This window comes from Siphateles boraxobius, unplaced genomic scaffold (genome assembly GCF_051911475.1).
Source record: "Siphateles boraxobius isolate OS27281-9 unplaced genomic scaffold, OSU_SipBor_1 29, whole genome shotgun sequence".
Taxonomy (NCBI): Eukaryota; Metazoa; Chordata; class Actinopteri; order Cypriniformes; family Leuciscidae; genus Siphateles; species Siphateles boraxobius.
The window spans coordinates 9,728,523-9,872,701 of NW_027508908.1; the positions used below are offsets into that span (position 1 = coordinate 9,728,523).

A 144,179-nucleotide genomic window follows, 5' to 3' on the forward strand; every position below is an offset into this window, starting at 1 on the left:
CTTGTGTCTTACATTTCTTCCCATTTCTTAGAATACCATGAACATCATCCAGCTATTATATTTGTTCTGTGTTTGTCATAAAGGCAGTTTCATCAACTTGATATATTGTATATTATTAACAGTTTTTTGTTGGTGTTTATTGAAATGATTTCTTCAGCAAACTATAAATCTTGCATACCCTATGAAATTATAACGTGACATTTTACCTGGGTAAGCTATGCTTTATCTTTCTGCCCACCATTATGTGTTGAACTCGTATACTGTAGGTAGGCTTACGGACACGTTTGCCGCATGCGCACAACAACTGCTTGGCAATGCTTCATCTGACATGCAGAGGACTATGGAAGCTTGTTTACACCACAGAAAAAAACTTTTTAAAAGATAATTGTGACTTTTTTCTCAGAATTGTGAGTTATAAAGTCAGAATTGCGTGATATAAACTCGCAATCGCGTGAAATAAACTAGCAATTCAGACTTTTCTCTCACAATTGTGTTCATATCGCACAATGCTGCCTTTTATTCTCGCAATTGTGAGTTTATATTTTGCAATTTATACTCATAACTCGCACTTGTGACTTTATATCACGCAGTTCTGAGATAAAAAGTTAGAATTGCCAGATGTAAACTTGCAATTGCGAGAAAAAAAGTCAGATTTGTGAGTTAAAAAGTTGCAATTACCTTTTTTATTTTTTTATTCTGTGGTGGAAACAATCTTCCATAGAGGACAGCACAGAATTGTTTCATTATATCCTTTCCATACTTGATGTATATGGTCGCGAGTAACGTTTTTTATCACCTCGCATATCCGTTTTTTTTTGGTTTCCACTGGCGTCTTCTACAATTTTATTAGTATTTTATATCTTCTTAGAGTATTTGTTTAAAGCAACAGTTCAATTGTCGGTGTTTTCCCGGCTCTTGCACAAACGATGCAATTGCACAAAAAAAAACAGTTCTGTCAGGACCACTATCGTCAAATACGATTGACAGTTAGCCTACAGTTAGGATTGGCGGTATAGTTCTGTTCTGCGTTTCATTCAGCGTCAACATTCAAGATTTTAAAGTACAGCATAATTCGAGAATTTATTCTGATTCAAAGGGCACTCAGAAGGCCAAATACTGACAGGAAGAGAGGAGGAGCTGGGGATGGAGGAAGGTAATTAACTCCTAAGAAACACAATAGCTGCTGGTAATACTGAAGGAGCTTATATATGTACTGTATACAGTGTTGTAAGCGTTGTATTCCTATAGGTAGACGTGAATCAGCTGAGAGTCAGCTGATACGAGCTTGACTAACGTGACCTGCCAGAACTAACACTACGCTTAATCTTTGCGATGCGTAATGTGCGCACGATAGTAGTGTAGCAGCAAACTTGTGTGAGTAAAGTGTTGAATTTTATGTTTAATCTTTATGTTTGTATAATTAAAGGCAATTATGACGCATATCAGTCGTCACAGGAAACCAACATTGAGACACTGAAAAATATTAAACATGATGCATTGTAGTATATCAATTAATCAAAAGACAGATTTTTTTTTTTTCAAAAGGAAGTAATTCACAGTGGGGGGGTTTCTTGTGTGTGCGTTATGCATTGTTTCTCGTGATAAAGTGTGAAGGTAGTGACCTAATTCTATATTAAGAGTATAAAAAGTTTGTATGCCCATTTTCATTTCTGGATAAAAAAATAAAAATATATATTTGTATATATAATGTAATAAGTACATTTATAATACAGGCTACCGTATTTTAAATTTGACATCATTATAGAAAAACAAAATTTCTTTTTTCAAAACCTTGCAATCACCTGATTTTACAGAAATCAAATGGAGGACTGAAGCATACTTTTTAATCTATTTCTAACTGAACTAATTCTTAAAATTGCTTTTGAGTAAACAAAAATTAAGGCATTATAATCTTTTTTGACATAAACCAATTTTTTTTTAAAAAGTAAAAAAATTATTTTTAACACATGAAGCACATTTTAGGTTGCCCGACTAAACATTTTTCACAGCCATTTCTTTTTGTGTAATTTGTAAGTGAAATTGGGTCACCTTTAATGGATCATTAGCTCCTGGTTCCAAGAAACTCAGGCAACTCTACTTGTGCTTGTCACGATTACCAGTGAGAGTGCCCATCATTACCACCAGAGGGCACTCCACCCCAGACTATTGTCATTCCCTAATGAAACTACATTTCCCATAAATCTCTGCCTGGACTCATCATCCTTGATTGCATCCATCTGTGTCTCAATACCTTGTTTAACTCACCCTATAATAGCCTGGTTTTCACTTTCATTCCCTGCTAAGTCTTGTATGTTGTTGCACTGCATCTCTGAGCATTCTCCTTGGTTCTTGGTTCTTAGGATTTGGGGATTTTTGTTCTTGGAGTTTCTTTCTTTGATTCCCTTTTTGCCTCTGACCCCTGTTTGTTTGTTTGGAATGCCTTCCTGTGCTTCACCCTTTGCCTGTGTTTGATTACAATTCTGGATTACTCAAATAAACTGCATTTGGATCCTCAACCTTTGTGTCTCAGAACAGTATATAACAGTGCTTTTATCTGTGAATAAGAATATGATATAAATTGGTCAGGGATCAACTGAGGGATCAATTAAATTCTGCCAGCTCCTTTAACTTATTTTAGAGGGTTTTGAACTATGCTGTGCTGCACAGAACATTTCCATTTTATCTTGGCTATAGCTCTTCTCTTTTTTACCTTTACAGTAGAGTTTGCCCTCATATAGAGATGGAAATGTTGTGATAAGGTTTATCCCCTCAATATTAACCTGACCATTTCCAGGGCCTCTGAAATTCATCATCACAGATTAACCAATGCATATAATTCTTGCGGTTCGTAACAGTTCAGTGTGTTAAATCTTGGTGGCTACACTGTTTGGTGAGCAATGGTAAACTCACGTAATTTTAGTGTGGGAACATTCGATGGCAAATAGAGCAAGTCAGGAGAGAGTATCTCTGAGTGAAAAAAGATACACCACAAGTGTTATCAGAGGGGGTTAGGGATTAGTCTCATTTGAGTTACACCGGATTTAGTAAAAATCCCGTGCACACATGACTGATGCTGAACTATTCTTAAAGTACTCCATCTAGTGCCTCAAGATGAGTGTAAATCAGTGGTTCAGAACTACACCTCCTCAGCTACGACGAATCACGAACATATTGATTCCAGAGGGGATTTCTGTTTATATTGCTCAGCCGACCCTATTTCAACTTGAGTAACAGCAGAGGCAATTATTTCCTTTCAAAATAGCTTTTTGACATGGATGTCAATTGATGAGGCCTGGAAACTCACATTTGTCATTTTAAAAGCATTTGAACACATTTATTTCTATGAATCACAGTTTGGCAATTACAATACTTGTACAAGAGTTAACATAAAATATAAAATATAACTGGCAGTACAGAGTTTTTAAACACATTAAACAAACAAACAAAAAAAAGTTAAGAATCACAGTAAACATTACACTAATTAATAACTATCATGTGCAAGATCAGACAACATCAAAGCTATTGTGCATGTCCAACATAATAGACAGTTTTGTCCCAGTTTTTTTTTTGTTATCCTCCCCTAAAAATATGAATGCTTGTAAACAGTATAGTAATTTCATCTAGGAAAATGGCAATGGATGCTTGTTTATACAAGAAAGCAGTAGCTGAAACATTGTTCAAATGCTAATTTGCTAGAAGCTATCAATAAAGCATACTAATATATGTGCATATCATTTTTTGAATGATAATTATACAATCATTTTTTTTATTTGAATGTAAAATCTAGTTATAATATAATACCCTTTAGTTAATACACGTAAGAACCTGCACAAATATTTTCCACAAGTACACAGTGTTATATTTACACTACACTAGTAAAGCAAAATATCCTTGTGTTAAATTATTATTAGGAACGGCTCACGTAAAGCCGCAATGTCTCGTCAGACCTCAAACAGATCATTAATGTACAGCACAATTAGGTATACTTGTAAAAAAAGAAAATAAAAGAAAGAAAGAAAACAAATTATGTGTCTGTATACTATGGAATCAACGAAAGACATGCCAAACTATGACATACAGTTGTTGCTGAATGCGTTCCATTAAGGACATTTAGAGCATTTTTTAACATACAAAACACTTGTGAATTTTAGAAACACACTGTTAAGGCAATAAGGACATGCTTTGACACGTTTGACACATTCTCCATGGTTCAATCAGACTACTGGGAGTTAATAATGGCGTGATCAGTCATTTGTTGTTATTGTTTAGAGATACTAGGAATGTACGACACTATCAAAATATGTCCATGATGATTTACATTCATGGTTAATACTTTCAAATGGTCTCAGCACATTCACTAGGCAGGTGAATTGTCCTATTTACAAGAACATCTGTTAAAGGCTTGTCTAAAACAGCGATGCGGCTATGCAATATCCTAAACATCAACAAAATTAACACTGAAACAAAGGCAAGAAATAAAAGATTCGAAACAGTCACTTAAAGGACATGTGCAAGTGTTTGAAACAGCTGATACGAGACAAGAAACCAGGCCACAAAAATGCCAGACGTGCTTTGTTCAAAGAACATCAAAAGACAAAGTTGATGTTCTTTGATATTGTCTCTTCATCTATGTGTTATTCGTTAACCTATATGATTTGAACATAAGTTATAGAGTCCATGTTCATAAAGGCATAAAACCTTAATTACTTTTTAAATGGATGATTTTTTAACGTTTATTTATACAGTGAAATGCACACTAAAAGTTTGGGGTTCACTTAGGCTGCATTTATTTGACTAAAAATTAAGTAAAAACAGTAACATTGTAAAATATGATTAAAATTTAAAATACATTTTTTTTAATTTTATATTTTTGTTTAAATGTAATTTATTCCTGTGTTGGCAAAGCTGATTTTCCAGCATCATTACTCCAGTCTTCAGTGTCACATGATCCTACAGAAATATTTCAAATATGATTTGCTGCTTTTATTAGTTTATATTAGGCATACTTTCATTATGGCAATGCGCACATTAAAATCTAACATACATAAATTTACCATGACAATGACGCAAAGTGTCACAAAAATGCATAATAAGAACACAAACATTTAAAAACACATCAATTAAAAAAAATCACTATATTATGATGAATATATGCAGCATTCATGCATGCATTAATGCATATGTCTAAGAGCACACGCATGCACACTGTGAGAAGAGGTCATGTTTATCTGAAGGGCCACAGCTGGCTTTCCTCACCTGGAAAAAAATCCATTTAACTTGCAATTCGTGGTGCAGTGAGGGTGAGCATACCAAGGCCTCCAGACATGTTTTCCAACGAACAACTAAAAAGTTCAAGTTTGTGACCAGCACTCCTCGGGCTTGACCGATCAATGGCAGAGGCTAGACCAGCTATAGATCTTGTCTTGTGTTTATTAGTGGTGGATTGCTGAGCGATTGCTTCTAAATGGGTAAAATGAAGGAAATGGAGGAAAATTCCCTTCATTGAGGAAAATATATCCTCTGCTGGAGAACCTTTCACTGGGAGTATGATCTCTGCAAATCTATACTAAGAGAGCATACCCAAAATGACAATATAAAACATTAATCCACCCTCATGTTGTTACAAACTTTCTTTCTTCTCTGGAACATAAAAGAAGATATTTTGAGAAATGTCTCTTTTATGTCCATGCAAGTCAATGGAAACTGTGTTGCGCATAAGAAAGTAATTCAGATTTGGAGTGACACAAGGGTGAGTAAATGGTGACAATTTTCATTTTTGGGTGAATTATAACATGTTTAACCATATGATTCCTAGATTCCCGTAACACAGCATAAAGTAAAAAGACAAAGCAAGAGCATAGACTAGGAGCATATCATGAAAAACGCTGAAAAACAACCCAAGGACAAGATAAGACAACCATTTAAACGGGGCACTTGAACCACTCCGAGGTCAGACAAGCAAAGACTCCCAGGTATGAAAATGCTTTCCTCCATTTTAAGCAAAACCTTTTATCTTTAACCTTGTATTTATTTATATATTTACTTTATTTTACAAGACTACAATGAGGTGCAACAACACAATAAAACTGACAACAAACATTATTTATTTTAACTATTAAAATTATTAAAACTTTTTTAAATAATTTGAAATTTTACTTGATTCATGCAAAACCATTACTCCAGTTTTTTGTTACATAAATTTTTAAGAAACCATTTAAATGTGCTTATTTAGTTATGAAGAAACATTTCTTATTATTCTTATTTCTTATTACTTCTTATTTCTTATTATTGCACATGTCTGTGCTGCTCAATGAAGAGTGGAAAATGTAATACAATGTATTTTTTTACTGTTGCTGAATTATACTTGGTTGAATATAATAATATAATTTATAATATGTTTTGCTTTAGAAATGGCCAAACACAAACATATTTTTTCTAGAAACTCCTCAGTCTGTTCTTTTGAGAAATGAAGGCTGTTCCATGTCTACTGTCTTTAATGAAGAAAGAAAACTGAATCTAACCAGGACAGAAAGTGGATAGCCCCAATGCACAGCAACAAGAGGACAAACACATCACAGTCTCTAGTTTGAGAAACCGACCCCTGACTGGTGCTCAGCTGGAACCTTCATTGAAGAGTACACAGGAAACACCAGCTTGGCTTGCAGAGTTTCAAAGAAAATGCCTAAAAATGAGAAAAATAAGAAGCATGGGGTAGAATAGACAAAATAACTCAAAGATTGGGAAGTAAATGATAAGAAAAGAGTATTATGGATGAATGAATCTAAGTTTGAGGTGTTGGTCTGTTGTGGGAACTGATAATATGGTTGATCAAATTATAATATTACAAGTAATGATGCAATACCAATGAAATCTAACAGGCCAGATAAATCACACCAGTTTCAATCTTTGTGGCTTACCTAACTTAGGTTAACTAAAACCTGGCTTTGTTGACACTATAATGTTTACACATTAAAATCTTGGCCATGAGAAAAATGTTGTTCCCTCAACATTTCGAGGCCATGACTTCACATCGTGTGGCCGCAACATAAGGATGCCATTACCTTGGCAATATGATCTTGGCCACGATATATCATTACGTTTCCACGAGTGGAAAGGCCTACACTAGCAATATTCGTAGTATCTAGATTATTGGCCAATTAACTAACCAGATCAGTAGGTTTACAGCCATGTCAATGGATAATATACAATTAGCTTCTTTTTTTAGATAGTGTCAGTGAATTTGGAATAAAATGAAAGTTCATTTCACTTAAAGGTGCTCTAAGCGATGTCACGTGTTTTTTAGGCCAAAACATTTTTTGTCACATACAGCAAACATCTCCTCACTATCCGCTAGCTGCCTGTCCCCTGAACACACTGTAAAAAAACACGGTCTCTGCAGACACCCCAGGCTCCACAAACGGCAACAAAAACAAACTGGGCTAACCCGCACCACGAAACATAACAAACTGCTCCAGCCAATAACCGACAAGAAGGATTTGGGGGTGGGGTTTGGGGGGTTAGTGCGCAGATGAGGAGGAGAGAGGGTCTAGCTAGCCTCCGGTTTGTTTGACAATACTTTAAACGACCCGACATCGCTTAGAGCACATTTAAGCATTTCAATTACGTTCCAGCCAGCATACTATTTGCTATCATAAAAAAAAGTATATTATGTACACTTCCTTTGAAAAGTTTTGAGTCAGTAAGATGTTTTAAACAAATTAATAGTTTCTTGAAGATCAATTCACACTGCACCGATAGATGCTGACCAACGCAGACAATCACCAAATTACAGTGCGTCATTTCCCAGACATTCCACGACCCGACAAGCGCAGATTCAGTATGTTCAATCGGCAAAAACAAACTCCGACAGATGTAAACTGACACCGTCAGGGGTAACATATTTATCAGACGAAACCTGACGAAGTGTCTGTTGCCATCTGTAGTATGTGTGAATTAGCCTTTAGAATGATTTCTGAAGGATCATGTGACACTAAGACTGGAGTAATGGCTGTTTTGCCATCACATGAAAAAATAATGTTTTTGAATATATTAAAATACATCATTACATCAGTTATTTTAAATTGTTATAATATTTCACAATATTACTGTTTAGTGTATTTTTGATCAACTAAATACAGCATTGGTTGACCAAATCTACTGCAGCACTGTATGCTGCATATATATTTTAAAAATAGGATGTGCAACAGCAGTACATGTTATGCACACATTTCAAAGAGCAGCGTGCTACATTGCTCTGTGCATGTTTAATTCAGCAAGTAGCTTCCAGTTATCAAAGAAACATAAAAATTTGATCAACAGATCAATGAAGCAACGTAACAACAAAAAACACAGCTGGATCTTTGAAATGAAAGGTCATGAAAAGTCATGCACATTGCATTTTGGAATAGAGTATCCCACACAGTGCACTCTGAGTAGTTCATTCAGTTATTCCATGCAAACTGAAAATATGCATACAAACTGCACTAGTAAGTAGCATGATATTCCAATAACTGCCTCTATCTTCAATTGATGCACAATTGGTTTTACCTGTTACCTGTTACCAAAATCAATCATTTAACTGATAACCTGAGATTTATCAGTTAAATTAATGATTTTGGTAACAGGTAAAATTAGTACATGTACTCACTATAGTAATAACAGTAAATTAAGCATAATTACAAGCAACTAACCCTAAACCAAACCCCTAACTTTATAGTAAGTACATGTAGTTAATTTAAAATATTATTCAGTACTTAGAAGTACAATGTAACTATGTCACCTTAAAATAAAGGTGTAATAAAAGTGTAACCAATGTTTTAAATTAAATGAGAGAGAATATGAAGCTCACAAATTTTACTTCACAATTCAGCCAAGTTGCCATTGTGCTGGAAACTCACCTACTCACACTGCTCAGGATAAACCATTTAAGGCATGACATATTTTAACAAAAATTGAGCGTTCAGCCTCAAGGTAAAATCAAATCGGACCTTTGGCATTCATGTAGCATGCTAACCTTGCTAACCACATGATGAAAGAAAACAGTACCTGATTGGCATCAAAGGGCAACCTCTATCTACAATTTCTGGTACAGACAAAGTGCTCCTCAGATGTTGGACAATATTGGTCTTTGTGATGATGAGTGCTGGGGGCGACTCTCAAGTTTTCAAGGCAAAGCACACCAGGCATGTTCCATGAAACACAGTTCTCGAAAAATGACTATATGAGGACGCTGTTGTGTGTGTGTGTCACACATTAGCATATTTAATTCAAGATATGACTTCTCATCACACCCTTGCAATGAGGTTCGTTAAAATGGCTGTGCTTGATACTTCAGTGTGAATCTTACATCAAAAGTCCACCTCAACAGAATTCCTCCTTCGGGTCGCTTTGCATATACGTTACTTCTTTGCTCTTGGCCGGGTTGGAGCAGCCGTTGTGCTGGTGGTTGAGAAGGCTCTTCCGGCCTGGGTGGGCGGTTGGCTCTGAGGAATCACACACAGCGACAACAGTGGTCTCCATTCGTGAGAGCGTGTACATGCTGCTCTGGCGCGCTACTTTATGCCGCATGGCCCGCAGCTCAAGCTCGTCGTAGTCAGAAACCCTCACAAACGGGCACCAGCGGAAAACCTGTTTAAAGCCGGCCCGAAACCTGCGCCAAGACGAGAATAAACACAAAACATGAATTAAAAACTGAACAAATCTATGGGCAAAAAGGGCATATTAATTGCACATTGCAGGATTTTATCTCTCACTTTCAATTGCAACTTAATTTCATATGTTGCAACTACAAATTTTTATCTCACAATGTGACTTTATTTCTTATGTTAAACTTTGGTCCCTATTTTGAACGATCTAAGCGCATAGTCTAAAGCGCACAGAAAAAAATGGTCGTCACGCCAGTCGCATGGTCTAAAAGGGTTGTCCCTATTCTCTCAATGAGTAATTTGTGTGTTTTACATTGTAATCCTTTTATTTTTAATATTCGGCTAGTTTGTGTGCTGCTGCACATCCCTGTGTGTGTAATAAGCAGAGTGTATGCGTGTGTTGGACCCACCTATAGGCGCACATTACTAACACGCTCTTTAAATAACCAAAAAAATACTGCAGTCTATTTCAGTTGCCTCAAAATAGCAACGTGCCAACAATGCGCCTGAACACACCTTGTTTTATAGCAAACACTGAACTTAGCAAACACTTGCGTCACGCCTGCGCCGCAATGTGCCGGGTGTATGATGGGGCCCATTATCTCACAATTACTTTTTTATTTTTTTACTCTGAGGTGGAAACAGGGTTTAAATACCTTTGCAAATGACCAAACGCCATTAAATCAATTTGTTTAGTACGAGTAACTGCAAAGGATAAAGAGAAAACCAGTATCACAGGTTAGGTGTCAGAGGCTACTGCCAGCATAACAAGCTTAGCCATGTATTTTTAATAATCAAATACTGTCAGGTACATTAAACAGCAGTTATTTCACCCACAATATTCAGCTCATTGATTGATAAGGATCCTGCCATGTCTAGTTTTCCGGTTATTGAATAGCATATGGTTGCAAATTGTTATGCTCTGGTACTGGTGTCATTGCAAACTAAGCCAAATTGGACCTGAAGAAATTAGATGTGGATTATTTATTATCCAGTCTTGCATTTTAGCTATGTTTTCCATCTGAGGTGCATTTACATAAAGTCAATGCTATGGCTGTCCCAGCCTGATCAAGTTAATGGTGGATAGCAGTGGTTGCCAGGCTACAACTGGTAGAGTGCTCAAAAAAAAAAAAAAAGGCTGCAGAGCGTATAAAGGTCATTAGCTATATTTTATGGGGAGCTTAAATGTACAGACATGCTCTCACAGTATGGTACAGTGAGCTTTTAAATAAACCTGAGAAAGACATTTCCTGCCAATGATTTTGTATGGCCATGAAATGAAAGGAATGATGTGTGTTTCACAGTACATGTTCAACCGGGCAAACATAATGTTTTTCATCTTAAATAATTCTTAAATATTAATTTCAAATTACGCATCACAAATATTTCTTGTGATTTTTTCTTAGTCGTTTTCTGGTTGGTTTTAATGGGTTTAAATGGTCATGATAGGAGTTGAAAACATGTATGTAAACATATCTTACGTATAATGTTTTTTTGCTTTACTTTTTTTTTTAACAATGCTAATTTTAATAGAAGCATTGGCCTGAGTGACTTCCATTATTAGTGCATTGCTGTAAAGAGGACTTTTGCTAGTTTTTGTAAACTAAAGGATAAGTCTAAATGTTCTTCTGTGGTGATCGATGACACATCAAGGATGATGTCAATACAGACTAACTTGTATTGAACCTGGAACATTCCTTTAATTAAAACCTTTGGAAAAAAGTGGCTCTAAAGTTGTTTCTAATGATCTCTGTGCCGTTGTCATGACATTCAGTGCATATCTTATTTCCTGCCATCTATGCACAGGAAGAACAAATATTTATGCTTAAATTAATTTACGTTGCGTTGAAATAGTGCACCTAAAAATCGACATTCTTTTATCATTTACTTATCCACGTCATACCAAAATATGACTTTAAATTTCAGCATTATATGTTTGAATCAACTTGGAGAAGTGGAAATAATGACATACTTGCCATTTTTGGAGAACTATCCCTTTAAAATGTCAGTATAAATACACCAATTCATTTTATATCTATATAAAGAAATACTATGTTAATTTATTATATTAACAAATAATTCATGTACCACGTGGAATAAATCTTGGGTCAAGATTTGGACCTTAGAGTTTTTCAGAGCTTTTGTTGAAAAAGGAAATTCAGTGAAGCTTTTTTCATGTCCCCGTCTTTCACTTTGACTGATTATTAATGACACTTTCATTCCAATCATTGATTTAGGAGTACTATTTATTCACAAAAAAGCAACATCTCATGGGTGTCCATTACTGCATGATGAGACCTATTCATACTACTATAAGTGGGAACAACATACAAAAATACATTTGTGTCATAAATCTTTTGTTATTGTGACACTCGAGTCTTACCTGCTGTTCAGGCAGCAGTAAATAATGGGATTGTACATTGTGGGGCTCATGGCAAGCCACATGACAGACAGATAGATCTGTTGAATGAACTTCGATCTAAGCAGTTCCTTGTTCCATCCTGTAGCCAGGAAATATACATGGTATGGCAGCCAGCAGATGGCAAAGGTCACCACTACGATGATCATCATTTTCACCACCTGGAAACAGAAAATGAAGGCAGTAAAGTAAAATATTGCATAATATTGTACCATAATTGGTGGGAATTTATTATATCGGAGTACATCGGACAAAAGAGTCGGCATATATTATATCGGTGATGTGACTTGCATAAGTCATAGTAAAGATGAGTATTTATTTGTGCTAAAAGAAATATATATATACACACACAACTGTTAAATGTGATAAAGGTTCATCAAGGCGGAGAGTAAAAAAATGAGCAGCTTCTAGCCACTTCGACATTGTGACTGACCTTATTTCACGCATACAAAAACGAAGAGAACAGTGGAGAAGCAATCATATCACAAACAGTTATACGGCTGTGTTTTTATTCATTATGTTAATTCATTAAGACACTGCTTGTCATTCAAATCCCACAGCAAACAGCACACCCATAAGCACCAAACAGTGTCAGGATACCACAATCTTGGTCATCCAACCAACAAGCTTTGACACTTTGGGCAAGCGATGCATCTGCAGCAAGAAAGAAAACCCCAGGCAACACATTTCCAACAGAACAAGGACACCACATGAGGTCTTCTCTGACTTCCCCTGGGTTCAGCATACATGGCGTACGTGCTCCTGAAAATTTTATGTTGACTAAGTTGTAATTGCCAAAATTCATGAAAAATCACTGACTTCTCATGCAATTCTCGGCAGCTTTTACTGTTCTTGAGTCAATTGTCTTGTGTGTAGATCTGTGCAGTTCTCCATCCTGTCAGTTTTATTCGGTCCTCAAAATATCCACTCTCTCTTCAAGCAAGTGTCCTTCTGCCCCTGCAGGGACTTCTGCCATAACAAATCCATTTCCCATCCTTCACGAGGTGAATTGTTTCTGTAGCCACATCACGAAGTCTAATTGGAGGAGCCTCCTGCTTCACTCCACTAATTAATTTAATTACATTGTTCATGCTGTCCCACAGAGACAGCAAATGCAGCTTTGTTAGATACTCTTCAATCTGAAGATCTCTCCAACTCAGAGATCAATAAAAGAACCAATAAATGAACAAATTAATATGTAAATATATAGTCATTACAACATTTTTCCATTTATATATTAAAGGGGAACTATGCAGTTTTTTTTTTATTGGAATGGTTATATGGTGTCAGAGGCCGCCAGGCCGCCGGCCTGAGGGTCAGGAAGTATCGCATAATATCAGCTCTCGCGTTGTAACGAATTGCTTTACGACACTTGCACACATACACGCCCCCATCCAGAAAAAGGTAGGGGTGGAGTTTTTCACACTATCGTCATGGCTAAGCCGGCATATAAGAAGCAGAAAGCTAGGAAAGCATTGTCGAAGGAACAGAGAAAGAGGAAACGGCAGACTGACCGAGCGAGGAGTCAGACACGAGTAAACATCGAACCTGCGTTTTTAGAATGGCGAAAAAACGAAGAAAGCGCGGTCGGAAGAGTCTAGAAAAAGCTAACGAGAATCTGACAGCGCGAGGAACTGGACAAGAGTCTCACTCGCTCAGGCTTTCACTGTTAAAGTTGATTCCTGCGATTATCATGAGAACAAAATTTAGCTGTCAATATCTCACATAATTATCAGGACATAAATAAGCCTACACGTTGTTAATAGTGTAAATGAGCGCAATTTGCTAACTATTATGATAAATTGCAATAATCATGTCTAACGACATCATAACGGACATTGTTACGAAATAATGCGACGTACATGTAACTTTACTGATGTCATCTGGCATTTTGTAATGTTTACATTACACTCAAAAAACACAAATGAAATTATACATTAGGCCTATAGGCTATTTACTTGTAATTTAGCTGCAATCATGTAAAAACGTTATAAGCAATCAAACGCAGTAGGCTACTTTATTATTATAAAGTGCAGAGGCCGTGAGTGCAGAGACGCTCTGCGGGAGTGGTATTTACGACACTAACGTTAAATACAAGTTACTCTAGATCGACTCTAGGGGTCGCTGTTTGACAAAAACAGAATTCCTGCATAGTGTGCCTTTAATAGTGTCATATCTTAAGGAACCAGGTTTATTTCTTGATCTTTTCAGATAAGATTATTGTACTATGAAAACTCTCAAGGTCAAGAAAGCTGGAAGAAATAAAATAATCAACTACTAGTTAACATGTCCATCACTCTTCATGCACACTTAGCCTCAGGTACACCACAATAAGTCTCAGTTTACATTCACACGGTTTATTTTGTGATGCTGTCACAATGTAATGAATATTATAATTTTAGCTTGACCAATCATTAGGGTTAGATTGTTGCAAATGTTTTATGTCTTTTCTGCAGGTTCACATGTGAACTAATTTTAAACCAAAAAACTTAGTAGAGTAATTCTCAATATTTTGTTTGGTCTGAACTTCAATTATCACACTGCAACAGAAACAGGATAAGCACACAGATTTACACCCTGCTGAACTGTGTTATCAGCATTTGTAAGTTAAAGGTGTTTAAATGTGCACATAGCATTGGGGTATTTAATTTGTCTAAATTAACCTTTTTGGCTTTATATAAACTCCACAATGTGAGGAATCATGTTTAAATACGAGTAGGGCTGGATGACATATCGAAAATGCACAATATCTTCATGATGTTGCTGCTGGCAATATAAAATTTACTTTAATGCGCCTTTAAAGAAAGCTGTCATTATCTTGCAAATCATGAGTATGAATGCAATCGGACATGTTTTAATAGCAGCTCTTGATTCAGTTACTAGAATAGGTAAAATCTATTTATGTGAACGAGTCAATCTTTTTAAATTAAAATATTAAAACCTTAGGATTTAAAAACATACCTTGATATTTGCTTTATATATAAAAAAAAACTTTGATTCAAAAAGTTTATTTCACAATAAGTATATTAATATCAAGATGTATTTGCATATATATATATATATATATATATATATATATATATATATATATATATATATATCAGACACCGCTAACGAGCATAGAAAATATGATGCCATAAATGATTAACTGTGAAACATATCATCAAAGGAAAGAACAGAAGACTACACATGGTGTGTTTCATATAATTGGAATTATAATTTTGCGTGGATATAATTTTGGAATTCAGATTCTTCAAAGAACTCATATTATGATTTTTCTATGGGCATTTCATCAGTATTCCATCCCTTAATGCCTGCCTTTGTTTTTCCTAAAGATGCATTAAGAATATTCCGTACACCACATTTCAAAGACAGAGAGATATAGTGCCTGATCAACGGTTCAGCAGGAGGTGGACGTGAGAAGATGTCCTGGGGTAAAAGGAAAGCTTATATGATTGCAATTCACGCTCACCTTCAAGCCAATGTTTCTCTCCCAATATGTCTCCAGACGAAAGCTTCTGCAAACTGAGAGCTCAAGGAAGTGCACTGCGTTTGGCACCACAATAGTATGTCTCTTTTGTTTTCTCTTATCTGCCCTGTCTCTTCAATACAAAGATTGAGAAAAGACAAGAGCACTCTCACTGAAATAAAAGTCCTTTTGGTGATTGGCGCTTGAATAGAGACTACACAACTGTGGCAAATAGAGATTGGAGATCTGTTTGAGGTTGTGGAATGGAGAATAGTCAATAGGGTGACATAAAGTGCTGATCAATACACTGATATAGATCATTAGAGAGACAAGTCCAGACAGACAACAAAGAAGTAATGCTCGAACCAAGAACAAGAAAAGAACAAGAATAAATTTCAGTGACTAAAACATTTTTAAATTCATCAGGTCAGGTTTTCTTCACTATTCAATAGAATGGCATCACAATCATTGACTAGTATCTGACTATAGGTTCTACAACTTTTCAAGTGGCAGGACACTTCAACAAACACACACACAGAAAAACTGAAAAAACACCCCGAATCTATGAAACTACCCCAAAGTACAACTCATTGGAAAAACGTCTACAGTACGTACATTTTAGAAAATGTATCGTTATACACAAGTCAATGTAGTTTCCAGTTTAAATGAACACTAGAGGCAATAAAACACCTTTTCTCTAGACTTTAATTGTTTTTCACTGAAATTATGATTAGGGCAGTTTGGCGATTAAAACTTATTTTTACATGGTTCCTTGCACAATACTACATTATGACCTCAAACGCTTTTTCCAAGCTAATAAATATTGACGTTTGCTTCACATTAGCAGCTCCATTTGTATGTATTAAAATTTCTCGGTAACAATACAATACATACCATTTAAGTAGTGTATAAAATCACGAATAAGAATCAAAGGATCAAGTTAACCCAAAACCAGACCATTTAATACAGGATTGGGGGTAAAGTCAATTAGCGGCAGCTGTTAATTGACCCACCAGCTAATTGAGTTTGAAAATACATGTAATCCTTCTATATATGAATTATTCAAAAACCTTTGTGGGGTGGCACAATCTGGAGAGATGGATCTGGATCAGCGTATCGTGATGGATGAGAAACCAAGGTCTTTGCTCTCTGTCAGCATGAGGAAGTACAAATGCAAATTACTAGGCAAGACTTTGTTTAGAAGGTCAAACCGATGCAATGCCACAGGGTTACCGCCTCTTTCTGTCCTTAACCATATTATTTTTAAATATCTTTCACTGCATTTTGCTTAGTTATTTCATGATTTTGTTCAAATAAAAATATAAAATTATTTTTAAAAAAAAATAATTTAATTCATTTATTAACCATTTCAGTCGTATACGTCTCTTGGTAATTCTGTGGGCTTGCTATACACGAGAGACTGATTATTATTTTTTTGGCCGATGACTTTCCCCAACCCTCCCCATGGCTCAGGACTCACGCACAAGCATTTAGGGTCTCCAATTCACCTATACTGCATGTTTTTGGAATGTGGGGGAATCCGGAGCACGTGGAGGAAACTCAGACACAGTGAGAATATATATATATATATATATATATATATATATATATATATATATATATATATATATAATCCAGGACTCGAATCGAGACCTCCTTGCTGTGAGGCGAAAGTGCTGCCCGCTGAATCACTGTGCTGCACTAAATAATAATAATTAGTTACAATTAATTATAAATAATGACTTAATTCAGTAAATATTTTCTTAAAACAAACCTTAATATCCAACAAAATTTTTAGGTGACTTAATCTGGTTTTAAGGATTGTTAAATATCTAGTTCAGTCATGAAACTTTACATGGTGCAGGCTGATAGGTGCTTTACATGCAATCGGCAAGCTAGTCCTAATGCTCTGCAAACCTCCACCTCCCCCAGCTCCACCTGCCTAGATCTACTACAGGATTTAAGCATGTTTATTCATGCAGCAGCAGCATATCTTTTGTGCTCACAGCAGTGTGTCTGTGTATCTGTTGGCAGTAGCATTTTTGTACTTGCGCTACAGCAGAAGTATGCATAGCAGATCTATCGGGCCGGATTTACAAAAAGAAACAAAAATATACTGTCAGGACTTACAAAAGACATGCAGTGAATAGCTCTGACAAGGCATGGACAGTAATTTTTTTGGCTTACCTTATTGCATATTCATTTGTAGGAATTTGCTTTTCAGATACAAAACCGTAACACTTTAAATTCTCCCTATTAACTAGTTGCTTAGTAGCACGCATATTACTTGGATATTGACTGTTTATTAGTACTTATAAAGCACATATTAATGTCTTATTATGCAGACCATTTTCTACATTACTAATCCTACCCAATTCCTAAACGTAACAACTACCTTACTAATAATTAATAAGTCATAATTTGGTTGTGTTGGTAATTTACTAAGGTTTGCGCTAGTCAATTTACTGGTATTTGTGCCATTATTCAACACCCAAAAAAGCATGTCTTTACCCATTTTGCACCTGTTTTGTTAATAGATCACCTGCACCTGATTATCAGTTGCTTTGATTGTTTGCGACCCTACACTAATTTGCATTGCCCTTGGCAGATTGTGTAGGTCATAATGGAAATGATCCGTCTGCGTCTGTGTTCTTTAATTTGCGCATCAACAGTAGATCACGCACAGAACTTTTCCAGTCCCATTTGTACTTTTATGGAATTGCACTCTCACGCTAACTTGTCCTGTTTAGTAAATCTTGCTCTTAGTCTGCCTATACTGATAGTTTTCATGATTTAAATATTTTAAATAAATACCAAAGAGTAAGCCACACATTATATTCCACATCAGTGGCCAACATGAAAATTAAAACCAATAATAATCATCATTACTAGCTGAGTAACTGAGCTGACAAATTTGACAACAGAGTTTATTTACCTCACACTGTCAGTAAGGCAAATAAACTCACTCTTTAGCAGACACACTCACTCTCATCCTAATCAATATTGATTCAGCAAATGGTTGCTAGACAGAGGAATCGTGGTATTTTCAAACAGAACCATGTGAACTGAAACCACGTCACCTTTTACAATGTCATTATCAGTAACATCACTTCTTCCACTATAAAGAATCAGGGTTTAAAAAGCGATACATCCATTATTTATTGATCAAATTTAAATCACTGCTGTCAAAATATATCAATTCCCATGACATCAAGATATGTGTCAGAAAATTAGATAAACGTATCTAGCTCAGACAAAGTGCATTATAAACAAATGATTTAACTTCATAAATTAGCACCATAGCACCATAGATCGTGTTGCTCTGCAACTTGTATTTAAAGGAATAATTCATCCAACAATAAAAATAGTCATCATTTATTCACACTTATGTCCTTCCAACCTTGCATTGACTGAGTGAACTTTTGTTTTGCATACAATGAATTTACATTGCCATTGCGACATTGATTTACATTGCCATGCTCCAAAAGGACAAAAAAATATATACATTTATGGTGCATTTCAGTCCTTTTTGGAGCTTGACACCATCTAATCACCAGCAGTTCAAATACTCTGCCCAAAGTTTGGCTTTGTTGGCTTATTGTTCACTTGGAGTATACACACTAAATACAGTCAAAATAAAATAAATACCAGCTGCAACCTAAAAGCATCTAGGAGAGTATATCCAGCATATCCAGAAACAAGAAAAAAGGAACACAAACCACTTTCAGCACCTTCACACATAGACTTGCAAAATAGATCCGGGTAGAATGAGATGACAGATGACAGAAAGGCTGTGACACTGGCCATAATGGTGGATTGATTCATTCCAGCAAACAGAGCTGGAGTCATTTTGAATACTTATTTAGAGAAAATGAAACCTTCCATAAAACAGCTCCAGTGGAGAAAATGGATCACAGACTTTCAGGGGCGGATTGTACAGAATATTCATGCGTCTGGCTCGACTGTCTCTATTAGCACTATTTTCCAGTGATGTGCTGTTTGCTGCACCCGGCCTGGACTGTGAAATATCTTATATTTTAATTAATGTAACAACAGTGATAAACCATTATTTAAATCAACTTAGTTACTAATGTGTATATCTCTGATGAATGTTAAAAAAAAATGTCCATGTGTGATAGCACAGTTGAGTTTTATTGACAGCAACAGCATAAAGGCTTAGGAAATTAACTAATCAGAATGGATTTCAAATGATTCAACATCAAATTAATTTCAATAAGTAGTTTTTGGAAAAAGGCTGAAAGGCAGAAGAAATTGGATTTACCTCCCCATATATAAATAAGCAGGTATTAAAGGTATCCTTTCCAACCAATTATTCTTTAGTATCAGGTAAAGAAAGAACGAAAGAAGGAAAGAAAGAAAGAAAGAAAGAAAGAAAGAAAGAAAGAAAGAAAGAAAGAAAGAAAGAAAGAAAGAAAGAAAGAAAGAAAGAAAGAAAGAAAGAAAGAAAGAAAGAAAGAAGACTAGAGGTGGGCATAGATTTTTTTTTTTTATCTAGATTAATCTCACTGTAATCTTGGAATTAGAGATTAATCTAGATTAAAAGGCATTCAGAAGGCATTCAGAATATGTGTGCTACCCAAATAATGACTAAAAGTAAGTCTTTGAGAATAGTTCGCCTCGCGTAGGGATGTGAATTTCTGCCAAAAATACCATTCGACAAGAGGAGCAAAAGTCGAATATCGTAAAAAAAAAAAAAAAATGCATACTCACAATGACAGAAAGGGAGGCCAATTGCATCTTTAGCGATTGGTCATCACACAAACTGTTCATTTATTTAACAAGTAACATGTTTTTGTCGTTTTTTTTTACATAGTAGGCTAATTGGAAGAAGAAAAAACCAATAAGCACGACGTAGCTCCAGTCCGTTTTTGCATTGCCAAACCAGATGCTCTTTAGATCAAAAAATAATGTCATATGTCATAATGATTTTATGTGAACCTGCCTTTGTTGTACTTTTTAGTAGTGCTATCGTGGGGTAATAATCTGTTTGGTTGTAAAATGTATTACCTGAATGAAATGAAATCGAATGTATCGTCCTGTGGAATCATTCATCCACAGACAGCATACGAAGATGTTCTAATAAAGATCTTCATCGCTGGCAAAAATATGATGCATTTGCAGATTTGCTTTCACTAGACTAAACTGTAGATCCACGGCCACTTCATCCAACGCTCTTGATGTTCTTAAAGGGGGGGTGAAATGCTATTTCATGCATAGTGAGTTTTTTACACTGTTAAAGAATTGGATTCCCATGCTAAAAATGGACAAGGTTTCAAAAATTAAGTTGTACGTTTGATGGAGTATTTCTGTGCCACAAATACTCCTTCCAGTTTGTCACAAGTTTCTGAAAGTTTTTTTCAAGTATGGGCATGTGTGACGTCAGATGTGCCGGAAATTCCTTATACGGGTCCTAAGGGCACTTCTCCCGCAAGGGCGCGCGAGCGCACCTGTAGCCTAGAGCGAAGGCAGTATGCCCATCAAAGCGCTGTGCTCGTCTAATGCTTAATGCGTCGTGGAAATCTCTTGAACTCTCGTCTCAGGCCCACAAGGAAGAAAAGGAATAGTCGATTAAAGTCGTTATTTATGTGTTTTTTTTCGGAAAAAAGTAGTCTCGTCGCTTGATAAACTTATAGTTGAGCCACTGTAGGCACATGGAATATTTAAACATGTTCTTTAATGACTTTCTGGGCCGTCAAGTTTCATTCCCTTAGGCAGCCTATGGAGCAGTGATCCACCTCTCCGATTTAATAAAAAATATCTTCATTTGTGTTCCGAAGATGAACGAAGGTCTTACGGGGTTGGTACAGCATGGGGGTGAGTAATTAATGACTTAATTTTCATTTTTGGGTGAACTAACCCTTTAAGGATGGAGCAGTCTCGATAAAGGTTCACGGTCGTGCGTTGGAACTGCAGGCGGTGAGTAAAACTGCTTCAAATGTTTTTGTGTTGTTTTTGTGTTGTGCTGTTTGTTTATTGTAAAACCAAATCATGTCCTCTTAAACCACAAGTAAACACACACGAATGTTGTAAACTCGTGCATGACATGGCTAAAAACACTGCGCTCAAGTTCAAATCATTTCTACTTTTAAAAAACTCTCGAGACCTTGTATTTTCCCCCCCAATTCACTGCTCATTTCACGGGATCTGATTCGGGATCTAAAATGTATGTCTGAATCTGATTGTTAGCCATGGTTTGTTTTGGGATGTCAGTCACAGCTTCCAGATGCTCTCAACGCAAAAGCTTCGCACGCTCGTGATTATTTAGCTCCGCCCACACCCGCTCGGTTTTTTTCCAGAAAAAAAACGGTACAGCCTATCTTTCTTTTATAAATATAATACAACTAAAGACTTTTTGGAGATATGAGCATGCAATACTACTCTATAGGTACTCAAGATTAACATGAGATTGACTGAAACTGAGTGTTTCACCCCCCCCCCCCCCCTTTAAATCTTCCTGTTACGAATCCGAGTCGAGTGTGATTGAATATGGGATTAGATTTCGGTCACAATTCTGCCCGCGCAAGATCACATTTTGAGCGCGCAAAGGGGCATTTCGCACGCGCATGAACTGAGTTTTGCGGAGAAATGTTCATCTCGCAGATAAGAAAATATTTTGAGCGAACAAAAATCAATTTTGCATTTAAAATAAGTATTTGGATCATGATGTGCGCAGACGTTCTCTTTTGCATGTGCAAAGATTCACTTTCTTGCTCCTTTCATACCAGCCGTATGCTCTCTAAGTGCAGACAGCTCGCTTGCTCAACACAACCCAGCTGCTAAATTCTGATTGGCTAGCTTGTCAACCAATCACAAGACTCCCTGCATCACCGACTGTGGAAGAGGGAAAATACATGGTGGAAGATATGTATGTTTAATTTGTTTAATGGCTTGATTTAAGTTCAAATGTCTACCACTCGACGACCACAGTTTATTTTTTAGCTTATTTTTAAGCTATTTCTTTAGTTTATTTTTAATCAAAATCAAATTGTACTATTACTGTACATAATGGCATGTCCCAGTGTTTGCTACCCCTCAAGTGGTAGTTATAACCTCTTTCTGAACTGCAAGTTATGTAATTAACATTAGTGAAATATGAATATGACCGAGCTCGGGTCTCAAATTTTACACATTTTCAGAAATGAAGATGGACAGACTTTCCCCTTTTAATGAAATAAGTGTGTAAAAACGGTACATCACTCACATTAGAATAAAAAAGCCATCAAATAAACATAGAAATGCAATGTAATAACGTTAAAATAATAATCAATCTACTTGATATCCTTGGAATTATTTAAGCAAAAACATTCACAGCAGAGATGTTCTGTAAAACAACTATCATACTAAAAAAAAATATACTGTATTTTCTTATATACTATTTTAGGATAGATAGTTTGCACATTGGGATGCAGGCTTGTTCCCCTCTCTGCAAAAAAAAAAAATCTAATTATGAGAGTAATTATATAGAACATTTACATTTATTCATTTAGCTGACGATTTTATCCAAAGCGGCTTACAATTGCTATATGTCAGAGGTCGCACGCCTATGGAGCAACTAGGGATTAAGTGTCTTGCTCAGGGACACATTGGTGTATCACAGTGGATTCGAACCCGGGTCTCTCACACCAAAGGCATGTGTCTTATCCACTGCGCCATAACCACCCCCTGTCTTGTGGAAGTCTTGTGAGTCTAGAAGTCTTGTGAGTCACACACCCAAGATTTTCACTTACAGTTATATTTGCATATGTTTGCATTGTTACCCACATGTCTTCCTTTTTTTTTTTTGCAGTGAGAGGAACACTGCATCCCAATGTGAACACTGTTTTTACAGAACTTCTCTGCTGTGAATGTTTTGTTTACTTGAACTTAAATTGAAGTTTTCAATCCATTAAACAAATTAAACATAAACATCTTCCACCATGTATTTTCCTCTTCCACAGTCGGTGATGCAGGGCGTCTTGTGATTGGTTTTCAAGCCAGCCAATCAGAATTTAGCAGCCTCATCTCTGATTGGCTGGAATTATGGCATATTGTAATGCTGGGTTGTGTTGAGCATGCGAGCCGTCTGTGCTTAGAGAGCGCGTACGGCCTACACGAAAGGAACTAGAAAGTGAAACTTTGCACATGCAAAAGAGAAAATCTGCGCACATCCAAATACTTATTTTAAATGCAAAATTAATTTTCGTTCGCTCGAAATATTTTCTTATCTGCGAGACGAACATTTCTCCTCATAACTCAGGTCAGAGCGTGCGAAATGCCCTTTTGCGCGCTCAAAATGTGATCTTGCTTGCTCAGAATTGTGACCGAATTCTAACGCCATAATTGAGCGCGCTTCAGACGATTCAGTGCGTGAGGAAACTGAACAGATAATTCAGACTGATTCGCAAACCGATTTAGACAGATCTGCCAACTTGTTTGATGAACTCTTTGAACAGAATCGACTCAAAAGAGTGATAAATTTGTAAATTGAGCTCATGCCCATAAAAAGATACAGCGCGCTTGGAATAAACTCATTTAACAACATGTAATTGCATTAAAATAAAGTAACGAGAGGAATGTCGCCCAACGTAACATGTAAAAGTATACACCTTGTGTCCCTGACAGGAAAATACCCTGCTGCGTGATCTGTGACAGTAGGTGCGGCGTCAATTTTGTCAAATATAGGCTATAGGCTACACATGGAATTGCGTGAAAATATAACGATATTCGAAAAAGCTATTTTATGATCCCAACCGAACTTTGAGAATAGATTAACGGCAATATTTTTTTTATCGCCCGATAGGAGTCTGCGTTAACGCCGATAACGGCCCACCACTAATAAAAACATTAAAAAAATTTTTTTATTTAATTATTTAATTAATCAAATGTTAATTACTGAGTTAGCTTAGATGTGCTAGGTTTCTTTATGTGCAAATGGTTGAAATGGCTTTTGTACTTGCCGATATCCAGTGAAAGCGCCACAAATATGGAAGGAAATGGATTGTGATAGTACTTAGGCTCAGGCACTTGGCTCTCTGCTTTGAATGAGATAAGCAAGACTTCACAAGTGTGGTTTGGTGATTGCAGTTAATACACTATGGCAGCAGTCATCCAGCAGAGCTGGATTGATGCTTTGCACTCTCAAATTTTGATTATAATTATCAGCAGCATGCTCAAGAAATGTTAAATAGGTTTTGAAATGAATGCTTTTTTTGTCACATGCACTTTTACAAATTCACTTGATTCACAGTGTCAGATGGTAAACAAAAATGAGCACAACTAAATACAGTACAAGTTACTCTTGCTCTTTCTTGAAATGTTGTTCCATGTCCAATTTCCTACAGAGCTTATAAGAAAATTTCCACTATGCAAAATTTTCTTACACCTTCCTGTGCATGCCAATTAACTAAATAAATAAATAAATGCCTATATATATATATATATATATATATATATATATATATATAAAACTATATATTAGTTTATATAATATTATATATAGTTTTGTGTATTTATCCTGTCATGTTATAATATGCATGGACCTGTATGTCTTTAAAAAGTTTTAAAAAAACCTCCATGACTTTGTTTCAAAACAAACATTAATGTTGTTGCAGGGCTGTGTAGTTCAGATCCGAAGAATGATGCATGATGCAGAATAAATGATAGAATCCTTTTAATAAACACCAAGAATTACCAAAACACACTACACATAAACATAGATGACACCAAACAATAAACTGAGGGAACTGAGGGATAAATACACAGAGGATGGTAATCAACAGAACAGGGAACAGGTACAAACAATAGTATGACAAAAAATGAAAACCTAGGCAAAGACAGAAACAATGAAACTAAACAGAACAAGATAATGAAACTAAACAAGACATGATCATGAAAGATATCTGGTCATTTTTTAATTTTTTTTTAAATGCTCTAATACATGTATGAGTAAAATACATTTCTGATGGTACCATATTAAAGGGTTAGTTCACCCAAAAATGAAAATTAAGTCATTAATTACTCACCCCCATGCTGTACCAACCCCGTAAGACCTTCGTTCATCTTCGGAACACAAATTAAGATATTTTTGATTAAATCTGAGAGGTGGATCACTGCTACATAGGCTGCCAGAGGGAATGAAACTTGACGGCCCAGAAAGTCATTAAAGAAAATGTTTAAATATTCCATGTGCCTACAGTGGCTCAACTATAAGTTTATCAAGCGACGAGAATACTTTTTTCCCGAAAAAAAAAACATAATAACGACTTTATTCGACTATTCCTTTTCTTCCTTGTGGGCCTGAGACGAGAGTTCAAGAGATTTCCACGACGCATGCGCGAGAACTGAGAAGAGAACGTTCTTCTTCTAACACTTCTTGTTCAGTTCTCGCGCATGCGTCGTGGAAATCTCTTGAACTCTCGTCTCAGGCCCACAAGGAATGAAAAGGAATAGTCGAATAAAGTCGTTATTATGTTTTTTTTTTCGGGAAAAAAGTAGTCTCGTCGCTTGATAAACTTATAGTTGAGCCACTGTAGGCACATGGAATATTTAAACATGTTCTTTAATGACTTTCTGGGCCGTCAAGTTTCATTCCCTCTGGCAGCCTATGTAGCAGTGATCCACCTCTCAGATTTAATCAAAAATATCTTAATTTGTGTTCCGAAGATGAACGAAGGTCTTACGGGGTTGGTACAGCATGGGGGTGAGTAATTAATGACTTAATTTTCATTTTTGGGTGAACTAACCCTTTAATAGCTGAATGTTTCATTCTATTTTTTCCCAAGGATCAGGGATTTTTTTTAAAAACTACATGCAATAACTTTCAGATCATAACCCATCCCTGGAAAACACAAACACACACAAACATCTTTCAAAGAACTAGAGAAAAGCGTGCCTTGAGAACCGAATGAGGGAAGCTATTGTGACATGAGCAAAGTCTGGGGGTAAACTAATCAACCGAGCCTTCTAATCCATAATCATCAGAGCATAACTCACAGGATCACTTTCCACAGGTTTAGATTAGTGTTAATAACGGATTCTTCCAATTCAAAGTAAGCACTGCCTGCGTAATCCTGAAGGCAGACATTCTGCTTCAGTGAGGCATTCGAACCATGAAGCCTAAATCCTACAAGCGAAGTCAGGTGCAGCTGCCTAAAGCTTTCAGCTAATATAACAATGTTTGAAGTTGTAATGACAAAGTTTAGGTTTCGTAACAATGAGTCCTGCTTTGGATTAAGAAAGGGTAAGGAATATTGGAATTAATTTTAGATTATATGACATAAAATAAAAATAAAATAAATGTGCACTAAATGTGCATGACCGATAAATTACTGTTTAAGTCCAACTTTGCAGCTAAGCCAACGTATAATAAATTCCCAATAATGCAATTGTTTTTGAGCTGTTTTTCTAGTTCAATTTTAAATCAATCAAGCAACTTCCACTTTTAGTAGATTGTGTAGTTCTTACCAAAACCCATGTTGTCAGCGAAGGTTATGGACAGACAGATGAATAAGATTAGGATAAGTCCAAATGCAGAGTATAATAAACATCCAACGGGTGGGTACAGACAAACGCTAACTTAAATGAGACAGGACAAACACTGAGTGATGGTGAGGAACTAATATACACGTGGTGATTGAACTAGAAGACGAACAGCTGTGATGATTACTGTCCATAGAAACTGATGATTGGCAGGAAAATCAAACAAAGGAACATGTGATGAATGAAAACAAACTAAAAGTCCATGAAAATAAAACTAACAAACACAACTGACATATGGTGACAGAACGCCCCCTCCAGGAAGGTGAGACCTCGCGACGTAGAGAGGAGTAGCCTTCGGAGGGAGACGAAGGGATGGAGAAGGGATGTGGCTACAGGAGATGGCGAAGAGACTCTTTAATCCAAAGAGACGATGGACATGAGTGACACCGCTAGCACTGGCGACCTAGGCGAGTCGTGGCAATGAGGTTTTGAGGTGGAGCCAGAGTGCCCGAGAACTGAGGTGGAGCCGCTGTGACAGAGGATAGAGGAGGATCCGGAACGAAGGAGGAAACCGCTGTTGCTATAGGGGTGGAAATGCTGAGCGGAGCGGAAGGCTCGCAAGTCTGTGGTAGAAGTAGAGTGACGACTGACCAAGGGGGAGCCAGTGGGACGAGGGAACCCGGTGGAGCCGCAAGGTCGAGGGTCTCTGGTGGAGCCGAAGGTGGGAGGGGCCAAAGCGGAGCCGACAGGTCGATGGGCTCAGTTTAGAGAAAGGATCAGAGGCCGGAGGTGGAGCTATTGGATCCTCTTGCTTGGGCGAAGCTGGTGGTTGCAAGACCTGCGGCTTCGCTTCACAGCAAGCCATTCCCGGCAGACCAGAGGAGGGCTGGGAGGTCTATGGGATGGTGGTAGTTAGCCCTGATCCAGAACAGCGATTTGAGCATCTCATCGTTGAAGGGGCAGGTGACAGCAAGACGAAAGAATTCCTCTGTGAAAACAAAAAATCAACGGCCTTTTGCCCCTCGCTGCAAACTTAGCTGCGTAATTCATCTGGTCCAGTTTTCCGTCAGTGAGGGTTGTAGACAGACAGATAAAGAAGATCAGGATAAGGGTAGATACAGACAAATTAATTTGAGTGTACGTGCAACTGATGATGCGAAAAGTAAGTTAATGCTAAGCTAATATCGAAATTTTAGGATTGATTACTGTGAAGGAAAATCATATAGGGCACGACTGTCAGTTGTTTTTTTAACTTAATCTGCTGTACAAGGGCGGGCTGTTTAAGCCCACTGTAACGCTTGAATGCCGACATGCCCATATTCGTATCACCGTCTCAACAGGGTAGGTTTTATGTAAAAAACAAAACAAAACAAAACAAAAAAGAATGCAAATTAATCCCCATCCAACTTCCCCACTGCCGTAACAGTTTCAAATGATTTAAAACTAGTATAGCAAAGCTTACATTCTTAAAATGCTATGCATTTTGCCCTGTTATTTGCTTTATATATTGTTTGTCAATACACAACCTTTTTTTCATATTTTTTAAATACTAGGTTTTTTCTCTTGTTTGCACACAAGAAGTATCAGTAACCTACATTGATATTTTTAGATATTTCATGTTTTGATCGAGTTTGACAAGTTTTGGTCATAAAATAAAACGTTTTCTTACTTGCAGATCAATACATATTATGTATCTTCGCCCATTAGTGCTGGCTACTTGACCATTCATAATTTATGATGTCAAACCCAGCAACCCCACCAATTAAACATATTCATATTATGTAATTATTAAATATTGGTAAGTACTTTTTACGGGAACACTTTATTTTTCAGTGCCCTTGTTATACATGTCACATGTAAGCAGGGCCGGAGTGGGGCCACTTTTCAGCCCGGGATTTTCATGCCTAAGACTGGCCCACTTTTTCCATGGTGGTGGAAATTGAATTAATAAAAGCAACAGTTCAACTCTTACTATTGTGTAGTTTTTATTAATACCATGGTTCAAGAAATAATGTAAAGGTTAAATAATTCACTTAAGCTGAAAAGTTAACAAAAAATATTCCACTATTCCACAAGGATAGGTTGATAAATTAACAAAAGCATAGGCTAATGCTCTTTCTTACATTAAATAACTTTAATTCATATTGTTTACTCTGGTATCCTCTCTACCTGTCCCTGTAGTCATGGCCTCCTCATTTTCAGCGGGGGACTGGCTTATCTGCTGCTCAGAAGCTACAAAAAAATTAAGATAAACAATTAATTAAAATAATTAAGAGGTCATTTTTATCAAGCTTGAGTTTTGTTATCAATATTTGCATTATATTTGCATAAGTCTATGAGTCGCCATATATTGGGTGATCCAAAAAGGCTAATATTTTAATTAAATTTAATATTTTGCTTGTGAATAGGTTGACAATGCTACAACGGTATTAGCCGAATAATTACGTTGCAGCGTTGCTAATGCTAATCATTACTAGGCCTATCTCTATTACCTGTTGCCACTTGTGTTTGTCCTCTTGAAAATAAATCTGTAAGCTTGGCACATTTAGCCGCATCCTCCAATGCCTTTCTTTTTTTTAACCTGGCTTTTTCAGCCCCTCCTGGCCTCTTGCTCCCATCCATCCTCCCTGACGCGTACCATTACGATAGGGCCGGCCAAGCTATCAGTAGCATGCCTGGGAAAACGTTTTGGAAAAGACGGGCTATGGACCCAACCAACTCTATTTGGGAGGGGAGGGGAAAACTCTGTCACATGGTACAACCCTTGCAGAAGCTGTGCGCTGCGGTGTCAGAATGCAGAATGTGTGTAGCCTAACAGACTAAACGTGACAAAAACAGAAAATCTTCGACCGGCCCAAAAGCGAAGCGGCCCACCGGGAATTCTTCCGATTCTCCCGATTACCCACCGGGCCTGCATGTAAGTAATATAAATTATACATAACTACATGCAACTACCCCTGAACCAGTCCAAACTCTAACCCAACCCTACTCAGTACTTAAATGTATAGTTACACTGTAACAAGGACACCCAATAAAGTATTACCCTTTTACAGTTTTTGTCCGTTGCTTGAACACATTTTGCAAAACTTTGCTCATTGTGCCAAAACTCTACACACAAGTAAACATGACACCACACTGGGAAATATACCATACACATCTGTGTCAAATTGAAACTCTACTATCAAAACCTAAACTCTGCTATCAAAACCTAACATTCCTTTGTCAAAATGTAACTCTGATGACAAAATGACACATACTTGCATCATATGCATACACTTTCAGATCAGGGGGATCACACTAGTCTACTTTATATAAAACGTCTCAGGTTACGACTGTAACCTATGTTCCCTGAGAACAGGGAACGAGACAATACGTCAACGACGTTATGGGGAACGCCTCAGGCGTGACAGGTGTCTGAAATCACTATCAAATCACGTCAATCATATTGACCGGCGACAGCCCGTGAATCATTAGCGTGAATGATTAACGTGCGACCTGGAAGTATAAAAGGGCGCCTTGCAAACATGACAAATCACCTTATCGTCTGAAGGGACTGTACGGTAGGCAAGCCCCGAGGCATGGCAGGGAGACGTATTGTCTCGTTCCCTGTTCTCAGGGAACATAGGTTACAGTCGCAACCTGAGACGTTCCCTTTCGAAGGGAACTCAACAATACGTCAACGACGTTATGGGGAACGATATACCAACGCCGCCATGCTAAGGGGAGTGCATGCCAAGTGGCAGTGACAACTGTCAGAACCAGCAACTTCAAATGAAACGCCAGAACCCCTCACCCTCAGGTCACACTGGGCTGTCAGTGACAGCATTCCCTACGGTCATAGCCCAAGCTACAGCCTCACAGAAAAACCTTCATAAACATGGTTAAATGAAAGGTCTACCTGGGCCAGCTCCGGGCCTGGAACCTCAGCTTCCAATTAGAAGGGGTCCCTTCTAGGGAATGTGGCTAGGGAACCCAAGGGAACCCCAGCCAGTCACTATTCAGGGGAACGTACTCACCCCGAAATGCCACCAGGACGGCCTGACCTGGCGCCAGTACATAGACACTTAGTCTGGCCAAATCCTGTCTGTCTGAAGACAGAGCCTCTGGACAAATGCCTTAAGTAAGGCATCCAACCCGAGGGACTGCGAAGCTGGCAGAGAACCACTCGGCCCGGATCTCAGAGACGGGATATCCCGGAGAGTATGACCCAGCATAGTGCTTTTCAACCCTTGCTAGCGAGGGGAGTTCTCTACTCGATCCATGGATCAACCCAGTGTCTGTGTTTCAAAACACTGAGGAGGCCTGTGAAGGCCTAAGGGCTGATCTAACTGGGAGGCCTCACGAGAGGCCTACGACCGTCTGACCAGACTCAGGAAGCCGCATGCTCATAGAGACCCTCGGTGAGGGGAGCACAAGGTCTGCCTGGTAGGCAAACCAGGCTGTAGGCAGAAAAGGTTCCGGGAGGGAACCAATAGCAGAGAATGAACAATTTAGCGAGCCAGGGCGCAAGCTCGCCTTCAGCAGCTGCCAATTAAGGCTAGCTGAAACTGATAGCAAGTGACCACTAGCTTCATAAACCCAGCACCACTAGGGAACGTTATAGGGAGGCCCGGAGAGGCCTACTACCTGATAGCCAACGTAAGTGGGAATTCACCTTCAGGGAGACCCGTGAGGCCTACTACCTGATAACCACAGTTTGTGGGGTGCCCACCTTCAGGGAGGCCCAGAGAGGCCTACTACCTGATAACCACAGTATGTGAGATGCTCACCTTCAGAGAGGCCAAGAGAGGCCTACTACCTGATAACCACAGTACGTGGGAACTCACCTTCAGGGAGGCCCGGTGAGGCCTGCTACCTTACAACCACAGTATGTGGGGAGCTCACCTTCAGGGAGGCCTGGTGAGGCCTACTACCTGGTAACCACTATCTGTGGGAACTCACCTTCAGGGAGGCCTGGTGAGGCCTACTACCTGACTGTTCTCATTCAAGGAGGCCTGGAGGAGCCTACTACCTGATAATCACAGCATGTGGGAACTCACCTTCAGGGAGGCCTGGTTAGGCCTACTACCTGACAGCCACAATATTTGGGAGCTCACATTCAGGGAGGCCCAGAGAGGCCTACTACCTGATAACCACAGTATGTGAGATGCTCACCTTCAGAGAGGCCAAGAGAGGCCTACTACCTGATAACCACAGAACGTGGGAACTCACCTTCAGGGAGGCCCGGTGAGGCCTGCTACCTTACAACCACAGTATGTGGGGAGCTCACCTTCAGGGAGGCCTGGTGAGGCCTACTACCTGGTAACCACTATCTGTGGGAACTCACCTTCAGGGAGGCCTGGTGAGGCCTACTACCTGACCGTTCTCATTCAAGGAGGCCTGGAGGAGCCTACTACCTGATAATCACAGCATGTGGGAACTCACCTTCAAGGAGGCCTGGTGAGGCCTACTACCTGACAGCCACAATATTTGGGAGCTCACATTCAGGGAGGCCCAGAGAGGCCTACTACCTGATAGCCAACGTAAGTGGGAATTCGCCTTCAGGGCGGCCGGGTGAGGCCTACTAACCGATAACCATCTTAAGTGGGAATTCACCTTCAGGGAGGCCTGAGTGGCCTACTACCTGATAACCACTGGTAGCTTTGAGCCCTGAGTCAGGGTGATAGTATAAGGTGGCCTGCTAAGGCCAGTCAGCTGGGGACTCGCCTATCAGGGAGGCCTGGTTGGGCCTACTAGCTAATAGCAAGTCATATTCTGCCATAAAGTACACTGTTGGAAACCATACTACACAGCATAATTTACTAATGGGCTTCCAGTAGCGCTATAAGGTATGTCCCACAATGTTGGGACTCACCTCCGAGGAGGCCTGTTTAAGGCCTACTACCCATCAGTGAGTCAACTGCCCGAACCACCAAGGCCAACCACGTAAAGTGAGCTGGCCTACAGTGCCCTCTGGGTGGCTGTCCAATCAAGGAGGCCTGCTGAGGCCTACTACCTAATGGCGCAGCCTTCGTTGGCAGAAAAACTGTTTACACAGCGCCTACAGCATCCTGGTGCCTAATCACATTGCCCATGGCAGTGTACTCCGCAAGAAAGCTAGCACCCTTAAAACAAGGGGAGTACAACATACGCCACTCTGCCTCAACGGAGGCCCCAATTAGTCAGGGGCCTACCATCTATGCATGGGCGTCAGCTCAGGGCAATGCTCTGGCTTCAGGGGAGCGTACTTCGACCAAAGAAGAAGTGAAGCTTACTTAATACTCGACCCGAGCCATAGTGGTGCGAGGTAGGATAAAACAGAACTGGGAGTGAAGTGCTCAGACCTACCCTGTATCACAGGGGAATACTCACAACTCACCCTGAGGTTACCAGGGTGCGGGCCTGCCAGCGGCTCTAGGGGTGACAGAAATGTATCTGTGCCCAACCTAGGGGAGTGGGGCTTGAATGAAAGCCAACCACCTACAACCTAGCGCTCGAGCAGTAGCTCAGCGAGGTGAGTGAAGCCTAAACTGGCGGCCTAAATCCGTAGGCCAGTTCTGCATGGCAGGGTCGGGCAGGAAACCAAGTCTTTTTCGTGAAGCGAAAGACGGCCTAACCCTGCTCAATAAAGACATATATACCACGGAGGCCTGTTTGAGGCCTACCATGTCCTTACAAACCATCCTCTGCACCACGCTGCATTATTCTAGTCACCCCAGAATGCAGAGAAGGGGGCGGGCCTTGGCCTAACGACTCCCACGGGAGGAGGCTGTTTATACAGGGATGCTAGAAACCAACATTCACAAAGTGAAGGGTCAGAGGAAGAAATGCTAAATTTTTTAGCAGAGCGCCTCTATTATCCCTGGCACAGCCTAGGCCAGCTACAGAGGTGGCCCTGGTGAGGGCCAGCCTGCAAGCATAGATCAATCTGAGGGCTCGGAGGAGCCACAGCCTTACTAAAGAATATAGTCTGTATTATTCCATACAAAGGGCTGCAGAATCGCTCAGCCTAATGAAACCCAAACAGAGCTCAAGGGGCGAAATACTCAGGAAGAAGTCAACGGACCCGTGGGCCGGACATAAGATCTATCTGAAGCTCTAGCGTCAGTCAACACTCTAAGTAAAAAATTCTAAGAGAGAGACCAATTACTCTACCCTGAGGTGGCTAACAGCCCGAAGGCTAACATAGTTATCGTTCTGGCCACCTAACGGGGAACTTCAGGGCCCTAATGATCCAGGAAACTTCTCTACCTTATTACCTTGACATGACCCCATAGCTCTATACAGGGAACGAGGTCTGTAGAGAGATACATCTCGGAATTTTAATTCACAAAAAAAATTACTCTTAAAAGACCAGTCAGCTCACCTGCGGCGTGCGGAGTGAAGACTCGCCAGATAGTTCTTTATGACCCTGGGGTCCACCACTTTACATGCCTGAAAGAGGCGTTTCTACTAGCCAAGCCTAGGCGGGCCATTGGAACATCGTTCTTATCATAGGCCCAGCCCCAGGCCTGATGTAATGAACGTCTGGGGAGTCAGAAGAGAGGAGAGGGCTGGATTTCTTTTTAATGAAGCCCTCCGGGGAGATTATCCATCAGCGACACTGTGTGCGCTTGTGCTGGATAACCTCCCTCAGATCCCTCTTCTTGCGGGAGTCACGCCTCTTCTGCGCCCTGTTCCTCCACGGAGGGGGCGCACGAGAGGCGACACTGGCTCTCTGGCCCTGTCTACGGTCCTCGGACCGTGAAGGGCCAGGCCCTCCCGCCTGCCTGGGTGTGGAACCGGATCTCAGCGGTATGCAGGATCCTGCAGCAGGTCGGCCTGGTATGCCTGCAGCACCGCCATAGTGTGCAGGGAAGCACCAGCCTGAACCGCTGTCGTGTATGCTCTGCCATTCAAACGTGCTGTTGACTTCAGCGGTTTGGATGGCAGGGTTGGAGCTCTCAGTGTCGAAGCCTGCCCAGACACGAGATAGTTCGCAAACGACTCGTCAGATGGGCGGCATCGACACATACCCATGCTCTGCGATCCCCTCAACATCAGCGAAATTAACCCGCTGATGTCGGTGAATACGGGCAGAGTATGGGCTCTTCCATGCCCTCTCGATCTCCGTGTGAAGATCAGGAAGGAATGGAAGGCTCACCTGAGCTGGTGGTGTATGGCAGGGGAGAAACCGATCGCCAATTGCCTACCGCGAGCGGTCTCTCCTCTAGCGCGTCGCCATCGCAGCTACAGCCTGTTGGCGGCGCGCTCCACAACATCCACCAGGTCTGCATACACGGGGCAGGGTGGCTGAGAGGGTTCAGGATCTACCTGATTATAAACCTCCTCAGCCATCTCCTGCTCGTCCTGAAGAGCAGCAACTGCAGGAACCCATTGGCGCCTGCAGTTCGCCCTCGTCAGCCGTCGAATCGTTTGAGAGGTTTACAGGACTCTCAAGATGATCGATGAGCTCTATCTGGAAGCCCATGATGCAAGTCGCCGCTCTGCCTCGGCACTAGCGGGACCACGCGGACCAGACGTTGAACCCCCTTCACTCGAGAAGAGGGCCAGACGAGAGCGGAGCGTTTTAAGAGAAAAACGCTCACAGTTCACACAGAGGATTCCCTCGAGAACCTCTCGTGCGCGCTCTTCTCCCAGGCAGGAAAAAACACACTCGTGTGCTGTACATTTCATTTTCTTACCGTTTCATTGAGTAGTTTTCAAACAGACAGTCCCTGAAGACGATGAGATGATTTGTCATGTTTGCAAGGTGCCCTTTTATACTTCCAGGTCGCACGTTAATCATTCACGCTAATGATTCACGGGCTGTCGCCGGTCAATATGATTGACGTGATTTGATAGTGATTTCAGACACCTGTCACGCCTGAGGCGTTCCCCATAACGTCGTTGACGTATTGTTGAGTTCCCTTCCAAAGGGAACACTGCAGTCTTTGATTTTTACTGTTTATTCAGAAGGCATATTTTCAGTAAGCACATTTTCAAACAACCAAAAAAGCAAATAGGCCTACTCAATATTGTAAATTGCAGCACTGTACATTGCAGTAACATGAATTCAGATAAAACAAAAAAAATTATGATAATAGAAAAAACACTATACTGTAAACACAGAAAATTATGGCAATTGTTCATACGTGGGCTCATGGATCCCGCCGTCTGTTGGGGTCTGGCCACAGGACCTCATCGACAACGCAAGCAATGTCTTCTCCCGCTAGACACCGGGGAAAATATCCCCTTGCATGTCGAAACCATCCATGGATTGCTGTCACCTGAATGTCGTCGCAAGCCTGTTCCATTGCCTGCAGAAGAGGCATGCGGGCATGTGGTTGGCGGTCATATACACGCCATCTCCAAGCCGAAAAGAATTCCTTTATAGGGTTTAAAAATGGTGAGTAAGGGGGCAAGTATACCACTTCAAATTGATTGTGGTTGGTGAACCAGGCCTGGACCAGAGCAATCAAATGGAAACTGACATTATCCCATACCACCACAAACCTGGGCTGATCTGGTCTGTTCTGTACAACTATATTATAGAGAGCATGTAGAAATGTGAGTATATGTTGGCTATTGTATGGACCTAGTTTTGCATGATAATGCAGAAGCCCTTGAAGGCTTATGGCGGCACACAATGTGATATTTCCCCCGCGCTGCCCCGGGACATGCACAATTGCCCTTTGGCCAATTACATTACGACCCCGTCGTCTTGTTTTGCTCAGGTCGAATAAAGCTTCATCAATGAAAATGAATTCATGAGGCTGTGCTGCTCCATCCGTGACCAAGATTCTCAAAAAAAAAAAACATATTACTGCACTACAGTGCTAAACATGCAGAACCCTCACCCCATCACACAGGTACCTGTGTAGCTCTCCGAATGGATCCATGTCGTACTGATATGGTACATATTCAGCTGCTACTGGATTTCACCAATACTGTATTGTAAATGTAAAGGACAGTTACACTTACCCGTACATATTCAGCTCAAAGTCCTGTGACCCTGACACTGTTCCTCTCAAATGGGACCCTGTAGAGAAGCTTCATGGTGATGTTGTGTTTTCCCAAGATGTGTCTGATGGTGGTGATGCTCACATGGTTTATGTTGTTGAACCCTTGCCTGTCTGACAGATGACTCTCTGCCCAGCTTCCCTCATAGTCAGGCCATGGTTGATGACATGGTCCACCAAAGTTGCTCTTATATCATCAGAAATAGTGGTCCGTGCATGGCCTCTTCGACCTTGACCTTGACCTTGTCCTCCTCTTCCTCCCCCCCTCCTCCCCCCTCCTCCTCCCCCTCCTCCCCCCTCCGTGTTTTGTATTTTGGAAAGATGTATTTTCCAAATGGCACCCTGAGATTTAATTTTTGAAAGAAGTGTCTTATGTATGAAATAGAGTGTAGTATGCAGGACCAACTGTGTTGCATAAAGGAGTAAGTGTGTTGCAGAATTGCAACTAGAGTGCAAAGCAGCGCTTTTGTTTAAGGTATGGGTACATGTATTTGAGGTATGGTAACAAAAGCTTTAAGTTGTGTTACTTTAGTCTAAGCATGGGTCTATAGTGTTCAAGCAACGGGCAAAAACTGTAATACTTAAGCACATTAAAAATCAAGTACTTTTGTACTTTTACTCGAGTAAAATTGAAAAGGAGTATTTAATAGTTCTAATGGAGTAATATTTTATGAGAGTATCTGTTCTTTTACTCAAGCCCTTAATTTGTGTATTTCGTCCACCTCTGTGTGTGTTCTATACACATCAATTCTACTTAATAGTGAGCAATATGAGCTATATTATCTTAAGTGCATGATTTGAAACATTACCAGTAAGGCTTGCCACAATTAGATTTCAAAGAACGGGTCACACTACTTCAAACTGAAAATATTCCACATAAAGCAGATGTTAATATCTGCTTTATAAGATCTTTTAATATCTTCACTCCATTTTGTGCGTCATTCATTCATGTTTACAAATATAAAGACTCTATTAAGTTGCTTTCTTCTGGTTTGTCAATGGCTACACAAGTGTTTGTCAAAAACCAGCTTCTCTAAGAGTTTCATCTGAACTGAAAATGAAAATAAAAATGTCCCTAGGCTTAATTGAGGGTCTTCTAAAGGCTGAAAAAGATGTGCATGCTTCTGGGTTCCCATAATCACCTTTACACATTATATAAATTTGGGGCATATGGAACCCGCAAGATCTATGGCTCCAAATACACATATTCAGCATGCCAGCCACTAATGGAGAGAAGAGACATGATGAGGGGGCAGCCGTAGGGAGCAAGCAAGATGCAGCGTTGATCGAAAAAAAAAAAAGCCATAACAATCCCAGCAGCCATTAATGAAACGTATAACCAGCAGACTGAGCTCTGAATGCTATTGATTGGACTGTAGAATATATAAAATGCCTATTGAACCAGCGAACGACTGTATTGAAAAGACTGAGTGATCCTCGTCAAAGACCTTACTATGGGTTGCAAGACCAGATTCTGCCCAAATGCTTGTTCTATGTTGAGCTGCAATATTTTGCACACTTTCATTTGATTTTAATGCATCTTAAATTGCTTATCAATTGGGTAAGTCACATCATTGTCACTTTAATGGACCATATTGCTTTAATGAACTAAGTTTTTTTTTACTGGCTACACTTAGTGGTGCCCACCGGATTCTCGTTCATGGTACACAGAAGAGCACATCGAAATATATTCACAAAAGAATCACAACACCGAGACACAATGGATCACACACTCTAAAGTTGATTGTTGATTCTCATGCAAATCTCTCTGATTGTCATTACGACAGCTAAGTTACCAACCAAAGCTGATCAGAGCTGCTTCCCACATCAGTCGACGGGAAGCCTACTGTAGCCAACTAGAAGTAAAACTTCAGAAACAAATTTTTTTTTTTTCACTGAATTCAGTACACGCTGTCAAAGAACAGGAAATTGGACACAGAGCTAGGCTTTTGAGTTTAAAGCCCCCAATATTTTTTTCTAGTCCAAAACCATTTTTTATTCCTAACGACAAGCTTTTGATTACTTTTTTTTAATCAGTTTAACATTATCTAAGTCAAAGAGTGCTATAGATCAACCATGGCAATTTGTTAAGTGCTTTTCTGTGCAAAACCCCCAAGCTTTCATTTGAAGTCTAAAATGTTAACATGAAAAACAACTAAATCATTTTACATAAATAGACAAAGGCAAAAGACAAATATTCTTTGTTAAAAACATTTTTTTTTAGCTCAGACCCAGTTTATTTTTAATGTCACTTCTGAGAACACACTGTTATTTCTACCTGTATGACTTTTTCTTCTGAGGAACATAAAAGAAGATATTTCTGAGAAATTATTTTTGTCCATTCAATTTAACTCAATGGTAACCAAAAGGGTTTGGCTATACATTATTTTTATTTATTTTTTGCATTCCGCCGAAGAAAGAAATACATACAGTACAGGCCGGATTGACAGGCCAGATTTGTGGGCTGCCAGTTGCTGCTATAATGTTCATAGCAGAAAAAAATGCTGACATTTAATTCACCTGACAGACATGAAGCCAATTTCTCTTTTACCATAGCCAGCAGTATTTGTGTGTATATAAAAAATTAATAAATAAATTTAAAAAATCAGAGCAGAATATTTTGTTCTATCCTTCTCTTTCATCGACTACCTCCTACATGTTCTCTAAATGATCTGCTGAACTATCCAACCCTTTTCCATTTTCTTTGGATAACTTCATTCTCTAATATTTTATTGATCCCACATGTAATGACCCATTAAATGTGAGTGTGCTGTGTGTTTACTCTGATGTGTGTGTGTGCGTGTGTTCCAGCCATTCCATCAGTCTACATCTAGGAACATGGAATTGGTATTTGAATTTCACTGCCCAAACTTTGGCGTCCACCAGATCTTGCAGGATCGCTCTTTATAACATCTCTCCATTTTCTTTTACCTTTCTGCATTTGTACTTCTTCTCTAGAATCAAACTGAGTGACCCCAAAAAACATGAACTACTTACCTTTCTTTTTGCTCGCAGTTGGCTCTGGTAGCTGTCTGAGGAAACACCTGGAATCTCTCCTCCCCAAAGCGTCAACCCGACAATAGTGTAGGTAATGCCCATGACCACCAGGGGCAGAACATACACCAGCATTGCCAAGACGATATGATAGCTGTAATGAGAGAGAGAGAGAGAGAGAAAGAGAGAGAGAGAGAGAGGGGGGGGGGGTGTAAGTGTAAGGCTAATTTCCTTTGCTGTGACAAACAAGGGGCTCACAAAGCAAGCATCACTTATACACTTGTGATGCTTACATTTTGTTTTATGAATGTCGCTTGTCTGACTATATTTCACTCCAAGATAATTTGGGAAAAGTTCAATGTGGCCCAAAATATCTGACGCAGACAATATTTACAATTTCAGTCTTGAATCCAACCTTACAGTTCTGCAATAACTTCAAGAAATAATATAGTCTCAAACTTGGCAGATTCCTTATACAGATTCTGGACTGCAATCAAAACACTTGTGAATATTGAACTTCTGTTGACACTGTTTTCATACACCAGCTATGTAAAAAATTAATAGAAAATATGATTTTATAATGATTAGATTTAATATTGTTATTGTGATTGTTAATAATAACACTACTACTAATCATGTCTTTTTATTGACCACTACGATAACACTTTACAATAAGGTTCATTAGTAAACATTAGTTAATGTATTAACTAATATGAACTAACAATAAGCAATACATTTGTTACAGTATTTATTCGTCTTTGCTCATGTAAGCTATTAAAAATACAGCTGTTCATTGTTTGTTCATGTTAGTTCAAAGTGCATTATACCTAATGTTAACAAATACAGCTTTTGATTTTAATAATGTATTGGTAAAATAAATTAACATTAACTAAGATTAATAAATGCTGTTGAAGTATTGTTATTCTTAGTTCATGTTACCTAAAGTAGTTAAATAATACTAACTAATGAAACCTTAAAAAATACCACAACTACTTTATTATTATTGACAACTACTTCTACTACTAATTTTTTTTTTTTTAATGTGCATGCATATTTAAATAGCTCTCACATGAAAGGGTCCTCTGAAAGTCTCGGCCAGGCAATGTAGCAGATGGTCCGTATGCGAAATTTTTTGATGGTTGAAAAGAAACACACTGGAAAGGCCAAAACCACAGCCAGCAGCCAAATACACACAATGATCACCTTAGTGGCTGTGGCTGAGAGTCGTGGTTTCAAGGGATGGATGATGGCCATGTACCTGTACAACACAAACAGATGACCGATCAGTCTTGTCACACATGTAGTCTGAAACAGCTTCAAATAGCATTAATATGATCAAACATCAAAGACAAACCACAGTTGAGCAGTTTTCAATTTGTAGGTTGTGTAATGATCTAATAGCTGATTGATAATTGCTCCAATCAAAGAGGTAAATCTTTCTCTCGGATGCAATACGAATTCAACCTGTCAGGTTGAAAACAGTCCATAACAAAAAAAGTAACAAGAATAATTTAACTCTCACTTCATGCCTTATTTTAATCATTTGGAAACACTAATTAATCACAAGCAATTGATTACTTCTGAACTCCATAATGTGGGGCTAGACTAGGGTTAATAAAGGTCTTCTGAAGCAAAACATATTAATATTTAAAACTTTATAAAGTAACTAGCTTCCGGCCATACGGATTCGACTTAAGTGTAAAGCAGAACTTATGCGAGTAATGATATTTACGCTACGCCTTGACGTACACGACTTCCGTCGTGATTAGTTGCGTAAGTTGCACATTAGGCGCAAATAGACTGCATATGGCCGTTTGGCCGGAAGCTAGAATTTAACCTTTGTAACGTGTTAAATATGAATATTTTTCTTACACAAATGTTTCGCTTCAGAAAGCGTTTATTAACCTCCCTTAGCCGTGTTGAGTTTTTATATAATGGATGGATGCACTTTTTTGAGCTTCATACTGATGGTTGCAATGGTTGCAATCCACTGCCATTATAAAGCTCGGAAGCATCAGAGTATTTATTAATATAACTCAGATTGTATTCTTCTGAAAGAAGAAAGTCATATACACCTAGGATGGCTTGAGGGTGAGTAAATCATGGGCTAATTTTCATTTTAAAGTTAACTACTCCTTTAATAATAGGTCATTTACTTTAAGGACTCCCTCATCATTAGCAGTGAATGGCTTTGTTAGATAGCCAATAACTCTTGGACAGTGAAGGTTATTTTTGGGATATGGACAGCATAAAAGTCAAAGCACTCATGTGGGCATCTTGGATAAACAACAGGAAAGATGACGTAATGGTACACTGTCTGTGTTTTAGTTAGTAATGAATATTAATATAAGCATGTGTCTAGAAAACATTCACATTTGTAGATTAATTAATATACTGCAGTTAAATACAGCTAATTATGTCATGCTGTGATGTGTTAAACTGCCACAATCAAACAAGCTGTTTGCAATTTGACGCTCCATTACTTTTTGAAAAGCATTAAAGGCACAAATCCTATAATTTTTCTTTAATTTGCGTGTGTATAAATATATATATAAACATATATATATATATATATATATATATATATATATATATATATATATATATATATATATATATATATATATATATATATACATACAGGTCCTTCTCAAAAAATTTGCATATTGTGATAAAGTTCATTATTTTCCATAATGTAATGGTTATGTCACAGTGTTGGGTTTGTGTTCCCCAGGTGTCCACTAGAGGTCCTCGTTATCACGGTGTCCTTCACTATTGACTTCATTTCCCAGCATTCTGTCTGTCACTGTCACTCATCAGTTCATTGCACTCAGCTGTTCCCCGTCATCATTGTTCCCAGCTGTTCATTGTTAGTCTTGTTAGATCTGTGTATATATTCCCTGTCTGTGTTAGTATGTGTACGGATTCGTTGTTTAATGTCCCCACACTTCCGTTCCTGTTGTTGCTTCTTTCTCGTGTTTTGTCGTTTATTCTTGGACTGTCTTTGTTGGAATTTGATCCTTGCCTGGACTGGATGTGAGTACGGATTACCCCTTTTAATAAATACCTGCAATTGGATCTACGCTGTCTGTGTGTGTGTGTTCGTGACAGATTAAAATTAAACTTTCATATATTTTAGATTCATTGCACACCAACTGATATATTTCAGGTCTTTTCTTGTTTTAATACTGATGATTTTGGCATACAGCTCATGAAAACCCAAAATTCCTGTCTCAAAAAATTTGTATATTTCATCCGACCAATGAAAGAAGTGTTTTTAATACAAAAAAAGTCAATCTTCAAATAATTATGTTCAGTTAGACTCAATACTTGGTCGGGAATCCTTTTGCAGAAATGACTGCTTCAATGCGGCGTGGCATGGAGGCAATCAGCCTGTGGCACTGCTGAGGTATTATGGAGGCCCAGGATGCTTCGATAGCGGCCTTAAGCTCATCCAGAGTGTTGGGTCTTGTGTCTCTCAACTTTCTCTTCACAATATCCCACAGATTCTCTATGGGATTCAGGTCAGGAGAGTTGGCAGGCCAATTGAGCACAGTAATACCATGGTCAGTAAACCATTTACCAGTGGTTTAGGCACTGTGAGCAGGTGCCAGGTCGTGCTGAAAAATGAAATCATCTCCATAAAGCTTTTCAGCAGATGGAAGCATGAAGTGCTCCAAAATCTCCTGATAGCTAGCTGCATTGACCCTGCCCTTGATAAAACACAGTGGACCAACACCAGCAGCTGACATGGCACCCCAGACAATCACTGACTGTGGGTACTTGACACTGGACTTCAGGCATTTCCTTCTCCCCAGTCTTCCTCCAGACTCTGGCACCTTGATTTCCGAATGACAGGCAAAATTTGCTTTCATCCGAAAAAAGTACTTTGGACCACTGAGCAACAGTCCAGTGCTGCTTCTCTGTAGCCCAGGTCAGGCGCTTCTGCCGCTGTTTCTGGTTCAAAAGTGGCTTGACCTGGGGGATGCGGCACCTGTAGCCCATTTCCTGCACACGCCTGAGCACGGTGGCTCTGGATGTTTCTACTCCAGACTCAGTCCACTGCTTCCGCAGGTCCCCCAAGGTCTGGAATCGGTCCTTCTCCACAATCTTCCTCAGGGTCGGTCACCTCTTCTCGTTGTGCAGCGTTTTTTGCCACACTTTTTCCTTCCCACAGACTTCCCACTGAGGTGCCTTGATACAGCACTCTGGGAACAGCCTATTTGTTCAGAAATTTCTTTCTGTGTCTTACCCTCTTGCTTGAGGGTGTCAATGATGGCCTTCTGGACAGCAGTCAGGTCGGCAGTCTTACCCATGATTGCGGTTTTGAGTAATGAAACAGGCTGGGAGTTTTTAAAAGCCTCAGGAATCTTTTGCAGGTGTTTAGAGTTAATTAGTTGATTCAGATGATTAGGTTAATAGCTTGTTTAGAGACCCTTTTCATGATATGCTAATTTTTTGAGAATTTTTTTGAGGTTTTCATGAGCTGTATGCCAAAATCATCAGTATTAAAACAATAAAAGACCTGAAATATTTCAGTTGGTGTGCAATGAATCTAAAATATATGGAAGTTTAATTTTTATCATTACATTATGGAAATTAATGAACTTTATCACAATATGCTAATATATATATATATATACACACACACTTGCATGCACGCACGCACACACACACACACACACACAGTGTTTTTGGTAGATTACGTTAAAATTGTAGTCCGTTACTGATTCCAAATTACATGACAAAAATAGTAGTCAGTAAGGTATTCCACATTACACATTTTAGGTAATAGTCTATAATCTGACTACATTTTGATTACTTTTGACCTGACTCATTTATCACATTGTTGCAATGTTGAGAAATGTTATGAAAAGCCTCCTTAAAAGTGAAATGATGTCTGTAAATCCAATGGTCAAATGCTTTGTGGCCTCTCAATTTTCCATGTAATTATAACCACCTGTTAGCTAGTGGGTGGTATGCGAGTGCAATTTCACTAAACTAGAAGACTATGAGCTATATATAAGCTGTATATGTTTTTTTAGAAAGGACATTTTAAAACATGAAATAGAAGAATTAGGATGAATCAATAAATGATGAACAATTTACTGCCATTGAGTGAATATGTAATAAAAAGTAGTCTGATTATAAGTAATTTAAAACATAATACAATCTAATTACAAGCTTCCTTAATATTTGGAATCTGATTACATAATCCAGATTACATGTAATCAGTTATACCCAGCACTGCACACACACACACACACACACACACACACACACACGTTTGTTTTGGCTATATTTGTGAGGACCTCCATAGACTTAATGGTTTTTATACTGTACAAAAAAAAAACATTTTATTATGTTTATTAATCAATTTTCCTTGTGAGGACCAGCAAAAAGTATGGAACTTTGTCCTCACAAAGTATGGAATCTCAAGTTGTACAATCCTTGTGAAGACATTTGGTCCTCACAAGAATAGCTAAACATGCCAACACACACACACACACACACGCACATACATAAATACATATTATATACATACACACTAGATTTGATGTTCGCAAGTTTAGATATTTTGGGGTTTTTGTACTTGTTATAATACTTTTTTGTATTATTGTCAGCTAAATAATATCACATTCAAGTGTAATGTCATTGATGACAAAATGTTTGAACTGAGATCGAACCTAATGCCTCCACTATTCGTCAAAAAATGTTGCACATAATAGTTTCATTAAAGTTTCATAAACCAACAAATGCACCAGAATGAGGTTTTTGTCAGCAATGCCATCTCTCTGAGAGTAAAATAAAACATTTATTGTACTAAAAATACTGTCCGGGCAAGTGGTGTCAGCACAAATCTGCAACTGCAAGCACACTGACCCACTGCAAATTCCTGCAGACGTCACAATTGCTCTGTACATTAATGACTGCCTACCAGCAGAAACAACACTAACAGCAAATGTGGGTGGTGAAATATGTAGCCTGCAGCCATGAGCACTATGTGACATTTTGAGCACAGGAAATAACTGTGAAAAACACTTTTTTTCTTTTTCTTTTTGGAATTTGGTTTTCCGTTGTGTAATATAATTCCCCTCTTGCAGTAACTAAGTTTTTGGTTGCTAATGTGTACTGGTAGCAAAAAACAACAACACCATTTTCCATATAATAAAGGGGTTATTTCACGCATTTTGTTCCCAGAGGTTCACTTAATAATAAAGGGTTTTGGGTCAAAATCAGTCATTATATAGATTTTTAGGACCGTATCCCATTTTTCATCCTTCAGTATCAAATGCCTTTGATAAGGCTGCCTTAGATTGTGACAGGATCCGGAAATAAACCACACTATTATGTTTAGCACATACTTACTTGAATAGGGACCTTGAAAAATAAAGTATGAATCAAGTCTCTTTTGCAGTTTTAGTTTCAATAAAGGGTCTACTGTTTTCATAGTATTTTTGGATTTGGATTTTAATTAGTCATTTTTAGATCTTTAATCTCAAAATATCAAACGAAAGATTGATTTGAGGACGATTTTAATTTTTTACTTGAAAACTTGAATACTGAATTACTGTACCTCTGCTTTTACAGTGATAAAAAATTGTTTATAAAAGCCTTGTATATTTTTGCAGATACATCCTCAAAACAAGTCCTCTATTAAGAATAAATTAGTATGATATCAGACTTGTAATGCAAAATGATTAAGCCATTTTGATCAAATTATCAAATGCCACCTCATCTTTTAAGCATATTTGAACTTTGCATCCAGAAAACAGTTCTGTATGTTGACTGAATAATAGCTTGCTATGTTGATTTTAGAGTGATCTTCATTCATATTAATGAGCATTATATCTGATTACCCTGACATTTAACTAGAAGTCATAGTTGGGGTCAAGTTGTAAGAGAAACACAAGCATCAGGCCATGAGCTTCAGGCATAAGTCATAATCAAAAGTTATGCTGCTTCCATTATTTTCTCTAGTGCAATGTGACAACTCACTTTCTGACATAAGTTTCACTGAAAGGACACATAAAAAGTATTGAATAATATTTGGCATTAGAGTGATGTCTGTAAAATATACAGCTCTTGCACTCATTGTACAGCATTGCATAACTCTGACATTTGTCTTTCACTTACTCCAGAATTCATACAGCTGATGATGGCATCAAAAATAATTTACCTAAGTAAAAATACAGTACACTGATATGTGCACACTGTGCTGAACTAATCGTCCACATCTGAAAGGTTACTGATGAAGTTCAAAAGTCCCATTTAATATGCATTATTTTCGCATTATTTAGTTAGTGAGATTTTAGTCTGAGACTTCTAATCAGAGGAAAAAATAAAGAAATATCAGCAGGGGGCTGAGAGGAAAAGAATGATTAGATGGCACAGCATGACGTAAAGGGATGAGAAGGCAGCAATGTTCCCAAAATAAATAAATAAACATTTCCACATTTACCTACGCAGATTATGCATCCTAAAGATCTGGGCGGATTCGGCGGGAAAAAAAAACTTTTAACTTCTTAAAAGTTCCAAAGCATTGCTTGTGGCAAAACTATTCAACTCAGACAACACTGAGACTCTCTGAAATATTCAGTATTCAGAACCGTGTGGCTTCTAAATTGCAGTTCTCCTATCAGTTGAACTCATTCACATTAGTTTGGATTGTTCTTTTTAATTGATTTCTAATAACTGCATCTGATTAGAAGCAAAGACAGATCAAGATCAATGAGCGCCACAGAAGCACAACCTCTCTGGTAGTGCTAAATGCAAGCTATTTGTCTCTCTCCGTTGATTCTGTTCATGGAGAGAATAATTAATTTACAGCTGAATTGGCGCGGATCCATTTCACTATCTAATAAGTTTGGGTCAAATTAATTGTATGTTGCACAGTAAAATAAATCCAATGAGGCGACCCACACCATGTAAAATAAAAGTTGTATTAGGCTACATTTATTAGGCTACAAGTTAAGAAAAAAAAAATTATTTAGAAGTAAGGCCATTTTAATTTTCAAAAAAATATGCATCTTCATTGTGACAAATTCTTGCCAAACCTTACATCAAAACTTTGTTGTCAGTCAAAAACAGCTTTTATTGTAACAAAGCTCTGAAAACTTTGTTTTTCGGATTTTGTCACGTTATGACGTAATAGTGTGACAAAAAAAACACCTCAGCCGAATCAGATCAAAGCCTCAAGTGGTACTCATTGCAGAGTCAGACGACGTCCAACTCCACCTCTCTGCGCGTTGAATGGCCGTTTAGGGATAGAGTTGTGGGTAGGTTAGGGTGTGGTTGGATATTCTAGCTCCACCCATTAAGCCCAAATTACATTCGCACCTCCTCACTGGATGTCTAGCCACTCATTTACTCTGCAGTGAGCAGCCTCTATAGAGCCTACTGTACATCATGACATCTTTGGCCCTGCCCACTGGCGCATTAGTGAGAGAGATGCAGCATCACTGGACTAAAAATAACATTACCTTCCATCCTAATGCTAGGAAAGTGGTTATCTATTTTCAAATATGGGAATGTCTCAGTAGAGCATTATTTGTTTATTCTGTACATTTCACTTTGGATGCTTTGGTTAATCAGTCGCAATTTCGACACTGGCTTTGCAGACTTTTACTGTAGGATATGTACCTAACAGTAATGCCATGACATGTAAGTAACCGTGTTAGTTTTAATGCCTGATCTGTGATCAGTGATTTCTGATATGATTAATTTACAGTCAGATGTTCGGTCTCAAAATAATGTATTGCTGTTTATGCATCCGTAAATCAAGCCAGTGACTAAGAGGTCAACTTCATATTGTTCTCTTAGTAGCATGAAAATAAGCTATCTAAATTCCAATTGAATTATATACAGAGAGCGATCAAAGAACACTCCCTTTATAATCGCTGGAGCTGTCAATCAAACAGCACGAGATTATTAGTTACTGAGTTCTGGACTCTCGCAAAAAACGCCCATTGTAATCCACTGAATCTCTTATTTACATCATGTTTGTATTGTAAGCTATATGAAAGCACTCCTGTGTGTGTAGAAATCGAGCTGCAATGATGACATCACTGCATTCATGCACTCAACAGACATGTCAGTCATGAGCTTCAATGCTCATCGCTGCAACCTTTCATGCAACGGAAGTAAATCTAAATATAATGCTATTGTAGCAAGCAGGACTATTACTAGTGTTTGCTAATGAGCGCCACCTGCGCGCTGCACAGGCCTGGTCCTCTCTCATCCTTCACTGTCGTCACTCCTCCTTTAAAGGGGGAACTTGGCAACTCTAGCCATTTCTTCGCAAATTTTTACTTTTGTTGTTGCTCCCCCTACAGCTGTGAGACGTATATTTCACAACACTGTCATAAAAAAAACTCACTTGTGGCACCCTCCTCCAGCTTTCTACCAATGCTCATGTGCATTTGTTATTATCGGAGCCGGCCCACTTTATCGTGTGAGCTATGTCTACCGAGGTGGTTAATACATCAGTATCATATGGCGTGTGTGTTAATGTCGAATTGCCGTGAATCAGTTTGTGTTTCTCACTCGTTCTCGCTTCTCACGAGACTTCCTATTTCCAACTTACCGGGACATTAGACCCCATGTTGCAAGGTTGGTTTTCCGCCTAGGAACGCTGGGGGGAGCGGGGAAAGTCACCATTCTCACCAGAACAGGTTATTTAACCATCCAAATGATCTCTAAACTCGAGACCAGTGCGGCACGCAGGTGCACGGCATTACGTCATTAGCAATCACGCCAACCTGCTTGCCACAGCTATAATCAACACTTTTCATGATTAGTTAATCCCAAAAGCTGTAATAGTAAAATCGTAGTAAAAGATTTCGAGAGTTTCATGTGGAACACTATGCAAAGATGTTAGCCAATCACAGCAGTGGGCGTTTACACTGAAGTCTCACAGCAGACACGCCCCTTCAAACAGAGCATTCAAATCAGAGGGCTAAAATCAGGATAGAAAACAGCCTTTTATTTCTAAATTATGACCATCTTTAAAAATCATACTAACATTAATAGGTGCACCTCGTGAAACATTCTAAAATAATAAGAAAAATGCCATTCTTGACCTCTTTAAAGTTCCCTTTATCATCAAAACTGAATCAGTTCAATTTTGAGCTTTTCAACTCAGGCTAAGAATTATGCCATAAATTATTGCTTATGAATGTGGTTTCAATTGCACTGTGTGATTTGATTTCCATGAACAGAATGAATGTGCAACTGCACCTGCAAAGACGCCCCCTGAAGGTGCTGTAGATAAGTTAGCAGAGCTCAGCTCCACAATCATTGTGCAGCCATTTACTTCAAGACAACCATTCTGTGTAAGAAGGACTGCCTGAGGCACTTTCCCCAGTCAAGAAAATCGACACATAAATAACTGTTTAAACCAATCTTAACTGAATCTGTCAAGTCTATATAAATACATATCATTCAAAAGACAGGTTTAAAATGCATATAACTCTTCCAGAGACTGTAAAAAGAAGAAAAAAAATTCATTAAGACGCTAAAATACTTGAAAAAAAATACTTTTTTTATTATTTATTTTAAAAGCAGTTAGGCAAATTAGTTTTATTCTAGGAAACAGTGTGACATGAAGTCCCCATGAAATCAAAATAGGCAATTGTTATTTTTGTATGGAATATTGCAGGGTTTTTTTATAAATAATTTTTCTGTACACATAAACAAAAAAATAATAATAATTCATGTGCCCTCCCAATCTTTAATCAAAATAGCTTCCCCTCTATCTTGCAGCTACATCTCTTTTCTGATGATGTGTTTACTGGCGTGAGGGCGGGACTCACATGACGTCAGTCACAGCAATAGCAAACCACTGCAATGAACCAAAAATCCAATAATTCCCTGATTGACATTTTTGATGTGGCAATATACATTATATTTGTAATTAAACTAAATGTTTTCATTTTTAATATTTATATATTTAGCTTGATGGTTAAACTACATTTTAGAGACATTAAATCATTTTTTGCAGAAAATTATTTAATTCTTTTAAACATGAAACCATTATGATAAGAAATGTTTCATTAAAAAAAAGGTTAGACCCATTGCGATGTATAATTGGGTTTTGTGTGTCTGGTCGTACACTCCCAACACTGAATGAATGAAAGCATGCATTAAAACAACATTTATTGAGTTCTCACATGATTTAATGTTAACTTCACATGTTACTCTACCTGTCGACTGCTATTGCGCTCATGGAGTAAATGCTTGCAAACACGGAGGTGACGGGGAAAAAGTTGTGAAATTTGCAGTAGGCTTCTCCAAAATACCAATCATTGTGCGCAGCATAAACAAAATTAATCAAAGTGTTGAAGGCGGCCATCGATGCGTCTGAAAACGCCAGGTTGAGCAGAAAGTAATTGGTTACGGTTCGCATCCGCTTGTGAGCCAGAATGATCCACATGACGATCAGATTCCCGAACACCGCGATCGCTAGGATGGAGCTGTATGCCACAGACCAGAGCGCGACGCGCCACGGCGGCTGCACGAACTGGTTTGTAAAGTTCCCAGTTAGGTTAGATCCGTTTTGTGGAGGTTCCATGGCGAATATGAGCAGAAATCTTCTGATATACAATATCTGAAGTGGACTGGAGACCGCGCGCGATGCACACTGTTCCAAATACGCGCGAGAGTCCTTTGCTCAAGCGGAAAACGGCAACATGTCACTTAGAAATGGTCGATTTGGTGCGAATCGATGCCAAATGGACCGACTGACAAATTCTCCAGTCTTCTCTATCGATACGTCAATCGCTTATAAGTACTTAAAGGCGCGTGGTTGTCTCCTGACTCCTGTTGAACGCAGCCACGAGCGCAACACACTCCGTCAGATGCAGCGCCATGCACATATGTGACAAGTGGACTAACTAGTGTTACTGGGAAGAGAGCGTGATCGATTGATTCACGGCGTAAAGTTAAAGTACAGACAAGGACAAATTGGACTGAATCCTGAATTGAATCAATAAGTAAAACACATTTGCGAAACAGCTAGGTCAGTGCCCAGCAGTTCAGAAAAAAAAACACCAGCATCTATAGGCAGAGGTCGTGCCAAAAAAAAACCAACAAAAAAAAACGCTGTTATATTATTAATTTAGTTACATATATTTCATCATATATGGCTCACAATCCTTATTTTATGTGCATTATTCAGGCATTATTTAAAATTTAAATCTCAATATGTAGTTACTCAACAAAAAAGATAGACTGTGATTTTACTTAGGTTTGGTGCAATTCAAGCAAATGAAGGATAAATTAATAGGCGTAATTTGCGGGTGGGACATGATTCAGAGAATCTCAGGACGGATAATATATTTGTATTATGATGAGACGTTACGTTAAACACGAATCTATGTCGATAAATTAAACTCAATGTAGGCTACTATTGAAATTGATTTCTAGACATTGTAATGTTTTTGTTTTTTGTTTTTTGTTTTTTTGCAATTGTTATTTTAGACTACATATCTGAACACACACACGCACACGCACACGTTTGTTTTGGCTATATTTGTGAGGACCTCCATAGACTTAATGGTTTTTATACTGTACAAAAAAACCACATTTTATTATGTTTATTAATAAATTTTCCTAGTGAGGACCAGCAAAAAGTATGGAACTTTGTCCTCACAAAGTATGGAATCTCAAGTTGTACAATCCTTGTGAAGACATTTGGTCCTCACAAGAATAGCTAAGCCCACACACACACACACACACACACACACACACACACACACACACACACACACACACACACACACACACACACACACACACACACACACAAACTGTCCAACCTACTTTTTGATGCCACTTGATGAACTGCATGCAACAGTGTTTATTAACCACATGCCATTGCCATATTGGTCCCTCATGGTGCTATGGTAACAGACAATCACGGAACACCGGCCTATTGTTGAGTCTTTTACAGATTGGTGTTAAGTATTTGTCTCTGTCTTGTATGTGGTCTAAAAATACCATATGATACCGCCATAAAATATGTATTTACAATACATTTTCATACTTCTCTCAGTAAAAGCACCAACACCAAAATCATATTATTATATCAAACTAGACAGTTTAGACTAACTAGATGGTGTCAGTCACCATCTTCATGGCATCAATATTATGAATTTGTTAAAAAAAAAAAAAAAAACACTTAAACCCTGAGCTAAATGAAATTCAGTATGCAGTTTCATGTGCACATATTGTAACCTTGGGAGAAATGTAAAACATGGCTGGTCCAATGAAGTCTCTTTAGAGAGGAACTGCCGGTGAATGTGATGCACAATTTATGGTTATCATAAGAATATTTGAGGAGTGTAATAAATGCATGTTCTCTCTGCAAACGATCAAACAGGATGTAAATGACAAGCCTCAATTGCTATTAAGATCTCAAACAACCTAAAATACTGTATAAATAACTAGTTAAAAGCAAAAGGATTTTTTTTTAAATGTAGACATAACTTTAGTATTATTATATCACATTATTGAGTAGCATTACTGAAACTGCAGGGGAGTTGGGGCTTTGATACTTAGCAGATGTTCAGGCTAATGAAACTAATTTGGTGGAGACACACATTCATATCCATAAGATTCTCACTAACCATAACCTGCATTCATTTAATCAGTGAAGTAGCTTATTATGCTGTTTTACTGTCAAATTAACAAGTTCAGTATGAATTGACACATATTAGATTCTTAATGACACTGATATTAAAGTGAAGAATTATACCATAGCCAATTTAAGGGGGAAAAAAAGCTCAAACACTGAAAATATTTACTATTTATATTTATAAGAAATAGCTAGTAAATTTAGCAAATAATTACAAAGAAACGATAAGTAAAACATTGGATTAAATGTGAAATTTGAAAGTAAAAAGACTGAAATAGTAATTTATTGTAAAACAGTTACTCCAATCATTTTTTATAGTGTAGAAAGTTGTAAAATATTAACTTAAAACATCCAAAATACCTTTAAAAAAAGGATAAATAACACATAAAAGCGCCATTAACGTAGTCTGTACGACTTATGCGCTGTGTTTTAAGTCTGTGCTAACGCTTTAACATCCAATATCAAATTAAATTTAAAAAAGCTTGACAAAATAGCAGCATGCAGGTTTGGAAAAACATGAGGGTGAGTAAATAATGTAGTAAATCCAACCAGCTGGCTTCAATATAAATGGCATGGTTTTAATGTCCCTTAACTAAAGATTCATTTAGATGCTGTGAATCAAATGTCAAAGGCTGACATTAAACAGCATTACTACTGTGTTTTCAAACATCTAGGCCAAGGAACCTTTTTTGCATTGCTAATAATGTTTCTCCTAATTATAATTTGAATATGGATTCACCATTTGAAGAATGCAGTGCATGAGATATCAAAAAGCAAAAAGTTATCATGTGATTCATGCTGAAATTCCCTCCACTCACTCAGAAAGCATGATAGATGACGAGAAGTACAAATTAATTTGACCGTTTTTTCATACATGCGTTCTAAATCTTTAATCTAGACAACCAAACAACAAAATTCAGCAAATAATCCTTATAAGAGTTTCTCATTTATGTCTCAGATGATTTTCCACAGCATAAACACATGCACATTCTGCCAAATGTTGAGCTTTGTGGTTCATCAGATCTCATCCTGCTGGAGGTGATACTGGAAACAAGCTGTGCTGTTAGATACAGTACATGGAGTGCAAGGTCAGAGTTTACTCTCAGAGCCTTAATAAAAGATAAGGATATAGCCCACCAGACTATTCCAGCAGAAGCTTCAAAAATGACACCTCAAATGTCATTCTTTCAGTGTCAGTGCATATGAGAGGATGAGAATGATCCAATAAATAAGCAAGCATTTCTGTGTTATACACCTTTAATAAAGCCCTTGAGTTTGTCAAAACACAAAGGAACCCACGTGAAAGTAATTTACAAAAAAAGATAGATAGCTGCTAGGAATATGCATTAATCACTAACATATGGAAAGTGTTGATGATAGCAGTCCATCAAAAGATGGAAAGTGAATCGCCAAGTTCTTCACATGCAAATTACCAATCAATGTGATCAATCAATGTGAAACGTATTGTACAGAGAAAATCCTTCCACTCTCATGGAAAGAAAAAAAGCAGTGGGATGGATCAGTTTTGCTTCCAGAATGGTAATTAAACATATGGAGCAATTGGATTTCTTTTCCTGGACGTACCCACACAATGAGGTAAATTATTTAATCACCCAAGGGGCCTGGACTGGTGGAACAGAAAACAGTCACAAATGGCTACAGACAACATGAATTTTAGAAAATCAGTGGCAAGGTGCAGAAGTTGCCTCGATCTAATGTCACAAAACAGCTCTATACCTTTTAGGATAAATGGCAAATAAAAATGTCTAGTTAGCAGAAGTATATTTTAGGGAATATTAAGTTTTTGGTAGTCCCACCTCATGACATTTTACAATCTGAACCTTGCCTTGTCATATTAACGTCAACTTATCTGATATTTTTATAGACTTACTGAGCATGACACAGCCGTTGTATGTGATGAATAAATTCTAAGAAATAATAATAAAAGATCAATTTCAAGAAATTCATTCTTTAATGAGGCTTTTTTTCTTCATTATGATAAGACAGTAGCAACACTCTGATATATTTTTACTATATGCTTCAAATCAATTTCTTTTAAATATTAAAATGATTTATTTTTCAAATTTAATTTTTGTAATCTTTTTTAAATGAATTTTTAAAAAAGCATTATCAATAGGTTTATTTTTGAATAAACTGCATGCATGCATGCAAAAAAAAAAAATCAGCTTGACTCCCTTAGCACAAAAGTGATTCAATTTGTAACAGCACAAATGTTGAATTTGGAGCATGAGCGTGTCAGTCAAATCTTGAAAAATTAATGCATAAGGTTGCCAGTCATGGCATGCAGTGACCTCAACAGCACATAATGTCTTCACTCTTCTAATGACGGCAGAGATGTAGGTAAAACAAGCTGCTGTGGTGAGTCACTGCTAAGATTTCCTCCAAAAAGTCTCGCCTCCTTTCAATTATCACATCAACATGTCACATTCGTAAATGCCAGTAGGAAATAAACAGCAAGCCTCATGGGCTTCACCTGCCACCATCTCTGACATAGCCTCAGGTCACTCAGAGACATTACTAATACACACAAACAATCCCACGAGCTTCCTCTGCCAGGGTGTGGAGAGAAAACAACTGATGAAAACTCTACATCAATATCAGTAATTCCAACCAAAATGGAAAATAACTGCCAGCAGCTTTCAACCCGAAAAAATCTGTATTTCTTTTTTCCTTAAAAATGGGGTAAGTGAATGTAATAGTTGCACATCTAAACTCTTTCCATTATTACGAAAATAGGTTTTGTCTAAACCTGTGTGCTTTCGGAAATCTATTGAAAAGTGATTACTAGACTTGGATGGAGCATTACTGTAAGAATTGATTCTAAGCAATTTCAATCCTGACCGCTAGCATCACAAACGTGGTGTACATAAGTGTCTGCATTAAAAAACAAACAAAAAAACAAAACAAATGTGTTACTTTTTCTTGGAAGCAAGCATCAATAGCAAGGATAGGGAATCTGAGGCACCATTAGTTGAGAATGGACAGCATAACTGTAAAACAGATATTTACTAACTGCCAATGTTCATTTAACATTTTAAATCTCATGCCTTTTGGACATTATCGGCTCATCTACAATGTAACCCTACAGTGAACCTTCGACTTCCGCTAATGAGGTGTTCAATAAGTTCCTTGGAGTCTTAAACAGTGCATGCCGCAGCCCGGGGGTCCAAAACAAGTGTAATTTTAATGAATGTCTAACATTGGTCTACTAATGCAAAGGTGTCTTAACTCATAACCTTGAATATGTTTTATTTGAAAAACAACAACACATGGAGTAGCACGTGAACAAATCAAGGTTTTCTGAGCCTCAAGACAGAGCTGGAATACCATTACAATACCAGCCTATGACATGGAAATAAAATAAAAAAATTGAAACACAAATTCTGCTTAAATGTATGATTTGGTAAAGCATTGTTTGGAATCAATTAATTAACTCTAGTTTTTCCTTAGAACTAGTGAGCTGATGTCAATAAACACCTGCTACACCGCGCCATTCAAATCTGTCAAACCCCAGTATGATGCACCTGCTCTTCCCACACAGAGATTGACAAGTCATCATTCTTTTTCTTTTTTGTACAGCTAGGATAACCACATATTTAATTTACCTTTTAGCATTTAGAATTTTGATATTGTATTGTTACAATTATTACATTTACAAATTATAAATATCAGAAACGAGAGTTAAATAGTTAGGTCACACTCAACTCTAATACCCAGACTGAAAGCATATATTCCTCAAAGTGCCCCTATTATGGATTTTTGAAAATGACCTTTCATGTAGTGTGCAACATAGTGAATGAAGACATCCTGCAAAGTATTAAATCTGAAAGTGAACCGTATGTAAAATTATTGTCTTTCAAAAGTAAGAGTAGACTCTGAGTCAATTAGATGAATCGTTTTTCAAACGAATCATAAGCCATTTCGTTGTGACGTCAAGATGAAACATTAGCACATTGAACCACTGACCACTCGATTTTCTCCTGAGACAGCCAATTCGAACTAGCGTTGGGATATGTAAAGGCATTGCAAGTATTGCACAGTTATCTAACTAAAACACTGAGGTTTAGTGTAAGCTGTAGACCCAGTTAACAAGGTGCTTTAAACTAAGAAACTGATGGTTCTGTTCAGATGGTTAAATATCTCTATTACATAGCTTCATTCCCTGTTTCTGTTCCCCGTTTCATCCACTTTCACTTTCCATTTTGCCCATTGATGATTGTGTGTATGTGTTTGTTTAGGTTAGTTGTGTTTGTAACTTAGTTACAGCACTGAAAAAAATGATTCTGACCCCTTGTAAATGTTACATGTTTTTATCTGGTTAATTTCACTGATTTTAATGTGTTATTTAATCCTACTTATTTTTTATTGGTAATTTCCAAATTCACTGCCCTTGTTTAAAACAAGTTAATTTTATTAAATTAAAAGTAATTAGAAAAAAATATGTTTAATTTAAAATTATGGCAAAAGATTACAAGCAATATTATTATTTAAATTGAACACATTAGAATTGAGTAATAATTAATCAAAATAATTCCTTAAAAGTTAACCATTTTCAAATGAGTAAACAGAGAGACTGATTGGTCGTCTGAATAAAATGACCCCGCCCCCTTGACACTGTGATCCAGAGCTATGTTCAATACAAAATCCCTATGCATTTTAAACCAAAATAACAGACAGACGTCAAAGAAGAAGTAATAAGTCTTTATTTTTATTGCCATCATTGAAGATACCTGATGTTAACAAGCAGAATCACTGAAGGATTTGTGTCACCATTATGGAGATTAGTGTTTGTTTTAGTTGGCGCTTGACCCTTAACTATTCAACTTTAGATTTTTGATTGACTGCTGTACCTGACTGAGTCATAACAGCCAGATGAACAAATAGAAAAGATAATCTGATGCCGTTGGTTGTTAATTAACAACCATTAATTCACAATCATTTAACTTGAATCACTGAATTTTATTTTAACTGCACTATGCTTTATAATTGTCACCATTATGGAGATTCATAGGCTGATTCTTGAAAAAATTTAGTAAATTCAACTCATAATAATTTAGCTAAATGTATGAATATAATTAATTTGAAATTACTTATAAAATATAAGTAAAACCAATTTACAAAATATAAGTACACTTAACTTTAAAAATATATCTGGATTTAGATAATTTTTTTCGTGCAACCCCTTGACATAATAAAATTAAGTAAAATCAACATAACATTTTTTTCAGTGAGGAATTAAGTTATGGAAAATATCCTTTCTAAGAAGTGATAGACAAGCAATACTAAGTTATACTGAGATTAATTGATAATATTGATTCAGCTGAATCAAATTAATTCTATTAACTGATCCAAATATTTATGATGAATTATAACAAGTTATGATTAATTATTCATAATTCCTTTTTGAGCTAATTTGCTACTACTAATTGACCTGGAGGACTAAATAAATTATAAATAAAACATTGACTAAGATAAAAGTAATTGTACAAGCTATAAGTAAATATAGGCAGCACAACATTATAATGCACAGTATGAAAATTGTTAAAGATTACATTTTACAGTGCTATTAAATTATTAGTGATTTTAAAGATTTAACTTAAGGGAACATAAGATGAAAGCAGGGGCAGGACAGGACATTTTCCCACTGCGATGACGGGCATTTTGGGCCGATAATAAAGTCAACGGTAATCTAATTGTAAAAATAGGCAGGAAAAAAATAATAATGCACAATTAAATTCAAATATTGGCCAAAATATATTTATGCCTAAATTGATGATTCCCAATTATTACTGATATGCTGTGCATGTTTACTTTATGAATGTTGATAAAACACAAAATAATAAACTGACAGAGTTTAATATCCTTGTTTTATTTTGTATCTTTATCTCTTAAAACGTATCTCTCTGGCTTTTGATTAGATCACTATTGATAGATTTTGTATATTTACTATTTGGATTGTATTGGGTGTAATGTGTTTATATCTGTATCTGCCTTGTTTCTTTTTATGCTTTCTTCTTTATTTGCACATTGTTTTACTGTACAGCACTTTGGCGCAACTCTGTTGCTTTTAAAGGTGCTATAGAAATAAAATTTGACTTGACTTGTGAGTAGGCTTCAGTTGCTTCTGCTCAGGATGCATCAGGCCAATAGTGGCATTTGAGAACCCCGGAATGGTGTCTAACATATATCTTTTCATTTTCGCAGTGGTTAAGGATGCAGAAAGGACACATTCACATATAAGCAATCAGACGATTTTTCTGTCCAAGACTAAATTAGACGGCTGAAGCAAAAATCAGTATATATGGGGGCACAGGTGGACTCAACTCAAAAGAGGTTGTTTCATTTTCCCCCAACAAATCTGTCTGAACGGATTCCATGCTGTTATCCATGATTTATGCAGCGAGATCACACAGGTTCATGTGATTTAAACCAGCTTTACTTGTAAAAAGAAGCCAAAGAATCATTTAAGAGTAAAAACAGAAAAGGTCTGCTCACGTCTTCACAAATCCTGTTTCTTGGTTGGGTCACAAGATTTAATACTTTCTTAAGTGACGTTCTAGAAGGAGAAGTGCGTTTATCTTATTTAAGCTGTCAGTGAAGTCTTGCATAATAAGAAATGTTGCGCATTAGATTTGATTTAAAACCAACTGGCACATTATAGCCTGCAAAAATAAAAGTTGGTTATAAACCAAGTCTTGACTGTCACTATGATTTAAAAAAAAGCTTTTTAGTTACATTCTTAATGAAAGGCATTCATAACCGTTGTATAAAGTACAAAAGAAAGTGATGACTAAGATACATGTTCCCAGCCATAGAGAAAGTACCAGCCCCGAGGAGCTCACATACTGTAAGTGCTACACTAGTGCTTCTCTCTCACAGTCTTCCTCATCCTTCATTTCCATGACGACCCCAAGGCACAAAGGCCTCAGCAGAACACATTGCCAGAACTTCGTACACATCTTCTCAGAAACACTCAACTAAATTCAAGTGACATTGGCATCGCCAAGATTTCATGGTTGTCACTCAATGCCTTGAGAGGGAAGTTTCCTCTGTGGAGTGATACACATTTTTTTGTAGAAGTCACCAAAGGAGCAGAATCAGGATCAAGTCATTTAATTTCTGTGATTCAGTGCAGATGATTGAGTGACTTTTCTGTTTATTCATTTCAGAAACATTGAGCTTCTCCGCTATTAGCAATCACTAAATGCTCCACATCACCTACGCGACTTGAGAGGTCCAGAAACCCAGTAAGGGGTCAACGGTTCATTTGCATCGCATACTAAAAATGTCTCTCATACTCTTTTTAACGTCAAATGTGAGGACAGTTTCCCTTTCTGTTCAGAATTAAACTTTAAGTTGCTCATTGGTCTGGCAAGGTCTTGGCATTTTGACCGATGGTGGTTACGTCATTGTCTGTGGGAAGAGACACAAGAAATGACAGTGATGCAAATGTCACTGAGTCCTGATAAGAAAGTAAGGGGGCTGATGCTTAATTTAGCGTACTATGATAATAGCAATGCTAGAGTTTGACAACCAGAGCTGCTCTGCCATTGAATAGGCTAATTACAATTACATCATTGGTTTTCTTATCATGCTTATGGAACTGCACATGCTTGAGCATTGAGGGAGATTCACAATTGCAAGCAATTAGGAAAATTAAGATGAGATCACGCAGCACAGCGTGTTGTTTATTAAGAGAAATCAGTGCGAAAGAGCTTAGGTGACTCATGAAAGCATCAGACTTTTAAATTTGCAAGAAATCAAACATTTAAAACAATGGAACAAAATGACTTTAAATTGCCATGTCTTAACCTGATGGTAAGTGGTCATTTCCCTCTTACATTGCATTTGAAAAGACAATTTTGTCGTCTGTAGGTTGTGATTTAAATCACTGGCTTCAGTTTCTCAGATATCCAGTTTCAGTATCTATACAGATTCAGGGTAAGAGCCTATTTCACAAGTAATCACTTGTGATCAAGTGGAGGAAAATTTCTGTCCATAATTCTGACCGCAGTCTCCATATACAAATAATGGAGGTATAAAGGACTGTAATACAGACTTTCAAGTGCTACAAGAGCCTATAGGCGAAGCAGGCAATCACTTAACACTTCAGTCAGAATCTAAACACACATGGACCTCAGCATTTAGCATACGAACTCACAGGAGATAAAAGCATTAAAGAGAAAAGCTGCAAACAGTTAGTCAAAAAAATTAGTAACACAGTAATCTGCATAATTTTTTCAGCCACCTATCACCATGCAAAATATCAGTTTCCTTGCTTAAAAGTGCTCGCACTCTACAGAAACAAAAATATTATTTGTAGCTATTTAAAGCATGCTTTGTCTTTGCAGTGTTTAATATTTTAAGCACTTTTGCATTGCAGAAAAAGTAGGGGGGGGGGGGGGGGTGTAGTATTTTTTATATGACTTTTATTTTCAAAGTGATGTGTTTGTATGTATATACCTGGTTTAATTTATATGGTTTTATTTATACGCTATTTTTTTTTCTACATCAAGGTACTATTTCTGCAAAATCAGTATTTTAGCTCAAAGAAATAATCACTTGTATGCATAGTTCTGCCCCAGTTGTTCTAAATAAACATTTACATACACACTGTAAAAAAAAAAATTTTTTAAATAGAAGTTTTAAATTAAAAAAAGTATTGGCTTTACAAGAAAATATTATTTTAGTCTAAAAAGTAAAGTAAATATTTATCCATAAATACATGTCCATATGTTTTCAGTGCATAATTATATATCCATTTAGTATATACAGTGTGATTCCACTCATCACACTGCAGTGGTTCTATGCATATTTTTAAGGTACAACAATTTTTATGCAGGCGTGTCCATTTTAATGACTTCACCCGGTTCCCCAGAAACCCCCAGGCTGGCCCTGAGTGCCACTGTCATAGGATGTCACTTTTCCAATAGGTCAGCTTTCTTCCCTGCCAGAGCGGCTCCGGTCAACTGCAAATGCTATTATCGTGAAGTAAATTGTTTAGGAGAAACAATTGCACACCGGCTAAATGGTCAGTTCCACACACTAATGGAAAGGGACAGTTAAATGCTTAAGCATTCAATGCAACAACAGGAAGTACAAGAAAGAACCAGCCTGTAAGACCAAAATGCAGGTTCCTACATGCTGTGGTGTATCTTTCTGCCACCAGACTCCAAACCACCCTGGTGTGAGCTGCCTAAATGACTTCCATGAACTGCACAGATCAGAGTGTCTGATGACAATACTCAACGAGACACAATGTTTCTTACTGATAGACCCTTGTCGTGCCACCATTTATTTTATATATAAAAAAATTGGATTGGCTCTTTCAATCGGCTTCTTAGAAAAAGCCAACTGTGCTCTCACTGATGCGGTGGGCTGAGAGTCCCTGCGTTGACAGGCCAAATGGGACCATAAAATTGCTTGACTGACCACTGGTTCATGTTTGGTGTGAGGTAAACGGACACTCTATAGTTTAAATGTGACTTAATGTACAACTCAATTCATCAGATTCTTCTGTCTCAATGATACTGGCTTGCTTTCTTTCTCTCTCTCCTTCCCATGAATCACACATTCATTCATTCATTCATGCGTGTTCCAACCTTCAAATAGCAAAAAGTTGTACCTATGTGTTCATATTCCCAACACTTGTGTACACAAGTTAATTCAGCAAGTAACTTCTCCTTGAAGGAAAGTCATGTGGTCCTTTTTGATTTGCCTCTAAAAGTGACAGACTAATTCTAATTAATTAAACGCGTAGCTCCAGCTGCTCAAGAGACGAAACGGTTGAGGACCCTTTTCATGGCTGACATCACAGGCAATAGCTTTCTTTTTTATCTTGCTTTCCCATGGGAGACATACTTCCACTGTTCTTTCATTTCCTTTTTTCAGCTTATTTCCTTTTCTCATCACCTCTCTGAGCAAATACAATAAGTGTCCACATGTGACAGAAATTGTCGGCGAAGAGAACAGGTGGGACTGTTCAAAATGAAAGAATAGATAATATTGAGGCATACACACTGTGACCACTCCACATATAAGATGGTACCCCTATCCAGAGGATCCCTAATCATTCCTCACTGAATCAAAGGCTTCTTGGAAATGAAACACTGTTAAAAAAGATGTCTCAAAATGACAAACAAAAAAAAAGACCTAAAATTTTACAAAACCGAAAACTGACTGATGCATACCTGTAGATTTGTAAGTGCATTATCAATAATACAGCCAAAGGAAAATTGAAGGATGCCAGAAGGAACACATCATGATTAAAAGCAGGTCTGTACAAACTGCCATGAAAAAAGGTGTAGGCGAAGCTACAGCCATTACAGGCAGCAATTGTTTTTTGTTTTTTTCAAATGTCAAAAGTATGCCTCTTTAAATCTTTGCATCTAAAAACCACTTATCTGCGTACATGGCATATAGCCTAACTGAAAATTCAGAATTGAAAAAGCATTAAAATTGCCTGGGGATGGTTCGAGACTCCAAGTAAGGTTAAAAATAATGTACTGTATGTATTTTTGGATGCATGTGTTACCTTTTATCTATCTCAGAATAAAGTGAATAATGAAACACTTCACATGCTGCTTATCAACACTCAAATGTTTCTTCATGGTTTCTTCTTGTGATCTGGAAACCGATCAAAGTATGCCACGATGAAGGATGCATCACTTAAATGCACCACGTGGATGTGACGAACGAGGAGAAAGGATGCATTCAGAGGAGCTAGGTGAAAGTATAAACACATCAGGGTTGTCAGGTCTGTATAACAAAACTAGCCCAATGTTATAAGGCTATCATAACTCTAAACATCTAAAATGCAAATATTTTGAAGTCACTGTTATGCATTACCATCAACTTGAAAATCAGACTGGACACATATACACAAAATTACGTCAAAATACCACTCTCTGCAAATATTCTTGTGAACACAGTCGGTTATGTCTTAAGTGAACATAAACAGTTGAGAAACAAATCGGATGTGTATCATCATGAATGTCACGATGTTAGACTCTATGACATCCCTCGCTGACCACCAGAGGGCGCCCTCACCCGAGTATTGATTTTCTCACACATCATTCCGGGACTGATACTCACCCACCTGTCATCACTGATTACACACACACCTGCATCTTGTTCCCTGTCCTCATATAAGCCTAACTCACATCACAGACATTGTGAAGTCTTGTTTCCTTTGTGAACATTCTGAGCGTTATCCCTGTATTTTGCCTGCGTTTTGACCTCCTCTGATCTGATTCTCCCATTGTCTGCCGCCTGCCTCTCGACCCACTGCTTCGTTCCTGGATTTGATTCTGCTCGCCACCAGCCCTGACCCCCCGCCTGGATTTGACAAAGTGTGAGTCTGTTCTATGTTGTTGATCTTGCCAGTGCTTAACACTTTGCCTGTCAACTACTTCTCTTAATAAAGTGTTGCAAATGGACCTGACTGCTTCTGATGATTCCTTACAATGGATCTGTGCATTAGGTCTTAAAGTGCCAGCAGCCGATAAATACATGCTGATCAATGTTAAAGGGGATAGTTCACCCAAAAATGACAATTCTGTCAGTATTGACTCACCCTCATGTTGTTCCAACCCCGTATGACCATTGTTTATCTTCGGAACATGAATTAAGATATTTTTGATGAAATATGAGAGCTCGATCACTCCTCCAAGGCTTCTTCAGGGATTGAACTTGCAGGCCCCGAAAAGTTATTAAAGACATCGTTAAAATAGTCCAAGTGACTACAGTGGTTCAATCTTAAGTTTATCAAGCGACGGGAACACTTTTTGTGCGCAAAAATAACTAAAATAACGACTTTATTTCAACTATTGATTTCCTTCTCTCTTGGCCTCGAGTCAGTTCACTAGTGTAATAGCGTAAGCTTCTGTTGTTGTACATCACACGCATCACCCACATGACCAGCGTCGGCCAATAGTGAGCCTACGTGTGACGTAGCTCTACGCTATTACACTAAGTTAACTGACTAGAGGCCCATAGAGAAGGAAATGAATAGTTGAAATAAAGTAGTTATTTTTGCTTGTTTTCGCGCACAAAAAGTATTCTCGTCACTTGATAACTTAAGATTGAGCCACTGTAGTCACTTGGACTATTTTAACAATGCCTTTAATAACTTTTCGAGGCCGGCAAGTTCAATCCCTGAAGAAGCCTATGGAGGAGTGATCCAGCTCTCAGATTTCATCAAAAATATCTTAATTCGTGTTCTGAAGATAAACGATGGTCATACGGGGTTGGAACAACATGAGGGTGAGTAAATACTGACAGAATTTTCATTTTTGGGTGAACTATCCCTTTAATCAAACAACAAAACACAGATTAATCTGTATTTAATTTATACAGTGAACACTATAGTATTATTTTACTTTCTGTATCTGAATACTAGTTAGACCTTATTTTATTTAGTGCATTTGTTCTTATTTTTTTCTTGCTGGTCTGTAAAATAATCCGATCCGTCACTCAAAAACCGTAATATGATCCGAGCTCTGACTTTTGTGATCCGTTGAACCACTAGCCTATATGAATAACTGTTTTCATAAAGGAGTTTACAGGAACTTAAAGTCTCCTCCCAAGTAGTTCTCCCTCTCAAAACACATTAAACTTTACTTAAAACTGCAGAGTTGTCATCCCTGACACCTGACGCATGCACATTTTTGTCCCCTTCACTTGTCTCAAAACCTTCTATAAACAGGTTATTGATTGGTTGATTGTTGAACATTTTTAGTGAATATTATAATTGTCACGTTCAAAACAAAACTTTCAATTTTTTTTATTTTATTAACCCCATTCAAACACAGTTCAACAAAAGAAAAATATCTTTAGGTTTAGTGGTTCCATAAAAAAATATGACAAAATAAAATTATGACAAAATATTGAGTTATGACATAAAATACGACATAACTCATTTTCAGGTTTTGAAGAGGTAAGGGTCATTAATCTTTGGTGCTCTGCTGCACCCTTGTGCCCATCAAGCAGACTAAAACTTCAAGTGTGTTTGATAAGACCTCAAATGTAAGACCTTTTCTTACATATTATTTGATCCATAACATCTTTTAAAATTGGTAGTTCCAGTCTTGGATACTGACTGGTCACACCCTAAACAGTTTTCTAAAAAAAAACAATATTAAACAATATTGAACAATGCTACTGATTTGAGAGCTCCCAGTATGCATTGCCACATGAATAAATAATGGTGTGTTCTGTTAGCATTTCTGTTAGCATGGTTTATTTAAGCTTCTGTTATTTTATTGTCACTGTTATGTTATCTATTGTGTGGTGATGTTCAGAGCACATCTATTTGAAGGTATTGCCTGGATGTTTTTTTTTGAGTTGTACTTATGAAAAGGTTTACTGCATGAAAAAAAAAATCAAACATATTTTTGAAAGGAATACAAATTAAAACTTGCATTGCTAATTGGCAACTTGCAAACTTGCATTGCTAATTGGCTAATTGGCAAATAAGAAATCTGTTGTTGCCTTTAAAATAATTTATTGGCTGATTGAAGACAGATTGAACAAACTCAAATTGGCTAAACAAATTATTGTTACTATATGAACAAGATTGAAGTTGTTGTTTTTAATTTGAACGTTTAGATTTATCTTCATCTGCGAATTTCATCCAGAGCTATTCTCACAAGTTCTTATCCTCTTATCCTATGGCTCCTCGTCTTTCATTTTCTCTTCGGTCACTTCTTCCATCTTTTCCTCCTCTTTTTCTTCCATCTTTTCCTTGTCTTCTTCTACCTTCTCTTTCTCTGGCTCTTCTTCTTTCTTTTCCTCCTGGGTTTCTTCCTTCTTTTCCATTTCCTCCTCTTCATCTTCATCCTCCACCTCTTCCCCAGCAAAGCGCTCTATCTGAACAATTCGCCGTTTGATAGTCTTCTGTGTCTCCTCCTGTTCCGCCAGCAGCTTGTTTATCTTGGTCTGCATGATCTGCAGTGTGTTGTACATTCGGTTTACGCGCTCATCCAAGTCCCTCTCATCTGGCTTTAGTTTGGCAGGGTCCAGCTCAAGCAGACCATCCTTCAGCAGAATCTGTCTCCCTTTCTCTTCCAGCATTGCTTTAGCTTCGGGATATTCCGTCAGCGCTTCCATCAGATCATCTTTAGACAGGCAGAAGAGGTCTGAGTACCCTATGCTTTTAATATTTGCTGTTCTGCGGTTCCCTGCCTTGCTGCCCTTGATGTTTAGAATGCTGATTTCTCCAAAGTAACTTCCATCGCCAAGGACGACAAATTGAGTGATGCCGTCATCGGCCACCACGGCAAGTTTGCCTTCTTTTATGATGTACATCTCCCGCCCGATATCGCCCTTGCGGCAGATGTAGTCACCAGGACTGAAGACTAGAGGGCGAAGCTTCAACACCAACTCTACCAGCAACCCCGCCTCACAGTCGGCGAAGATCCGCACCTTCATGAGGGTCTCTAAGTGCACGTTCATGCCTAACTCTGCCCGTAATTTGTCTGGCAAGTACCTCAGCACCTCTCTTTCATTTTGTGCTTTCTTGTTAGTCCACAGATAGTCAAACCACTTGATGACACGCTCCTCGAGGTCCTTGCTGACATGCCGCGCATGCATGTACTGCTTAATGTTGTCGATCCTGGCTTGGAACTGAGCCTGGGCTGCGTTCATATTTGAGATCATTGTAGCAATGTTACCCACAATGGTGGCGAAGATCAAGACGCCCACCAGGAAGTCAACTACGTGGAATAGAAATTCAGAGTCTAGCTCCGGAGATGGCGTCTCTCCGATAGTGGTGAGGGTAAGTGTAGACCAGTACAGGCTGAAGGAATATTTTCGCATGAATTCTCCGAACTCTGGTTCGGTGAGAGCAGGGTACACCCATGCATCTGATCCGAACCCGATGGACTTGGAGAAGGAGAAGTAGAGGCATGCATTCCAGTGGATGATGATGATGATGTACATGACCAAAGTGCAGATTCGGAAGATGTTGGGGTAGTTGGTCATGGTTTCTGAGATGGTAAAGAACTCAAACATGCGGTTCAGGCGGAGCAACTTGTTTATGCGGATCTCTGGGTAGTCCAACCCTAAAACGAAGTAGAAGATGTCCGTGGGTAGCATAGAGATGACGTCGATGCGGAACTGGAGACTGTTGGTGTACCGCTGGCGAAGGAGCTTTTCATCTTTGATAAGCAAGCCCTGTTCCAGGTACCCTGGTTAAAGAAAGGTGACATGAAATCATGACACAAATTGACATCTAATTCTACTAATGATGTTAGATTCACCTGTTCGTGATCTGAAGGCCATGTCAGCCAAATAAATCAAATCGGAGCTGTAGTCCAAGAGGAACCATATCAGTAGATGATCATGCTGCAGCTCCTCAAAGCAGGCTCTATGCAAAGAGACACAATATAAATACTCCCAAAAGCATTACACCCATTTATCAAGCTTACAAAATGCACCAATTTTATGTATTTTATTGGATTTTGATGCTGAATATATGACCTTTATCATATCTAGAGTATATGAGTGTAAGAGACTAATGGAGATAAGGAAGCACACTTCAGAGGTTAAAAAAGGGAAGGTCTTCAATTTGTATTCTTCTCTCATCTCCTGATCTTAATAAAACATGAACGTCTAATTATTACCTTGCAATTATAACTGTCCAGTTGTACATGACAGGAATTGTGATTATAAGCAGCCATTGATAATACAGGAGTCCCGCTGGGTTAATCACAAACACCTCCTTGGGCCTTAAAAAAAATGAAGTTGACGTGAGCAATAATCAATGGTGATACTTTAACCTTTTGTAAATCACACATTAGAAATGACTGATAAAAAATCCATATACCAACCCTTCCTTTTTTTCTTTTTCTTTTTCTTTCTCCTTTTCCTTTTCTTTCGCCTTTTCTTTTTCCTTTTCTTTTTCTTTCTCATTTTCTTTTTCTTTTTCTTCTTTTTCTTTCTTCTCTCTTTTTTCTTTCTTCTCTTTCTTTTCTTTTTTGCTATAGAACAACAGAAAGGTTTATATGGTAACAAATGATATTTATAACCAGAATATGTCAAATATAAGATTAGTGTGCTACCCACTCTTTTTTCTCCTTCTTTTCTTTTTTCTCCTTTTTCTTTTTCTTCTTGGCTTCCCTATATGGAGAGCAAAGTACACTATTACCACTAATACATATTCATATAAAATTATATTATATTATACAGTATTATATTATGTTGATCTAATGATCTTTGATTACTCCTCATTGTTGTTGCTGTTGTTGATGTTAAATAAACGTCCTGCACTTGGAGCTGGAATTGTGTCTTCATCGTCCTTCACTGTGTCCACCTCCATTATCGGAGACACTCGGGGAGGGACTGCAAACCCCCCTGATATAGGTACAATAGTCATGATCCTTTCCCCCTAGAACAATAGGCTGAAGCATTGATTTACACTTTACATGTCTTTCTATTTGTTAAAAGTAATGAAAAATATCTAACATGGACAAAATGATACTCTAAGAGGAAGAAAATTGCCACAAAGTCATAACAAACTCACCTGTTTTTCTTTAACCTAAATCCTGTCCTATTCTCTCTTTATCAGAAGAATCACAGAGCCTGTCAGAATCACAGACATTCTGTCTGGTGAAATTAAAGATAGGCTACAGTCAAATTACAGCTCGTGTTTTTTCAAAGGAGGAACACGTGTGTGGTTCATTTGTTCTGTTGTGCTATGTAATGATATCTCAGACTTGCATGACCCTGAGAAGGATTTGGAGATTAATGAGAGACTAGAGTGATAAAAACAAAGCCTCCTCCCTGTCTTCTACAAAGGTACATCATTTATACTCCCTCCAACAAAAGTTGAAAGTATGAGTGAGACCCATCATATACTGTATACCATTACACTGAGAATTTTGGCAACCTGTCGTTTTTTAATTGTTCAAAACAAATTTTTAGGTTCATGTTTAAATTGATTTATCAGAGTGCACCTAGTAGGCATATGTGAATGACCACTTTTGTTGGTGGTGTTTATTTAACTAACTGTAATTTCATTTTACTTTTTGTCTACACACATTATACTGATGTAATTTTGTGCTTGCTACACTGTGAGCCTGTAGAGTAGAGTGAGAGATTTACCTCATAGCAACATCTGCCCAGTCAGCAGTCTTACACAGATCTGCTTTATCCTATTAATACAAACCTTCCAGTCTTAGTTTCACACACAGCCACTCACAGAGAAATAGATGGCCTGTTTAATTGGATATGTAGTTGTTGTTTGATATTATTTGATATTGTATGTACTGTATATTATAATGATACATATATAGTCACACACACACACATGCACACACACGCACACACATGCACACACACACACACACACACACACACACACACACACACACACACACACACACATATATATATATATATATATATATATATAGTATATACAATCAAACCAAAATTTATTCAGACACCTTCAACATCTCTCAGCATAGTTTAGAAAATGTTAATAAAATATCACAAGAACTCAAGAGTTATCAAATCAGTTGATATTTCACTGGTTTTGGCCATCGTTCTGTTAGATGTCTCACAAAATGAATAGCTGTCAGTTGTCAAATGTTAAATTTAAGTACACAATTAGATAATACCAATTTAGGTCAACCAATTACCAAGCAATGCTTAATTTTGCTCAGCCTGTGTAAAAAGGTTGCATTAGCAATTAAAGAAAAATGTCACAGTGTACTTAATTTTGCTATCCTAGTTATTTACTAACATAAAAATTAACTACAGTGTCCTGCACCCACTAGTTAAAAAATATCAAAAATTATACCTGGTGTCTGAATAATTTTTGGTTTGACTATATCATCTGTTATATATAGATATCAGGATAATTACATAGTTACATTTCAGTTGATTAAAGAGGCTTTTAATTGCAGTAAGACAAAATACATTTTATTTTAAGAAACTGAAAGAGAAGACATATAACAAGTAACAGCAGTGTCGGCTCAATTCTTACAATGAGGTTATTATAAATCTGCCAGGAAACATTTTCACACAACAGGAATGTGCCACATTTTTTTCCGGCAATGTCCACAGAGATGTGGTCTTAAAGTCAGCGATGTGACTGATTGGTTAGAAGCGGGGTGCTTGCGATCACCTCTGTCACTGCACTGGCTGGGCAGCATCGGGAGCCTCAGCCACCAACACCTCCCCTGCACCAGCAGTAACATCAGGCCCCACCAAAGTGGTGTCAATTTCCACTGCAACTACCGGTGCCTCTGGGATGAGGGCCGGATCAACGGCAGCAGGAGCAGCAGCGTTGACTTCGGGAGCAGGTTCGACGGGAACATCCACAGCGACATCAATGGGTAGGATCTCGTTTGCGACAGCGGCATCGACAGGTGAAGCGGTTCCAGCAGGTTCAGGTTCGGCTCCGGCTTCGGCTGCCTCAGCACCCTCCGCTGCCTCTGCTTCTTCTGCTCCTTCGGCCTCATCTGAGTTCAGTGGAGCAGCCGGCTGGGCAGGCCGGTAGCCGTAGGGAGGGTAAAACCCACGATACTGTGGCTAGAGTACATAGAAAAGTGGGACACAGCTCTTAAAGTATACCATATTAATGTGTGAAATGTGTGATACAGTTTTGATACGAGGAAACCTACTGCTCCTTCCTCATCTGACCCATCTCCTGGGGGTGCGAAAAGAGCGGGGTTGAAAAAAAAGCCCTGAAAGAAATGTTCAAAGTTCAACATCAACACAAAATATAGCTCAGTCACACGGCTTGTTTAATGTAGGCTACCTACATGTAGGTCTTTAAAAGTAAAATTCCTGAAGGTTTTTTTTTTTTTTTTTTTTGCAGCAATGCCATTGTAGAACCATTTTAGGTTCCTCAAAGAACCTTTCAGTGAACAGTTCTTAAAATAACAGGTTTTATGTGAAGACCTTGGGATGCAATGGGAAGGTTCCATGGAACCACAGATGTCAATAAAGAACCTTTATTTTTAAGAGTGAACATTACCAATTCCATCCTTTTTGTGAACAGTTCTTAAAAGAACCATTTTTTTCTTAGTGTCATTCAATGTTTTTATAATCTGATGAATATAATAATAATAATTTAATTTAATTTAATAATCTTTTCAATATAAAGAACCTTTTGTGCAATGGAAAGGTTCAATAGACGTTGAAGGTTCTTCTTCAATGTCAATAAAGAAGTCTATAACCACTCGTTGCAAAAAGCCAAGCTAAAAGGTAAAGTGTCATTTGGTCATTTATCATTAAATAAAACTAGTCAGCAATGTATGGTATATGTTGCACTCTAAAATGCTACTTTACATCATAAACAGAAGCTGTGTCTCTTTCCATGTTCTAGTGCTCTTTAATGTAAATTAGTATTGTAAACACAAATGTGTGCATTAGCAAGGCCTTGATACACAACTGATGTGCAGTTATCTAACATGATTTTTCTTTACATTTATCCTCAACATCATCTTTGACTGCCATGCTATGCCATCATGCCATGACTGACATTGACACATAAATGATATAATAACAATAGCACATTGCTAACCTGCTGTGGTGCTTGAGGTGAAGCCTGAGGCTGGGTCTGTATAAAAGAGAAATATTGTCAAAAATGTTTTCAAAAGGCTATTGTTTATTCTCAAAAACATAAAATGTGATATGATAGAATGAAAGGGGTTTACATCAACAGGCGCTGGTGCTGCGGGTGCCACAGGTGCTGCCTGTGAGGAACAGAAAATACCATCATATCCATAAAACAGTTTCACACAGTAGTCTTTAAATGAAGTGATTAAATGCTTAACATACAGGCAGCTGAGCATCAGTAGGAACGGCACCAAAACCCTGCAAATACATTGATCACATTCTGTTAATATTATGAAATGCCTCTATGTCTTTAGTATTATCAGCATTGAACTGACCTGTTGCCGCATCTGTCCTAACATTCTGTAGAGTTCCATCAACTGCAGAGCTGTGTTAGTATGACTATTAATTGCCTGCTGCAATAGAGAAAACACAGTATGCATTATGAAATACATTAGGCTGTACATTAACACCCATTGTGATCACACACAAAAGTCTTACCTCATTGCTGCCGCTGTCAGGGGCCTGAAATATGCAAAGCAAGAGAAAGATGTCAAAAATGTTTGAAATTTTGACTTAGTTATGCTTCCTTGAACTGAGATGTAGAAACAACAACTTACAGGTGCAGCTAGCGAGGAGCCCAGCAAACACATCAACAACGCCACAGCTTTCATGATCATGATTATTTCACAGCTTATGATGCAGAAAGAAAAATAGACACATTCAATACTGCTGGTGACACATGCATGAGTTAAAACTCCTCAGAAATGGTACGGGCTTACCTCTTTTGAAATCACAAGGACGACTGCTTGGTTCCTTGAAGTTTAAAGTGGAATGAATAAGTACTGAACAAGGCTACTATATATACTCAGCAGCTCCTGAAACAGACCAATCACCTCTCAGCAAAAATGAAATCTATTTTTTGCCCTTATTCTTAAAGCAAGGTTGGAATTACAACTGCTAATGACCCATTATGTATAATTATATACTGTGAAATTCTGCTTGGTGCACAGTTCTTCAAAAAGACAGACAAAAAATCAAATTGTCTACCAGACAGGAGGAGGGTCTGTCTGTGGTGTTTGATGGTGAAGTTTGTACAGTATGTATATGACTTTCAATGGGCCCCTTTCACATGACAGTGGGACTTGTAGGAGCTTGCCAACTTTATTGATCTAATTACAACAGATCTTCACAATAAAGCTCAAATCACACATTCTTCTAAACTCTTAATTACAGACTTAAATCTTTTCTTGCTGATTCACTTTGGAGATATAGGTATAAATCTTTTGGCTTCTCCTTGTAGTGAGTGACCACACTGACAACTTCTATAGAGATGTTGTTGTCTGCGTGTTTTTCCCCCAGTCTGAAGTTTGAAGCATTTCGAGGGTTGATAGGCCTATTCTTATTCTTTAGGGAATCCAGATCCAGGATGACTTCCATTCCAAGAATGTGAACATAAAAGGTTTTTAGATATCCACTTGCTGAGCTCAAACAAACCAGGCAAGAGATGACATATACTCTGGCTCCCCTTCAGTCATTCTAGATAGATGTTTCCTTAGGGTCAACTGGCGATTATCTTTCTGGTTGTTCAGAAGCCTACAGTTCAAGCCTGTAATTCATATAGTTAGTGTGTGTGTGTATGTTTATATATATATATATATATATATATATATATATATATATATATATATATATATATACAGTGTGTGTGTGTGTGTGTGTGTGTGTGTGTGTGTGTGTGTGTGTGTGTGTGTGTGTGTGTGTGTGTGTGTGTGTGTGTGTGTGTGTGTGTGTGTGTGTGTGTGTACTGTATATATATATAATTTTTTTAATTTTTTTTATTTACAAAATTGACCTTAGTTTTACATTTTTTCAACCTGTTATTAATTCACAAACTTTAAGGTAATTATTTTTTAATTAATAAAAAAGTAGCTATTATCGCAAAATAAAACCACTCCACTGGAAAAAAAAATATGATAACCTAACCAAAAATATTATTTAACATGATGAATCAGCTTAAATACATTAATTTATACCATCATAACATTTCTTATATATTAGCTTTTGCATATATATATATATATATATATATATATATATATATATATATATATATATATATATATATATATATATATATATATATATATATATATGTGTATATATGTACCGGTATGTATGTATGTAATGTAAAAGAAAGCTAATATATAAGAAATGTAAATGCAAAAGCTAAAATATAAGAAATTGCAACAGTTCTTATATATTAGCTTTTGCATTTACATTTCTTATATATTAGCTTTTGAATTATATATATATATATATATATATATATTCAGATAAACAGATATGGCTTCAATGTTACTTATAGACTTGCAGAGCTGAGAATAAGCAAACATCGTACGCAACAATTTGGCTGTTGCTTCACATTTGAAAAAAGTCTTTGGGTTGTGCTGGAGGAGACTTTACAGAGTGCTTGCCTCTTGCCTTGTCAATACTAGATCTTGACCAAATAATGATGCACCTCCTGATGGAAAGTCTCCTCCAGCACATCCAAAAAACTTTCTATGAATTTAAGGTCGGGACTCAGAGGTGCCGATTCATGTGTGAAAATGATTATTCAAGGTCCCTCCCAACCCTTCTTTCACAATTTGAGCCTGATGAATCTTGACCTTGTCTTCCTGGAATATGGCCATGATGTGTTTTCCCACATGGTTAAAAATGAACATCTGCACACTCCATCAGTTAGGGTTAGAAGAACTGTTGCCAAACATAAAACATGCTATTATAATTACTGCTATAATGATCCAATCATTGACTCTTAAGCATTTGCTTATTTAAATTAAATGATTTAAAAAACGTTTTTTTTCTTTTTTGATAGGGCAGTGTATAATATATATAATTAGAACTGAATTAGAATCGCAGAGCTAATTAAACCCCGTTATGATGAGCAGATAAACTCAATCTCAAAATATTATTAAATGTTGATGCCCAATGTGCCAACATATCTCAGAGCAAATATAAAAGAATGGATTGATTAATTGCTAATTACATGTGTTCATTTCTGCATGTAGGAGACTATTAGAATTCCTTATGGCCAGACAATCCATGTTGAAAAATGTATTCTCGAATTTCTCAGAATTTTGTTTGAATGAGCATTATAAATAATTCTCTAATTTGATATTTTACACATCCTCAAAGTTCCTTGAGGTTGAACGTGGCCTAACAAACTCTTTGGACTCCTACGTTTTTTTAACATGCAATACGTTTATTATACTGCATAATGTTCAAGGTGTCGGTGCAAAATATTTCACTTTAACCTTTAACATGTTTTGTATTATTTTAATGAATTACTAGTATGCATTACAAATGTCATGTTATTTTGTAACAACTACCACAAAGATAGATAATCAAAAAATTGTTGTTCTTTAATCAACTTTATTAATGAAACACTACTCACAAAAGTATACATGAGAAAATACTCAGAACTGACATTTGCTTAAAGGTATAATTTTCTCACATCAGAATAAGACCAAAACAGCACATTTCTATATGCATTCCATGCATTTACAGATCTTTAAAAAAAAATTGTTATATCTGTAGATCATCTTCATGTTCAAAAAATCAGCTCGTTTTAAATTATTATCCCAGGAAAAAAGTATTTACTAATTCTAAATAGCATTAGGCGGGGGGGGGGGGGGAAGTTTCACACTCTTGTTGTTTGACGTTTTTCACTCACTCAGCTTCAAAGATGAGCCTGTAGGCATAAGAAATGATATGATAAACAAGAATGAAAGAGTGATGTCAAGCAATGATGAAATATTATTAAAACTATTGCAATTCAAAATTAGGATGAATGAATCATATTCAGATACACATAAGCAGTATCTCACCGGTCTTCATGGCTTGTTAGACACCTGAAAGAAAGTATGGATAATTAACAAGCGTGTAGTGCACATAATCTGCTGTTTTCTGCAAAACTGCTGCTGACATATATACGAGATTCGCAAGTTCTCATTTTGGTTAAAAGCATACTGGCTAAATGCAGCACTGAAGGAGTAATTATGTTGTCAAATCAGAGCTTTACTGAGGGTTGTGATTTTTGCTTCTCAAAAATATGCATTTAAACACACACACACACACACACACACACACACACACACACACACACACACACACCTGTCCTGTCTGAGCCTGCTGCTCCGGCTGGGTTTGCTGCTGAGGATCTTGGGTTTGTGGAGGACCATCCTGGAATGATGGGTTCTGTGTAGAAGTGTAGAAATGCAATAAAAGCTCACTGTGTTTCAAGATTCAAGTGTTTCAGCAAATTCCAATAACAGTGCAAGTGATAATCGCATTGGGTAATTATGAAACCAAAGAGGTTCAAAGCATTTCTTTTCTCACCATGGGTGGCTGTTGAGGAACTGTCTGTGGCATGAAGTCAAAGGGGAAGATCTATATATTGACAAACATATATAAAAATAAATTACAATATTTATATATGTGTGTGTGTGTGTATATATATATATATATATATATATATATATATATATATATATATATATATATATATAATGTCAAAATGTTTAAGCAATTTAAAGAATTTACATTTGGAAGTTGAGGTATCAGGGGAACTTTTGGTTGGTCCTGAAATGTAAACAACAAGTCACCTTTATTTATACAAACCAGATTTTTTCAAATCAGCTTTTCAGAGATAAACAGGAAAACAATTCAACTAGTACTCCCAGAAATAAGTCAAATTTGAAAGGCTCAGCTATTTATTGGATGAGAAAACAACAGACATAATCCATTTCAACTTCAAAATGTCAAAATGCTTGCCGCTTCTTTGTAATTATTTGAGAAATTAACTAGTTTCAAAGTAAATCCTACCTGGCGCTGACTGAAGTCAAATGGGTAAAACTTCAATAAGGAGAAAGAAAAACAAAATCACCATTGAGTTCACTGCATCAGAGGGGATGAGCAAGGATGATGTTGAAGCATTAGAAGAAGCTATAAAAGTAACACTCTGCTGGATTGACTTTCTAGCCTACATCATATAAACATTTCTATCAAAGTCAGAAAAGGGGCTGAAATAAGCCTTCGGGTCTGTTCACTCACGATTTCCACGCTTTTTCTGCCGGGAGCCTTGGGGAGAGAGTACTTGATGAACGCTTGTGTAGGGAATGACTAGTAAAAGCAGAAAGAGAGAGACATGCCACAGCGTGAATGGTAGTAATTATGTTCTAGTCTTTTAGTAGGCCTATACACACGAGGTAGGATATTGATTCAACTGATTGAGCTGAAAGTTTACATCTCAAAAATGCACCTAACAAAGAAGCTGTGTAGCTGATATATGTTAGGAAAACAAGCTAACCTCGCAGATAGCAAACCTAAACATACTTACCGATGTGCCCGCTGCGCCCCCTGCTGGATTAGTAGGGAATCTCGGTGGGAAAATCTATTTAATTAAAAATAATAATAACACTTTTCAAATGTCATTCACGACATACAGCTTTTTTTCATGTTATCTAAAAGGTGCTTCATGTGGTACTATCTTAAAACAGAAATGTGAAAAAAAATATTTAATTTGACTGAATACATCTGTAAAACTACATTGCTTCAACTCATCAAAATAATTTAAGCAATTTTCACATTTTTATAAGTTATACAAGATTCAACTTATTATCGAATCAGTTTGCTGTAATTTACGTTTAAATGACTTAACCATACAAGTTGATTGTATTTAAAAATTTAAGGCAGCAACTTTTTTGTTTACAGTTAGTACACGAGGCTACTAACCTAATAAAATCATTTGTCAAGGGCTAGACCACATACACATTTGATTTTTTTTTTTCAGGTACTCTAAAATGTGCTAGGTCTTGGTCTGGACTTTAGATTTAACTTAAATTAAATTAAAAGTATTTGTGAAATTTCATAGTGTTTTCTCAATGAAAATTCTCAAATTAAATCCTACACTGTATTTTTTTCAGTGCATTAGGTTACTCTAACCTAATGAAACTCCTTCTTAAGGGTTAGATCAGGTACACTATCTTAATAAAAGTAATTTTTAGATCAGGGAGAAATAAATCCTTACACCAAATGCACATTTTTACAGGGTTTCTTGGTACAAATTTGAATTGTTATGTTTAAGGTGTTTACAAACAGAAGAAAAAAAAAATAGCTCATACGATTTCCATGCTGATTGGAGCGTTCAGACCAGGCTGTGGCTGTGATGGTATCCCCTAAGAAAATAAAAGGAGTTAAAATTTACTTTAGTGGATGCCCAAAAAAAACATGTTCCGTTATATATAGTATGTTCAAAACGTGTTCTGCAGCAACCTCAGGATAGTTAAACCTATATATCATATAAACACATGTCATGGAGAAGCATGTCATCATACACTGTAATATTACAGAGCTATTTTCATCATACAACTGGGTGCAATGTGTTGATTATGGTTAAAGCAAGAGATTCCAAAGACTTTTATGCCATTTTTGGATACGGAAAAGAAGTCAATAATGTGCATGTGTGGTTAGCCCCACCTGCCTTGGGCTGCCATAATGAGGGAGATAATTGAAAAACGGTGAAAGCTAGAGAGAGATATAAACACGCACACACAAAAAAAGGATCAGTTTCAGCATCTGGGTGACACAGACACATAAAACAAGCCTTAATAAGTACAAAGACATTCCTTTAAAAAGGTTTGATGTGTACTTACTGGTGCTGCGGATACTGCACCCGCCAGAAGAAGACACAGGATAGATGTCCACATGTTTAAGGAATCACCAGCCTTACACAAGCAAAAATGTGACCTAAGACAGACAACACCAATGAGTGCGTGCTATTTCTAAACAATAACATAAAAAGAGAAGCACTTACAGTGTACGAAAATGGTCACCAGCTTTCTCACCTTGGTTGCAGGTAGAGTTATAGCTCTGAGACATGAGTTTTCTTGCTTTTATTTGCTCTCTGGCTTAGCTCTTAACCAATCCCTCTCAGACTAGACTTTATCATGACCTCACATATAGAGAAAGATGGTTATTGAGAAAATGACCTGTAGTCAGACTTTGTCTGCCTTTCTGTCTGCTATTATTATAATGATAACAGTTGAGGAAACTGCTGATATCACCAGCCTATATTTTTGAAGCTACAAAATATCAAAAATAGGAACTGAGTTTGTTTTTTGTGTACAAACTAAGTGATGTTTAATTGCAGCAAGAGAACTGTCTGAACAACAATGTCAGGTTATGAAGAGCTTTCTTGGGATGATATTTATTTTCAGCCAAGCTAGGAATTGTTATGTATGAATAAACAATCTAAAAAAAACTTTTCACAATAAATGCTAATAATGACACACACGAGGAGACAAAGTATTGATTGTACGCTTTATTATAAATCAAGGTTTAAAAACATGTTTGCCAAAAAAAAAAAGCATATGATTGTATGGCTCTAAAGCATCAAGCCACGGAAAAAGCACCATTTGATGGGTCATCATTATTTCTAAAGTAGAAGAGCATTTATGCAGTCACTCTGCAAAACACAAGCAGCTTCTTTGTCGTTCAGGAATTGGTGGTCAGCTTATCCTTTCATCTGTGAGAAAAAGAAAAGACGGAGGCTTTAGAAATGTGTTGCATTGTACAGAAAGATTTCTATTTTGTATCTATAATAATGTTTAAAAAAAACTGCCAGATGGAGTTTTTCTCTATTTAAAATGTCAGTCACTACCAGTGTACAATGTTGCATATTCCAATGCAAAAACTGTTTAATTTGTGGCATTGCAGCATAATGATTATATATATATAGGTTATAATTATTACTTAACCAACCTGGTTTAGTCAACATGATCATCATCATCATCCTTTGGAACAGGAGCCTACAAAAGTACAACAAATTATATACAGGCTCATATATATGTGATATTATTAATATATATATATATATATATATATATATATATATATATATATATATATATATATATATATATATATATATTAGTTCGGACTATACTGGGGCAGCTGGGACAGCAGGGGCAGGTTGAGGAAAGTCAAAGGGGTACAGCTAGAACACAGAGGGGAAATTAATGAATTTCTACATGGTTGATGAGAAATGGAGGATTTCATGTAGCAGTAGGGGAATAAAAAAAGATAGAAACACATACAAATTCAATACTTTCTTTGCCTGCGGGCTGGGGAATCTCATGTTTAATGAAGCCACGGATAGGTTGACCCTGTGAAGAATAAGAAAAACCGATTGCATGCTCAACTAGCGGAAGATAATGAATACTCTGCAAAAAGAAATTAAACCCAACTTACAGAACCTCCAGCTGCAGCCTGTTGAGCTGGCAGAAGCTAAAAAAAATGAAAATACAATATAATATAATATAATATAATATAATATAATATAATATAATATAATATAATATAATATAATATAATATAATAATTAGATTTTTAATGTAACATTTTATATTTATATATGATATAATGTATATCTAAAATATTACTATAATATAAAATGTAATATGTATGAGTAATATAATGGTTATAGTAGGCTAATCTGTTTCCCTCCACTCCACACTTACAATCTTTATTTCAGAGGTCTAGCAGCAGCGGCGGCCGCAGGAAGAGCCTGTAGATCATCATACACACTTTTTATAAAATACATGATGTACTATCCTACTGTATATGACACTGTATATTCCCATATTCCTTGAGTCATTTTATTGAAATAGGGGTGAATCCAGATTGATTGGGACACTTTTGTCATTGAAATGACTGGGAAAAATTGTCCAAATCAACCTGAATTCACCCTTCTATGTATTAATTTCATGTTTGGACCAAACTAACATGACAGGTTTGTATTCTAGCTCATAATACATAAATTACTGTGGGTCAAAGAACAGGAGAGTTAAGACTAGGATTTTTTGATACTGCTCTAGATCTACTCCTTATATTCTCGTTGAAAACAAAAGGCCCATAACATCAGCATCTGATTGGCTTTGGTGACCAGCCAAGTACCTTTATAAAGGGAAAAATGTGCATTCAAATCAAATATATATCTTTGCTTATCTCAAAGCAACATTTTGGCTGAGATTATAATGATTTGGCATTATATATAGTACAAATAAATCAAACGCAATCAGAAAATACATTTATGGCACATGTGATGAAATCATAATAGCTCTCTGACAGCAATGTTCACACTTGTTCAAACTGTAAGAACCTTCTTCCTGACTGAGGACACTGCTAGAAAATAAAGTATTTATAAATAATATTATAAATAATAAGTACCAAAATAGACTGTACCTAAGCAATATTTTGAATAATTTTCTGTTGAATTTATATGGTTATTGCAATACATATATTGTGTGGATAGAACTATATACCTATTTATTGTTCTATTTACATTATATTACATTGGGAAACTGCAGTGAAAGTCAATAAATTGACTGTTGACTTTCATGGAAAGGTTAAAAAACAATTGGGTATGAAATTATTTGAAAAGATAAAAAATAGTCCACTAATGTTTTTATTATGTTATTTTTTTCCAGGTACTGTATAAAAGTAAAAAAAAAAAAAAAAATATATATATATATATATAATTTATTGCCATTAATCTTGTAATATTTTGTATTTTTTTGATACATTCTAATGTGCCTTCATGTACTGACCAGTTATCAGTAAACTGGTCCTTGGCTCAATAATCACTTACAATCAATGAATTACTTCAATCCCATTCTTTTTAAACAAGTTAACAGTACATTGTTTCCCTGATCCTTTCTGTATGTGTCCCTTACCAGTAGGCGATTCTGTTTTTCTGATGGCATTTTAAGAACTTTCAGAAATGCTCTGCACTTTAATTCTATAGTTTAAAACAATTTTTTATTCACTCATATTGTGATTCTCTGGGTTAAATGTGCACATTTTTCCAGTTCTATTAACACAGCTGACACTTGATGACAGATATACTGTATGCAACACAGAAGGAGCCTCAGGCTGTAATTAACTTTATATTTAATCATATGTCTAGTATATATGTTGGGGACCACACACAAAGTTCACAGTACAAAAGTCAGAAATAATTTTAAATGGTTTTGATTTTTAAATCTTTTAGTCCACAACAAAGTCAAAACTTTAGTTCATACTGGGAAGAATAAAAGATAGAGAAATAGTAAACAAAGTACAGTTTTAGAAAAATATTTTAAAAACTTCCATTATGCTGCCTTAACCCATATATAAACCATAAGCATGATACAAAATGCATATTTAAATAAATCTTGCAGTAAATATGTGCAAAGATTTGTCTTAGGGGTACAAATGAGGGTTGATCTTAACAGTATCGGAAAGCAGTGGTGGGGACGCTGGAACAAGAGCTTCTTCCTCAAGCAAGCCTTTGTGTTTAAACTCTGGTATATTATCAAGAATATTTCGCTGGAGGAAATCTTCCCGTCTGAGGAGTTTTGATTTATCGAGGAAACCTGATGCACTTGATGTGTCCAAACAAGGAGGGTTGACGTAATATATGGCCTCGTGTATCAGTAAAATGTGTGCACACAAATAAAATCTCTGTCAGAAATTTGTCAGTTCAGCATCCAACAATCCTAAGAGGAGTCATTGAGTTCATTCACTCTTGATTGAATCTCATTTGTCCCAGAATCTACTTCTAACTATTGTCTTTTTGCTCACTTGTCAATCTCCTAAGTCAAAACTTTAACAATTAGTTCTCAAATGCTCCTTTCCATAATCAGTTCTCCTATGAAGTGCTTGTTTTCCAGCACGCAACATCTCAACAATATCCTGCTAATGCAGTCCCAGCTTCACGACAATTAATGGCACAAAACAAACAACACAAGCCAAATGCTCACGAAATGCATCCAAACCAGCCTCAGCAACAACAGGTATCAAAACAAACATTCTGGACTCAAGCTAATCTAGTGTTTTCAATATTCTTATATCATGTGTTTTTCCACAGGTTCAACAATTTCTTTACATGGTTCCACAGATTCAACAACGAATGGTGAATGAATCGGCATGAGTTGTTATACAATTAAATGTTTGTTCTCTAAATATATGTTATTTGGGGGTAATTCCTTATGTGAATGCTTTTTAAAGGCTGGACCATATGGTGGATTGAGCTCTGAGGAACTTCAGGTAAAAAAGACTGTTAGTGAAGATGCTTCTTTATTTGATTTGATTTATTGATTTTTTTTTTCTATTCTAATTTTTGTTATAAAATATATTACAATCATTAAAAACTTGAGCAAGTATTTAGCCTGTTCCCATTTTTTTGTGACATAGATAATGTCACAAATTTGCTTATTTAATTGTGACCTAATTGTGCCAATTTTGATATTTTTCTTCTCTTAACCTCTATTCATATTTTCTAAATCCTACAACATTAAGCTTAGAAGTTTTAAAAAGATCAGACATCACTATATCTTTGAAAAGTTTTTTTATTTTTTATAAATAAATATTTTGCTTAAATCTCTGTCTAAATTTATGTCACACACAGAACATGGGACGCATGGGCCGTGTTGACATGCACATGCCTGCGTTTAGGGGCAATGTGTTTGCCTAACTTTAATTAAGTTTGGGTTTAGACCTCATATCAGAATAAACCTGCTGAACCCAGACAGTCTGTTAGCTCTTCCTATGGTGTATTTTTGATGACTACAAACAAAACCACACATATTTCTAATATTGTATGGAAACACTCTTACTTTTGGGTTCCTGGATTGTGGTCCAAGGATGGGATAATAGAAAAACTGAAAAATATAGGAGTGAGAAATGTATTTTACTAAATGTATTTTTATAATTTATAGAATTTAATAAATTCTAAAAGCCTTTTTAATATTTTAAATAGTATTATTTTAAATAATAATATTATTTATATCATGTTATTTAAAAAGCTGGTTACACTTTATTTCGATAGTCTGCTAACTACAAGCAATTACATGTCAACTAACTATCATTAGAGTTTTAGATGGCTGTTAGGTTTGGGTAAGGTTTGGGGTTAGGGTTAAGTTTAGTGTTAGACGAATAAGTAGAATGAGACATATACTTGCAAAGTTACTAATAGTCAGTAGATTGTATATTGAGGGAACATCAAGATAGTTGTCAGACTGGACTCATTACTCTAATGACTGGTAGATGACATGTAGTTGCAAAGTTTCTTGCAGTCGAATGTGTAAAGTGGACTATTGAAATAAAGTGTTACCAAATTAATTCATGGGCTGTCTTATTAAGATAAGAAATTTGTCAATTCATTATTCAAGAGAACCTATAAAAGTTTCTTACCTGTGGTTGCTGGGGATGAGGATAGGGAAAGGATTGAAAGAGTGATGGAAGTTGACCGAGACCTACATTGGGGTTGGGATTAGAGGCCCATGGATTGGTCAGAGCGGCCAGCTGTTGCTGAGGACTAGAGGGCACTCTGGGAGATTTAGGCTGAAACTGCTGTGGCACATGATGGGCTTGTAACAGTACCTCGGCCCCAGATGGTGAAGACTGTATCACTGGGGTTCCTTGTGCTGGCAAATCTCCCATTGGGACTTTTTGGGGAGCATTTTGGGAGATCTATGAAAAGGTTAATTGAATAAAATAAGTATAAAATAATCAAGTAAACAAGCAATAATACATTATGCCATTTCACCATTAACTGCACCTCAGATTATTAATGCATAAGTGAATTCACACAGAGTTAGATGGCATGTAGGTAAAAAGTTATTTATGGTGAAAAGAATGTCTTAAGGAGAACATAAAAAATGTATCTGGATGAAAAGAGATGACTGTAATGACTCACCGGAACTCCAAATGTTCCAGCTAGAAAACATGTGAGCAACGCTATAAAGCCTCATTTGTGTCATACCTAAGGATACACACACAGTAAATACATGTACACTATGCAACAATGTGAAATTAATAGCTAATATTGCATGACAGAAAAAATCCAAATACTCACTTCAAAATCCTTTGATCACAAAGAAAAAATGCAATTGGAGAAGGGTGTACTTAAACTGTGTCCATTCATCAAACAACCAATCAGCTCTGGAGATGGGCTCTGACCTCAGACAATATTGAACCTCAGACCATAATTTATTAGATAACACTTAGTGTCTGAATGAATCATCAAATCAAACCAAATGTTAGACGTATCCAGACGAGTTTGGGTGATTTGATATATTGGTTCAGTTTTATAGTAGTCAATGAATAAAAGATAAATATGATCATAAAAACTAGGTGTGTTTGTGGTAGTCTGTAAGTGAATGCCATAGATTTATTCTCACAGCAAGCACATTTTAGAGAAGAAACAAGATAGCGTGTCAGAATAATGAAGACATCTGGTTTATTTCAATAAATCAAGATGTTGTGTTCCCCCACACCAGAAACGTTTGTCTCATCTGAGGTCGCTTTTCACTGATTTCGTCTTCACAATGTTGATTAAAGCAAAACCACAGCTACCTTCTGAAAAGCCACTTTGGTTCAGTTAATGACAGTATAATTCTGTCATTCCCACAGTACGAACTATACTAATTTCACATTGTGGAGAGATAACTGTTATTATTAAGTTGGGTTCAGACCAAATTGTAATGCAGACACAGACAGCAGTTTTAACAATAAAACCAGGAATTCCCTAAACATGACTGGATATGCAAACGACAAGACTCCATCATTTTTAAAAAATTCAACTGTGCTCATTTTTGAGTACCATTTTGAAGCAAGACAGCGTGTAGACTGCATGCTATAGACTTGCCATGGTATCACAAGATGCATTTGAAGACATTTCCTCTTAAAATAGACTGTTTAATAAGTGTGTATTGACTTGCAGGAGTCATACTGTCCCACCCAAAACAATCTCAAAATCTCAAAATTACATATCCACATCTTTCTCTGTTGACACTTGCACCACACCTATACTGTAGTGCATAATGCCTCAGAGTTGCATGCATTGACCTTGAATTAAACAACACTTCCAATTTATAATCTGAAATGACAGAATGTTCATTCAGAAATTATTTTCACTTCACTATTTTGAGTGACTATATGCTTAATATTAGCATTTGGTCACAGACCTTGGGCAGCAAGTTGTTGGATATTTAAAATTTGATTGACTACAATGATCCGAAATATGACGTACAAGACCATATCATAAGTGTATTCTGTATAGTAGTACTTCACGAGTTTGTGTGCCCATTTAATATTGAAGTACATGGTTAACTTCACATATAACACAAATTCCTCTATAGCAGGGTTTGCCAACCAATGTTAAATGTATAATTAAATAAATGTGGGGAAATTTTTTTATTTTACAGTTGTATTATTTATAAATAACTACCAAATAACATGTCAAACAGCTTCACTATTTTTATTGAAAGCATTACTGAAATGTCAAGGGTACTTTACAAAACAACCCCTGCTCTACTTTCCACCATCTCCACGAATGGTGGTGGGGATGACTGGGGGACTGGGTGTGGGTGCTGGTGCAGGGGCGGGAGCCGGAGCCGGGGCCGGGGCCGGGGCAGGGGCAGGGGCAGGGGCAGGGGCTGGACGAGGCAGCAGCAGGGGCCACTGAAATGGCCACAGTGGGAACAGAGGTCCAGGTCGAACCGGCCTCACATGATAATAACGACCTCCAGGAAAATAGGGCCAATAGATCCTCTAGAGCAAAGACATTTTAAACAGTCACATAGAACATTCGCATATGAGGCATTTTGTTCAGCTTCAGGAGAAAATTACATATTTTTTATAACTGGGAGCATTGGTAGTTTACCTCATCACTGCCAGAGGAGCTCCAAGGCTTATAACGCTGGCAAAGCTGGGAGGAATTTTTATATGACATGAGTTCATGGTATTATAATAATTGTTATTTCATCATACATTATCTTGAATGTTGTTTGATTCAGGTCTACAGGCTTAAATGACATACTATTTACATACTAGTACAATAATATGTGATATAAAGAGAGTAAAAACATAATTCAAAAAACAATTTACTTACTGCTCCCGAGGAAATGAGCCACAGGACAGTCAATAATATGAGACTCTTCATTTTGGGATGGCACGCTTTTTTTAACCTTATTTAGAAAAGAAGATCCTAACAGATCTGAAATCGTAGTCATCTCAGTAATGATGGCAATTCAGTACAACTGATATTAAATAGAGAAAGCATTTGAACTAGGACAGATCAATGTAATAAATGTAAAGATACTAAATAAATAAACTAAATGTAAAGACTGCAACTAATTCTGAATGCAAGTACCATAGTTAGCCACATAGAGTCACTCATGAGGAAGAGAGAAGGTTCAGTCAGATATCAAATCTTTTTTTTTTACTCACAAAAACTTTGATGTTTAAAATGTATGATAAATTGAGATATTTCAATCTCCAAATTCCAACATCCTAAAAGAAGTATTTTAAACAACCCTTTTAAAACCACACTATTATGAAGTAGCCTATGTTCAGACAACAGTAAACCATATAATGAAAACGAGTATTTTTTCAATTTCATGTCAAGGTTGGGGCAAGTTGTCACGTGCCATAATATAAGAGTTGTCAAATGTGTTTTAAATGTCAAAAATGCGTACAACTTATTACAACATTTGCTAGTTATTTGTACTTTTTTTCCTTCAAAAAGTAATATAATTGTTTTCATTTTGCCAAAAACCCTATTTAATGGTGGGATCCATTGTTGTATTTGAAAATGTTTAATAGCTTATTGTTGTTTAATGTATAAAATATTTTGTACAGATTTAAAAAAATAAACCAACCTTAAAAACATTTACTGGTGTAAAAATTGTGACAACTTGACCCGGTCTTCCCTAGCTTCAATAAAGTTGATGAAGATAACATTTACTTAATTAAAGTAAAAAAATAAATTAAAAAAAGACAGAGAGTGTGTGTGTGTGTGAGAGAGAGAGAGAGAGAGAGAGAGAGAGAGAGAGAGAGAGAGAGAGAGAGAGAGAGAGAGAGAGAGAGAGAGAGAGAGAGAGAGAGAGTAGAGTATATTTAAATGTATCAATTGTACTTACTGTCATGCAATCTGTTGAGTCTTCTTGATGTCCTGAAAGAAATGTGAAAACACTGAGATATATCCCAGTCTAGCTAATGTACTCAGAGTTTTAGCACACATGCTGGGTTTGCACACATGCTATTTGTTTACTCATTGTGCACCGAAACCTTAACCTATAAGGATATTACAATATTTAGACATGTCATAATCCTTAAAATCCCACAAATTCCCAAAAGCTTACTGTCAATTTATGCAATTGTGACCTCTTAGGAACATCTTAAAAACTTACATTGGTTCAGAGGATTTGCTCATCTCTGATAATCTCTCTGTCCCTAAGACATTTTCCTTTAGCATAGAAAATATGTCACTGCAAAACAGTAAAGTATTTAAGTTTTATTTGTTGGTACTAAGTAGCCTAACAAAATCTCAATGACAGAGCGATGTAATATTGATTTAGATTGATTAGATGTGATGATGATAAATGTTGATTCTGTAATGTGTTGAACCCCAATACATGAGCTCCAATACACCCAGTACACTGCCTAACCCAGCCATTTACTGTAAAAACTGAACTAAATTTACCAAATAAATAAATAAATAAATGTCACATGTCAGTTTGAAGTCAAATGTAAAGATCAATTTGGTTTTAAAAGAGCTCATATATGCTATAATTAAAGTTGAACTGTTGGATTCACATATGTCCAACGAATTGCGGTTGGTTTAATAAATTATAAAATGCTATGAAAATTTAAATCATCATGTAAAATGTATCACAAACTATCAGTATGTTGTAAGTTTAATTGATTTTATCAATGTGTCTGTTCTTATTTCTCTTACTTTGGAGATTGGACATTTTTTTTCCCCTTCTTGCCTCAACTGAACTTAGACCATCTTTTTGATGATGGGCTCGATGAAAAAAGTATACAATACTTAAAATTCCATATTCAATTCAAGATTTATGAAAACCTTGACATATGTCATGAAGACATTTATAATTCAATAAAGAATCCCAGTCACATCAAGCCCTAAGGTGTGCCTTAAGCTTTTGTTTTGTTTATGTGTTGCATAAATTCAGTGTATGTTCACAATTATATACCATTGAAAAAAGACAACTATGTGAATCATTTCTCTATTTCCCAATTGTTGAGTAAGGTCCAACTTGCTAAATACTAAATACATTTTTCAAACATGTCACTATATGTTACTTCTGCTGATTGGCCAGTTGCATGTCATTAATGTATATATATATAGCATTTATCACTGCTGTTTTGATGTCACACCTGAAACAAAGAATTCTCTCATACGTCTGCCATAAAGGTAAGAAGCAATCTTCGAATCTAGGGCATTTACATTTATATTTGGACATTTAGGAGACATTCTTATCCACTGCGATTTACACATGATGAATCTTTCTCTATTAGATCCGAGTAACTCTTCTTGAGAATGAAATCTTTCCTCCTTGTTGCTTGTGTCTTTGGACTCTGCTGTGCCGTGCTAGTGAGTAACTTTCTCTTGTTGATCAAATGCATATGTGTTGATGTGCATTCAATTTATGTTTCAACCCCCACAAACCTTTTTTATTACTTATTCTATTACACTTTAAATGACCAATTCATTTATTTTCAGGCAGAGGATGAAGAACATAGAGAGAAGCGCTCATCAAGCCATTCCTCAGAGGTCAGTTTGAAATCAAAAACTCTTGCATAAAATAATTTTAATTATCTGATCATATTTATTCCATATTTTCTCGAGTGCAAAAATGATCCTGAGCCATGCAAAAATATTTTATGTAAAGAAATCATAGAAGTACCAACTGATTGTGTTAATATATGTATGTCTTTCTTCATTTAGAAAATCTGTTGTGTGTAGACTCTTCTTCAATGTAAATCTTTCTCTGTTCTTCTACTGATATTACTACAGAGACGACCTGGAGGCTTCTTTAACCCGTACCAATTTCAGCGTCCTTATCCCTACCCATACTTTCCCCCTAACCTGCCTCTGCCTCAGCCTCAGCGTCCAAACAACAATGCCCTCCTCAGCCTCTTGCCATTCATCTTAGCACAGCTGGCATCTGCTCCTGCTCCTGCTCCTGCTCCTGCACCTGCACCGGCCCCGGCCCCAGCCCCCGCACCAGCACCAGCCCCTGCACCGGCCCCAGCCCCAGCTCCTGGTGGGAGATAAGAAACCAGTTAAATCAAACTAAGAAATGTGTCTGATTGACTCTGAATGCACATTATAAAGCCTGCCTCTTGCTCTTGCTATGTTCAAAAAAATAAAAAAATTAACTTTGCATCATTGAATATTTGTGTTTGTGTCATGCTTTCTATTTTTGGAAAAGGTAAATGTATATGAAATTTAAGTTACTAGTTAAAGCTGAGCATGTGTCTGATTGACTCTGAATGCAGATTATAATACCTGCCTTTTTTTGCTCTTGATATCTTAAAAAAAGAAACTTTGTATCATATTTGTGTTTGTGTAATGCTTTCTCTCTTTTTTAAGGTAAATTATATAATGTATGTAGAAGTGTGCTTATGGCTGTTATCATACATGACGGCAACAAAAAGTATCAAAGATAATTTTTTTAAATTAGGTTACATAATTACAAATGGAGATGGAGACAAGTAACTAAGTCATTGAATCGTTCATTCAAGCGATTCATTTAAAAATGCTGATTCTCTTAAGTGACTGGCTACATTCAAAATCGAATACTCTCTGAGTAGGTACATCTTTTGAATAAGTAAATTGCTACCGTTAAAAAAGTATGCTCTATACCAGCAATTCCTAAACTGTGGTCCGTGAGGGTACGCAAAATAAAATATAAAATAATATTTTTTTACATTTTACCAGTAAATTCCCATAAAATATAAAAAGAATATTTAGGCCTATATTGATATAAAATTTAAATGAAATTGTCAAGTTATTGTGTGATTACTTAAATAGGCTAGTGGCGCTCAAGTTCAGTGCCATTAGAACCGAAATATGGATCGGTGAATAGCAACAGGTTCTCTAAAGAGAAAAGAGGCAGAGGTAACGAAATGTTTATAAATGGAATGAATAAGGCCTGTTATTATTTTAATTTCCAGTTAGTTTCTTGATCTCGTGTTTCTGAATTGTTTTGCGTATGTGCAGTTAGACAAACTCAAGCCTACTTTTTGAGGACTTGTAAAACTCTGAATATTAATAATCCCCTAAAATTGCCCGAGGTTTTGAAATGTTGACTATATCCAAGTGTTCTTATTACTGTATAGATTCCAATTGCTATGGAAATAAGCATGTTGTTCAAATGAACCTAATTATGCCCTTGGGCGCTTGAGTAAATAAATAAATGAAATATATGGCAGCCGTTGTGTGCAGTAAACTTTCTTTTAACAAGCCTGCTGTACTGATGTGATGACCAGTTATAGTTTTAGTGCTAGTTAGCCTATTTAGAGGTGTGGATTAATTCAGGCAGGACTGTATAGACATATTTTATTATGTGTATTATGAGGTGGTCCGCGAAAATTCTTGATTACAAATAATGGTCCACACACACAAAAAGTTTGAAAACCCCTGCTCTATACAGTATGAATGTTTGTATGAATGTAATATGGACATACCACATTAGTCATGTTGTCATTGTCATGTGACCTATCTGAGTCAGTGGCTGCGTTCCAAACCGCATACTCAATGAGTAGGTACTTAATTTCAATGAGTACTTACTTAACGAGCGCTAAAAGAGTAGGTACTTTATAGCCAAATCTCGTTGAGTATGAATGCGATCCGGACATCATCCGCCGTGTTGACGTTATCATGTGACCTACGACACGTTATCACAAGCTCAACAACTTAAAAGATGAACGACACGTTTAATTCATCTATCTGTAAATATCTTGATATTGATGAAACTTGCTCATTTTGTGGTATTGTTGAAGAAACAGCTGCCAATTTATTTTGTGAATACATTTAGGGTTGATTTAAGTTGTTATATTTTAAACCCTTCTAATGTGACCCACAGTTCCTTATAACGATTTTTTAAGAAACCCCAAAATCGTTATCTCTTGAATATGTTGTTAATTTCTTTATTTTATACCCAAAAAGTTTCTCCTTCAAGTTTTCCTCTTTTCTTGATGAATTTAGGCCTACCTCTCGTTTCATCCCTCAGACAATAACAAAAAAACTATTTTTTAATGTATTATGAAGAACTATTTATATTTAAAGATATTTAGCCTTGTTATTGTTCTTTTTTCCTGTGTATAAATATCATATTATGATGTACACAAACGTCCTGGTTGCGTATGCAACCCACCGTTCCCTGAAGGAGGGAACGGAGGACGTAGTCGACGCCGACTGAAATGGGATCACGCTAGGGAGCCTATCGTCTTCGAGTATTATTGAACGAGCCAATACACATTGGCGTGCGAGATTTGCATCTCACACTCCGCCCCGCAGCGCGGGTATAAATACGGAAGTGGATGCACGCACCATTTGCTTTTCGCTGAGGAGCCGAGCGTAACTCGGAGTCAGCGGTGGTCCAGCGGTAGTGGCAAGGGGACTACGTCCTCCGTTCCCTCCTTCAGGGAACGGTGGGTTGCATACGCAACCAGGACGTTCCCTTTCAGTCGATAACGTCGGACGTAGTCGACGCCGACTGAAATGGGATCAACCATTGAACACGCCACTAACGCTGCCACCTTCCAGTGCCTAGACAAAAGCCTTCTGATCCTCCCGACGTTCTAGCGGAAAAGGACAGGGCTTAGGCCAGGAAGTCGCTGCTGTTCCAAAAGACCCACTCAGTTAGACTTGGTAACACTGGGAAAGCGTGCCCAACATTGGAAGGAAGGGACGCTGCGGAAGCCCAACCAACCCGAAAGGGGGGGGGGGGGGGGGAATACACATATGAACTGGGCGGAGGGCCGGGCAGTATAACATATGGAATGTCACTGGGGTGGCTCCAGCCTAGAGAGGGGGGAGACACACCAATTTACAGTGACGGCAGGACTCTGCCAAGGGAAAGACACGGGCTCACTTTGGGGAGCCGTATCGTGGAAGAATACACATATGGGGTCGCCGTAGGGACCGCAACATATGGACCCAGCCTAACACGGGTTCCACACTGCATACGAGTGGTAGGCCTAACACCAGACGTTCCGCCACGTCCGACGTTGGGGGGGGGTACGGAGGAGCTCAACAGGTTCCGGACAAGGGAATTCAACCGGAGCGAAACGGCGCACGTATCCGGTCCGTAAGAGGGGAATGGCGCAGCAAGCCGACACTGAACCGGGGCTCACGGTGTTACTGGCTTCTATGAGAAGAGAGCACACGGGAAGCAACCGGTTCGACACGTAGGCTATAGAATCTAGCAAACGTATTAGGTGTCGCCCAGCCCGCAGCTCTACAGACATCTGTCAGCGAGGCACCCTGCGCCAACGCCCAAGAAGCGGCAACACTCCTTGTGGAGTGAGCTCGCAGTCCGGGGGGACAGGGTTCACCTTGGGACTCATACGCCAAGATGATGGCATCCACTATCCAGTGGGCCAACCTCTGCTTGGAGACAGCCTTTCCCTTCCGCTGATCTCCATAACAGACGAAGAGCTGCTCTGAGGTCCTAAAGCTTTGCGTTCTGTCCACGTACAAGCGCAGAGCGCGAACGGGGCAGAGAAAAGCCAGGGCTGGGTCTGCCTCCTCCGGGGGCAGCGCTTGCAGGTTCACCACCTGGTCCCGAAAGGGGGTGGTAGGAACCTTGGGCACATATCCAGGCCGGGGTCTCAGGATAACGTGAGAGTTAGCCGGCCCGAATTCCAGGCACGATTCGCTGACCGAAAATGCGTGCAGGTCCCCTACCCTCTTGATGGAGGCCAAAGCAAGTAGGAGAACTGTCTTTTGGGACAGAATTTTTAACTCTGCTACCTGCAAAGGCTCGAAGGGCGGTCTCTGCAGTGCGGTTAGCACCAGAGATAAGTCCCAAGAGGGTATAGAGGGGAGGGGAGGCGGATTCAACCTCCTCGCTCCCCTCAGGAACCTGACGATCAAGTCTTGCTTCCCCAGGGATTTCCCGTCTACTGCATCGTGATGTGCGGCAATAGCGGCGACATACACTTTGAGGGTGGAGGGGGACAGCCGACGCTCCAAAGCCTCTTGCAGGAAAGAAAGCACGGAAATGATCGAACACCTTCGGGGGTCTTCTCCTTGAGAAGCACACCACTCAACGAACAGTTTCCACTTCAGGGAGTAAGCAAGCCTCGTAGAGGGAGCTCTCGCTGACGTGATGGTATCTACGACTGCCTGTGGTAGACTACCTAGAACCTCCGCGTCCCGTCCAGGGACCACACATGGAGTCTCCAATAGTCTGGACGCGGGTGCCATATGGTGCCCCGTCCCTGAGAGAGTAGATCCTCTCTCAGAGGAATAGGCCAGGGAGGAGCTGTCGAGAGGAGAAAAAGTTCGGGGAACCAGGTTCGGTTGGGCCAATAAGGGGCAACTAGCAAAACCTGCTCCTCTTCCTCCCTGACTTTGCACAGTAGTTGTGCAATAAGGCTCACTGGGGGAAACGCATACTTGCGGAGGCCCCGGGGCCAGCTGTGAGCCAGTGCATCCGTCTCGAGGGAATAAAACAACTGGCAATGGGACGAGTCCGGAGAGGCAAACAGATCTATCTGTGCGGCCCCGAAGTGGTCCCATATCAGCTGGACCGCCTGGGGATGGAGCCGCCATTCTCCCGAGGCCACAATCTGTCGTGAGAGCTCGTCGGCGGCACGATTGAGCAGGCCAGGGATGTGAACGGCACGAAGCGACCTCAGATGCTTCTGACCCCATAGGAGGAGGTGGCGGGCGAGTTGTGACATGCGGCGGGAACGTAGACCACCTTGGCGGTTGATGTACGCAACGGTCGCAGTGTTGTCCGTCCGGACCAGTACGTGTTTGCCGAGCAGCGTCGTCCTGAGGCGTCTCAAAGCAAGGAGCACTGCTAACAACTCGAGGCAGTTGATGTGCCAATGCAGGCGGGACCCCGTCCAGGTGCCAGCTACTGCATGCCCGTTGTACGTGGCCCCCCAGCCGGTGTTGGAGGCGTCTGTGAAGACCACAGCATGCCTGGACACTTGTTCTAGGGATACACCGGCCCGGAGAAACGAAAGGTCCGACCACGGGCTGAAGGTTTGGAGGCAGGCCGGGGTGATTCTCACAGGGAGCGTGCCTCTCCGCCACGCCCACCTCGGGACTCGGTCGCGAAGCCAGTGCTGGAGTGGTCTCATATGAAGCAGGCCGAGCGGCGTAACTGCGGCAGCGGCTGCCATATGCCCCAGGAGCCTCTGAAAATGTTTCAGAAAAACCACTGTTCTGCTCTTGATAAAATTCAGGCAGTTCAGCACCGACCGGGCGCGATTCTCTGTGAGGCGCGCCGTGTGTTGGACCGAGTCCAGCTCCAAACCGAGAAAAGAGATCCTCTGCACAGGGGCGAGTTTGCTCTTCTCCCAGTTGACCTGAAGACCCAACTGGCTGATGTGCTGGAGCAGCAAATCCCTGTGTTCGCATAACAGCTCCCGAGACTGAGCTAGTATCAGCCAGTCGTCGAGATAGTTGAGAATGCGAATGCCCTGCTCTCTCATGGGAGCGAGGGCTGCCTCCGTAACTTTCGTAAAGACACGGGGTGACAGGGCCAGCCCGAAGGGTAAGACTTTGTACAGATACGCCTGACCCTCGAACGCGAAACGCAGGAATGGCCTGTGTCGCGGCAGGATGGAGACATGAAAGTACGCGTCCTTCAGGTCGATCGCTGCAAACCAATCCTGGGGACGGACACATTGGAAGATGCGTTTCTGCGTCAGCATTCTGAACGGGAGCTTGTGAAGGGCCCGATTCAGGACTCGCAGGTCCAGGATTGGTCGTAACCCACCCCCTTTCTTGGGTATAATGAAGTACGGGCTGTAAAAGCCGGCCTTCATATCGGCTACCGACACCGGCTCTATCGCGTCCTTCGCCAGCAGGACCGCGATCTCCGCGCGCATGACAGGAGCAGATTCGCTCGACACTGAAGTGTGGCGAATGCCACTGTACTTGGGCGGACTCCGGCGGAACTGAATCGTGTAGCCGAGCCTGATGGTACGGAGGAGCCAGCCGGACGGGTTGGAGAGCACTTTCCAGGCCTCGACGAACCGGACCAGGGGGACCAAAGGTAACACAGGCATACCCGGGGTGGGGCAGCGCGGTGGAGGACAGGGACCCGGCTCGGAAGGCCCGTGGGCGGCCCGAAGCGGGGTCTGAGTGAGCCGTGCTGCACTTACCTGTCTCCACGGGGCAACAGAGGATGGGAGAGAAGGCGGATGACCGGGTCCTCGACCGCCTCGTGTTGCGGGCTGGCGAACAAGAGGGGGCTGGGGGGAGCAAGGCTGTTCTACAGGTTCGCAAGCCGCCAGCCTCGCCCTCTTGGGACCCAGGGACAGAGAAATTCGCTCTTCTGATAATTTGGGTACCACTGGACTCCGGAGAACCAATGGTGGAACGGTAACCATCTGAAGAGTTAGTCCCCCCATCCCTGGGTGGCCTGTCTCAGGAACGTTTCTGACACTCGCCCCCTGGCTGGGCAGTGACTGAGACAGACTGGGCGGCCTGCCTGCTGCTGGTTCTACGCTGGGGCCTGGGTGAAGGCTGTTGCGGAGACCCCGCGGAACCGGAGGCAGCGGCAGGGGGGCGCCCTCGGCGACGAACGGGCGGAGGGACTATCCCCGGCGGCAGGGTGGAGGCAACAGCGGGCCCCCGGGATAGGGTGTGTCGGGGAGCCTCAGTCCAAACCTGGGTGGCAGAGAACTGTTGGGCGCAGCTCTCCGCCACGTCGCCGAACAACCCAACCTGGGAAATTGGGGAGTCCAGGAACCGAACCTTGTCCGCATCCGCCATCTCAACCAGGCTGAGCCAACGATGGCGTTCCTGGACCACCAAAGTGGACATCGCTAGACCGACCGCACACGCCGCGACACTCGTACCCCGGAGGGCGAGGTCAGTGGCGGTGCGGAGCTCACTCATGAGCGCCCGGTCCAAACTACCCTCGTGCATGTCCATGAGTGTCTTGGCCTGGTAGACCTGCAACAACGCCAAGGCATTCAAAGAGGAAGCGGCTTGCCCGCAAGCTCTGTAAGCTCTGACCGCCAATCCTGACGCGAACTCACAGGCCCGCGAGGGGAAACAAGGATCCCCCACCCAGGATGCAGCGGCCGTTGGACATAAATGAGTCGCAACAGACCGCTCCACTGGAGGGATAGCCTCATAACCCTTCACCGCTCCTCCGACAAGGGTAGTGAGGGAGGAAGAACTACTTAAGTCGTTTTCAGCAGTAAAAGGTGCCGTCCACGACCAAGTAAGCTCTTCATGCACTTCGGGAAAGAAGGGCACTGGGGCGGCGGGCTGAGAACCAGTAGGGCCGCCCCGAGATACCAATCATCCAACCGAGACTGAACAGGACACGGTGGAGGGTTCCACTCAAGCCCGACAGCCTCTGCGGCCCGTTTCAGCATAGCTGATAATTCTGGATCCGGCTCGGGCAACATTGAACTCCCGGAGGGAGACAACGCAGCCGAGTCGTCATCTCCAGACATCAGCTCACCCTCCGATGCTGCAATCGACATCCTGTCCCCCAGGGGAGCCCCGAGTGAAACCGCTGGCCCACCCATTACAGATGGACCAGCAGATAACACCGGAGGCTCCAATGGTAGCAGTGGAAGGGAGGGGTGAGGAGCCCACAGGGAATGGTTACCGGGCGGGACATCCAACACTACCCTCCGGTCACCCATCCCATGCAGCACCCGGGGGTGGGGCATGGCAATGGGGACTCGCTCTCCGCGGACGAAGGCGAGTCTCGCCCTCAACACTGCGACAGTCATGTTCCCACAGTGAAAACATGAGCTGTCCACAAAAGCTGTCTCAGCGTGCTGTAAGCCCAAACACGTGATACAACAATTGTGACCATCAGAGAGAGACAGGGAACGACCGCACCCAGAAACGCACGGGCGGAATGACATCTTGAAAAAGATGCAAACGCACCCGTGTTGCTCTTTTAGGAAGTGAAAAACTCTCACCAGTGCCGGAGCACACAGGGGAATGACCGCGGCAACACTGACACAGGAATGGTGCACCCTGTGCCAGTGAAGCACTCACTTTCTCGCCCTCAACCGACCGTCAGACAAACAAACACAAACAGAAATTTGGTTGCTGTGAAAACAGCAGTTGAGAGCTTAAAGCTCGCGATCACCGCTGCACTCGCGCTGTAACCACCGACACCAGGAGAGACTTCCCAAAGAAGCGCCGACACACTCGCTCGTTGTACAACAACATTCTTCAGATCCAGACATGAAGCTCGGCTCCGAAGCGAAAGGCAAATGGTGCGTGCATCCACTTCCGTATTTATACCCGCGCTGCGGGGCGGAGTGTGAGATGCAAATCTCGCACGCCAATGTGTATTGGCTCGTTCAATAATACTCGAAGACGATAGGCTCCCTAGCGTGATCCCATTTCAGTCGGCGTCGACTACGTCCGACGTTATCGACTGAAAGGGAACCAATGATCTTTATGTTTTCTGTTTTGTCATTATGATTGTTCATTGTTAGATACAACTAGTATCTTTCCATGATCTTTATAATAAGTTTATAAGTTTAAATTATATGAGCGACAGGTTCACTAACACTTCATAACATCGGTAACTCGACAGCACAACCTAGAACAGTTTTCCTCTGCGTTTACTGTCTGCAGTGCACAAAGAGTCGGGCCGCTGCTCGAAGATCTCCTTTGGAGAAACTGTTGACTTTATACTCGAAAAATGCAAGTATCGCTCATAAAAAATTAATATTACCTCAGAATGAATTGCATTGTAAACCCACCCCAAAACTTAAACAAAATAATATTAAATGCTGACCAATACTTAATTATATTACTTTTTTTATATACTAAAATTGATATAATTTAATAAAACAAGCAAAATGTAATTTGTTTTGTCATATGAGTTATGCATGAATACACGTGAACATCTCAATTGTCAGTCAAGCAATGAATTAATGCATACATTAGATAATTATATTTTATATTCTGACAACAATAAGAAACATGAATAAAAGAACAAATAAAAGTAACCATCACACAATAAACAAATGCATGCACATGAAACAAATCTTTATTCAAATTACAAGCATGTATTTGGGCGCTGAAGCCCACATCCTACTGCCATCTCAACACAGCGGTTCCCATTCTGCGGATTTATTCTGATGAATTCACCAGAGGTGACCGTGCCTTCGTGCCGGAGCTTGTTGCTGCGCTGCGCTTCACAATCTGAGGCGATAAGGGCAGATGGAGAGATCTTATGACTGTCTCATCCATGGCACCGTTTCCAGGATTCAGCTCTGGGCTCCTCATCCTCAGTGCTCACACCAGTCTGAATAAAAACATGTTTAGTTACTTTATAGATTTGTTTATTTACCTTATTTACAGCACATTAGTCTAATGTCAACAGTGTTGACAACAGTGAATTAACGTTATCCTATCCTATGATAATGCCACACATACATCACTCAGATGTCTTTTTCATGTTGTGATGTGCTCATCTGCAAACCCCCGGCGTCGCTGATCTCCGTGATGTTTGATAATGACGTATGCTCTCGCGTGGCCTCCTGGGATAGAAGAGTATCCATCGGTTGAGCACTCAAAAATCGGGTCGGAAGCAGTAAGCCATCCGGGAACTTCTCCCCTACTCTTTTATGAATACTGATGTTTCGAACGTACTGCTTCCTTCACGTACTGTTTACGCCTACTATATAGTAGGAAAGTAGGCACATTCGAACGCACTTAAGTCCAAATCTCGCGATAATTGGTACGTCACCCAGGTAATTCTCGCCTACTCTTTTGGATTAATACATACTTTTTCGCTCGCCTACTCTTTTCCCATACTAAATAGTAGGGAAGAATGCGGTTTGGAACGCAGCAAGTGTCACTTCACAACCATTCACAAACCTCTCCCATGGCCACATGGGATAGTAAATTATCCATTGGACGTACACCTCAGACTTCAACCGGAATAAGTCATCCAAGTACTTATCAATTATGAATACTGCGAACTCGAACATATACTACTTGGTTGTAAACTACAAATATGAATATACAGTATATTTTACTTACACAACCTGATCAAAAAGATTTAACTTTATATTTCACCTTCAACAACATTGTAATTTTATTTTATACATACAAACATCTCAACAACAAAACAGGCCATGTTCGGCCATTAACATTAACTCTCCGCATGAAAAACTGGCAGATAAACATCATTATCTCCAATATATTTGGAAGAATAGCTATTGATGTCTACCAGTTTTTCATGTGGAGAGTTAATGTTAATGGCCGAACGTGGTTTGTTTTGCTGTTGAGATGTTTGTATGTATAAAATAAAATTACAATGTTGTTGAAGGTGATATATAACATTAAAACTTTTTGGTCAGGTTAGATTATTCAACCCTTTTTACTTTCTGGTTGCTCATTACTGTAAGGAATCATCAGACTCAAGGGGATCCATGCGCAACATTTATTAGAGTAGTCAAACAGGCAGGAATCAACAACAGCAAACAGGGCAACAGAGACAAGGCAGAGAGAAACCAGATAACAGGCAATGGCAAGGTCCAGCAATCCAGGTCAGGGTAGGCAGAGAACGATCAGAAACGGGGTACACAGTCCAAGGTCAAGTTAATAATAAATCCACGGGAAGAAACGCTCAGAAATGACAACCAGGAAAGTCAAGACTTCGCACTGGTGTAGTGCGTGGAAGCGATTTATATGTGTGTGGGTGAATGAAATGCAGGTGTGTGTAATCAGCGCAGTGCAGGTGTATGGTGTATAGTGTAATCAGTCCAGGGAGGTGCATGCAGGGAAATGTAGTCCGTGATAACCCAGGGAGTGAGTGGCTAATCGTGACAATTACAATTAAATTAACAAGACATGTAAATAAAATATACTATATATTCATGTTTGTAGTTTACAATATCACAAATCCTCTTCAGTGAAAGGGACATAATAAACACCCATAAAGATAGGCTTGCATATGAAATTGCATACGTCCCCACTATGTTAGGTGAAAAACAGTATACAGTATATGTTCGGGTTCACATTATTCATAGTTGATAAGTACTTGGATGACTAGTTCCGGTTGAATTCTGAGGTGTACGTCCAATGGATAATTTACTATCCCATGTGGCCATGGGAGAGGTTTGTGAATGGCTGTGAAGTGACACTGACTCAGGTAGGTCACATGACAATGACAACATGACTAATGTGGTATGTCCGTATTACATTAATACAAACATTCATACTGTATAGTGCATACTTTGTTAACTGTAACAAAGTATTTACTTATTCAAAAGTTGTACCTACTCAGCAGAGGTGTCAAGTCCAGGTTCAGAAAGTAAAATTCCTTCTCAGTGTTTTGTTCCAATCACATGGATTTGCTAATTAGCCCAGTTTTTCAGTCAGGAGATAGAACTAATTAGTGAAATCAGCTGGCTGAGTTCAAGGGTGGAATAAACATTTGGCAGGAATTTTACTTTCTGACCCCTGGAATTGACACCTCTGCTTTTGGTTGCTGTCATGTATGATAACAGCCATAAGCACACTTCTACATACATTATATAATTTACCTTAAAAAAAGAGAGAAAGCATTAGCCTACACAAACACAAATATGATACAACGTTTCTTTTTTTAAGATATCAAGAGCAAAAAAAGGCAGGTATTATAATCTGCATTCAGAGTCAATCAGACACATGCTCAGCTTTAACTAGTAACTTATATTTCATATACATTTACCTTTTCAAAAAGTAGAAAGCATGACACAAACACAAATATTCTATGATGCAAAGTTTATTTGTTATTTTTTTGAACATAGCAAGAGCAAGAGGCAGGCTTTATAATGTGCATTCAGAGTCAATCAGACACATTTCTTAGTTTGATTTAACTGGTTTCTTATCTCCCACCAGGAGCTGGGGCTGGGGCCGGTGCAGGGGCTGGTGCTGGTGCGGGGGCTGGGGCCGGGGCTGGGGCCGGGGCCGGTGCAGGTGCAGGAGCAGGAGCAGGAGCAGGGGCAGATGCCAGCTGTGCTAAGATGAATGGCAAGAGGCTGAGGAGGGCATTGTTGTTTGGACGCTGAGGCTGAGGCAGAGGCAGGTTAGGGGGAAAGTATGGGTAGGGATAAGGACGCTGAAATTGGTACGGGTTAAAGAAGCCTCCAGGTCGTCTCTGTAGTAATATCAGTAGAAGAACAGAGAAAGATTTACATTGAAGAAAAGTCTACACACAACAGATTTTCTAAATGAAGAAAGACATACATATATTAACACAATCAGTTGGTACTTCTATGATTTCTTTACATAAAATATTTTTGCATGGCTCAGGATCATTTTTGCACTCGAGAAAATATGGAATAAATATGATCAGATAATTAAAATTATTTTATGCAAGAGTTTTTGATTTCAAACTGACCTCTGAGGAATGGCTTGATGAGCGCTTCTCTCTATGTTCTTCATCCTCTGCCTGAAAATAAATGAATTGGTCATTTAAAGTGTAATAGAATAAGTAATAAAAAAGGTTTGTGGGGGTTGAAACATAAATTGAATGCACATCAACACATATGCATTTGATCAACAAGAGAAAGTTACTCACTAGCACGGCACAGCAGAGTCCAAAGACACAAGCAAAAAGGAGGAAAGATTTCATTCTCAAGAAGAGTTACTCGGATCTAATAGAGAAAGATTCATCATGTGTAAATCGCAGTGGATAAGAATGTCTCCTAAATGTCCAAATATAAATGTAAATGCCGTAGATTCGAAGATTGCTTCTTACCTTTATGGCAGACGAATGAGAGAATTCTCTGTTTCAGGTGTGACATCAAAACAGCAGTGATAAATGCTATATATATATATACATTAATGACATGCAACTGGCCAATCAGCAGAAGTAACATATAGTGACATGTTTGAAAAATGTATTTAGTATTTAGCAAGTATTTAGCAAGTTAGACTTTACTCAACAATTGCGAAATAGGGAAATGATTCACATGGTTCACATGCACACTTCTCTTATGGTATATTCATTTTAAACATACTTAAACTGAGTTTATGCAACACATAAACAAAACAAAAGATTAAGGCACACCTTAGGGCTGTATTATAAATAATTACATTAATTTTATCTGTGACATTCTAATTATCCAATGTCAATTGGAATTAGTATATTTCTACAGGGAGAGGATGGGGGGGGGGGGGGGGGGTTGACATATCATGATCTTTTTGCAGTCATATCAGGTTAAACATGGGAGGAATATATTTAGAATGAAGGATAACTTTGTTGTTACCTAATTAAAAATAGTCTTAAAAAGAAACCTAATTAAGGAGTTTTTTTGTGTTGTTGTTTTAAAATTCTGTCAGGGCATGGTACAGTAGTAATGTGGTAATATTTTAAAATAGTATTGAGTATTGAATTATGGTTTGAGGATAAATGGTTGTATATTTAGTGAGTGACAGTAATCATAATATTGATCAAATACCGAGAAAATATAATCATAATTTATTTGTGTGTCAAGACATGTTAACTGTTCACAGTTGTCTTCATTTGTTCATTTCAGCAGATTCCAACATGAGCTTTGCTAATTATAATGGACCATAATTCAAAGATCTCTTTAGGTTTTGTCATCAATAACAACAACAAATAAGACTATTCCAGTTGTTGCCAGATTATTTCAGTCATTAAAATCAAGTAAATAACATTGCATTTGTCTTTTGTATATGTGTCTTCTTTACTCCTTTCTTCTTACTTTTTAATAATATATCTTTGATTCTTATTTATGTTTTAGATTAGCAATTTTAGATTTAAAATTGCTTGCACACAATTTCTGAAACTATGGCTCAATTTCTCCATGGGGGGGGGGGATTCCAATCTTTGGAAACCCGAAGAGACAAATCTGTGGCTTTGCGAAGCTCAGCAATATCCTCCATTGTAGGGCCCCCATCCTGGTACATGTCCTTTAACAGGTCGGCCTGGTATGCCTGCAAGATGGCCATAGTGTGCAGACTCGCACCAGCCCGACCCGCTGCCAAATAAGCTCTGCCCACCAAAGCAGATGTAGTACGACATGGCTTGGTGGGCAGTGCTGGTGTCTTGAGGGATGATGCAAGGTCGGGTGAGAGGTAGCTGACTAGAGCTTCCTCAATTAGAGGCAGCATCCCATAACCGTTCTCTCTAACCCCCATAATGTTACTGTAGTTCAACATCGCGGGGTTAGACAGGCGTGCTGAAAAAGGCCTGTTCCAGGATTTACACAACTCATTGTGTAAATCTGGGAAGAACGGTAGAGACCGGCGTGGAAGCTGTGCGCGATGCTGCAGGAAGCGCTCGTCGAGTTTGCTTTTGACTCGCGCTTCCTGCCTCTCCTGTGGGCAACTAATATTCAGTTTGGCCACAGCCCGCGTTACAACATCCAAAAGCTCATCATAACTGGGTGCAGATTGTGTATACGTCTGTGTTTCTTGCAGATCCTGTAACGGTCACTTTGTGTTTTATGGCAATCTGTGTTCAAATGAGAACTGCGCATGTGCGTAGAGTGTCCGTTAGTATTTGACAAGTGAGGAGAGGAGATAACCGCTCTGCCGACTCTTTGTATTCTTTATTTTATTTCCTTTTATATTGTGACCAGAGTTGGATGTTTGTTTGTATACTTTTACTCACTCGATCCCCATGTATGCGGACGAGTGCGAAGTTTAAGTACTTTTATTAAACGCGGGGAAAATACGCCACCTCTCGTCTCTCGTGCATCTCTTCCTCCGACTTCTATTGGTTTTCTCTGGGCAACATCCTAACTTTTGCGTGACAATCCCCCTCCGCGATGCTGAGCACGTCTAATTCCTCAGAATCAGACAGCTGCAGCACCGGGTCTACATCCCGAACGGGAGAAGCCGCGGGGCGGGCTTCCAAATGGGGACAGGGGAACAGGGGAATCTGAGCTTTCAGATGAGGATTGGGAAAGTGCCTCGGCAGTCCCGATCCCCTCTGAAAGCTCTCTTTGCGAGCCCCACGATCTAAGCCGCTGCATCGCCTCGGCGGATGCGGAACCTGAACCGCGGGGAGCGAGCATCTGGCCGTCATCGGAAAATAAAGCCAGACGGGAACGCAGCACTCTCATAGAAAGAGATTCACAGTGGCCGCAAGCAGCCCCCTCGAGGGCTGCCTGGGCGTGCTGCATTCCCAAACAAGACACACACATCTCGTGTGTGTCCCCAGCCGTAATATAATGAGGGCATGGGAACACACACTTCTTGAACTACTCGCTTGCCATGATAATAAGTGCAGATATGAGACAAAACAACACCAAATAGGACAAACTGTTTTCACACACACACACAGAGCGCTTGCTGAATAGCAAAAAGGAGACATTTCTGTGTGCCGGCGTGCTTTTGTACACATCCGCTTATGCCGCCACACGCTACGTCATCACACAACGCCAATAGGATTGGATTCGTTTTCATTCATAAATTCAGACGTGCTATGCTGAGGGCATTCCCATAGTGCCGTCACCGACGCATTTCGAGTTCCCTCGAAAGGGAACCACAAATCACGTTCACAATATGCATAAAGTCACACATCTCTTGCAAAGCAAACACTTCATTTAAAACTATTTGAACTCTTCTAAAAACGATTTATTGTAAAAAGCGCTATAGAAATAAAGGTGACTTTTGCATATTCAGTAAATATTTACAAAATAAACATAAATACAAGGGTGAAAATTATATTTGATACTCAAAACATTGAGTTTTAATTTGAAGTGGTTGAATGAGGTATGTCTTTTGCAGACTTGCTCTGAAGTGGAATGTTTTCACTGAGTTGGCCACAAGTACCACTTTTAGTGTTGAAGCTAAAAAAAAAAAATCTAACACACATTCGTTTTACTATTCCTTCTTTGCGATGCTAGCATTTTGCATTGCATTATTTCTACAGGTAACATATGAAGTCTGGTATGTAAAATTTACTAGTTATGTTTTAAAAATGTCTTACAGTTTTTTTCAAATTGCTTACACATTAAAAGTGGAACTTGAGGCCCACTCAGTGAAACCATTCACTCATGTACGTAATCTTCAGACCAAGTCTGCAAAACTGTAAGCACATTATACGCTATACACTCAGTTTGAAATTGAAAAATGTACTTATACATAAAATGATCACTTACAAATCAAAACTCTTTTTTGAGAAAGAAAGAAAGAAATTATTTTTACACCCTTGAATTTCTGTTTATAGTGTAAATATGTATACATATTTACAAATATGTATTTATTAACTATATGTACATAAATACATACATACATACTATATACATTCATACATTCATACATGCATACAAACATATATATACACACACACACACACAGCGCTTTGGAAATAAAGTGTGTGTGTGTGTGTGTGTGTGTGTGTGTGTGTGTGTGTGTGTGTGTGTGTGTGTGTGTGTGTGTGTGTGTGTGTGTGTGTGTGTGTGTGTGTGTGCATTCGTGCGTGCGTGCGTGTGTGTGTGTGTGTGTGTGTGTGTGTGTGTGTGTGTGTGTGTGTGTGTGTGTGTGTGTGTGTGTGTGTGTGTGTGTGTGTGTAAGCTACAATATAGATTGTTTCACAGCAGCTTCACAATAGTAACAAATTCAAAATCACCGGAGAAGCAGCTCTAACAAGCCAATAGTGTCAATATTCAGCTCAAGTCACTTCAGTGTTGATTCAGTTCAGTTCAAAACTGTATAGTATTTGTCCACATACATGAACGTATGACAAAGTCCTATACACTCACTGCACACTGAACAAGCAAAAGAAACAAGAAAGTAGTGTATTACTTTTTTCACATCTGTGTGTATTTTGGTGTGTATGTGGCTAATCATGTTTGTGTGTAGAGTTATACGCAAAAACATAATTTTTGGAAGAGTTAAAATAGTTTTGAATGATGTGTTTGCTTTTGCAAGAGATGTCTGTTGTTTTGCTTGTTGTTTATGTGTTTTGTGGTTTTGTGTGTAGCGTCTCAAGAAATTAAGCTACAGTTTTAAAAATTGTAAGCATTTTGAAAAAACAGTAATTGAATTAACATCCAGAATAGTGAAACACACACAGTCAGCAAAAGATATAAAAGCAAACTAGTTTTTATGGTAACAAACTGCAGAAATACACTGAGAACAACAACAACAAAATACAGAAGACATGGACATTTAGCTCACACATGTTCTAAATGTAAATGTTCTATTGTTCGAGAGTGTAAAGAGAAGGTTGATTTGCTCCTTCTTTTATTTCTTTGCTGTTTCTACTGTAGGCTAATATAGGATAAAGAGCTATTCTAATCCTTAGACAGACATATAAACTCAAAATTGTAATTGCTCACAACAAAGAGGAGTCACAGTTTATGAGTCTTAACGTGCTGTGATAGGTGCAAGGGTTGGCACCGGGGTTGAGGCAGGGGTCGGGGCTGGAGCTGGGACATTTCTAGCGGAAAGGGCCATCAACAGCTGAAGAAATTGGTCAAAGGTCATTTGAGGCAGAAAGGGGGATGAAGCTCCAATCTGATAAGATAAATAATGACAGATAAAATCAAACGAGCAAGTAAAACAACATGCTGATAATATAGTTTTTGTTACAACTTTACGTTTTTAAATTTGAGTAAAATTTTTGCACAAACCCCATCGGAATCCGAGCTTGATAATGAGCGAGCCACACGCTGGTGATCTTCAGCCTAATCACAGTAATAATAATCATTATTATCATTATTTACACATGCAGCTGTAACTGCAAAAGTATAGCTTTTGAAACATACCTGGAAAGCCAAGGTCAGACCAAGAAGGCATGCAAATAAGATTACTGTCTTCATGTTTCTGTCGAAGACTAATTCTCCAAAGCAACAGCAATAATATTTTTTGGAAGTATAATATTTTGCTCTGATGCCTGAGGATTTAAATACAGTAATAGAACACACCCCTCTGTTTTGTTGATTCATAACAAACACCTCACCCTTGCTGCTCTTGCTAAATGCACTAGACGGGTCAATCCTAAAACATTAGTTGGGCTTAAGGCAACAAATTAGTTTAGCAATCAGTAAAATCCCTCCTACACATGACACTCCCGATATTGCAATAGAGAAAGACTTGTAAGAGAGTCAATACTTACCTTAAATGACATCAGTTTTGTATTAGCATTTTTTTTTTTTGTTGAAACTAACAATTTCTCTAACAATTGATAAGTCCTTGGTGAAAACAAATGAGCCACAACAATAGTGACAATTGCTCAACCACTGGTCTTTAAAAAGAGAGAAGCAAGACCAATGTGACAGAGCTGGAAACAGGGACAAACGTTGAGAAGGTAACCTCTTTAGTGCGACATTGAGATCAGTTACTATTAAAGTCAGTCAAATTACATTTAATTCTGAAAATGGTACATATTTATTATTTTACAGAAGCAATGTGGTTTCTAGTGGTATTGTCATGTGTTGTGGTGGCAGCTCAGGTGAGTAGCAACATTCTATGTTTTATTTTCATTGACATTTATCTTGGGTATTCGCCTTAATTTTTTTGTAAGAGTGGGCGTGGTTGTGGCCATTTGTAAATTTAATTTGTCCGGATTCTTGTTATTTTTAACTGCTTCCAAAACAGCTTATTATGCTGCTTGATATACCATATGGGTTAGCTGGTATTTGTCTCACTCATTTCTCACAGCTTGATTCTGAGGCTCACAGAAGGGAGGTATCATGAAATCTACCACTGCTTGTTTGATCCTATTCTCATAGGCTTATTTAAATATTGCTTAGATGTTTTGTGCCCTGCTATCCTCAGTATTATAAATGACTCATTGCAGACTGGGGTTGTTCCAGCAGCATTAAAGATTGCTGCTGTAACTCCTGTGCATGCCAAAAAAAGAGAAAAGGTTGCTCTTGACGCTTTTAAAAAATTTCGTCCCATCTCAAATCTTCGATTTTTTGCAAAAATGCTTGAGCTCGTTCCTGCCTCTCATTTGTGTAACCATCTTATAATTAATAACCTCTTTGAACCCCTTCAGTCAGGTTTTCGTACATTTCACAGTACTGAATCTGCTTTGGTTGAGCTTACCAATGACTTGTTGATGGCTTCTGGTGCAATTTCCATTGTCATCCTTCTTGATCTTAGAGCCGCTTTCAACACTGTGGATCATAGTCTTTTATACCCACCTTGAAAGTGTTTTTGGTGTGTCAGGGACATCTTTAAACTGGTTTAAATCCTATTTTATTGACCATTCCCAGTTCATTTATATGGGTGGTTACAGGCCTGAGATTAGCTCTGTACTTACTGGTGTTCCTCAGGGCTCAGTTGTAGGCCCTTTACTGTTAAATAATTATTTGTCACCACTTGGGCATCTGTTGCGATTGTTTAGCCTCCATTTTCACTTCTATGCTGAGGATACTCAAGGTAAAAACCTTGATGCCTGTTTTCTTTCTAACTGTATTTCTAAATTAAAAACATAATTTAATAATAATAATTTCCTCTGCCTGAATAGTGTTAAAATCGAAGTTATGCTTATTGATTCCCGCCATCAAATTTTTAAAGCTGGTTCACTGAATCTGTCTGTTGGTGGCACTGTTTTGGAGACTCAAAGTAAAATGAGGAACCTTGGAGTTATTTTTGATGCCTGTCTTAACTTCGATCATTTTCAGAACACAGTTAATTAAGGTATCCTTTTTTACCTCAGTAATGTAGCAAGATTGTATAAATGCTACATTTCTCTGTATATTTTCGTAGTTATAAACACGCTTGTAGTGCAAATAGTTTTACCGTTTACTTTGTTAGCTATACTAGTTATTTCCCTATAGCAGCTAATGATAGTAAGTCTAACAGAAAATTGTTTATTCCGCATTGCAAAACGAGGTGGATATATTAGTATGGGGTAGTTATTGTGTTGTTTTCAGCCCAGGGACAGAGACGGCTGGGATCAAGTGTACTCAGTGAATGGAGAGAGATATTTCCCAGGGTCAGTAAATGAAGGAGGAAAAGTGCCTCAGCCAGTGGGCAGAACTCCAAACAGACCAAGATGGGAGAAGTATTTTGGACGTCCAGCTTTTGTATGTTTTTGTTGTAATTTAGATTACAATTGTGCATGACTCTAAAATCATTCAAGGTTGAACTTCAAAATGTCAACTGATGCTATAATTATAGCCAGATCCGGTGGGCCCATTGTATCCAAATGAACCAGAGCATCAAGCACAAAATCCATCGAATGGATCTCCATTTGGAAAAGATCCAGCATTCCCTGGTCAAAATGGAGGAGGCAGGGTGGGCAACATTTTCAATATTGTTTGCACGTTTTGCAATCATTATGCAGTACAATAAACATTATTTTTATCTTCTGCTGTAGGGTTATGAGTCTGAGTTGACTAGACCAGGGTCCGGTTTGACCCAGGGAACACAGAGGAGCGGACAATGGCATAGATGGGGAGGAACCGTAATACCACAGATGAATGGAAGAGCTGGTAGACCATCTTACAAAGTAAGTTAGACTGCAGATTTAGTTCTATTGTCACTTTATGTCACTAAAATAATGATTTTATTTAGCAGAAAACTGTCTTTAAGACATGAAAACAATATGTCAGAGTTTAAATATTTGCCATATTCCTGGGGCAAATGGGATTGAATTAAATATTTTTAATAATGTGGAATAATAGAACTTTGAAAGTTAGATTGAAACAGCTGAAAGTTTGCTGAAATATAAAAATCAATTGTTAATGTTGTAAAAAACCTTTCAGCCAACTCAAGCTCCAGTAGGTGGAGATAGAGAGAATCAAATGAATCCACTCTTTGGAAGACCTCTGAGTCCCAACATGATGGTAGGCTCATACTGCTCATACTGTTCTCTTCAGATTCATTCATGGATTAAACAGTTATATGTACAGTTGTTAATGAATGTGTATGGATATATGAGTTCACTTTCATAAATTTTCTAGGACAACAGGCAGTTCATTCCAATCTTCAAGGTAAGAAGATGATAATTTACCCACAGACATGGAATGGAAATGCTGTTGAAGTCTCTAATCTAATCATTTTTTTATCCACTTGGATGAACATATATAGGCGGGCAATGTCAGTGTGCAGGTGAGTGAAATGCTTTGTGTTGCTGTTTTGTACTTGCTATAACTAAATAACTTTCTGAATATATTAAAAAGCATAAATGAAAAAATAATATGTTCTCCCCTTCAACAGAATGTTAGTGCTTTCTATCTAAAAGAGGTAATGCCGCTAAATTGGGGAAATTGACATTTTCAATTAACCTTACGTATTACAAGATATGAAAACGCAAAAAAATAGATACAATCAGAATTAATTTTTGCTTTTGTTTCCAGGGAGAGAATGTCTTCCTTTTACCAAAAGTGAGTGATTGGAACTGTACATATAAAGATAATACACTGCCATTCATTTTCCATTCACAACATATTACAATATGTTTTTATTTCATGCTTTGTTGAATTTGAGGTATCGAACAGATAATTTTAATGGGCTGAAAGTAATGAGAAAGTATATGTTAAGATTAATGATATTCACATCGAAAACATTCTTCTTTCAAGGGTAGAAGGCAGATGCAGCCACCAAAAAAGGTAATAAAGATTAGATTTAATTTATAGTATAGTATGTTTATGTTAAAATAATGCATACCATTTCTGATTAAATTACAGGATGGAGTGAATAGACCTCAGGAACTGGGGGTAAAGTTGTTGTTGTTGTTGTTGTTGTTGTTGTTGTTGTTTTTGTTGTTTTTGTTGTTTTTGTTGTTTTTGTTGTTGTTGTTGTTGTTTAGCCTATACAATTTTTTTATTATTATTGTGAAATAAGTTCCATGTGATTTTTTTGTTGTGTAATAATTAATTTCATTATTTTCTTTTAGTTTGGTCAGGGTTTCTCCCTCTATGGCCCTCAGGTATAAGCACTATAATAAACATTCATTAAACTTTATAATTAGAATATATCAAATTAATATATATAACATATATAAAAGGACTAAAAGTACATTTAAATACACAAGTTCCAAAATCAAACTTTTTCCATCTAACAGCCTTATGTGAAGCTCATCTACAACCCAACTGCAACGGTCAGTCACAAACAATAAGTCTATTAATCACATTGCATATCTTGGACTAAATTATGATTTATGTTTTTTATATATATATATATATATATATATATATATATATATATATATATATATATATATATATATATATATATAACAGTTCATTGCAAATTTGTCCCCCACAGCAAAGAATTTCATTTGAATATGGCATTACACAGCTTGTAAGTAATGAGGAACATGTACTAATGTCACATCGGTTACATTATAAATAACTGCCAGAATTATTTTTCCAGCTAACAGAATTCTCTTTCTTGTATCAAATTTTTCTTGATCTTTTAAATGCCCTGGTTGTCTTTGCAGCTCCCTGCATTCATGAAGGTCAGTATTTTTGTCCTCAAGTTGAGAGTGATCACTGCTTTTGAATTATTTGAGTATACATTTTATATTCTCTTGTTTTGTTGATTTATTCAACATTGCTTTTGACTCTGATTCTCCAGGCGGAGTCTGAAAGTGATCATGGGACAAACTAGGAAATAACCATGTACAGTAATCACACTGGTAGGGCAGATTGCTGTACCTACAATAAATCAAATTAATTTGATTAAAAACTTCATTTTTGGCTTTAAATAACTTATTTTTCTTTTTCCACAGGTGGACTTCCAGCTATTATATAATTCAGCGTAGAATTGAATTGTATAGTATAGATTTTTTATCATATTATTTTATTGCTCATAATGTCTCTTGGTGGTTGTTCACTCTTAGTTTGCTGGGTTTTCTTCTTTAATCATTTTGAGAGTCTGTTCATTAAAACTTGTAGCATCAACACTGTAGCGTGCGTGTTCTGGTGTTTTAGTTTCCCTGTTTGCCTGTCTGCCTGCGTTCCCATTAGTTTCCCTGGTCGTTAATTAGTTCCTTCACCTATTCCATTTTAAATTGATTACGCTCCTCATTTATTTAAGCCCTGTGTTTCCATAGTTCCCTTTCAAGGGAACTTCGAGCTGCGTCAAACGCTGCGGGAACGCCCCTGCGTTGTGCGTCATGAAGCACGTATGGAATCAGCCCAATGGAGAGATGAAACGTCATAGGCGGGTGACGTCATCGACCAGGAAACTATAAAGCACCCCAAAAACACAAGCGCATTAGCTTCTGTGCTTTCAGTCGCGCTACATGTGAATCTGTCCCTGTGTGATATTGTCTGTCTTACATACCCTGCACCACACAAACAATTTATCCCTATATATATATATATTGAGAGATTATGGCGGACGAACAGCAGTTTAGAAAGTGTGTTCCTCCCTGCTCGCGTTATTTAACGAGCGGGGATACACATGATCTTTGTGTTGTTTGTTTGGGAGTTCAGCATGCCCAGTTTGCTCTCGAGGGAGCAGACTGTGAGCATTGCGAGCGTTTGCCGTTAAGGACGCTCCGCTCCCGCCGGTCGCTCTTTGAGGAGAGCGGTTCGGTGCGCGCTCCCCGCGGTTCGGGTCCCGCTTCTGCCGAGGCAGAGCGGCGGCGCTTATCGTGGGGATCGCAGATGGATCTCACAGCGGGGTTTGAGACGGGCTCTGCCTTATCTCTCCCTTCACCTGTGAGATCCAGTGCCTCAGTCCCGGGTTCGGAAGCACGCGCTGCGGTTTCTTCCGCTCGGGCTGAGGCACCAATGCTGCAGCTATCCAGTTCTGAGGAACTTGATGTTGTTAGTGTTGAGGGAGATGTGGAGGATTCGCCACCCCACACTCCTGAGAGTGATGAGCTTATGGAGGTGTTAACAAGAGCTGTTGAAAAACTTAATATTGAATGGCCAGTGACTAGTCAGGAGTCTGTTTCTAAATCAAAGTTGGATGAGAGATTTTTGCCGTCACGTGTGCAGCCTCCACGCCGGTGCCTGCCGTTTTTCCATGATCTCCACACCGAGGTGTCGAAATCATGGAGAAAACCGGTGTCATATAGAGTGTTTAGTCCCCAGACTTCAACATACGCTAATATTATGGGAGCCAAGGCTCATGGTTATGGTGCTTTGCCTCGTGTGGAAGAGACGCTTGCGAGCCATCTCTCCCCCGAAGCAGCATCATCTATTAAGGCACCGGCATTACCCACCAAGCCTTTAAGAAACACTTCGGCTTTGGTGGGTAAAGCATATTCGGCAGCAGGTCAGGCTGCGTCATGTCTGCATACTATGTCAATCTTGCAGGCATACCAGGCTGATCTGCTAAGGGACATGAGTGAGAGTGAGGAGGTCAGTACTGACGTAGTTCGCGAACTGCGTCAGGCTGCTGATTTATCCCTGCGTGCCACCAGAGAATCGGCCAAATTAATGGGTCGTTCTATGGCAGCTCTGGTGGCCGCAGAAAGACATTTGTGGTTAAATCAGACTAATATTAAAGAGAGAGAAAAAGCTTTTCTTTTAGATGCTCCTCTTTCTCCCATGGGGTTGTTTGGTGATGCTGTGAATTCAGTTATCGATAAATTCCAAGAAGAAAAGAAACAAACTGCAGCTTTTAAAAAGTTTCTTCCCCTTAAAGTTCATGTCCCTGGGGCTGCTGGGCGGGAGCAGCCCCGGCCGTCTTCGAGCTCATCACATAGAGCGCAGTAGAGGCAGAGTGTCGCGTCTCGTGCTCCCCCTGCTGGACAGTGGGCTCAGCCGCGACACTCTCAGCCGAAGCCTTCTCCCAGTAGAACTGATCTGAGGACAGTTATATTGGCTAAGAAGGCTTCGGCTAAGAAGAAGTCCTGACGCCAAGCCGTTCAGGATGCTGAGGGTGGTCCCCACCGAGGCGGAAAGGTGTTCACCTCTTTTTACGGTGCCCATTCCTCCTCGGTGCCCTCAGGGGCTCGTTCTGCCAACCCCGCCTTTATGCCGGGGCACAGACGATCCCAGCGAGCGCTTTCCCGAGGGACGCTCGCTCCCTCTGAGGAGGGTCTCAGAGCGGTCAGACCAGTTGTTCCCTGCCGGTGCGCCGTTACAGGGCGCTGCGTCTGCTGCTCAAGTTACACCAGAGGCCAGTCTCGAGAGGCTGGTACCCTTAGTAGAATTTCTGGCAGAGTGGAAAAGCCTTCCAAAAATATCTCATTGGGTCCTGCAGACAGTAGAAAAGGGTTATGCTATCCAGTTCAGGTGTCGTCCACCAAAATTCAGAGGGGTTCTGCACACAGTGGTGGGCCCCGAGCAGGCTCTGGTATTGGAACAAGAGGTGAAAACGCTCCTTCAAAAAGAGGCTATAGAACGGGTTCCTCCTCCCAGTTTGGAGTCAGGTTATTACAGCCGATATTTCATCGTTCCAAAGAAGGATGGGGGGTTGCGTCCAATTTTAGACCTGCGCATATTGAATCGCTCGGTAGGGAAGCTAAAATTCAAGATGCTCACTATCAAGCAGATCGTGTCTCAAATCAGGTCCGAGGACTGGTTTGTCACGATAGATCTGAAGGACGCATACTTCCATGTGTCCATCCTTCCACAACACAGGAAGTTCCTGAGGTTCGCCTTCGGGGGCGAGGCGTACCAGTACAGGGTTCTTCCGTTTGGCCTAGCTTTATCTCCCCGCACTTTCACGAAATGCATGGATGCAGCACTAGTGCCTCTGAGGCTTCAGGGCATTCGTATTCTCAATTACATCGACGATTGGTTGATTTTAGCTCAGACCGAGCAGATGGCGGTTCGGCATCGAGATGTCGTCCTCGCTCATATCAGAAAGTTGGGGTTGAGGCTGAACGCAAAGAGAAGTGTATTATCTCCTTCCCAGAAGACCACTTTTCTGGGTGTCGTTTGGGATTCGGTATCGATGCGGGCGCGACTCTCTCCGACCCGCATCGCTTCGATTCTCTCAGCTGTGAAACAAGTGAAGCTAGGCCAGCTACTCACTGTCAAGCAGTTTCAGAGACTGTTGGGTCTGATGGCAGCAGCGTCCAACGTTATACCTTGCGGCCTGTTGTACATGAGACCGCTACAGTGGTGGCTCAGGACCAAGGGATTCTCCCCGAGGGGAAATCCGCTCCGCACGTTCAAAGTCACGCGGCGCTGCCTTCGTGCTCTGGTCATGTGGAGAGAAACTTGGTTCCTATCCAAAGGTCCTGTGCTGGGGGCTCTTTGTCGTCGCATAACGCTAACGACGGATGCTTCCTTCACAGGGTGGGGGGCGGTCATGAGTGGTCGCCCAGCCCAAGGTCTGTGGCAGGATCATCATCTTTCGTGGCACATAAATTGTCTAGAGATGTTGGCTGTGTTTCAGGCTCTGAAACACTTCCTAACAGACCTGAGAGGCCATCATGTGTTAGTTCAATCAGACAACACGTCGGTGGTCTCTTATATAAATCATCAGGGGGGCCTGCGGTCTCGCCGGCTTTACAAGTTGGCCCGTCAGATCCTCCTGTGGTCCCAAGGGAAGCTACTATCTCTGAGAGCAATGTATCTCCCTGGGTATTTGAATGTGGTAGCAGACTCCCTGTCGAGGCAGGGGCCGAGGCCAGGGGAATGGAGACTCCACCCCGAGGTGGTGGAGCTCCTTTGGTTGAGTTTCGGTCGCGCCGAGGTGGACCTATTCGCTTCCAAGGAGACCACTCATTGTCATCGGTGGTTCTCCATCACTCTTCCAGCCCCCCTGGGGTTGGATGCTATGGTGCAGCCGTGGCCGAGGTCACGTCTGTACGCCTTTCCCCCGATTGCTCTGTTACCAGGAGTTCTGGAGAGGGTCCGCCGGGACGGGGTCAGTCTACTACTAGTAGCCCCGTTCTGGCCGGCCCGAGTATGGTTTGCGGACCTGATTTCTCTCCTGGACGGTTCTCCTTTGGAGCTCCCGGTCAGGAGGGATCTACTCTCCCAGGCGGGGGGCACGATACTTCACCCCCGCCCAGAACTGTGGAAACTGTGGGCTTGGCCTCTGAGGGGGCCCAGCTCATAGACTCCGGTCTCTCAACCGAGGTTGTTGAGACCATTCTTAACTCCAGAGCTCCATCCACGAGGAAGCTTTATGCCTTGAAGTGGAAACTTTTCACTTCTTGGTGTGGAGAACACCTGCAGGACCCAGTTAACTGCCCAGTGGGTGCAGTGCTGGAATTCCTGCAGGAGCGCTTCTCCACAGGGTTATCCCCCTCCACACTAAAGGTGTATGTGGCGGCACTAGCTGCTTACCACGTCCCTTTCAGTGGAGTTTCTCTTGGGAGACACCCGCTTATAACTCGTTTCCTCCGTGGCACTTTGAGGCTGAGGCCAGCAGTTCGTACGAGGTGCCGACTTGGGATCTGGCCATTGTATTAGAAGGTCTTTCCCTAGCTCCTTTTGAACCTATCGAAGAAGTTCCCGAGAAGTTTCTCACTTTTAAGACTATCTTTTTGCTTGCTATCTCTTCACTAAAAAGAATCGGAGATTTGCAGGCTCTGTCGGTTTCACCCTCGTGCCTGGAATTTGCACCTGGCATGGTTAAAGCTTTTCTGCATCCTAGACCAGGTTACGTTCCTAAGGTTCCTACTAATATTGTTAGACCTACGGTTCTGCAGGCTTTCTGTCCTCCTCCATTTATGTCATCGGACCAGGAGAAACTTAATTCACTCTGCCCTGTTAGGGCATTAGACGCTTATGTCCACAGAGCTGCCCTGTGGAGGAAATCAGAACAACTTTTTGTATGTTTCGGGCCACCCAGGAAAGGGTGTCCGGCGTCTAAACAGAGAATGAGCAAGTGGGTGGTTGAGGCTATCTCACTTGCTTATGAGTCGGCTGGCCAGCCTTCACCTTTGGTTGTCCGAGCTCACTCTACCAGGAGTATGGCTGCTTCTAAAGCTCTTTTGTCGGGGGTTTCCCTGAGTGATGTTTGTGATGCGGCTGGATGGTCTTCACCGCATACTTTTATTAAGTTCTATGACCTAGACTTAAGCTCTACCCCTGGGGCACAGGTGCTCTCGTCCTCTGTGCGCTAGTCTCACATGACGGTCATTTGGTCCTATGGCGACGTGGGTATTCGCGTTCCCGCAGCGTTTGACGCAGCTCGAAGTTCCCTTGAAAGGGAACGTCTCGGTTACGTATGTAACCCTAGTTCCCTGATAGGGAACGAGACGCTGCGTCGCTCCGCCATACTCCCGGCACTCCCGTTAGCGCTTCCTTCAAGCCTATCAGAAGCTAATGCGCTTGTGTTTTTGGGGTGCTTTATAGTTTCCTGGTCGATGACGTCACCCGCCTATGACGTTTCATCTCTCCATTGGGCTGATTCCATACGTGCTTCATGACGCACAACGCAGGGGCGTTCCCGCAGCGTTTGACGCAGCGTCTCGTTCCCTATCAGGGAACTAGGGTTACATACGTAACCGAGACGTTCCTTTGTCTGGTATCATCTCAATTTTACGTGGTTGTATTATTGGTTCATCCTGTGATCTCCTGAGTTTATCTATGACTTAATAAAGACTGGGTAACACTTTATTTACAGTGCCGTTACATATTATTAATTTCTATAAATTGTGCTTAATTGCAACTAACCTAAAACACAACCTAATCCTAACCCTATATTAAGTACATGTAATTAATTATTATTACTCAGTACCTAAATGTATAATTACACTGTAACATGGACACCTTAAAATAAATTGTAACCAAAGACTGTTTTTATCTAATATTATCTCTTTGTGTGCTCTCTAAAACCAGATGTGACACACTGCTAAAAAATGCATGACTTATTATTTTCATGATTGTTATTACTTGCAAGCACCAAATTTTAACAGGAGTACAAAAGAGTATTTTGAACAGGAAACAAACATTACAGACAAAATAAACTGAGCATAATTTATTTATTTGGTAACGGTAATTTCCAAATTGAACAAAAATGTCTCCTGTGAGGGATGTCCATGGTCGGATGACTGGAAAACCAAACAACAAATTTACATTCTGATAAATTAATAGGTATGATATCCCATTATAATATACTTTTTAGAAAACTTCTTAATACCTATTTATTAATGAAGTCTTCTGAGCCTATGGCTCAAACAGTGGGAAGCCAGGATGCCCCTGTCAGAGGCAGAATTGGTTAAAAATCAAACTAATATTTCTACAAATTCTATAGCATTTATTCTGCCAAGCCATGTTTTTGTCATGTTTTGATAATAACAGCATGTGTAAACCAAAGAAAACTTGTGAAAAAAGATGCAAGTTTGTACTCTTGCATTACCTCTACAGTTCCAGGACCGGGTCGATCACCACGGTAATCAGGAGCAGACGTTACCTTCGGGTCTACTGCCTTCACCCTGTTCTGAAAAATGTGAAAATTTGTCTTTAAAATTGTCTGAGAAAAAAACAAAAATAAAAGACCCTTGAGATTACATTAGAGTAATGTCAAACAAACAAAAAACATGTTCTGTGATTTCTTGATAGAGGAAATATACTTTTCATGTTTTCTTTTTAAATATTCAATTAAAAATTAGGAGAAAATGTTAAGTCTTTACAATACCTGTATTGGTTGAATTGGTTGCATTGGTTGCACTGGTTGCATCGTAGCCTGGCCTTGAATATTTGGGCCAGCGTTCTGGTTGGGTATCAGCCTTACAGGGGTGTTTCCCAGAGGATATAGATTCGTCAGGAAGAATGGAAAGCCCTAGAAACAAAATTTGACTTACTCACCAAAACAAAAAATCTGTGATAATAAGTTAAATCAACAAGTTAAATCAACATCTATGCTCAAAAAAGTTAGTGTGTGTGATGTTCCTCTGAAGTCTGTCAGTACCGGAGGAAGGTTCTGTGCTGGTATGCCGTTATTGGGACCGAAGCCAGGTATAGGCTGCTCCTGCTGCAACGGAGGCAACTGTGCTGGGTTTAGCTGGTTTATTTGAGGGGGGAAGAAGGGTCCCTGCATCGCAGGGTTAAAGTTCAGCACCTGTGGGGGTTGCTGCTGGATCAGGTAGGGGGAGAAAAATGGAGTACCCTAAAGAGAAAGAAAGCATAGAGCTAGAGGATTCAAATGAGCTCCTTAATTTAAAATAAACTTACAGGTGTTTCCCAAAAAACAGATCTACTAGTTAAAAATACTTTGCTTAGACTGAAAGCAGAATTACCTGTGCTTGACCCAAACCCAAACTTGCCAGAGTGAGTCCATTGAGACGCAAAACCTACAAGGAAGCAACGATTAACAATTGTGAGCATGCATAACAGAAAACAAAAAGATAAAACTTTATTTTAAAGTGACGTACTTACACGTTACATACAGTATACTTACTATAGTAATAATAACAGTAAATTATGCATAATTACAAGCAACTATAAACCTAAACCAAAGCCTACCCTAACCTTAACCTTATAGTAAGTATATGTAGCCTAGTTAAATAATGTTATGCAGTACTTATATGTGCAATTACACTGTAACAATGTCACCTTAAAATAAAGAGTAACCAACAAATATACACACTTTAGTTCAAAGGTCTGGGATCAGTCAGCTTTTTATTTAATTTTTTTATTTTATTTTTGACAGAAATGTATACTTTTATTCAGCAAGTATTCATTAAATTAAGTTGACAGTAAAGACTTTTATGATGTTACAAAAGATTTCTATTTTAAATAAGTGCTGTTCTTTTGAAGTTTCTATTGATCGATGAATCCTGAAAAATGTTTTATCTCAGTTTCCAAAAAATATTAAGCAGCCACAAGTGTTTTCAACATTGATAAAAAAAAATAATACTAATTTTGAGCACCAAATCAGCATATTATAATTATTTCTGAAGGATCGAAACTTTACATTGAATACATTACATTTTTAAATATATTAAAAATAGAAAACAGTTATTTTACATTGCAACAATATTTTACAATATTACAGTTTTTACTGTGTTTTGTTCAAATAAATTCAGTGAGCAGAAGAGACTTTAAAAAAACTTACTGACTCTAAACGTTTTAAAGATAGTGCAATTTAATATGTTACATTTAATATATACTTTATACAAAAAAAAATATATAAGATGCACACCTCATTACTGTTACTTGCAATTATTCCAAATTGTGGCTGGTAGATCTGTGAAATACAAACCGTTTTGTTACTTTAGGTTCAAACTGAAAACATTCATTTATTTATTTATTTTAATATTTATAAATGTACACTTACAGGGGCACAAGTGCAAATGCTGAGAAGACCAGCCATGGAAAAGATGGCCTGAAACTTCATCTTGGTAAGCTGTGGATGAAAAATCAACGACAATGAAAAATACAGACAGAAAAAGAAAGATGGAAATAACATTTGACATACTTCTAATGATACAGTCAATAAATACAGAATATTAGAGAAAATAAAATTACATTCATTGCAGAGCAGAAGTGCAAACTATTATCGTCTTTTCCCCGTTTGCTTTTAAAGTGGTTCTTGCCCTCTTATAATATCAGGTTGCTGTATTTGTGACACATGCAGTGTGTCATGTTTCTCAATTTGTACATAACACGTCATATATACATATATCATTATGGTCAAGCACTAATATGGTCAAACACACACTGCTAATTGTTTTCATCAACTTATTGTCTGGGTGAGAAGATGTCTGTTGTATGCGTGTTTTGATTAAATAAGAAGTCTGTCATTATGATGTTATAGTAAGTCATTAAAAACATTTAATGCTTAACAGATCAAACAGATGCCTGAGATCAGGACTGAGTGTTGTCAGATTCACAGACTAATAAGGAGGCAGAATGAAGAGCTGTTTGCTCTGTGAGGTAAGGAGACAAATTATTGTCTGACTGGGAAAGGAAAAACAAGACGAACAGATTGAATCATTCTCTTCAAAACAATAATTATAGCAATTAGTGTGGTCATCTTCACTCCATAATTACATGTTTCAGGGGCTGAGTTTTCCAGAAAGAAGAACCAGACTGAAATGGTTTTTATGTACTGGGTGGTGATGGCGCAGTGGATAAGACGCAAGACACTTAACCCCTAGTTGCTCCAGTGGCGTGCGACTTCTGAAATATAGCAATTGTAAGTCGCTTTGGATAAAAAGCTTCAGCTAAATGAATAAATGTAAATGTACACAATAGTGACCTTTCTCCTTTCTAAAATGTGCAGAAACCTTAAGTGCCCAGTAGATGGCATCATAATAAAATCAAAAAACATCTCAGAACACTATTTAGTCAGATGTCTAGTCACTATTTTTAAGTATGTAACTCTATTTCACAGTCTTTTTACACAAACACTACTAAGATTTTTCTGAAAGATATGATAAAGCACCATTTGCCTATTTAAATGAGTAATGAAATAAGAAAGCTATAGGACAATCTACTATTGTTCAAAAGTTTGGGGTCGATAATGTTTTTGGAAATCTCACACGTACAACCACTGAAATCGGTTGATAAATGTAGACGTTATTTTTGTTTTCATCCAGAAAAACCGCAGCTCACCCTTTAACTTATTGCCCTCAGCAATATGTCGGACGCGTTGACGTGATTGTACGCGTCAAATGGTTAAAGGGATAGTTCACCCAAAAATTTAAAAGGTGCTCTAAGCGATGTAAAGATTTGGGAAAAGAAAAGAAATCCTGTTCTCGATCGATGCTAAATATGTATAATATTTATTAGTGGTGGCCCGTTATCGGCGTTATCGTGCTGCGTTGACGTGAGACTCTTATCGGGCGATAAAAAAAATATCGCCTTTAATCTATTCACAAAGTTGGGTTGGGATCATAAAATAGCTTTTTCGAATATCGTTATATTTTCGCGCAAATCACGCAGCAGGGTATTTTCCTGTCAGGGACACAAGGTGTATACTTTTACATGTTACGTTGATCGTTCCTCTCGTTACTTTACATGTTGTTAAATGAGTTTATTCCAAACGCGCTTCATCTTTTTTATGGGCATGAGCGATGCTCAATTTACAAATGAATCACTCTTTTGGGTCGATTCTGTTCAAAGACTTCATCAAACAAGTTGGCAGATCTGTCTAAATCGGTTCGCGAATCAGTTCAGTTCCTCACGCACTGAATCGTCTGAACTCTGAAGCGCGTTCAATCACACTCGACACGGAGTCGTAACAGGAAGATTTAAGAACATACAAAAGCTACAGTTTAGTCTAGTGAAAGCAAATCTGCAAATGCATCATATTTTTGTCAGCGATGAAGATCTTTATTAGTTGAACATCTTCGTAAGCTGTCTGTGAATGAATGATTCAATTCAATTCAATTCAATTCAAATTTATTTGTATAGCGCTTTTCACAATACACATGGTCTCAAAGCAGCTTTACAGAAATTGCATTTCGGAAATGTACATAGAAAAATACAGTTAGTTAATCAAGTATTAATTTATGGCATAACATATCGCCGGCTTTGAGTCGTCTCTTCACAGGCGTCGAGTCGTCTCTTCACAGGCGTTGGGGCATCTGAAGTCTCCGTGAGAGGCTGGATACAAACTGGAGCTGACGAACGCTATTTACCTCGGGACTAGCGTCCCGAGATAACAGCAGAAAGGCAGATGGGAAATAATTAGCATAGCTGATGTTCATAATGTTAATGCATTCGAACTGATTCAGCAGTAGTATCAAAGGTTAAGGATTAAGTGAATGCTTGGTTAAAGAGATGCGTCTTTAATCTAGTTTTAAACTGGGACAGCGAGTCTGAGTCTCGTACAATATCAGGAAGGCTATTCCAGAGTTTAGGAGCTAAATGCGAGAACGCCCTCCCTCCTTTAGTGGACTTAGATATCCTAGGAATGACCAGAAGCCTCGAATTTAGTGATCTTAAAGAGCGCGATGGATTGTATGGCGATAGAAGGTCTGTTAAATACACAGGAGCTAAACCATTTAGGGCTTTATAGGTCAGTAGGAATACTTTGTAATTGATACGTAACTTAATAGGTAACCAGTGTAGAGATGATAAAATAGGTGTTATATGATCATATTTTCTTGATCTAGTAAGAACTCTAGCAGCTGCATTTTGCACTAACTGTAGCTTGTTGATTGAGGATGCAGGACAACCAGCTAATAAAGCATTACAGTAATCTAGTCTCGAGGTCATGAATGCATGAACTAACTTTTCTGCATCAGAAACAGATAGCATGTTGCGTAGCTTAGCAATGTTTCTAAGGTGGAAAAAGGCTGTTCTTGTAATATATGAAATATGATTTTCGAAAGTCAAGTTGCGGTCTAGTATAACACCCAGGTCTTTTACTGTAGTGGATAAAGTAACAGGACATCCTTCTAAATTAAAGTTGTATTGTAAGGGATTTTGTGGGTAGTTTTTTGGACCAATAAGTAGTACCTCCGTTTTATCTGAATTTAATAGCAGGAAATTACACGTCATCCAGCATTTTATATCATTTAGACACTCTGTCAATTTAGATAAGTTAGTGTTTTCATCTGGTCGTGATGAGATATATAATTGAGTGTCATCAGCATAACAGTGGAAATTAATTCCATGTTTTCTTATAATATTACCAAGTGGCAGCATATATATTGAGAATAGCAGAGGGCCTAACACCGATCCTTGCGGCACTCCATAGTCTACTGACGTTATCTTTGATTTTTCCCCATTTAAACAGACAAAATGGTAACGGTCTGATAAGTATGATCTAAACCAGCTTAATGCCTGTCCCTGAACACCAGTGTAGTTTTGTATTCGATCCAAGAGTATTTTATGATCGATAGTATCGAACGCAGCACTAAGATCGAGTAGAACTAGTATTCCACAGGACACATTCGATTTCATTTCATTCAGGTAATACATTTTACAACCAAACAGATTATTACGCCACGATAGCACTACTAAAAAGTATGACATTATCCGTTGGACATATACATTAATTTATAGGCTACAAAATAAATAAGCTACCATTGTGTACAGTTTATGAAATGAACACCCGCCATCCCGCGGTAATGTGTGTGTATTGCGCAGGGGCATAGTCACACGAATAGTTTACATTGATTGAAACTAATTTGTTTAAAAAGGATGAGGCTATTGCCGGTAAAGGCAGGTTCACATAAAATCATTATGACATATGACATTATTTTTTGATCTAACGAGCATCTGGTTTGGCGATGCAAAAACGGACTGTAGCTATACGTCGTGCTTATTGTTTTTTTCTTCTTCCAATTAGCCTACTATGTTAAAAAAAAAAAAACGACGAAAACATGTTACTTGTTCAATTAATAAACAGTTTGTTTGATGACATATCGCTAAAGATGAAATTGGCCTCCCTTTCTGTCATTGTAATTGTGCGTTTTATTTATTTATTTTATTTTATAATTTTTTTTGACCGATATTCGACGTTTGCTCCTCTATTGTCGAATGGCATTTTTGGCAGAAATTCACATCCCTTCGCGGGGCGAACTTTTCTCAAAGACTTACTTTTAGTCATTATTTGGGTAGCACACATATTCTGAATGCCTTCGGCAGAATTCAAATGACCCATTTTAATCTAGATTAATCTAGATTAATTCCAAGATTACAGTGAGATTAATCTAGATTAAAAAAATTAATCTATGCCCACCTCTAATATTTATATATAATATTTGTGATTTTTATCTAATAAAGGGACTGATGAGATGACCTTTCGGTTTATTCGGCTCCGTATGGAGAGGGATAAGGCTCGATCGAGTCTGTCCCAAAAATACCTCTCAATGCGCCCTCGTGGACTCGCGCCAAGGGCTCTATAGGTCTGCACAACATGACGTCACCAAAGTGTGGAGGAAGTCCACAAGTCCGGATTGTGCCATTTGCCACAGGGCCTGTGTTGCACACTTAAAACAGACTCTGTCTTCTCTTTGGCAACTTTATTTCGCCAGTTCTGTTGGAATTATTTCTTTTTTACACGAAGCAACACAACATCTTTTAACATATAGCCTACATTTACTTCACTTGGTTCAGCACTCCACACCGCTACTGCGCGAGCTTATGACATCATCGTAACTGAATGTAGTCAACCTTAGTCAAGGGGGTAATCCATCAGCCGGAAGTTGAAGCTGCCGCCATTGTAGCTGGCTATTACCTGCTGTTAGCATCCCATTGACTCCCATTCATTTTGGCGTCACTTTGACAGCGAATAACTTTACATCTGAGGCGTCCAAAGACTCCATTTGTCCATTATTTATTTCTAAAAAAACCTCGACAATGTATAAAAGGCTCCATTACTTTGTATCTTACGTTATGGCCCCGTAGAAGCCATTCTTGTAAAAATAGGCTAAAAATTGCGTCATAACCATGCGACTTTATGTCGAACAATAGAGACATTACAGTTTAGACAGGAGGAGAAGCTCGCACAGTCTCGCAAGCAGTCTTTTACTGTCTAAAGTCAGCCCATGGCATAGATAGACAGTCCATAAAAGCAACGCGACAAATAAACAACGTTTTTGAGGAATTGGAAATAATTCGATATGTGGCAAGTGAATACATTTGAAGTAACATTTATCCACGAACTTTAAATTATTTATCTGTACTACACCTACGGGGGATGGGGAAATTAATTATCAGGAAATTATAGGCAATGGAAGAAGAAAAAAAACATCTCAATCTCTATCGCGGTTAACGTTGTTCCTTTATTTATTTACAGATCTATGCTTGAAGATGAATGTGATCCCGTTCGGAAGCCATCTGTACAAAATGCCTACATAACGTGAAATAAAGAAAAACGGTTTTGTTCAAGTGTTTGTGACCATGATTTATTAGCCAAAACTACATGATTTAACACCTAGCTCACAATTCTTTATATATTGGAATATTATATGGTCATGTAATATTGAATGGATACGAAAATGACTCGAGGGGAAAGTATTTTATTGTATGGTTCCTGGGCTCATACTAAGAAGTATTTTTTGGATGTGTTATTATTCTGTTTGATGTAGAAGGAAACGAAAAAGAAGGGACAAAATTATTTGCATATGTGCCTATATTTGAATCATTTTTAATAATTTTGGAAGATTGTGCTGTAGCCTACATGCATTTATTTATCTGTTATTTTTGATTGTATTATGTGTGTGTGTGTGTTCATCATCTGCACTTGACCTACTTACTCACCGCACAGCTCGCTGACTCGTCTCTCGCTAGAGACTTCGCGAGACCACGCCCCCCTCGCCACACTGAACTTTCACCTTTCAGTAACATAAATCAAAATAATATCCAGAATATTTAACAAATTAAATTTGTAACGCTTGAACCGGATAACTCAAGAGAAATCGAGGGAAGAAAGAGCTTGAAGGCTGAAAAGGCTGTATCACGCACATTTAATGATAAGCACAGGCAATGCGTCCTCTCATACATGAGAGCTACTCTTTCTTAGCATCACAAAACTCAGTTACCAAATAAAATATACAGGAGAAGGGTAGAGCACGTCTAGCATCTACAATGTCCTCATCTCATCTCCAACTGTTATCACGCATAGTACACGTCATGAGTGACGTAACCATCTCTCTTAAAGGGCCCACTGCACTATAATGTGATGAACATGAATACACAGTAACGATCGTTACAGTTTCCCCCCGGCAAGGAAAGGCTGTCTCCAGCCGAACAACATAAGCACATAACTGGCATACATGTCAGTATGAGCAACACAATACACAGTATACCCTCCAAAAGCATTCTCATAGAAAACAAAAAAACCTGTGACAATATACCATATGCGCAAAATAAAATTTTCCTTTTTCTTTTGAACATAACCTGAACTTAGGAACCACCTTCAAATCTACATGTGTATGTTTCCCCCTTGTACTAAACACGTCAGAAGATGCATTTCAAACCATCAAACAATATTACTTAAAGTCCAATCTGTCAGTATGATACTCATTAGTCCATCCACTGTCTGACCAACCAGAAGTAATTCTAGGGGGTAACCTAGGTCTGAGATTGTAACAAGGACTCTCTGGGGCAAGGTCAGGGTCAAGGTCAGGCGTACTACCTATAGACTCACAAATGTCAATGTCATGACCAGTGTCAGTGAAGTCGACACAATCGAAGTTCTCACCGGGTAGAGCAGTGTATGACTCTTGTAACATTCATCATGTTACTGTCACACAAGTTTTGAGTGTGGAAAGGCTGCATATTCACAACATGAAAGACTCCAGCATCTTCACCAGTGTTCAACTTTGTGAGCCTATAGTTCACGTCAGACAAAACTTTAGTGACACGGTATGGACCAGAGTACAAGGGTGCTAGTTTAACCTCTATCTGAAATCAAGTAAGTGACGGGAGAAAACTTCACTCAGTAGTTTGCTGGCTGCTACTTGAGCCGTGGCTTCTCGTACAGCAACTATCTCGACCCACTTTGAAAATAAGTCAACAAGCACCAAGATGTGAGCATTTCCTCTGGCTGTACGAGGTAAAGGGCCAACAAAATCAACACCCACATACTCCCAAGGCTTCTGAGGTCGAATCGGGACCATCAGACCGGAAGGCTTTCTTTGGCTTGGTTTCGTCAGTTGGCAAACTGTTCAGGATATCACATATTTTTTTTACTTCTGATGCCATTTTGGGCCAGAAGAATCTCATTCTCAGTCGGGCTAAAGTCTTAGTAATTCCCAGATGACCTGCCGTAGGATGATCATGATAATACTTTAGCAAGGTACCTTTGAGCGACTCTGGAGCGTACAACTTCAACTCTTTCAAAGGGTGGATACCGCAAGCATGTTTTGGATCATTGAAGTATAACAGACCATCCTGAATGGAATACTCAGAGCATACATCAGTGTCATCTTTTTCAAGCGCAGCCTCCATTTGACGGAGAAGTTCACCTGTGACTGGATCATCCAGTTGGAGCTGTCTGATATGAGAACTATCTGTAAGAGTCACAGAAGAGAGTGTTCGAAGATCAAGACCACCAAACAAAGCGTAATCAGGGAGTATATCCATCGGCGACTCCTCAAAATCTAGTGGGTTTCTAGACAAGGCATCAGGCACTTTGTTTCGATCAACAGGCTTGTGAACAATGTTGAAATCAAAATCCTGAAGGCGGAGAGACCAACGAGCGAGACGTCCAGAGGGATTCGGACGGGACATTAACCACTGAAGTCCACTGTGGTCAGTGAAGATAGTGACGTGGAGGCCCTCAACGTAAGGTCTAAAGTGCTCAAGGGCCCACATAACAGCAAGGCACTCCTTTACAGGTGTGGAATAAGGTTTCTTGGCTTTATGTAAGGCTCGACTCGCATAGGCCACAGCAACATCTCTACCATTTTCATTTTTCTGCTTCAACGCAGCTCCCAGTCCTGCATCATAGGCATCCGCATGGATGAAAAATGGGAGATTGAAATCGGGAATACTTAACACAGGTGCTGAAGTTAACTTTCCTTTTAGAGTGTCCATAGCATCCTGACAAGCACTGTCCCAGACGAAAGATACGTCGGCTTTTGTGAGGTTGAAGAGTAGTTCGGCAAGGCGGGCGTAGTCTTGCATAAATCTGCGGTAGTAACCCGTCAAGCCTAGGAACTGTCTCACATTTACAGATGGTTTAAAATCCATCACAGCCTTCACTTTGCCTTCTTCCGGTAAGATGCCACTCGGACAGACCCGATACCCCAAAAAGGTAAGTTCACTGCTACAGAACTGGCATTTGGCTAGTTTAATGGACAATCCGGCTGACTGGAGCCTCGAAAACACTTCCTTCAGATCCACAAGATGCTGCTTGAAAGTGGGCGACGGCACAACAAAGTCGTCCAGGTAAACCGCACAGGACTTATAGATGAGTCCTGCCAAAACGCTGTTCATAAGCCTTTGAAAGGTCGCCGGTGCATTGCACAAACCAAATGGAAGCACTCGGAACTGAAACAGTCCACAATGAGAAACAAAAGCAATCTTCTGTCTCGAGTCCTCTGCCATAGAGACTTGCCAGTAACCCCGAGCGAGGTCAATCGTCATCAAGAATTTCCCACGTGAAAGTAAGTCAAGGGACTCGTCAACTCTCGGTAATGGGTAAGAGTCTTTAGTAGTGAGCTGGTTTAACCCATGATAATCCACGCAAAACCGTGGTTCGCCACAAGATTTTTGTACCATCACCACAGGAGCAGCCCAAGGACCCGTAGCAGGTTCAATAATGCCTTCATGTAACATTTTCTGTATCTGGTCCTCGATCAATCGCTTTTTAGCTGGGGAAGTACGATAAGGAGGAAGGTGAACAGGTTTTGCATTGCCCGTGTCAATGGAGTGCTCAGCAAGAGTGGTGTGGCCTAGATGACCGTCAAAGAGATCTGAAAAGCTTCCAATTAGGTCAGCCAACTGTTTTTTTTCGGCAGTACTCAGACACGCTTCCTCAATTTTATCATGAAGTGCTGACGAAGGAACTTCCATGGACATTAAACTGTCGTCTGATTTACGGTCTGCTCGGCTATCCAAATTCTCCATGAATAAAGGATTATCGCCCATTACGACAGTTCTAGATGGGACGTGAATGGAAATGGAAGCACGCAACATGAAGTCCATCCCTAGGACCAATGTAGAGGAAAGGCGTGGCACAATTGCAAACCGATGATAAAACCACTGACCCATGAAGCCAAAAACCAACCATTTAAGCCCCACTGGCTGGCATGCTCCACCATCTGCCAGTTGTATAGGGGGAGAAGTCATGGACTTCATAGCTGAACTCTACCCTTCAATCCGCCATGATTCTGAAAAATGTCTGCCTGCACTGCAGAAAGTGATGCGCCAGTGTCAATTGTAGCATCCAGCACCTGGCCACGTAGGTTAACTTTAACGGTAAATAGGGTGCTCCAATAGGAAGAGGATGGGGGATCCTCCACATGACAAATGACAGGTTGTGCAGGGACAGCGCAGTAAGTCAATTGAGGCAAATTTATTTGCTGGAGGGAGGATTGCCTCCGCGAATCATCCTCCCCCTTTGTAGTTTCCCTGATGCGTGACAAAGGGAGTATTTTCACCTGCATCACAGCTGTCAAATCTTTTCCTGTCTCTTGTATCAGGAAAAGGTCCTGAACGCACATCAGGAGACTCACTTTGTCGTTGTGAGCTCTTCTCCGGAAGTAGGTTGCAGTCTGGACATGTGCGTGAAGTGAAGCCAGGACGTGAGCACTTGTAACAGTTAGTGTCTTTAACAAGCTTGGCTTTACTCTGCACTGAAGTAGGGGAACAACCACTTGGTCCAATGACTACATGGAGCTCATGAGCTCTCAGAAGGAGATCCATGACTGAGGAGACAAAAGTTCCATAGAGTGCAACTCTGTATTTTTCAAGGGCATGTTTAGTAATGAGGTCAATTTGTTCTTGCTCTGGTGGGGGTGTTTTTAGCTTCTTGAACTCACTTAGCATGTGGGCCACAAAGGTAGATAGGGGCTCTTCAGGGTTCTGCATGCTATCTAAGATGCCTCTTAATATCTGCTCCTGACTGTTGGAAGGAAGAAAGACTGTCCTGAAGAAATCAGAGAACTGTGACCATGTGTCAACAATTGGGTCAAGGACAGTGAACCATTTCTTTGGTTCCTTAGACAAGAATCGTGGCAGCTCTAGAAGAACTTGGGCATCAGTTAAGTCAAGCGAGGTTCTGTAAACATTTACTGATTGGAGCCAGTCCTCTGGGCTTACATGTCCATCACCCGTGAATACAGGTGGCTCAAGCCTTGACTGGTGCAGTACAGATGCAAGGATTCTGCTGGTATTACTCACATCACAACAATTTGCCTGTGGTGAGCATGTCAAGTGTCTATGGGAAACATTAGCAGTAGTCGTACCTTGTGATTGCACCTGGCCTGCGTGCGGAGACACGGATATGTGGCGTAGAACTCACCCAATAACATACAAAATGTAACCCAGAAAATGTAAATTGACATTAAAATGCACAGCTTCAACAGAATCTCAAACAAAATTTAGCAAACTGTGTAGAGAAAAAAAAATAATGTCACCAAAACCATACAGATTAACTTTTTCCAGTTATTAAATTTTCCTTCAGTTTATTCAGCGCAAAGAAACCGCTGCCTTAGAGTAAATAGAAAGTTCTCAAAGTCACTCGACCCCGTAATTGAGGTCAAAAAGTTCGAAATCAGCCAGTTCACATCAGAAAGTTCAGTTCACGATGGATTTGGAGAAAATAGAAAAACAAGAAAACAGTTCAAAAATTGTCCGTTTCATCCGTGCTCACAAAAACAGTTCAAATGAAAGTTCAGATGATAGGCCGCACTGTCCGTTTGTGCACGAAACCTAGTCAATGTCCCCACACCCAAAGCAAAAAGAGAGAAAAGAGAAATATATATATATATATATATCTGCTGAAATTTCCACAAAAATTACGAGCAAAAATGTCAATCTGCGTTTGGGAACAGTTAGGAAAAGAAAAAAACGTAGCACACGGTTATTTCGACGAAAGGAAAAAAAACAATCAGACTGAAGTGTAAAGTTTTCCGCTCACACAGCATAGCACGCGGTCCGCGCACGTGTCATCCAGCATTAGCGAGCTAATCTCACTAGTCTCTGTAGTGCCAATCGGATCGTTCCAACGACCAGAGATGTAGAAATACCAGGTTCCACATAGATGACAGATCCAGCTTCAAGTTGTTCGGGCGCCAATTGTAACGCTTGGACTGGATAACTCGAGAGAAATCGAGGGAAGAAAGAGCTTGAAGGCTGAAAAGGCTGTATCACGCACATTTAATGATAAGCATAGGCAATGCGTCCTCTCATACATGAGAGCTACTCTTTCTTAGCGTCACAAAACTCAGTTACCAAATAAAATATAAAGGAAAAGGGTAGAGCACGTCTAACATCTACAATGTCCTCATTTCATCTCCAACTACGTTATCACGCATAGTACACGTCATGAGTGACGTAACCCTCTCTCTTAAAGGGCACACTGCACTATAATGTGATGAACATGAATACACAGTAATGATCGTCACAAATTACAATGAAATTATAGTGATTTCCCTTACAAAATTCTGAACATATTCCTATTCTAGGAAATTACTAAATTATAAAATAATACTTCTAGGTCCCAACAACCTCCCTCACTAAAAAAAAAAAATGTCTAAACTTTCTTTCCTATCTTCACAATATTAATCAACAATGTCTCCACAACGGAACACATGGTGGAAGGTAAGTAAACAGGTAAGCATTTTCACACACATCATACATTACAGAGTAGTTATTATAACCTTTTCTCTCAGTATTCTTTTTCTTCCTTTGGCAAATCCCTCATGGCAACAATACAAAACTAAGTGTCCATAGTCTATTAGTATCAAAGGGTGAATAATCCATTGAAGTATTGGTGGGCCCCCCAATCTTCACAAAGGGACAAGGAAAATACCATATACACCCCAACTTATGTGTCTACATATTCCAAAGCCATACATTTAGTAATCTATACCGTAAGTGTACACACAACGACTGTTCCTGTAACTACTGTATATTACACTACTATCTTAATTCCAATATACTAGGATAGTAAATCCATGTCTGTACTTATTACTTAAATAACTGTCCAGATTACCTGCTCTGTATTATGTGTTAGCTTCTACCAGGAACTGTAATTTGTAATGAATCAACATTAACTATAAACTAACAAATAAGATTATCTCTATGTGTCTTTTATATCTATCCATGATAAAAAGGATACACAAATGATGATCTGGTAGAGAAGTCACAGGCAGTTCCTGTGGACGTCTTTACACCGGCATGGCAGGTTTTCAGCTGTTGAAAAGTTGGCTGGCCTAGCTGGTCATAGGTGTAGATACGCCTCTGATTCGGCAGCCGGACCATCAATCTCCCTCTCCAGGCTATGCCTCTCCTCAATAGGCTCCTCTTCAGGCTGCAACTCTGGTACAAGCACCCTCTCAGGCCTGTCTCGGAGTGTCTCTGTTCTAGGACAGAACTCTTCTGCTTCTGCATTCAGAGGTGTCTCAGCATGTCTCATTGCTGTCAAGAGATGATACTCTTCCTCACTGGAACTATCTGTATCTGTTCGGTAAGTATCATGTCTGGCTGTATGATCCCTTCTTGTTGTCCGTCTTGCTCTTCTTCTGTTGTTTTTCTCTTCAAGGTTGGGTTCATGACCTTATGGCTCTTCAACCAGATAAGGACATGGTAGAAGTAGGTTACGATGTAACACCCGTCTTCTCCCTGTTCCATGCAATGGTTCAATCACGTATACTGGACTATCAGGGCCTTTTCTTCCCTTGACAACATGAATCACGTCTTCCCAGTGGCTACGCAGCTTTCCAGTACAACCTCTGGGCGTGAGGTTTCTCACCAAGACATGATCACCTGGCTCCAGAACAGAACTCCACGTGTGCTGATTGTAGTTTTTCTGTCCTCTCCTGGCACTTTTCTTCATGTTTTGCATCGCAATAGTATAGGCTTCTTGCATGACTTCTCTCCACTTCTCTGCATAGTCAGTCTGTGACTGGTTCCTTTCTCCTTTCTTGGGGAACATTAGATCGACTGGTAAAATTGGCTCACGACCAAAGAGAAGGAAGAATGGAGAGAATCCCGTCGCTTCGTGCACAGTTGAGTTATAAGCATAGACCACTTTGTTTAGGTGTTCTTTCCACCTTGACTTCTGAGACTCTTCAAGCGTGCGCAACATAACCAGCAGCGTTCTGTTGAAGCGCTCTGCAGGATTAGCTTGAGTGTGGTATGGGGAGGTGCGTGAATGGCGAATACCGCAGTTGTCTTGTAGCTTGTGAAAGAGGGTATTTTCAAACTCTTTTGCCTGATCGTGATGTATCTTGGATGGGAAACCCAAACCAAAGAATTTTCTGGCTGCTGTCTTCCCAGACTTGTCTTTCGTTGCGTAGGCATGTGCGTATTTGGTAAAATGATCCACAACTACAAGTATATACCCCTCACCCCCTTTACACTTGTCTAAGTGTAGGTAGTCGATGGATATCATCTCAAACGGCGCAGAGGTCTCAATGCTTTGGAAAGGTGTCCTGATTATTCTATTAGGTTTTTTCCTTTTTATGCAGCGACACATCTGGGTAACATAGTGTTCCATTTCCTGTCTCATTTTTGGCCAGAAGAACCGTTCTCTTGCGAGAGCCACCATTCAATCGGCCCCTAAGTGTCCCATTTCCTCGTGGAGATGCTTGTACACAGTAGGATTCAGGGACTCAGGAACAACTAACTGCTTTCTCACTGCAGTCTCTCTTCTCAGGATGCCTGGATTGGCTCTAAGATATTATACCCCCTATTATACCCCTGCAATGCATCAATGTTACATGTAACAGCAGAGATCCAATCAACCTCCTTGGTTTTATCTCTTTCCAGAGCTTTTCCGATGCATTCGATAGCTTCCTGAGGGCATTCCTCTGTACCCTCCTTATGATCTCTTCAAGGGGCTTTTATCTTCGTGACAGGAAATCTGCATCTCTGTTTGCTGTTCCGGGTCTGTACTTCAGTGTGAATCTACAGTCCGCCAGCTCTGCAACCCAGCGGTGCCCTGCTGCATTGAGCTTTGCTGACCTTGTGACATAGGTCAAAGGATTATTGTCACTATATACAACAAAGTCAGATGCATGAAACAGGTAGTCACGAAAATGTTCTGTGATGGCCCATTTTAGTGCCAAGAATTATAATTTGCCAGAATGTAGCTTGTAATTCTTTTCTGCCGGTCAAGTCAAGTCAAGTCATCCTCATTTATATACCGCTTTTAACAATGTAGATTGTCTCAAAGCAGCTTTATAGAGATAAACATATACTTTAAGGTAACAGAGATTGGTTTAGTTTTATAATGGTTCTTGAAAAAATGTTTTTTCCAGCTAAAGTTAGTTTTGATTGATTCACTTCCGTCTAAATGATCATTTGTTATTAAATTAGGGGCCGCTAAGATGACACCGTTCTCTCTAAACAGACTTTAAACGTGAACCTGTGATAGACGCTGATGGCGTTCACATGCGCATTAAGAATTGATTCTATAGAATGCCGGTGACAGTGTCCGTGAGCCATAGGCAATCACCCTAAGAACACCCTCTTGACGCCGGTACAAAACTCCAACTAAGCCCTCTTCTGAGGCATCCACGTGAAGTACAAAGGTTTTCTCCAAGTCTGGATATGCCATCACTGGTGGATTTGTCAGCTGATCTACCATTCTGTTCAGTATTTCTTGGTGAATCATTGTCCACTGGACAGGATAGGATGGTGGCAACTGAGCAAACTTACGGCTCACATTCTTCCTCTTTTGGCTTTGCGTCTGTTCAGACTGAGACTTTGCTAACAGTTTGTAAAGAGGTTTGGCTATCCTGGAGAAGTCTGGTATATAGGATCTATAGTAACTGAGGAAACCCATCAGCTTTCTCACCTCTCTCACAGTGGTTGGTGTTTCATGCTTCAGTGCTTGAACTGCTTCCCCCTCTTTTGGATTCATCTTGTATCCCTCTGCAGAGATAACTCGACCCAGATAACAGACCTCACTTTTGAAAAAGTCAAATTTTTTTGGCCTCAGTTTTATACCAGTCTCTTTGCCGTCGCAGTACCTGTCTCACGTTTTGGATGTGTTGTTCGAAGCTGGAGCTAAGCACTAACACATCATCTAAATACAGGACACACACTTCATCTCTCAGATCTCCCAGGCATGCCTCCATGTAACGCTGAAAAGCTGCAGGCGCATTAGTAAGACCAAACGGGATCCTCACCCATTCATCCAGTCCCCATGGTGTTATGAATGCGGTGCAGGGTCTGCTTTTCTCACTCATGAAGCCCTGATGGTAAGCCTTGCCCTGGTCCAACAACGTGAACCAGGAGTTGCCCCCCAGGTTTTCCAGGATCTCCTGTATCCTCAGGATCGGAAATACGATCCGGCTGTGTTTTTCCCGTTCAGCAGTCTGTAGTCTATGCACAAGCGTAGACCTCCATCTTTATTCCTGACGCATACTACAGGTGAAGAATATGAAGAACAAGACTTCTGGATCCAGCCTCGACTGAGTAAGTCCTGTATGGGAGTTTTCACTTCTTGGTAGAGGTGTCTAGGGATTGCATTGTGTGTTCTTTGCACAGGCACATTGCCTTTTAATTGTATGTCCATTTGGAAATCTTCAATACACCCCGTGTCCCAATCATCCTTTGCAAAAACCGCACATTCCTCTCTGAGCATTTGTTGTACCAGTTGCCGTCGGTCATCTGACAGATGACTCAGGTCCACAGGTGGGTCCCATTGCTCAGGTTGTGGCATCCGGCTGGACTGCAGTGTAAGTGAGGTGACACTGCTGCTGTCTTGTCTCCCAGGTCTCTGATCAACTGTAGACTTCGTCTGCGACGGGTAGATGGCATCAACATTGTGCAACCATCCAAGTGTCGTGCGACTACACAGCATGATGTCATTGTCAGTTTGGTTTTCCACGGTAACCTCTATTTTACCGTTATCTTCTGAAGGGAGCTGAATTATCTGCTCTCTAATGACTAAGCCTGTTGGCCATGGTGTCTCATGGTTCGGCTCCAACACTACATGTGACGCACTCAACACTCTCTTATTTAGCCGGCCACATGGCACCTCTACCACTTTGTTCTTCGGTATGGTCACCGGTTGTCTGTCTACTCTGGGTATGTGGGGTTGGTTCTCGAGCTTTCGTTTCTTTAAAACAGACAAGACAGCTCTCGCCGTTTTGCACCCTACCTCCAGTGCTGAGCACAACCTTTCCACCATGTAACCAGAAGGAGTACCACAGGTGTCATTCGTCAATGCTAGTTCTTCAATCACATTAAAGCCTATGATGGGGCTTTCAAGGTCACCGCTGGCAACCAGGATTGGGACCACGACAGGTTTGTCACTCATCCCAGCCACAGCATTCTTAGACAAGGTGAATTTGATTTCCATCCATCCATCATACGGAATGTCTGTTCCATTTGCAGCTGAAAGCTCCAATGCTCCCTCCTCAAGCAGCTCCTCCACTGGTCTCACCCTAACATCTGGCAGGTATTTTCTTTTCCAGTTCGTTCCCAGTATTGATACCTGTGAACCGGTGTCCCACAGTATTGAAGTGTCAACTCCCCCTAGGGAGGCTCGAACTAGACATCTCTTCCCTACTAGCTTGGCTGTTTGTCTTTGTTTACCAGTGAGTGGTGCTCTTAAGCTGAATTTTGTTTGTGCTGGCTGAGGTATTTCTCATTTTACAACCTGCTGCCCAGTGTTCTGCGCTGCCACACTTAAAACCGTGACTACACCTTCCATCCTAATTGGACAATTGACATTGCTGACACTGTTTCCTAATTACCATCTTTGGCTGTGGTCGATATTTTCGGTTCGGCTGTTCGCTCACTCTCATTGGTTGGGGCTGGGAAGTCTGGTGGAGAATAGCAATTTGAGTGGTGAGGTTCTGAATAGCTTCACATATAGCTTTATTACCTTGGTCAACCTTTTCCATCAGCGTATCACGTTTGTTCGTCTCACAGTGCTTATTCTTATTATTTGGTTTGTGCATGTAGCTTTCCTTTACACCTTCCTCCCTTTCCTCACTAACCGCTGCAATTTCGATCATCTTTGCTTTTGATGTAGTTGACAACTTAGTTTTTCTTTCCATTTCCAGAGTGTATGCAGCTGTAATTTTCTCCAAAAGGACTTCATCTTCAACTTTCGGATTCTGTAAGTATGGCTTTATGTCTGCACGGATGGCATCATCATAGAGGCCAGTGAGTACTGTTTGGAGGAATAGATTTTGGATTAGCTCTGTGCTGTACTTCAAACCAGATTTAACTCTTTCTGAAGCAAAGACAATTTGTTGTCTCAGATCCATGGTTCGCACTAAAAACTGAATGGGTGTTTCTTTTGAATCTTGAACAGCGCGTGTGAGGGAGTGGTACAGGTCTGTAGCATCCTTCTCAATGTAATGAGTCCGTAATATCTGTCTGAGCGCCTTGCAGTGACAGATCAACTCTACTTTCAAGATAACTCTTCAGATGTGTTCCTGGAGCTATAGCTTGAATGACCGCTTCTACAACTTCTCCCTCCTCATATCCTTTTTTCAGTGCTCTTTGTATTTGTCTTTCCAAACGAGTGTACGCTAATTTATCCTTTTGATTTGGTTCTCCAATTTGTCCAATTATTTTTAACTCTCTTCTGTACAGTGGATGGACAAAAGAAACACTTTGAGAAGCTGCTCTTGTTGTATTTGGGACAGAAACATTTTCTACTTGTTCATTTGGATTACTGGGTGCAATATCATTTTCAACCACCAGGTGCGCTATTTCTTGCGCTATTCTTGCGCTATTTGTTCGCCATTACCGTCATTTTTCCCGTTGATTTCCTCAATTTTGTCATTTACTTGCAACAATAGAGACATCCCTTCATCCTCTTGTGAAATAACATCTTCCCCTTCTAGATACTAGAGAATATGTCTCCTCAGCTTACGAGATAAGTCTTTGTCACTTTCTTCCACCGTTAGACTGAGTGCCCAGCATATATAATTCAACTCTGTTGCTGTCAGTGTTAGTAACTTTTTTTCTATCTCAGCTACAAGAGTTTCCCATGTAGACGATATCTGTTTCACTTTTGACATTATAGAAAAGTTTTACCTTCCCTGCTTCGTCTGGGGCAATGCAGTAATGACGATGTTGGTAGCTAGATAGCTTGCTCTTACCGTCTGGTCACTCGTGACTCATCTTGCTTGCTTCGTGATGAACCCAGACCGGGCGGAAACACCAAGTTTATGTTGCACACTTAAAACAGACACTGTCTTCTCTTTGGCAACTTTATTTTGCCAGTTCTGTTGGAATTATTATTTTTTTACACGAAGGAACACAACATCTTCTAACATATAGCCTACATTTCCTTCACTTGGCTCACCACTCCACACCGCTACTGCGCTGGCTTATGACATCATCGTAACTGAACTTTCACCTTTCAGTAACATAAATCAAAATAATATCCAGAATATTTATCAAATGAAATTACAATGAAATTATAGTGATTTCTCTTACAAAATTCTAAACATATTCCTATTCTAGGAAATTATTAAATGATAAAATAATACTTCTAGGTCGCAATCTCTTCTCCTGGAAGAGCGTGTGCACACATCAACCAGAGCGAGAGCAACGCCCATAACGTGCTTCGTTCCCTTCTGCTACCACTGAAACCGGAAATTCTCGGGACAGCAGCATTTGTCCAAATTTCAATCTTAACCCGTTCTATTTCATCAGAAACGATCTTAAAACAGGTCTTTAAGTGTAAAATACCGAACTTACCCTTTAAGCTTCCCAAAGAACCCATGCGTTAGGGGAACAGCGGATGCAGGTAGTTTGTTCCTGGGTGTGTTTTTGTTTCCAGCATTTTGATGACAAATGTTTTATAAACACGGCTCAGTTCCACGCTGCATTAGCTACTAATAACTCTTCGGCGATATGAAGGATGCAATACTACTCTATATGTGGGACATTCTACCAGAAACGTACATTATCTGTCCTTGAACTGTTACAGGGAATAAAAAATATTTCATCCAAAAAAATTCTAAAACTGACTGATTGTTGATATCTTTAAATGAATATGTCATTCATTAGGTTCTCAGATATTTTTTTCTTTATTAAAAGCACTTGAAAATTACAAATCCTGTCCTTGTATGTGCTTGTGTAAATAACTCCATCAATAACAAGTTTAACTTCTTATCATTCACATCAATTGATTAAAAACATGAAATTATACATAAATTCTACAAATAAATACTATTTTACAACTGTCCCCATGTTTTTGGTCAGTCCTGTCACGTTTACATAAAACTCAACATAAAATGTTTGCAATACGCCTTTAGGGGTATGGTATGACTCAGAGGAAGTGTCATAATTTGACAGAGGTGAAGCTGACATGATCAAGGGTAAGTTCTCTCATTGAATTGTATGATTTTAAACTTGTTTTTGTATAGGGATGGAAACTGATAAGAATTTAACGATTCCGATTCCATTATCGATATTGCTTATCGATTCGATTCCTTATCGATTCTCTTATCGATTCTTATTGGGTGAGGGAATAAGTAAAAAATTTGTTTGTTTGTATTAACTTATTGAACTCAGGGGCGGCGCCAGACGATTTTGCCGGGGCTTCAGCCCCGAATGTTTTGAGTCAAGCCCCGAATGTAATGACTGTCACTGAGCAAATATGAAACTGGACAATAGCCTATGTAAACGCCCAAAATCATTGCACTTTGGCTTTGCATATATACTGCATACAGCCTGTAAATATAGACCTTAAAAATAATCTAGCCTATAGAATACATTTCTTTGCTGTCGGTAGCCTATGTGCTCCTCCGTTTCTTCCTCTCTGTTGAATATGCAGCAGCAGCAGCAGCAGCAGGTAGGGGAGGAGCTAGCACAGTCAACCGCAAGAGTGCGAGTTAACAACTGAGACAGTCAGTGAGCGGGAATGAAAAAATGTAAGAAAAATTAAGCAAACGAGACTATGGGGATTTTTCGGTTCCAAGGAATTGGTTCACTGGGCACCGGTTCTGAAGAAGAACCGGTTCTCGATTCCCATCCCTATTTTTGTATATATTTTTTTAGGAGGACGAGCTTAAGGGTCAGGCCCTGTCACGGGAAAACATCCTAGAAAATAATACATTTTAAAAAATCCAAAACATGTCTAAAAATGTTACTGAAATTCCTTTCTTGCATGTTAACAGTTTTTATGTTAGCATGCTAACCATAGACAGTAAAAGAAATAGACACAGCGACCCCATTGATTTCAACGGAGAGGACTGAATCCCGATTATTGCACTTCCTGTCTGATGGCTGAGCGACTGCGCAGGCTCAAACTGAGCTTGACGACAGTCTGATAGTTGTAAATCTTCTAGTAGCTGTGCCAAGACAAATCTGAATCACCTAATTCCTCAAAAACGTTGTTGAAATATTTAGTCCCGTTGCTTTTATGGACTCTCTATCTATGGGCTTCTCCCTTTATGCCTCCATGTCCCCCCGATTGCCTCATATACAGTAAAAGATTGCCTGCGAGCTTCTCCTCCTGTCTATACGGTAATGTCTCTATTGTGCAACTGAAAGTCGGTGGTTATAACGCAATCGTTAGCCTATTTTTACAAAAACGGCTTCTACGGGGCCATACCGTAAGATACAAAGTAATGGAGCCTTTTATACATTGTCGTGATTCTTTAGAAATAAATAATGGACAAATGAAGTCTTTAGACGCCTCAGATGTAAAGTTATTCGCTGTCAAAGTGACGCCAAAATTAATGGGAGTCAATGGAATGCTAACAGCAGGTGAAGTTCTGCTACAATGGCGGCTCCCGCGAAGCTTCAGTTTCCGGCTGATGGATTACCCCCTTGATGCTAACAGGCTGAGTAATGGCAGTTTAAAATGGCAGCCGTCAGGCCCCGTCACATCAGGTCCCGTCACATCCCTTTGTGACAGGGCCTGACAGTCCTGTGACACGGCCTTACAAATGAATGGCATTGTTCTTTTTTTATTACCTTTAATTCATATAGTAGCCTATGTATTTAATGCATGCCATAGTAAAACACCATAGCAACCACCCAGAACACTGTAGCAACAACCTAGCAACACGCTAGCAACCATCCAGAATACCCTAGCAACCACCTAGCAACACCATAGCAACCACCCAGAATACTCTAGCGACAACCTAGCAACCACATGAACACATGAATAAGCAATTTCTCAGCACCAGAACATCGTACAGAAATGTTTGTTGGCTCGTATGCCAACATGACATCATGACTTTGCGTAAACATACACGCCACTTTCAAGTCAAGTGGCGTGTTATCTATACGCATTTTGAGCTATCCGCGTGTATGTCCACGCCGAAATCTTTTGCGTGTATGTCTACGCCATTAAATGTCCGAGTGATTCCGCGTGTATGTGTACGCCGTTAAATGTCCGAGCGAAACGAAGCAATATCTATATCTACATCTGTGGAGCGATCTTTTTTTTCCTAGGATGGTAGGAGAACACTCATAAATGGTATTAACCCCAGTGACGGGTAGGTTTAGGGACAGGGTTGGGGTAGGTCATATATCTATATATACATAATACAGTAATATAACGTTAAGTCAAAGG

The 144,179-nt window shown here is 39.3% G+C and overlaps 6 protein-coding genes and 3 long non-coding RNA genes across 11 annotated transcripts; 2 read left to right on the plus strand and 7 right to left on the minus strand.

The window, feature by feature from the left end:
• Window positions 1-9,259: 9,259 nt before the first annotated feature.
• On the minus strand, window positions 9,260-51,695 carry tacr3a (tachykinin receptor 3a). The gene is made up of 5 exons (XM_077246428.1): window positions 51,189-51,695; window positions 41,054-41,242; window positions 39,988-40,138; window positions 12,028-12,224; window positions 9,260-9,649 (listed from the first exon to the last, which is right to left on the minus strand). The coding sequence occupies exons 1-5, from the start codon at window positions 51,554-51,556 to the stop codon at window positions 9,361-9,363; spliced, it is 1,194 nt and encodes a 397-aa protein (XP_077102543.1). The 5' UTR covers window positions 51,557-51,695; the 3' UTR covers window positions 9,260-9,360.
• Window positions 51,696-67,164: 15,469 nt separating this feature from the next.
• On the minus strand, window positions 67,165-70,355 carry cnga1a (cyclic nucleotide gated channel subunit alpha 1a). Its single transcript, XM_077246433.1, has 6 exons — window positions 69,865-70,355; window positions 69,707-69,760; window positions 69,472-69,621; window positions 69,265-69,369; window positions 68,902-69,008; window positions 67,165-68,829 (listed from the first exon to the last, which is right to left on the minus strand). The coding sequence occupies exons 1-6, from the start codon at window positions 70,014-70,016 to the stop codon at window positions 67,310-67,312; spliced, it is 2,088 nt and encodes a 695-aa protein (XP_077102548.1). The 5' UTR covers window positions 70,017-70,355; the 3' UTR covers window positions 67,165-67,309.
• Window positions 70,356-71,776: 1,421 nt separating this feature from the next.
• Window positions 71,777-73,881, minus strand: enam (enamelin). The gene is made up of 8 exons (XM_077246959.1): window positions 73,828-73,881; window positions 73,709-73,732; window positions 73,546-73,623; window positions 73,433-73,468; window positions 73,309-73,347; window positions 73,176-73,211; window positions 72,271-72,333; window positions 71,777-72,178 (listed from the first exon to the last, which is right to left on the minus strand). The coding sequence occupies exons 1-8, from the start codon at window positions 73,879-73,881 to the stop codon at window positions 71,777-71,779; spliced, it is 732 nt and encodes a 243-aa protein (XP_077103074.1).
• Window positions 73,882-76,828: 2,947 nt separating this feature from the next.
• LOC143754010 (uncharacterized) lies at window positions 76,829-80,173 on the minus strand. 2 transcript variants are annotated; one of them, XM_077246945.1, is made up of 12 exons: window positions 80,116-80,173; window positions 79,924-80,017; window positions 79,748-79,795; window positions 79,393-79,446; window positions 78,609-78,662; window positions 78,323-78,391; window positions 78,095-78,124; window positions 77,813-77,851; window positions 77,609-77,659; window positions 77,384-77,467; window positions 77,098-77,121; window positions 76,829-76,961 (listed from the first exon to the last, which is right to left on the minus strand). In XM_077246945.1, the coding sequence occupies exons 2-11, from the start codon at window positions 79,975-79,977 to the stop codon at window positions 77,104-77,106; spliced, it is 501 nt and encodes a 166-aa protein (XP_077103060.1). In that variant the 5' UTR covers window positions 79,978-80,017; window positions 80,116-80,173; the 3' UTR covers window positions 76,829-76,961; window positions 77,098-77,103. The 2 variants fall into 2 exon arrangements, with proteins under 2 accessions (XP_077103060.1, XP_077103058.1); XM_077246943.1 differs by lacking the exon at window positions 80,116-80,173 and adding an exon at window positions 80,085-80,115.
• Window positions 80,174-81,213: 1,040 nt separating this feature from the next.
• Window positions 81,214-81,558, minus strand: LOC143754012 (uncharacterized). The gene is made up of 3 exons (XR_013207859.1): window positions 81,521-81,558; window positions 81,367-81,435; window positions 81,214-81,266 (listed from the first exon to the last, which is right to left on the minus strand). It is a non-coding gene; the product is annotated as an uncharacterized LOC143754012 (long non-coding RNA).
• Window positions 81,559-108,434: 26,876 nt separating this feature from the next.
• LOC143754013 (uncharacterized) lies at window positions 108,435-109,241 on the minus strand. Its single transcript, XR_013207860.1, has 3 exons — window positions 109,043-109,241; window positions 108,908-108,961; window positions 108,435-108,791 (listed from the first exon to the last, which is right to left on the minus strand). It is a non-coding gene; the product is annotated as an uncharacterized LOC143754013 (long non-coding RNA).
• Window positions 109,242-109,566: 325 nt separating this feature from the next.
• On the plus strand, window positions 109,567-112,444 carry LOC143754014 (uncharacterized). Its single transcript, XM_077246946.1, has 8 exons — window positions 109,567-109,584; window positions 109,679-109,728; window positions 111,161-111,313; window positions 111,408-111,524; window positions 111,607-111,738; window positions 111,995-112,075; window positions 112,193-112,222; window positions 112,320-112,444. Exons 2-8 carry the CDS (start codon window positions 109,684-109,686, stop codon window positions 112,380-112,382), a joined length of 621 nt encoding a protein of 206 aa, XP_077103061.1. The 5' UTR covers window positions 109,567-109,584; window positions 109,679-109,683; the 3' UTR covers window positions 112,383-112,444.
• Window positions 112,445-112,586: 142 nt separating this feature from the next.
• LOC143754015 (uncharacterized) lies at window positions 112,587-114,046 on the plus strand. Its single transcript, XR_013207861.1, has 9 exons — window positions 112,587-112,615; window positions 112,811-112,840; window positions 112,919-112,948; window positions 113,128-113,160; window positions 113,296-113,331; window positions 113,499-113,534; window positions 113,674-113,691; window positions 113,811-113,871; window positions 113,965-114,046. It is a non-coding gene; the product is annotated as an uncharacterized LOC143754015 (long non-coding RNA).
• Window positions 114,047-120,097: 6,051 nt separating this feature from the next.
• LOC143754016 (uncharacterized) lies at window positions 120,098-122,455 on the minus strand. 2 transcript variants are annotated; one of them, XM_077246947.1, is made up of 8 exons: window positions 122,379-122,455; window positions 122,244-122,288; window positions 121,339-121,392; window positions 121,011-121,208; window positions 120,738-120,881; window positions 120,459-120,572; window positions 120,240-120,298; window positions 120,098-120,150 (listed from the first exon to the last, which is right to left on the minus strand). In XM_077246947.1, the coding sequence occupies exons 1-7, from the start codon at window positions 122,436-122,438 to the stop codon at window positions 120,266-120,268; spliced, it is 648 nt and encodes a 215-aa protein (XP_077103062.1). In that variant the 5' UTR covers window positions 122,439-122,455; the 3' UTR covers window positions 120,098-120,150; window positions 120,240-120,265. The 2 variants fall into 2 exon arrangements, with proteins under 2 accessions (XP_077103062.1, XP_077103063.1); XM_077246948.1 differs by lacking the exon at window positions 120,098-120,150 and having other exon boundaries at window positions 120,254-120,298; window positions 120,459-120,534.
• Window positions 122,456-144,179: the final 21,724 nt, after the last annotated feature.

Excerpts from the sequence above, each read along its gene's own strand:
- tacr3a (XM_077246428.1), bottom strand. The coding sequence starts at position 51,556 with ATGGAACCTCCACAAAACGGATCTAACCTAACTGGGAACTTTACAAAC. Across the intron at positions 41,243-51,188 it reads AGCGCAATAGCAGTCGACAG|GTACATGGCCATCATCCATC; the intron begins GTAGAGTAACAT and ends TGTGTTGTACAG. Across the intron at positions 9,650-12,027 it reads TACTGCTGCCTGAACAGCAG|GTTTCGGGCCGGCTTTAAAC; the intron begins GTAAGACTCGAG and ends GTCTTGGCGCAG.
- cnga1a (XM_077246433.1), bottom strand. The coding sequence starts at position 70,016 with ATGACTATTGTACCTATATCAGGGGGGTTTGCAGTCCCTCCCCGAGTG. Across the intron at positions 69,370-69,471 it reads GAAAAAGAAAAAAAGGAAGG|GCCCAAGGAGGTGTTTGTGA; the intron begins GTTGGTATATGG and ends ATTTTTTTTAAG. Across the intron at positions 68,830-68,901 it reads GGCCTTCAGATCACGAACAG|GGTACCTGGAACAGGGCTTG; the intron begins GTGAATCTAACA and ends TTCTTTAACCAG.
- enam (XM_077246959.1), bottom strand. The coding sequence starts at position 73,881 with ATGAAAGCTGTGGCGTTGTTGATGTGTTTGCTGGGCTCCTCGCTAGCT. Across the intron at positions 73,212-73,308 it reads CAGCACCAGCGCCTGTTGAT|ACCCAGCCTCAGGCTTCACC; the intron begins GTAAACCCCTTT and ends TCTTTTATACAG. Across the intron at positions 72,334-73,175 it reads CACCTCAAGCACCACAGCAG|GGCTTTTTTTTCAACCCCGC; the intron begins GTTAGCAATGTG and ends CATTTCTTTCAG.
- LOC143754010 (XM_077246945.1), bottom strand. The coding sequence starts at position 79,977 with ATGTGGACATCTATCCTGTGTCTTCTTCTGGCGGGTGCAGTATCCGCA. Across the intron at positions 79,796-79,923 it reads GTGCAGTATCCGCAGCACCA|CTTTCACCGTTTTTCAATTA; the intron begins GTAAGTACACAT and ends ATCTCTCTCTAG. Across the intron at positions 77,660-77,812 it reads TGATACCTCAACTTCCAAAT|ATCTTCCCCTTTGACTTCAT; the intron begins GTAAATTCTTTA and ends GTCAATATATAG.
- LOC143754014 (XM_077246946.1), top strand. The coding sequence starts at position 109,684 with ATGTGGTTTCTAGTGGTATTGTCATGTGTTGTGGTGGCAGCTCAG. Across the intron at positions 111,525-111,606 it reads GTCAAAATGGAGGAGGCAGG|GGTTATGAGTCTGAGTTGAC; the intron begins GTGGGCAACATT and ends CTTCTGCTGTAG. Across the intron at positions 112,076-112,192 it reads CTCTGAGTCCCAACATGATG|GACAACAGGCAGTTCATTCC; the intron begins GTAGGCTCATAC and ends TAAATTTTCTAG.
- LOC143754016 (XM_077246947.1), bottom strand. The coding sequence starts at position 122,438 with ATGAAGTTTCAGGCCATCTTTTCCATGGCTGGTCTTCTCAGCATTTGC. Across the intron at positions 121,393-122,243 it reads TTGCAAGTAACAGTAATGAG|GTTTTGCGTCTCAATGGACT; the intron begins GTGTGCATCTTA and ends GCTTCCTTGTAG. Across the intron at positions 120,299-120,458 it reads CCGGTCCTGGAACTGTAGAG|GGGCATCCTGGCTTCCCACT; the intron begins GTAATGCAAGAG and ends TGCCTCTGACAG.